Genomic DNA, 144,179 nt, shown 5'->3' on the forward strand with positions numbered 1-144,179 from the left:
TGCAAAATGTTTTCCATAATTTTTTAAAAATATTCCTGGGGCTGATTTCAACCCATAGCACAATCTGTTGTACATGGAAAGGCCTTTATGAGTGTTGATGGTCGTTAATTTCCTTGCTTTTTCATCCAGCAATAATTGCTGGTAGGCTTGGCTTAAATCTAACTTGATATAGGATTCATCTCCTTCCAATGTTGCATACAAATATTATGTTTTTGGTATTTGATAATTATCCAATTTAGTGACTACATTGTCACTTTATAGTCACCACAAATATGCACAGACTGATCCATTTTAAAAATGGGTACTAGTGGTATAGCCTACTCAGGAAATTCAACTGGTGAAATTGTTCCTTCTTTTTGTAGTCTCCGTAATTTATGTATTTTCTTTTTTAGCTACTGACCTCGGTTTCAAATACCTGGGTTTTGCCTCTGGATCTACATACAAAGTGGCACTTTATTTAACTTTCACTTTATTTAACTCTCACTTTATTTAACTTTCCATTAAATACAACCTCAAACTTTGCTAATATTTCTTTCAGTTTGTCTTGGTCTGCCTCCTTCACCGTCTGTGCCTTAAAAATCTCCTTACATGGCAACTTCACATGTTGCAGCCAGTTTCTGCCCAGAAGTGTGGGTGAATCCCCCTCTAAACAATTAATGGATGCAATTTCCTGTGTAAAACTTGAGACATACTTTTGGCTTGAGCGACATTTTAATGTTTATTTTTTCCCATGATTTTAGTCCCATTATCATTACTTATCCATAAACACCCTCTTGTTAAAAATATTGATATCTACATAATAGGGGTCCACTTTTTTCAGTGGCACTCTGATTCTATTTATGATGTAAACTTCCTTGGAACTATCCGAGTCTGCGCCTCCTGCTTCTATTTTCCTCACTAAATTCTTTTTCTTTTTAACCATATTGGCGGGTTTATTTTTCATGTTTAATTTAAAACATCTATCCACTATGTTTCCTCTTCTCTTATAGTAGTGACACAAGGCATATCTAAAAGAGCACTTACTTGCTTCGTGTGTTCCTCCACAACTGGTACACTTTTCTTCCAACCTTTCCTTCAGTCTGAACTCCTGTTTTATTTTTTTGGTTCGTCTATGTGGCGGTGCGGAAATTTTGTTTAATTCCATTCATTTTTCAGATATCTTGTAATTGTTTGGAAGCAGACTCCATGTTGATTGCTATATTTAGGGCCTCGTTAAAAGTGATTGTGTCCTTCTCTGCCAGTAGTCTCCTTTGAATGCTGTCATTGTTTACTCCAATTGTCTCGTAGCATTTCATCTAAAAATGTTCCAAAACGGTAATCTTCACACATGCTTCTTAATTCGGTCACATAATTTGTGATCTACTCGCCCAATTGACAGTTTCTCGTATAAAATTTTGTTCTCTGAACGATCACAGATGACTTAACTACACTATTCACTATGACTACATAATCCCTACTGCTACATATCTTGAAAACGCAGCTGTTAAACCAGATATAGTGATTTGGGACAGAGCAAACAAAAAAGCGACCGTAATAGAGGTCAGTGTACCCAATGATACAGGACTTAACAGAGTTGAGAGGGAAAAGATAACAAAGTATCAAGGACTTATGTATGATATGAAACGAAATTGGAAATTAAAAGACGTTTCAATTATACCAGTCATCATAGGAGCAACTGAATGAAAAAGAACTTTAAAAAGTACATAGCAAGCATACCCGGTGAACCAAGTGCAAGTGAAATACAAACGATTGCACTGAAAGGGACGGCTAGAATCCTGAAAAGATCTCTTGGTTGGACTCACTAAAATAGGGGTAAATGTCAGACATCTGGTTGGATGTCCCATCCCCTAGAAGAAAAAGTTTAAGAAAAATGAAAAAAGAAAAGAGAGAAAGTAGTTTTTCATCTGTTTAACAAGTTTGTCAACTTCTTTGTCCCTTGGTTTTCCTGGAGCTAACAAACTGGACATTTGTTTATAAACTTTATTACCACAAACAAAAGAATGGCATGTCTTTTTTTAAGGCTTTCTGTATCGACTGGAATGTCGTTTGTTTCGAAAAAATGTTCCAAATGTTCAATGTACTGACCCCATTGTTCAATTGAACTATCAAACACTTCCAACTGACCGAAGGTAGCAATAATTTGTTTTTGTTTGAATCTTTGTCGTCAAAATGTAACAAACAAAGCGCATGGTGATGTATAAAGCTGATTTATTATCGTATGTACAGATTACTACTGAAGATGGCGTCTTTCTTTGTATGTGTGGAAAGACCCAGATGTTATTTTGTTTTCCCTCAAATTAAGGAACGTCACTCTGTCCAAACATATTTCGCATGCTTTACAGTCTCCAATCTAATAGGCCCCGCTTTGTCAACTAAGCTCCAACCCCTATCCCCTTGCTGCAATGTTGCCTGTTTTACCAGTATTTTAGTGGAATGTGCTCTGATGAACTCATTGCACTTGTGTCCCCTCGTGGAAAGGCAAGTAAACAGGAACAAACAAACAAGCAATCACAGCAGAAACAACTTGTATTTTTAATCTATGCTTAATTTTTAAGTTCAGTGCTGATTGGTGCAAGCATTTAACTTCTTTTCTGGCTTGTCAAATCAAAGGTCATCTCTTAAGCAAGTTGAGCATCTGACAAGATATTATAAAAGAGATTACACATTTTATTTCCTCTTTCTTACTTATGTCAACACACTGTCAACAGCATATTACGTTGTTCAGATGAACCCCAAAACCTCTCTCTTAAGACACAACAAAACTCCTTGGGCCATTTGCACCTTGAGTTCAACTTCGACAAGAAGGCCCAAAATTACAACATGGCTATGCCCACACACATGCAACCTTAATAATGCAACCCCCCTTCTCCTACATAATTACTTACAAACGATTTGATTTCAATGTATATACAGACTTTCTCATGCAACACACTCTTCACATATTTTTTTTTTTTTTACATGGGGTCACCACTTATCAAGGCCCAGGAGCCACTCGGGGATAAGTGTTATTGTGTGTACACTAATCAGTGGAATAGTATCGTGTTTCTATAAGTGTTCTTTAGTTTTGCCTTTTCTTAAAATCTTTTTTTTTAATGAAAATCGCTCCAGACAAAGCATGAAGCCATTTAACATAAAAAGCTGACAAGAACAAAAGATGATTTTCGCAAAGACAGGAGATGCCTACTGACCTTCGTCTTGCAAAGGACATTTATCATAATCTTCATATATGAACACTTTTCTTTTCTTTACTAACGAAACATTTATTTTACACCACGTCGACTTTCTAATCTTTTGTTTTCGTCCATATTCATGGACGCATTCATTTATTAACACCCTTCTCTTTCGTTTCCTTTTTATTAACACATTAATGAAGATCAATAAAATTGTTTTAGATGCAAGAATGAAACTTTGTCTTTCAATTTCTACATAAGTTCATAATAGTCGTTGGATTGTTTCTTGAGTAGAGTTCTTTATGGCATGTCTGTCTGACTGAACTGTGTGTGTGTGTGTGTGTGTGAGAGAGAGAGAGAGAGAGAGAGAGAGAGAGAGAGAGAGAGAGAGAGAGAGAGAGAGAGAGAGAGAGAGAGACTGCTTCTAGATCTGGGGCATTTTGCTTTCATACAAGTTCCAGCAGAAATAAATTGAAACTTTCCTGCTTTCAAATATTGTGAAGGCTTATGATTTTCATGTTTCTAATTGGCTGCAATCTATCTATCTATATATATATATATAGATATCTATAAAAGCGAACGTGTCTGTGTGTATGTCTGTCTGTCTGTCTGTGTGCCTGTGTACATTTTCCTTTGCAATAACTCTGTCAATTTTCAGTCTACAGACTCGAAATTTGATATACAGGGTACTGAGATTTGGGAAAATCTATGTGATCAGTGTTCGGCCAGAAATTTGGCTTTTAAGGCGTCAAATGTCAACGATTTGACCTTTGAGAACTCTACCAAACTCCTCCGACAATTTGGGGTCTAAACACTTGAAATTTTAGATATATGTTCCTTCGACATGGATCTAATTTAATAACTTGATTTAAGCCCAAAACAATAAATGTTAAGGGGTCATAATAGGGGGCAAAGTTTAAAAAATTGACCGTTTTTTTTTTTTTTTTTTTTTTGCACAGCATACACCTTCAAACACCCGGGCAACGCTGGGCACCTATGCTAGTATATCTATAAAAGTGAACGTGTCTGTGTGTGTGTCTGTCTATCTGTCTGTCTGTCTGTCTGTGTGTCTGTGTACATTTCCCTATGCAATAACTCTGTCAATTTTTAGTCTACAGACTCGAAATTTGATATACAAGGTACTGAGATTTGGGAAAATCGATGTGATCGGTGTTCGGCTAGAAATTTAGCTGTTAAGAGGTCAAAGTTCAACGATTTGACCTTTGAGAACTCTACCAAACTCCTCCGCCAATTTTGGGCATAAACAATTGAGATTTTAGATATAGGTTCATTGGACATGGATCTAACTTAATATCTTGATTTGAGTCCAAAACAATAAATGTTAAGGAGTCATAATAGGGAGCAAATTTTAAAAAATTACCCTTTTTTTTTTTTGTTCAGCATACACCTCCAAACAGCCGGGCACCACCGGGCACCCAAGCAAGTATATCTATAAAAGTGAAAGTGTTTTCTGCCTGTCTGTCTGTCTGTCTGTCTATCTGTATGTGTACATTTTCCTACACAATAACTCTGTCAATTTTCAGTCTACAGACTCGAAATTTGATATACAGAGTATTGAGATTTGGGAAAATCTTTGTAATCCGTTTTCGGCCAGAAATTTTGCTGTTAAGGGATTAAATTCAACGATTTGACCTTTGAAAACTCTACCAAACTCCTCCGCCAATTTTGGGCATAAACAATTGAAATTTTAGGTATAGGTTCCTTGGACATGGATCTAACTTAATAACTTGATTTGCGCCCAAAACAATAAATGTTAAGGGGCCATAATAGGGGTCAAAGTTAAATAAAAAATTGACTGCTGCGGTCTCTACCAAATTGCTCAGACAATTTCTGGTCTAAACATTTGAAATTTTACATAAAGGGTATTCAGAGATAGGGCAAGCTTTTTAATCGGTTTGGGTCGAAAATTTGCGCTACCAATATATAAATCTATGTATGTATGTTTGCATGTCTGCCTAAAACTTTCAACAGAGGTGACGGATTTTCACAAGATTAGTATCGGTTTGAAGCTCGACCCGTCAAACAACAAATATCGAAAAATTGGCTAAAAACATTAATTTCTTCATCCTCAACTGGGCACTTTTCTACAGGGAGAGGTCACTTTTTTTACCGATATTTTCGAAAGTCATCCCCTCTTTTCGATTGTCTAGCTTTAATTTAAACTTGCGTCACTTCCGGTTTGGTGGTGGTCATAGCAGTAAAGATGTCACATTTTTCCCGTTCTTTTCCTCCTTTGCAGCACAGGTTCGAGCCTGTCTTCCTACTACCACTTTTTTTTTGTTGCTCAATACACACCTCCAAACTCCCGGGCAACGCTGGGCACCCATGCTAGTATTTTATAATTAGATTCTTATCCAATCCAAAGTCGATATTTTAGGTATACTATTCATTTTCTTTCTATCTGCTTATTGAACATGGCTACTAAATTCATACTATAATTGTCTACATGGACTCACGGCATCATGGTTAATAGTGTTGGTTAACAATCAGCTCTATGTGACAGTCTTATGGAGGTCGAAGTTTCAATCCCTACTACTGGCGATAATAATGAAGAATAACATAAAAAAAATGAATACTTTTACCCGATCATAGCTGAAGAAATGAGAATAATTTATCTTTGTAGATTAAATAGAGGAGTTAGCTTGACATTTGTTTTTTTAATTGCTTTTCACTCCAAACAAGGCTTGGATGTAAGGGGTTACTATTTGACAAAATTTGCAGGGATGCTATATAGGGAGTTGAATAGCAAGATGTTTGTTCACATTACACTTCAACTTCTGCATGTCAGTATAGGGAAGCAGGGACCCAGGGGAGAATTCCAAATCAAGCAGTTCAAGGGAAGAAACTATCTGAGTAGAAGGCTGTCTGGCATCTAAGGATCTCTACAATGTAGGGGTGGAATTTTGATGCTTGTCAAGTTAGTCGGGGTTATTTATGTTGAAGGGGCACAAGGGCTTGAAGGTCATCGGAGCACCTTCCATTGAAATACTTGTAAAATGGACACAGAGATGTAACATTTCATTGATGGAACAGAGGTTGGAGTTAGGTTGACAGTGATGGACCTATTAGGTTGGCAACTCTTTTTTGAACCCTGTCTAGGAGTGAGAGAGAGACTAATAGCAGATGCACCAGCTCAAATATGGCAACAACACTCCATGCATGGGTGAATGATAGCCTTGTAAAAATACAATTACTCAAAGGCATAAATAACTTTCTAGCATAATAGAGAGAGGCCACCTTCTTTGCAGCAACCTTGACAATGCCCTAGATGTATTTGTTCCATTTTATGTTCCCTGTAAACGTTAATCCGAGGAGTTTGGATGTAGTACTTTTAGGTAATGTATCATTAGCTATGGCTATTAGTGGTTGAGAAGGTTTCTTATAATTATTAAAGGAAAGAAGTTTAGTTTGGCAGCATTGAATGAGACCGTCCATTTTTGTTCACATTCTACTACAGACTGGAGGTCTTCCTTTAAGGTTTCAGCCATTTCCTTAGATATGTGGTCATTCGTTTTCTCCTTGTGTCTGTTATAGGGTGTGATGTCATTAGCAAATATACCCATCTCGGAGACGATTTTATCAGGAAAGTTATTTATTAATAAAAGGATTAATAAAGGCCCAAGAATCGACCCCTGGGGCACACCTGCATTTATATCATGTTGCTTTGATGTGCGACCATCAAAGACAACCTAGATTTTTCTCTTATTTAAGAAAGATTTGATTGTTAAGTATTTGTCCAGTAATACTGTATGATTTAATTTTCATAAGAAGACTATAATGCCATACCTTGTCAAAGGCCTTAGATATACCTAGGGCTACTGCCCTAGCCTCCCCTGCCTTATCCAGTGCATGGGATATACGTTCAGAGATTACAGTTAGGATATCTGCACTAGTATAGGCTTGCCTAAATCAATACTGTTGGTCGGAAAGAGTTTAGTATCCATACATTCCCAAGTTCCTCTATTAGGTTCTCAAAATCGAAAAACTTATCCCTGAAGAAGGTCGAAGTTTACAACAGCCGAAACGTTATGAATATAACAACAAAAATATGAATAGTATGTTGAATAATCCAAATTTTGTTTCTTGTCGAGAATTCCCCTGATATTAAAAAACAAAATATTAAAAAATCCATATGATATACATACCTGTGATGAAACGAAAATATCATATTCCAGAAATTACGTAAATTGATGAAGTAGGCTTATCTTTATAATGAAAATCATTTGTAAGCGATTAATAGGAATTCGTAGGCATTACAACATAAATTCCTCAAGTTTGAATTATTGCGTTATCTCTATATTTGTTAGATTATTTTCAAAATGGCCGACAAGACAATCGTTCTTCTGTTACCCATAAAATTTTGATTTTCTTATTTAAAATAAAATTACTTAATCAATTTATATGATTTTTGGAATATGATATTTTTGTTTCGTCATGGGTGCATACACCTTATAACTTTTTATATTTTTTTGCTTTTTTAATATAGGGGAAAATTGGGACAAGAACCCAAAATTTTAATCCCCACCTATAAAATAATTTACATAAAATATGTATTGTTTTTAAATACGTATTAAGTTAACCGAATTTCTGAAAATATATATATGTAAAAAGAAGAAGAAGAAAAGACATTTAAAACTACGGTTTTGTGCTTCCATACTTTTTTGATGGACAAACGTCAGCAAAAAGGAACAGGAAGTCAGAAGTGAAATTGTTTTCAAACATGTTTGACTGCAGTTGACAGCTGAGTTTTGACACGTAGTGATAATAAACGTGTAATACATTTAGATCATGGTGATACTTACCCAAGTAAGTAATTAGCGATTTTTATATTCAAAATTCTTTCTTTTTAAAAAAATTATTTCATTAAAAAAAATGGACAACGCTTTTTCTGTTTTCTTTTTTTTTTCGTAGTTTTTATTTATTTTTTTTTAGAGGGGTTTTCCTTACTTTTCTATCTCCACGTTTTTATTTTTTATTATTAAAACTGAAAAGAGTTCACATGTATTTAAATAAAATTAAACTATACTTTTTTTTTTTTAACTACTACTAAAAAAATTCCACATTTTCTTAAAGAAAAACAAACAAACTCAAAACAGCACATAACAGTCAATATGTTTTAAATGTCATTTAGATATTTCTTGTTCTTTCTACACGCCTATTTTTTTTCGATTTGCGTCCTAAATTCTCGTTATCAAATATCTTAATTCTTTACGATTATTTGATTTATATTTAAATTATAATTCAAATAAATATTTACTCTTTAATAATTTAAAAAGTACTTTAAAATGAGTTAAAACACTAAAAAACTTGTGCAGTTAGGTGGAAGAGGAGTAACTTGTCTTGCCTTTGGTAACGTTTATTTGTTGTATATTTATCCATTCCTCCCCTCTACCCCCCCTTTGTTGACTATTCTGATAAATCTCGTCTTTTTTTTTTTTCATTTAAAGAGGAATCATTATTTAAAATGTTAATATTTCTATCATTTTGATAGACATTTATTTATATATTTATATCATTTTTGGTACGTTGGAAAATCTTAAGATTCAAGTAAACATCGCCAAAAAAGTAAGTTTATTTTTAGCGTTTTAAATTCACTTTTCCTAATTCGATTTGAAATTTAAAAATATATTTTGCATTTTATAATGTAAGAAAAATAAGGAATAGTGTTACTCATACAGAGAAGTTACGTGCTGAAATAATGTTATTTAGAAGCCTATTCTTAACATGGGGAGAATATTTTGTAACTGTTCTGTACTTTCACCTAACAATTTAATAAAAATAATTTTTAAATCTCGCAAAACTTGAAAACACTATTAAAAAAAAAAAAAAAATAGAAGCACCGAAATATTTAATATTGGTTCTTTATTTTCACTTTTTTTAAAGAGAACTTAGTATTTTGTTTTGCTAACTTTAATATTAACAGAAGGGGGGGGGCAAAAACAAATAAACTCTATCTCTAAAACAAATGGTTCATTAGCAAACACATGTTTATCCGAATGTAAACTTGAATCTTTAAAAATATTTAATTACTTTATTTATACATCTTAGATTGCAATGCAATTTTGGTGCTTGTACAAAGGCGACAGATCGATTTTTGAAAATAAAATTGCAGAAACCGGGGTCATAAGCAAGTTTAAGATTACTTTCAATTTTTGCTTTTTTTTCGTTACTTAATTACATTTTTTTTTTTTTTTTGATGAACGTGCACTGCTGGGGGGACCACCCGAAGACTTACCGTTAAGTTGATTATTACGGGAAGGTTGAAAATAAGAAAATGCCTTTCGGAATAAACACCCCCAACCTCCCCTGTTAAGAACTGCTTTCGGAATAAACACCCTTTGGAGGTTGGACAACCAGAGTGCACATTGATCCATTTTTTTTATTTAAAAAATATCTTAACAGGGTGTTTTGTAACTCTTCTGTACTTTCATCTAACAATTTAATTTAAAAAAAAAACTCATTTGTTTTGTCTCCCTTGTTTGATATGTCGTCTTTGCACAAGCACTGTAATTTTAAAACTACAAAGCAAAGCTTCTAATTTTTTGGTTATTTTTTTTTTATTCTAATGTATACAAACAAGATACTACTTCAAGCTTGGCATTTATCTCTTCCACGGCGAGAAGATGAGACATTAAAGTCGAAAAGTGGAATTGAACAGCCAGCGTCCCAAATAATAATAATAATAATAATAATAAAAACTGCCAGCATTCCACGATGGAAGTATCTCGCACGATTAGCACCTTCTCAAAAAGAGAAGGTAAAGCCTGGGAAGGTAGACCTCCTAGAACTGCACAGCGGCGAGCGGCGCTAGCAACATACCGCAGTCAACAAGGGAAACGCTATTTCAGAAATGGTATAGATTTTTTTTTTTTTTTTTTTTGTGCGAAGGAAATGTCCGTTTCATTAGAAATTATAAACAAATAAAACTTCGTTAACTCCAGAATCGCAATAAAAAAAGAAAAGTGTACGTTTTACAATTACATTGCAATTTAAGATATAGAAAATTTCATGTTTCCTTATTTTCATGGCAAGTGCTGCTTCTGAGCCCCAATCTGTGGAACTCTTCAGTTTGCCTGCTTTCCAGCTGACTACAATATGGTCGTCTTCAAGTCCAACATAAACAAATTCTTGATGAGCCGTTCCCCTTAAATAATCCAATTTACCAAATTTCCAATACTACCGATTACTACGATATTGTCTCATTGACTACTGTACACTCATTAACCCTTATCCTCGAGTGGCCTTTGGGCCTTGATTAGTGGTGACTCCCATGTAAAAAAATAAATAAATAAAATAAAAAGTATTCATTCATAAAGATTTAATTAATATCATTTTTTTTTAAGGGAACGACCTGCATGTTTTTATAATAATTTTATCAAGTTTTAAATTCAGATTTATTTCGTCATTCCCTGTATCAAGAGCTTTTTTTTTCTTTTTTTTTTTTTTTTAGCAAAACAAAATATCAAGTTCTCCCAAAACAAAACCGAAACTCTGCGTAAAATGAAATCGGTAAATTTTTAGATTAGGTCTACCTCCAAAATTTTCTTTTAAATGACGCCTTGTATAAATTTTCGACTATTGCTGAATACGGAAATCGCATTGAAATTTTGCAGAAATAAGTAGTTATCGAGATATAAAAAGTTGTATTATGCATTGTATTCTTTGGCGGCCATCTTTGTTACGCGCGTGCACACGCGAAAGATGGCCGCCAAAGAATACAATACATAAAACAACTTTTTATATCTCGATAACTACTTATTTCTGCAAAATTTCAATGCGATTTCCGTATTCAGCATAGTCAAAAACCATTAGAAGTCGTCATTTAAAAGAAAATTGTGGAGGTGGACCTTATCTAAAAAAAATACAATGAAATCTTTTTTTTAAATATTTATTTTGTTTCTACATAGTAATCTTTAAAACTACAAATCGAATAACGTCTATTTTGAAAGGGCAATTTGGGACGCTTTTGGTTTAAAAAAAACGTGGATTTAAATAAAAATGCCTTCCAAATAAAATAGTATAAATACTATTAAAATTTAAAACAAGTATTTCCCCTGTGAAAACATTGTATTTATGAGAATTAATAAAAAATATATTTTTAAACATTGGCATTTTAGTTATCATTTAAGTTTCAGAAAAAAAAAACAAGTGAAAGTGCCATTCTCTTAGCCAGCTTATTTACCCAGCGTTGCCCGGCCCGGGTAAATGTCTGAGAAAAAATAATTCAAAATTTTACTTAGAAAAGGAAAAAAAAAAAAAAAAAAAAAAAATTGGTTGCTTGTGTATTTATTGAACCGCGCTATTTTTAAATAGTAGTTTCAAATTAGATTAAAGTTTTCCGACATCTATTTTTTTTTTTATCAAATTGTTAGCTCCTCTCCCCATGTTAAGAATGGCTTTCTAAACAATGTTATAATAACATTGTTATTTCAGCACGGTTCAATAAGTGCATATGTACCAAAAACAGTTTTATTTATTTCAATAAATATTCCCATAGTTAAGCAAAGCATTAAAGTATTTGTTTATAGTGGCGGCTATTCCGAATTCGTAACTAAGTCGCCATCAACGGACGGTTTTTCTTTTATCAAACGCGTGTATAAACAACGTTTAAAGTTAAATTTAGACGATTTAAAGCCGACATAAATAATAAATGATTGTACACAAAAAATTAAAAATAAAATAGATTTTTTAATTAGAATTAATGGCTTTCAGAAAATTTTTAGTTTTACTTGGTATTTAATTTTCATTTAAATACCAGAAAATTTTAAATGTTAAGTTTCCTTGGAATTTTTTTTTTTTTTTTTTTTTTTTTATGACCGTTTGGTACTTATTGATGACGGCTTATGGATATGAATTTGGAATAGGCGCCACCATCAGCAATCTTTCGCATTTAATTTTTTTTCGCTCCAGACAAGGCATGAAGCCAGTTGATGTTTTTGACAGAATACCTCCATTAAAGAAGGGTAGTGAAATATCCTTATTCCGCGGAGTTGTCCTCTCTCTTTATCCCTGTTGACAAACCTTATGCAAGCATTAATTTACAAATATCTATGTATCTGTGAAAGTGTCTGTGTATATTTCCCTACACAATAACTATGTCAATTTTAAGTCTACAGACTCGAAATTTGATATACAGGGTACTGAGATTTGGGAAAATCTTTGTAATCCGTTTTCGGCCAGGAATTTGACTGTTAAGGGGTAAAAGTTCAACGATTTGACCTTTGAGAACTCTACCAAACTCCTCCGCCAATTTTGGGCATAAACACTTGAAATTTTAGATATAGGTTCCTTGGACATGAATCTAACTTAATAACTTGATTTGAGCCCAAAATAATAAATGTTAAGGGGTCATAATAGGGGTCAAAGTTTTAAAAAATTGACCGCTTTTTTTTTTTTTTTTCTTCTTTTGCTCAACATACACCTCCAAACACCTGGGCAACGCCGGGCTGAAATGCTAGTTACTCTATACAAACTGTATTTTACACTCTATGACCAACATCATGGAGGGTAAGTTTCATGAAATGCTAAAACCAGCAAATCTTTAGCTACACTATCTTTATGATCTGCTAACTAGTTTCTTTCCTCTGATGAAAAGAACCTTAGTTTCTTTGAAACTCTGCGGAATAAGAATATTTCACCACCCTTCTTTATTGGAGGTATTCTGTCAAAAACTGAATTTTGGCATGTAAATGTCCGGTTTAGTCTTTGTTTATGCTTATGATATTAAGCTGTATTCTTTACTGTAGTATCAAGCTTTTTTTTATTTTTGGTTGGGATAAATATAAACATTAATACCTATATTAGACTGGAGCTTACAACTGCAGTTAACCAGTAAACTTCCCCTATCAGTTGCTTGAGTGCGTGTGTGTATATATATATATATATATATATATATAGTTCAGATTTTCAAAGTCAGACCTAAATAGCATTGCATCTGATAAGTCGATATTTGATTCTGACTAATCACTTTTTGTCCTTGTATGTTCTTTACACTAAAAAAAGTATAATTCTTTTCAGTTTTTCTGAAAATTATTCTGGTAAAGATTATTACAATGGAGACAATTTTAAATAATCACTTAAGACTGAATGCAAGGGAGATAATTCCGTTTTTAACTTAAAAAGTAAAAATACAAGTTATTATCGTTTTTACTCCCTTCGCCCTAATCGTTTTGTGATTTATTCAAAAAAAATTGTTTTTAAAACTGAAATGATATTAATAAATCCTGGGCTATATTGGGTAGGTAATCAGTGACCATTTTTGGAATACCAGGTGTTGTATTTAAAATCTCTTTAGAGCTTTGGCAACAGATGGTGGAACTCTGTTAAGAGTTTAACTGTTGTAATAAAAAAAAAAATCTGGATGGAATATCTAATGTGAATCTCTTTTTAATGGTGTAAATGCAAAAGAAAAGTTTTCCAATGCCAAATCTCTTGTGTTTTATGTATTGTATCTTTTTACCTCCTCCTGTCTCTTGATGTGATCTTATGTCACATCAACCATCTTTAAACGATTTAATGTGGATGTATAATACTTTTAAGAACTGATTCATCATATTCAATTGAACACTTGTTATTTTACACCTACATGGGGAGGGATTAAATTGCTGGTTAATACCTTTCTCTAACATAATAGTGCGTAAATAAGCTCACAAGAATTATGAGGATTTGAACTTCAATGACAAATTTGATAGACTGTAGTGATATCAGGGTTTGTACAAGCTTGAAAAGGCTTTGAATTTTAGTCTTTTGCCTTGAAAAGGCCTTATTTCTATTGCCTTGAAAAGATGGAAAAGTACTTAAAAATTGTATTTATGTCCAGTAAAAATTTGGGTCGGATTATTTAAAATAAAATTGAAATAAATACTATTAAAATGTTTTTTGAATGCAAAAAATAAAATACATTCTTCTGAAATTGCATTATATTTCCGGTATTGTTGATACAAGAGTTACGTCCCGTTACCATGAAACTACCCAATGTTATTCATACACTTTGCAGATGTAGTAAAAGTGAAATTCAAAATTGAAATGTTAAAATATTTAGAAAATATTAAAATATTAGTATTTTTGCTTTTATTATATCATTCTTTAAATATAAAAATTTGTTTTTAAGACTTAAATTTGTCTGGAGAAAGTCTTGAAAAATCCTTGAAGATGGATATTGAAAAATCTGTATGAACCCTGGATATCCATTTGGCTGGTCATGCACTGCCATTAGTATAGATTCGGGTTGTCCAAACCAGTTTATTTGCAAGAAGTGTAAGACAATAGAGATGCACATAAACTCTGATGTGGACAAAGTATATTTGGATAGCGAAACTGTTGAGGTTATCAAAGTTGGTAATATCACTGCAGCACAGGGTGGAGTGGCTGCTGGTGTGATTGTAAGAGTTGGAAGTGGATGGAATTAGTTCAGTGAACTGCCTTTACTAATGAGCACAGTGATACTATTGTCGGCCAAAGTCAGTCTATATGTGTATGTAGTGTGATGATGTATGAAAATGAAATCTGGCCAGTGAGAGTTGAGGACATGCATTGCATGGAGAGAAATCATGAGAACAATACGATGGATGTGTAATGTGTGTCTTAAAACAGATTTAAGAAAGTTTTAATCTGGACAGTATTGAGGTGTATGGAAAATATGAGACTTCAGTCGTATGGCCATGTTGAAATAATGGATGAGTTCTTGGGTCAGTAGGTGCAAAACAGAATATTAAGTAGAGTTCATAGGGAGGCCAAGAAAGAATCTAGGAGGAAGTGATAAAAAATCCAAATATGCTTTTGTTACTCACCCTGTTTCCTACAATACAGATTCCATAATTCATAATAAGTGTAATAGTTTAAAATTTTACCAAGCACATACATATTGATGCTGATACATGAACATAGGTTGTTTTAAAAATGAATTAATAAAACTCCATCTTTCATGTAGAGCAATTCGTTTCTCTCTTAAATGTTTGTATCTTTGTTTGGGTGAGCACATCTCTTAAATACTAAAATTTACAAAAGTAATGTGCACTTGTTACTATTGCTAAGAATATTTATTCCAAAATTTATGATTGGTTTAAGAATTTATCCAGTATACAATGGTATATCTAAATATATACACATATTTAACTTTATATAAATATTGCATTATAGCGTAATATTTTTTTATTGTTTAAATATTCTTTTTTTCTTTGAATCTTGTATTTCTTTCTGTTATTCATATCTTTCCCAACTGGATTTTGACTTTGCCGTTGAACTGTGAACATTTTACTTTCGATTCTCTTCCTCCCTTCACTTTAGTTTGCCATGGCGATATGCGACTTATGGTTTTCATTTCTCAGTTGTATTATTACAGGACTTTTTTTTTTTTTCTTTTATATCGTGGGAACTCTAGTATCGATTATATCTGTGAAAGCTTGTTAATTAAAATATAGGAAACATCAAAGTCAAAAGAGAAATCGTTGGACCATTTTTCTTGGCTTGGTTCAGAAAATCACTAAAAATGGAGTCTCTTAAATAAAACAGGATTTCTTATGAAATTATTATCGTATCAGAATCTATTATTTCTTGTAATGATAGTCATAAAAACTACATAGTTATGTTTGGCAAAAGATTATATGAACATAAAAGGAGCCATTAAAATGCTGTTAATTTCAATTTATTTTTAAATGTGCCTGGGGGACAGTGCTTTTGACCTAGGATCATTAAATGTATCTAAATGTGTTATATGTATACAATTTCTTCACTTGATAGTTTCCCTGTCCTACAAAATCAATATTTCATACTGAATAGCTACTTTCTTACCTTTAATATTGGTCCATGTGGTAAAAAAAAAAAAAAAAAAATCTAATTCAGTTCCTTACAGAAAATACTTTATCCAACTTGAACTATCTTTCAGATGACTGCCATCTTTATCAACATCAAATTTAACTGATAATACATTGCGTTTATTATTACTACTTTAATAATATACTATTATTAATATAGGTATAAAAATATACAAGGTGTTTAGGATAAATTTGACGCTTCTTGGTCAATAATTGATGTTTGCAAAATTCAAAGTACATCTTGCTGAATACAACTCCTTTGAAGAAGCCTCTATCATGATCACCAAGTAAGACTGGAACCTGAAACATGTTGCCTTCACAATGTACTTCTTAAAGACCCGTGAATGCCAGAATCAAACTGGCAACCAGACAGTATGTTCGAGACTTTTGTCAACTGTGCTCCACGCATAAGTCTATGGGTGTCAATGAAGTGAGTTGTGGGGGTGGATGGCAGCTATTGGGACTGAAGTCATGTCAGTTTTAGGGCAGCAACTTCATATTTTCTTGAAGGTGTGACCCAAAGCTAAGTCCTATGGTCTCTGCAACCATCCTCTCTACTTTATGCTTGACATCAATTAAATATAGCCATTTGAATTGAGTCTAAGTTGCTTTTCAAAGATGTGGCGAGGTATGATGTGGCCTTTGCTGCAAATGCACCCAAAGATGATCACAGTTTCAGGGAACTTTGATTTCGTGATGCACGTGATTTTGTACAGACTGTAGGCTATCTGTTCAAATTTTATATTTATAATTTTTGAATTTTACTCAAATCCTGAAGCAAGTGCTTTCTAGCTCTCAAACCTATCATATATCATCATACCATTATCATATCTGGTTTAATGTCCATTTTACATGCTGGCATGTGTTGGATGACTTCAAGAAGTTAACTTCCAACTAATTTATCTCTAATTGGATCTTTATTCATCTTTCTTTCAAGTTTATTCTTATCACTTTCATGTTTGCCTTGACTTTCACCTGTGAGCTGGATCTGCTACCCTAACTGTTCTACACCTATTGACATAAGAACTTTCATCCATGCTCTCATTGTGACCGTACCATTGTAGTCTCCTGCTTTGTACTCGTTTTCCTCTAAGGTCATCAGAACTAAGCCTGTTTTTAAAACTCAAATTACAAATCCATCGTATCATTCTTATTTGATTTCTTTCCATGCAATGCCAGGTTTCATTTCTATACATCATCACACTGCATACGCATGCCTGCTAAACTCTTCCTTTGGTTAACAATGGTAATACTGTGCTGGTTAGTAAAGGCAGAAATTCTTTCAACTTATTACATCCACTCCTAACTTCCATCATACTAGCACCTTGTGCTGCAGTGACATCACCCAGGTAACAAAACATATTGGAAACATCAATAGCTTCAGCATTCACATATTTTCTCCACATCTGTGTTATCATTCATCGCCATTGTCTTACACTATTTGCATGCAAATTGGTTATCATATTTCAACTTACCAGTAATTCCACTACACTTTGTGCATACCATAAAAGATTGAGTTGCTCCCAACTCCCTTTCCACAAACTTAGCAGGAGAACTTTTCTCTTGGGGTGGGCTTTATAACATTACAATCACATTCGTATTATTTGGAGTGTCATTTTCAGTGTTTTGGCTGATATAACCCCTGACCTTTGTTAGGTGTATCTTGTCGAACTCGGAAATCTGTTAATTAATAATGGCAATATTTCCGGAACTTATTCCATCAATACCTCCTCTTCCTTGTGCTCTAATGGCATCACCAAGGTAACAAAACTTATTGAAAATATCAATAGCTTCAGCATCTGAATATATTTTCTTCACATCTGCATTATCATTCATTTTCATTGTCTTGCACGATTTGCACACAAACTGGTTATCATATCTCAACTTACCAGTAATTCTACTGCACTTCATGTGTACTCAAAGATTTACAAGTGCCATAAAAGATTAAGTTGAACCTGATTTCCTTTTTACAAACTAAGCAGGGGAAATTTCTTTGGAGTTTTCCAACACTACAACTCATCATCACTTTGGTCTGGATAACATTCACTCAGACTTTTACTTTCTATATCATTCTTCCAGTCTTTAATTTAACAAGATCTGCCATCGTTTCACAAACAAGTACTAAATCAACATATAGCATCTCTTCTGGACAACTCGTATGAAACTCTCTGAACAATGTTTCTAAGACAAATGAAAAGCAACAAACTTTGTATAAAACCCTAATGTAATTCTACTTTAAGATTAAAGTTGTTATTAAATGTGCTGGTAATTCTAACATGACTTTTAGTATTTCTGTACATTGAACAATATTCATCAATCTCTCATTTATCTCTTGTTTATGCCAAGTCCACCAAACAACCTCTTTTGGCACTCTTGTTAGAAACTTTCTCTAGATCTATAAAAGGAAAATGCAGGCTCTTATTATTTAGGTACTTCTCTTGCACGTCTATGGACAAATATAGCAACATTGGTACTTTGCCCAGATTTCATTCATACTTACCGGACTTATCTGCTGCTCAATTATTCTCTCAATCAGTTTCAGGATTTGATGCATCAACTTTAATCTTCTAAAATTATCTCTATCAAGTGCTTTCATTTTTACCTTTATAATAATTCATGATTGTATTAAGTTTTAGTCTTTTTTTTTTTCATTTTTCTTAAACTTTTTCTTCTAGGGGATTGGACATCCAACCAGATGTCTGACATTTACCCCTATTTTAGTGAGTCCAACCAAGAGATCTTTTCAGGATTCTAGCCGTCCCTTTCAGTGCAATCGTTTGTATTTCACTTGCACTTGGTTCACCGGGTATGCTTGCTATGTACTTTTTAAAGTTCTTTTTCATAAGCCCAGTTGCTCCTATGATGACTGGTATAATTGAAACGTCTTTTAATTTCCAATTTCGTTTCATATCATACATAAGTCCTTGATACTTTGTTATCTTTTCCCTCTCAGCTCTGTTAAGCCCTGTATCATTGGGTACACTGCTTTCAGAATATCCTCTTTTATGATTCATCAAATCTGTGATCAATGCCTGTTTTACTTGCAGCATTTAACATTTTGAAACAACAGATGAAGATCCTGAATGCTTACCCTTTATTTTACAGCTTTCTGCACCTTTTTTTGTTTTTGTTTTCAATTCTTGTAGCTGGTCTGGATACTGCTTCTGCAACTTCTAGATTTTCAGTTAAATGGTACATAGAAACTTCACTAAAAACTTCACTTTAAATCTTTGAAATCGTTCTGAAATTAAAGAATATCAAAATATTATTTGTGGTAAACATTCTGTAAAAAAATGTCTGGAAAATTTGAAGATTCTTTCACATCCATTGCCGCCACACATCTTGTATAACTGGTTCCTAAAATGACCTACAATTAAAAGCGACAATCATTAAGTATGTAATTGTATATAAAGGAACTGTTTTTTTTTTTTTTTTTTTTTTTTTTTTTTTTTTTTTTTTTTTTTTTTTCAGTTTTCTATTCAACAATTAAAAAAAACTATAAAGCAATTTTTAGTTGCAAAATGATTTCTTTACTTATTGCAAATCTCAATTTTTGTGTTCAATTCTATTTTTTAATAGAAAAATAAGTGCTTTCTCCAATTGATTTTTTTTTTTTTAATAGTGGATGGAAATTGATCTTTTTGTGGGTGGGTGTGAAATTCATGATTTTTTTTTTTTTTTTCAATTTATCCATTTCAATGACTTTGTTACCTTGTAAGAAATTGTATTAAAGTTAGACTATGTTTAATTTACATTAAGTATTTCAACTGAAAAATAAAAATATTTTGGATTGCAAAAAAAAAAAAAAAAGTAAATATTTTGGATTTTAGAGTGAGAGATCACTTTATTATATAACTCTATATTAATAAAATTGAGTGACTACTTCTCGCGTGTTTCTTGCAACTATAAGATCAAGACATTTTTATTTGCTATAACTTGAACATTTATTGAAATAAGCAATGAAATAGTGTAAAGTATTAAAAATAAAAAAGGTAATTTATGTCTGGCAGTGTTCTTAGATATATTTTTACAGAAATTCATCTGATAAGTATTTAATTGAAAAAATCCAACCCAAAAATGTCTTATAGATAAAAAAAGAAATTTTACAGGGTATATTTTTATGTTACACCGGGAAGGGAGATAATAAAATCGCAACAAATCATTTTGTCAATTACCAGATCGAATGATCCCCTGTTCAAGCCCGGGTTTATCTTGCCATTTTATTTTAAAATTTTCTCATCCATGAGTTCAATTTATGATGAAAGAGGTACCATTTAAAATCGCCAGAAATCATTTCTTCATTTGTATATTTTAAAACTAAACATTAACTGGAGCGAATTTCTAAGGCATCGTCATCAAGCCCAAATATCAGCTGCGTGATATTGTAAACAAACACGGACGGAATTTATAAAAAATTATCATATTTAAAAATATTTTTTTGCGAATTAGTTTATCAGGCAAATTATTCCTCATAATGACATTCAATAGAGGATTGATTCTGTAGATGTGCAATCTGCATAAATTAAAATATATTTAAGCATATTGTATGACCGGGCAATGCTGGGTGGCCAGCTAGTTTGTTTTATAGCTATTTTTGTCACTCAGCTTTTTTTCTTTTCTTTTTTTTCTTGGTACCTGTAGAAATGGGAAGAATTTAGCTTAACTTGTTAAGAATTCACAGGAATATACATCAAGAGGAGCTGCACCCTCCCCCATAGTTGTGACGTCACGCATCCAAAAGGCAGAACTCTAGTCTGTTAACTTTTCCACTACTCTAACTTTATGCAGGACACTATCGTTTTTAACATTTTATTTATTTTTTTTTTTTTACACACATGCTAATCTTGCTAGAATTGTAGCTTTTGTGTTAGTTTAAAACTTGACCAATGGCATCGCTAGAAAATGCACAACTATTTTAGCCACGATTATTGCTAGTCTCAGTTGATTTAGCGGATTTTGATTTTCTATTAAGATGGTGGCTGTTTGCCTTGAAATTGACATGAAGACTTGTTTTTTTCTTGAAAAGAAGCTTTGTTCATTTATTTATAGCTTGACATAATTATTCCCTTCAAATCTAAACTTAAGTCTTTTGTGTTAGCTGTTCAATACGTGCAGCTTTGTTTTGTTTTTTTTTTAATTTTTTTTTTTAGCTGTCTTAATCTTACAAAACGTGTAAAGTAAACTTTTCTTTGTTTCAGTTTCAAAAATGATGAATTATAATTTAGACTATTACTACCCCCCCCCCCCCAAAAAAAAACCCCGGTCCGTTGGGTTATCCATTGAACTTGGGTTTTGCAAATTCAGTTAAATAAAGAGAAAATCCGAAATTAATTCCTCCTAAGGTTAAAATAGTATTAGTACTTGTGTTGATATTCCCTTTTGTTTATAATGTACTATTTCAATATTTACTTTTTCTTTTCCCTTTGACTGTAAATAAAATGACTGAAGCAAAACTGATAGGCAACATATAAAATAAGAACGATGGGTCAAACGATATATAGGATGAGGGTGATAGATGGGTCACTTGGTCAGTTAATGGCAAATTATGGCTAATTACAAATTTGAAATGGAATTTTTTTTTAACGTAACCCAATCCCAAAACTGAGGAATATTTTAGCATGTGTTTTGTGCATTTAAAATATATAGGAAAAAGCCTTAGGGGAAACAAACGTTGATCAACTGAATTTTGTTATAATAGATGTGTTCTTATATATAATGTAACTTAAGTTTAACCTTCTTTCAGACATTCAAAATATTAATGTGGAATAAATTTTTCCACTCTATAATAAAGATCAATGTGTATTATATATGTCGCAAAAGTTAACAAGCAAAAAAACATACCTTTTTCTAGTCAAATGGAATCAATTTCAAGTTATGAAAGATAGTTAAATTTACCCTGCCTAAAATTATGAAAAATCCTCCACTCCATAATAAAGTCATCTGTGAGTATTATATTTTTCTTTAGGTCATCAGAAATAATTTATGTATGAAAAATTAAATTCCTGGTGTAATTCTATGATTTTACATGAATATTTTAGTAACATTTCTAAATGAATAACAAGTACGAATACTGAAGCATATTTTTCTATTTTTGACAAGTATACACTAGTATCTGCATACAACATGAAACTTAAAATGTTATCACTTATTTTAATCAAAGGGTTGAGGACATGCATTGCATGATATGATGGATGTGTCTGGTGGGATTAAAAGTTATCTACATCTCACAGTAAGGTTCCTAATTTAGGAGCTTTAGAGTGTTAGCTTGCTTATTTTTCATTACACTCGAGTACAGGCTTACCCATAATTATCTTTTATGGTTTTGTCACATTTGTTTGTGTTGTACACCTTAAGTGGGTTTAACCAGCTTCATCCAAAGGAGGAAGTCTCAAGGAAATATCAAGTTCACAGACGGTTCCCAGTCACCTTTATATCCCTATTAAGGTAGATGACGACGTTAGATTTTTGCAGTTCTTGCATGGAGGTTGTCTATTTCCTCTTACATACATCATCTAGTATTCTCAAATAGTCACCCATTTGGTACTGACCAATGTTGCTTAACTTCAGTAATCTGATGAGAACCAGTGTGTCAACATGATTATGCTGTAAATGTGTATGCATATATATTTATACGCAGCATTTTTTAGTTACAAGAATTTAACTCTATTTAACTGAAAAACTGATGCATTCCTCTCTGATTGATCCGTTTTGAAAATATATTATTTTCGTTTTTTTTTCTGTTTTTTTTTTTGTCTACAGTATTTTCAAAAAATGGAAAATGCGTCTAACTTAAAAGAATTTAACTTTTCTTTTTTAGTCACATTGCAAAGAATGAGTTTTTTTGTTTTTTTTTATTAGATGTAGAACAGTTTAGGTGTCATGTGAAGGTAAAAAAAAATCTAGGAGATAGTGATAAGGATGGACTTGATAGAAAGAGGGATAAAGACCTGGTCAGAGATATGTTAGTTTGGAAGTCAATTTCTAAAAACCGCTCCACACGTGAGCATGTAAAACAGGTGTGAAACCAAATACGATGTTTATTGACTTTTTTTTTTTTTTTTTTTGTGTATGTGTAGAAGAAACTTGGTTTTGTTAATCATGGCCTTTTGCAAAAGCAAATTTATTGTTTCAAGTTTGTGGCAAGCCTCAGAGAGAAAGTAAAAGCAGACTGTGCTTGGAGAAAGTGTGAGAAATTATGTTTAAATAAAATAATTATATTTAGTTTGTACTTCATGACAGAATATGACTGCTGTATAAACATTATACAATCCAATTATATAAATTATGTCTTTCGTGTCCAATCAATAGACATGAAAGTTTGTTTGTCAGCTGATTATGTACCATACGGAAAAGAAGTCTTACTTTTGTTGGATGTCATTAGCCAGGATCAAGTAGAAGAAATAACAATCTATCCCCATTTATTAAATAAAGAGTTCTGTAAAGATTCTCAAATTTGAAAAAATACACTTCAAAGTCTGAGATTACATCGGCTGAAATGCTTTAAAAATAACTGCCAAGATGAGAATAGCAATCAGAATAATGCAAATAATAAACAATCCTCATCGGCAAAATGATTGGTTAATGACATCAACTGATGACCTAAGTGTGCAAAGTTCGAGGCCAGTTCATTCCATAGCACCAGTTTCACTTATGGATGTTGGCAACCTTCACATGGCCTCTTCTTGGAAGTACCTGATTCCAGAGAGAATTGGGGAAACCAGTGCCAACAATAAAATCAAGCTAGTAAAAAACGCATAGTATTTTGTTATGTAAATTTACTTTATTTTATTATTCTATCCGAAATTAGTTGTAATCTCAAAAATTTTGAAAAAAAAAAAAAAAATTGATTTTTATTTTTATACCAAAGTTAAAGTGGGATTTCAGACATGTAAGGACTGGTTCTACTCCATTTCAGAAACGTTTTTATTCAATAGAATAGCCTAAGTATAACCATGGTGTTGTGATCTGTGAAAAAGAAAGCCAGATATGAAAAGTAGACTTATTGACAGGGAGGCGAAAAAGAAACCTGATGAGGGATAGAGCAAAATATACACGACGGCCACGGAAGAGATCACGTGAGATATGCAAATGTGTCAAAATAGAAAGTGTATAAAAAGACAAGTGACAGAGTTTAGTGGGTGGGGATTTCTGTGTAGACAACAGAATTTTTTTTTTTTTTTTTTTTTTTAGGAGAGAACACCAGGCTATTTCAGCAAATTGCTGTTTTGCATACCAAAGTAATATGGAGAGGATTCTGAAAGTGAGCAGTAGAGAAGGTGATTTAATGGCTTGGTTGGCAAAGGTGAAGTTGGTTGCAGAACTGCAGAAAATTCATGACCTTGCAAGTTTTATGTTCTTGTTTCTGGCAGGAGACGCCTTACCCCTTTATCTCCAGTTAACGAAGAAGGATCAATGGAATGCAGAGAAGATAGAGGTTAAACTAAAAGGGATGTTTACTGAAGGAATTTTCTCTGCATATGCAAAACTGAAGAGGATGTGGTGACTCGGTGAGGCAGTCGATGTACATGCAACACCTTAAGATCTCCATAAACGTCTAAGCTGGTTAACATATTAAATAGATCTAATCTGCAATATTTTTTATTTACGTTCAAGTCATCTCCCCTCACAAAAAATTGTTTTTAAATTGTACAGGCAATTATAAGAATGGACTGAAACCTTATGTATTTTATTTTCTGAAGGAATTGATTTTTGTAAAATGGATACCTGCTATTAGGAATAATTTTACTCCACTGAAATATAATTACGCTAAGAATTAATGTTATTTTTTAAAGTGCAGGCATTTAATTGTAATTAATGAATCCACAACATATTTCAACAATAAAGTAATGATACATGTTCAGATAATTATTTTTTATTTAAAAAATTTTAATTTGTAAAAACAAGTGTTATCAGTTTATAGAAGAGAAAACCAGTCTGTTTACATATTTTGTCAAAAAATTCATATGTGATGATAAATGGATGTTGATTTTTTTTTCTTAAGTAATTTTTCATGTATCACTTGAAAAAAAAATTTTGTTTTTAGTTTTCATCATCCAATTGACACCAAAAGCAATGAATTTGCTCTGATTGTACAATCAATATCTGTTTGTTTCAACTAATTGTCAATAATTGAAACTAAATGTTTGTTTTAGTTGCTAATTTCTTTTGGTATATTCTGCCATTGTTAAAGAGCAAATTCTAAGATTTGAGGTTAGTTTTTATTTTTTTTAAAAAGCCAACTCCACTCTTAGATAGACGTTGTCAAATTTTGTTATGTATATAAAAACAAATGTTTGCATATCACCAATTTTTGAAGTTGAATCCAAATCTTTTAAAACTGATTCCAGATTTTTCTATTTTCTTTCAACTAACTTGGCCAACATTTTCGACTTTTGTTGGATGCATTGAATGAACTTTGACCTTGGTTGACTCTTGCTGTAACATTTTTTTTTATCTTTGATTTACTTTTTTTTTTTCTTTTTTTTTTTTTTACCATTTTAAAAGTGTAAAAAAAATATAAATTTGTGTATTGCTGAAATAATAATAAAATAAAAATCTTTATTTTGTTGGATTAAAATTCGCATCTATATACATATATAGTTGATTTTTTTTTTCTCACTCTGATATTAAAAACCTACTTTTTCTATTTAAAATTATTAAAACAAACTTAATATACTCGGTTATGGATATGCGAGCAACTACATGAAGGTTAACTAATTTACATATTTCTTTGAAAAACGAGAATTAATTACATTCATTTTTTCATGGCTTATTAGATAATTGGTTTCATTTTATTAAATAGAATTCAGCATAATAGTGCTGGATTCTATTTATGCATAGTTTCTACATTCTGCACAATTGCATAGAATTTAAGATGAAAATGTTCTCACACACACACACACATATATGGCCTTGTCAGTGTGTGTGAAAAGTCTCTACCAAACTCCTCTCTGAATATTTGGTGTATAGAGTTGAAATTTGATATAAGGGTATTTGGACCTATAGCACACTTGCATTTGGTTTTTAGCCAGTAAATAGCTACTAGGGGATCAAAATCGAAAAAAACAAAACATTGATCTTGGTTTGGCATAAGTTGATTATACCGGGGTTTTTTTCTGCACATACACTACCTAAAAATTATAGGTTAAACAATGTTAATTTTTTGTAGTTATTCTATACGTATGGATTTAGGTCATACGCTAACGGATAACACTGGAATGCTATGTTTTGGTTTTGATTTTGATTCTAGCTAATGGCAGACAAGTTTTTTTTTTCTTACTTTTGAAATCACCTTATATATTAAATACAATATAATACTCAATAGAGAATTGGCTTTATAATAATAATTATAATAAATACAAAATCTGCATGAATTAAAATATATTTAAGCGTATTTTATGACTGGACAACACTAGGTGGTCTGCTAGTTTTCAATGATATAAGATTTTCTATTGAATTCAGGTCAGACTAGTTGCAGGTGAAATTAAGATGTTGATCTTCAGCAAAACTAAATGTGCCGCTTGAATGATTTTACACCTTACTCTTTTGTTACTTTCATGATATCTACATTTTGTATGAGCACGACTAGGGCTCTATCCATAAAAGCAAACAATGACTCCTTTTAATGATTTTTTTTTCTTGTATTATCTATTGATTCACATCTCTCGGATTGTTGACTCAATAGCCAAAAAGCCTGAATCAAACTGAAAAAACCTGCACAAACAATCTATATGTCTATGTTAATGAAATTATGGCCACTTCTAGTGTGTCTATTTCTCATCCCTATGGGATTTACTTTTAATTAATTTACTGAAATCAAAAGTGAAATACGTGTAAAATATTAAGAAACTTAAAACCCTAAAAGAAAATAATACGAAATTAAATCCATCAGGATGCATTTTCATATATTTATAAACATGTCAGCTATTTTAATCTTTTGTTAATAGTTGAAAAAGAATGTATTAATTTGTGTCCTTTCCACATTTGGAAGTTTTTATATTGTTGAACAGAAAATAATTTAAAATGGCCTAAAAATTCTTAGCAAATCTTTATTTAATTAAGATTAAAAGTTTTGGAAGCTTTTTATATTTTTTTCAAATCTAATAATTTTATCGAGATTAAAATATTGCCTTAACAAAATTATAATTTCCTAACAATTTGGTTTAACCAATAATTTAATAATACAGTAATGACTAAATTTAACTTTCAAAATCTTATTTTAAAAATAATATGGAATGATAAATTGTGTATAAATCAGTTGTGCAATAAAGGGTGGAAAAATGATCCACCAAACGATAGCATCCATACCTTTCCTGCATATCAACTAAGACCTTACTGAGATTAAATCGTCTTTCGAGGCCATCATTGTTGTCACTTATTAGCTCATTTCATCACCTATTCATCTACTCCAAGCTGCTCTTGCCAGACTCCAATATGTCTGATTTAATCCAATGTTCCCTAAGCCAAAGCCTGACTCCTAAATATATAATCCTAAGCATCTTGTCTTTGTCAGTGATTGAACACAAAAATGACTCACACTCAGCTGACTGCTCATCCTAGATTTCCTTTTTATGGGATTCATTTTTTTTCACATTTTCTTGGGTCTTGGCACAATGGGGGAGAGCAATCAATAGCTTCACATACTCAAGACCGCTGGCTCCTTGTAGGGTTTGTAGAGAAGCTACACGAGTTAGATATAAAAGTATTTTTTTTTTTTTTAATAAAATAAAAAAAATAAAAAAATTTAGACGAAGAGTTTTACAATTTTTTTCTGTTTTGTTTTTCATCACGCATCACTTTTCTTTAATGTCGGGAATGCAAACAGTTTTATTTATTTTTTTTGGGGGGAGGGGAAACATTAGTTTAAATGAAGGTTTTTATAGGTTATATGCCCTTCCTGACACTAACTCAGTGAGGTGATAAGGATCAGTGTTTTTATCGAGGCATCATCTGTAGGTGATTGTGCACCACGGCTAAAGAGCAGTATACCTGCCCTTTTGGTTTTCTTAAAAAAAAATGTTTCATTTAAAAAAAAAGAAAAAAAAAAAAAAGTTGAGTAATTTTTACTTTTTTTACCTTTTGATCTCTTGTGGTACTACACTTTATCTTTTTTTTTGCTCTCCATTGATGGAGAAATTTTTCTAGACTGAGGCAAATTTTATTTTTATCACAATTCAGTGCTTCTTTTTGGGAGCTGAATTTTTCCCTACATCAAAAACCAATCGTGTCTAATTTTTGAGGAAGGCGGGTAAATAGGGACACCAAAAGTAACCAATTAACTCTGACTCCACAATTCTTACAGTAATGATTTTTTTTATGATTGGCAACTGTTTAATACACTGAACAAGTTGATAATCAGAAAGTAAAAATATTAATTCTTCAGTAAATTTAAAAGCGAAAGTTCTGTGTTTATATGACCTTTGTTTTCTACTTGTTCAACAGGTATTACCATTCAAAGTAGTTCTGTGTATAATAAATGACTGAGTGAATTTCTTGTATTGAATCCTAATCAGTTTTGTTACCATTACCACAGTTTTATTTATTTATTTTTTTCATGGTTTTTCTATTTGGATTCTTCAAACCTAATCTTACCTTGATCAATGTATTCGCAATGTTTCGACCAATGTAACTATCAACTTCTTCAGGTGTATCTTTTTGAACATAGAAACCTTCTAGTAGACTTTAGACTTTTATGGAATTTCAAACAAACCTAAATACAGAATTTATTTTGAAGTTCATGAATTTTACTGGAGTTAGATTGTTCTTGTTCTGTCATTTAAATAGAAATCTTAATTTACATTGTTCTTTGTTATTATCGCTTGTAGTAAGGATTAAACTGCCTACCTCTAGAATAGCCACTGAAAAAAAAAAATCTATAGTAATAAATAGTAATACTATGCATGTAGACAATATTAAGTATAAAGTTTCCAAAAATTCCTACTAGTATTGTTTAGTTGAATTTATAGCATAATGGTTAAGAATGTTAATGGAATATGTAATTTTAGAAATGATGGTCTTTTCTAGGTTGAAGGTTCAATCTTTATTATAGGCAATAATAACTAAGAATAATATAAAAAATGGTTGACAGAATGAGAACAATACCCCTTTGGATTAAATAAAGGATTTGGCTTGAAATTTTTTTCAGGTTTACAAGTTACATTGATCAAAAGCTGAATATAATACAAAATAGATTTTGTAATCTAATAATCTGATCTTTTATTTTCTAAATATCTTCATAATTGACCAAATTTTGTTCATTCCATTTATCAGTTTAAACCCTTTCTTGATATTCTTCATGAAATGGATAGATTGTCAGTTAAAACTGTAATCCATCCATGTCATCAATCCTCTAGTGAATTTTGGCCTTGATTACTCATTAAATTTTTTTATTTTAATTAAAACAACAAACAAAGCAAATAATTGTTTCAAAAATATAAATTATCAATTCTTATCTAAAAAAATGCTGAATTCTTTTCTTTTTGAATATTTCTTTCTGGTTATTCTTATTTCTTTTTCACCAAATCTGATGTATACAGTTGATATGCGTTTCTTTCACACGATTCTCAGGCAAAGCAGAGAAGAAAGAGCTGTGACATTTGCAAAACCATTTTTTACATGATGCCTTTGTATGATATTAATGTAAAGTTTTTTTGTTTTTTTTTTCACTTTCTCAGTGTCTTGTCTTCTATAAACTTTGTAAGAAATTGTGAAAAAAAAAATGATTGTCCTTTTTCAATTTTGCCCCAATAAAGTCCAGAAAGAAACTTACAAGTCGTAATATTTCTGCAAAGCTCTTGAGTTTGTTTTGTAACATATCAACTCTTTTCAGGTTATTTAATGTTGAATCCAGTCATTATGGAAAAGCTTTTTTTTTTTTTTTTCACCCCCCAAACAAGGCATATTTTGCCACTTGGAATGTAAGGAGCATTTGGGACGGTATCTAATAGAAGACTGTGGGGATTTGAGCAGTGAGATGTCTGTTCACATTACATTTAAACTTTTGCCAATTAGTACAGTCAGGGAAGCAGAAAAATGGGAATTTCAAAGTTTGGCAGTCTGAGGGAAGAAACTATTAGAGTAGAAGGCTTTCCAACATGTAGAAGCATCAACAGTGAAGGGGTGGAATTTTGCTACTTGTCAGGTTAGGCATGGGTATGTATGTCAAGGGGAGTACAAGTGCAACGAGTTTATCGGAGCTCATTCCATTAAAGTAATTGTAAAACAAGAACAACATTGTGACCATGGGACTGAGGTTGGAACTTGGCCTATAACGTGAGATTTTTGACCTTTGCAGACGTTTTTCATTCATACATTGCTTATGTGGAGGGGTTCCATTTCTACATGGGAGATCATTTGGTGCTTGTGTAGATTGGTGATCTTTTGAATGAAAACATGTACATATGTACCACGTCAAAATTAATATAAATTACGAAAAATAATCCAGTAGAAAAATAATTACATGTAAAAATAGAATTTATTGAATTTTATTGTTTTCATGTGGAAGAGTTGTGCAACCAATTCAGTATGACACGGGAGATAACTCTCAGTTTAACTTGGCTTAAATTAAGGGTCTGCTATTTTTAAACAGAACATTTATGGATGATCTTTTGTTAAAAATACATTTAGCACCTCTTCTATGAGATCATTTTTCATAATTTTTGGAATTTATACTAATTTTGAGATGACCTGCAAGTATGTAATGCTTTCACCTGAAATGTGTTAGTTTGGAAGAACATCAATCTGCAGAAGCAGCGATCATCTTTTACATAATGCGATTGTAGAATGGTTATGTAATTGCTGTATTGTGTCTCCTAAAGAAGAATTTGATAATGAAATTTTGTTTCTATCACAAACTTAATCTATTTCTGCCTTCCGTGACCTGTAAGAAATCTCTTGCATCATTTCTGCAAAACCGATAAAGAACCACACATGAATAATCTGATGATTTTTTTTTTCCTCCGATGAATCCAACAAAAAATAAGAATGAACACTTCTCTAACAAAAAAAAAAAAAGAATCTTTGTTTTTTGTAGGGTACATAATCAACTGACAAACCAACTTTCACATCATTATTGATTTTAAAGAGTTGACATGGAAGACCGTTAATTTACATAATTAGATTATAAAATTTTATGTAGCTGTCGTTATGTGTCATGACGTAAAAGTTAAATATGAATAATTATTTTTATGTAAACATAATTACTCCCATTTTAGCGACAATCTGCTTCTGCTTTCTGAGGCTTGAAAGAAACTTGGAATAAATTATCTCCCTTTGCTTTTATATGCAGATATGACAAAAATAGACACAGCACGAAAAAATAATTCAGTTTGAAACATTGAATGTTTCTTTTATTTATAACACAGAGGAGGATCTGAACTTAATTTCTTCCTTCACCATATGCATTCAAAAGCTTGGTTAGGATGGTTTAAAATCTTATTATAGAGTATCTACCTTCTTTTTTGTAATTTTCTCTGCCTTTTCCCAGAAGATTCCATCCTGAATTCCATTTTCTTAATCGTGTTGTCTTTTGTGTACATTGTATCCTATTTTCTTTCTGGTGACGTCCTTAACTTTGGTCATGCTTGAATTCTAAGTGGTCACTGGGGAAGCAAAGGTCATTTTTAAGCAAGAAAGATAAATAACTCGACAGTTGTTCTTTTTTGTATTAAAAAATAATTTAAATAAATTTTACAAATTGGAGTTGCAAAAGAAAAATGTATAATTATACTTTGTAAGAAATTCTCTTACTCGTTTTTGCCTTTGACAGAATGAAAGAGAGACAGAAAAGCAACAAAGGCTCACCTTAAATCCAAGAATAATTTTATTTACAAAAGGGTAAAAAAGGAGTCCATATTGCAAAAGAGTGCCCTCTTCAGCTTCTGCCAAATGGCGGGTAGTTCTTGCCTTGAAAGGCGAAGGTAGTTTTCTTCTTGTTGAAGATGCTGGTAGAATCGGCCGCTCGTTGAATTGGTTGAGGGTTCTCGAAATCTTTCCAGACTGTCGAATACGAACAACGCACATTGCGATCGATGTTCATAAAATAATATGCCCCCTTGCGGGCAATTATAATGAAGTAATTATTCCGTAGAACATTTTAGCCTCTGGCTAGTATCCGCATTTAAATGAGCAGAGAAATAAATGGTGTAGAACCCTGCCTTAGTTCATTAGGCCTGGAGCGAGATTTCGCGTGTCGGCTTTGCTCGGCATCATATTGAAATCTGTTTTTTGAAACATAATATTCCCGCCACTTCTGAATCCTCCGCAGTAACTGAATCAACGCAATACCATTGGTCGAAATAATCGCGTGATTTACAATCACGCGGTTATCGCGCTTGCATTCTGAAATTTCTAACAACTTTCTATTTTAAGTGTTTTTGATTGATTTTTAGTTAAGTTCTGAATAATTTTAGTTAGCGACAACGATCTCAAGTCTGTTGGCCGATCTGTAAAATATATTGGCAAGGCCACCCATCATTGTTTGGGCACAAATATTGTTATAGCATTGTGTTCATACCAGCACAAACGATTTTCCCTCATGTCTGAGATCTGCATAACTTCAAACATGAGCGAGTCTAGTCAGATCAGAAGTTCAACCCAACATCTTTGTCTCCGTAGCAAATAGTTTCTTCTGTTTCCTTCATGTACGAGCATCAATTGGAGATGTACAAAGCAGCCGTAAAAGTTTGAAACCTCAATATTTTATGCTAATTGACAGTTCTTTTTTTGTTTTCGATATCAGTATATCCATCATAGAATCTCCATTTCTGAGATGAACCAAAGAAAGAATCATCAGATTATAGATTAATCTCTACTTATATAAGTGTGTGAGTTCATTCTCTATGGACTCCAAAATGGGTGGGCTGATTTTTTAAATATTTTACACAAGTGCACTTTGTGCCTGGGAGTGTTCTTAGATAGGTTTTGTATCTGAATGCCTCTGATAAGTATCGATAATTGAAAAAAATCCGATTAAAGAAGGAACAATTAACGATAATGACGGTGTCTGTTTATTTTATTCATGTATGTTTGCGAAGCCTATATGGCATAATCACATTGACATACTGGCTCTCGGTAAATCACCAAAGTTAAGCAACATTAAGCCTGGCTAGTTCCAGGTGGGTGACTATTTGGGAATATCAGGTGCTTTATGTAGGCGTATGTTGATACTATTGGCAGCTCTAGCATCCTACCTGTTCTCCAGCTGTCTCTACCTCGTTCTGCCATTAGATCTGGTGGATTAGGACAAAAGAGTGAGACTGGCTCTGCACAAACCACCTTCATTTTTTAAACAAATTCCGAGCATGTGTCATCCATCATCCAAGAATGATCAAATGGTCATTGTTATTCTGACAAACACTCATTTGAAAAGTCTACAATGAACCAGTAATGGCTGATTTATCAAAGATTGAAGCATGTCTCAGTTTTGTAGAAGTGCGCGATCAGATGTAAACATTTGACATATCTTTGTTTCTCAAGCGGAGAGTCAAGAAGTTTTGAGGACTTGAAGAATCCAGCGATTGTATTAGGTTGGTGCAAAAATGTCGTGTTTTCATGTCCAACTATATATATAAAAACATTTTTGCATCAACCTAATATGATGCAGTTATCACGTTTAAGAATTACATAAATATGACTCGGCTGTTTTTTTCAAATTAATACATAAAAACATTTTCTTTGAAAATTATTACATAACATTAAAAATCCAGTAAAAAAAAAAAAACCGGGCCATCCCCTAACAAAAACTTGCCCAGTTAACCAACACAGAATTAATATTTTTTTAATTTTAGATATTATACATCTGAGGCATCGGCAGTCAAAACAATGCTGACTTCATTTTGTATTTTTTTATTTTTTATACTTTTAGCTGGACATACAAACATGCACACAGACATTTGCCTTTTATATAATAGACTAGCGGGGCGGTAGGGGGGGGACTTTGCCCAAGTGTAAAATATGGTTAAATATAAATAAACAAGAAAAGAGACTTGGGGGCCATCAGCCAGAAGTGAAATCAATAGCGCAAAAAAAAAAAAAAAGAAAAAAAGCTGCATGGTGAATGCGAACTTGCAACAGTTAAGTTTGTAAGTGAACACAATATCAATTGGACCACAACGATAGTTATGACATGGCAAATTTAGTTTTTTAAAATGAAAGAACGAAATGACCATTCACACATGCATGATTAACAAATAGCGTTAAAACCAAAATCTTACTTGACGCCCTCTTCCATCAAACAAAACATTTCTACATGAAATAATTGACGATTTTTCTAATTTTTCGATACGTGTCCGAGAGATCACTCTTTCTAACGATACCATGTTTGTGCCGACTTGATGCAAATGACAAGTCTTTAGCAGACATACAAACACACACAACTAAGATTTATATAATAGATTAATTTGTTTTACCCCCCCCCCTCTTTTTTTTTCACATTTTCTTGATCTGTTTCTGCCTTATCTCTTTGACTTGCAAAAATTGTGAAACCGATTACCCCCCCCCCCTTTATTTTTTCATGTGAAATTAAACTGATGAGGTGAATCCTCATATTTTTTCTGCAAAGACCCACAAAGTGCCATCTGTCCTCAATATGACATTAAAATACATCCAGTTGTGAGGCCTCAATTTGGGAGATTTTCGGATTCATTATTTAGTTGCCATTACTTCTAGATTCATTCTGACCTGGAAGGTTAGTGGTAGTACCTGTTAGGTTTCCATCTATGAATTTAAACTGAATAATCTTTCTTTGAATTTGGATACCTATACGAAATTTCAAAATGAATCCTTTATTTAATCCTTGATGGTGGATTGTTCTTGTTCCATCAGCCATTACTGAGAAGTGTTAATTATTTTTGTTATTCTTAGTTAGTATAACATGTAATAAGGATTGGACCTTCAACTTTCAAAAAAATCACTTTAAAAAAAAAAAATTAATAATATATATAATAACTAGCAGGACCTGTGGAACTTTCACAGCAAACTCTTTCATATGTAATATATTGATGTTAGTATTCTGTGGATGTTCAGCATAAATGGAGACACCCTGATATTATTGTAGCTCTTTTGTTAAAACTGCTAAAGCATTTATCTAAGCTAGCAGGGACGCTTGGCGTAGCCTGGTCATAAAGTACGCTTTAATAATTTTTTTCATTCTTGCAGATTTTGTAATGTTCTATCAATTCTTATATTATAAAGTTGTGATTTCAAAAAAAAAAAAAATAAATAAATTCCATATGACTTGAGTGCATCAGCTTGAACCAAAACGTATGAAGAATTCTTGATAATTTTATTAATAAAAAAATAGATTACTAGAGTGCTATCAGCTATAATTGAAACTGAAACCAAAACTTATGAAGAATTCTAGGTAAAATTATTTATTATAAAAACTGGAAGTCCATAACAATTAAATGACAGTCACTCAGATGTAAGCGTGACACATAAAATAACACACGCTATCCTACTAATGTATAGATTAACAATGTAATATAATAATAAACAATTAACAATATAATAATACTACCTCCGGTCGGAAATAGTTGGTGCAGAATTAAAACTGTCTGCGTTTTAGGTTTTGTCATGCACTATTTCAATGTTTTAGGAGGTAACGTAGTACTTTAGAGCGTGCTTAATTGAAAAAGAACAGTTTTCGTTCTAAAAGTCATTTAATCTATGCACATTACTTTGTTGACTGCTATATAATCTTTCTAAAAATACCCGCAGTGGCTATATAAATATGGAAAATGTAGTTGATGCCAATGTGGAAGGTAAAAACAGAAGTGATAAGAGAGAATTGACAAATTCAAGATGAACAGCAGTTCTGCAAGCGTTGTTACAAAGGTCTAAAGGGCGCATCCTAGAACGAGGTGCAATCAAAGATGTTGCCACAAAATTCGGTATAGGGAGAAATACTGTAAACAGAATTTGGTCACGAGTACTAGACAGGTCGTCTGCTATATCGGTGCCAATGGTTTCTTTGAGCCGTAAGTTTCTCTGTGGCTGAAAAAAGGACTATAGTTCACAGTTGGCAAAAATAAACACCATTCCCTTTAGAAAATGAACCACTGATTTTTGCCGTTCACAGTTGGAGTTAAATCGGAACTTTTAGAGAAATGTTTGATGCCATACATATTGATGAGAAATGGTTTTACATGACGCAAAATGCAAGTAAATTTTATTTAGGCAAAGACGAACATGACCCTTTATGAACCACTAAAAGCAAGCGTTTCATTACAAAGGTAATGTTTCTTGCTGCCGTGGCTCGACCCCATTGGGATCCACATCGCAAATGTTACTTTGACGGGAAAATTGGAATTTGACCATTTGTCCAACAAGAGGTGGCTAAACGTAACAGCAGAAACAGGCCTGCTGGAACAATGGTAACTAAAGTCATGAATACAATCACGAAAATTCAGATTTGTGAATTCCTTGTTGAAAAGGTCCTTGTTTCCACACGGAACAAATAGCCAAGTGGATCCATTGCACAACGAATCATAATTCAACAGGACAATGCTAAGCCACATGTACATCCAACAGACCCGGTGTTCAAACAAGAATCGGAGAGATTAGTGCTGAACATTGAACTGGTTAACCAGCCTGCAAACAGTCCGGATCTGAATGTGCTTGACCTAGGTTACTTCGATCCAATCCATTCAACACCAAAAGGCTCCAAAGAATATTGATGAATTAATTGAAGCAGTTGAAACCAGCTTTCAAGAATTAGAAAAATCAAAGTTGAACAACATTTTCCTGACATTGCAGGAGACAATGGAACAAATAATTTTGGCTGATTGTGGCAACAATTACAGGCTTCAGCATATGTCAAAATCACAGCTAGAAAGAAAAGGAAAACTTCCCACTTCAATTTTGATACCAGAAGAATTGAAAAGTAAATTAACACAATTGAATAAATAGTTAGATGTTTTAGAGTTTTGCGTTATTTTTTTGTATATTTATTTAATCATACATTATAAGAATTTTCATACAATCAATTGTCAATTTAATTAAGTATAATTATTTAGTTAACCTGTATTTCCTTTCAAAAGTACTGCCTTATAAAACTTGAAACTTGTCTGCACCAAGTATTTCCGACCAAACTGAAAATTTTTGTGCACCAACTATTTCTGACTGGAGGTAGTAATATAAGTGATTAACAATATAATAATCTCTCTTTCACGGAATGGTCATTACTGACCAATCATGACACGCTTCATGAATCGTCACCATCTGAGCAACTCAGTCATGTTAATGTCCATGATGTCCTTCATGTTGTCTGACATTCTTGCTTTTGATCTTCCACGTCCTCTTTTGCCAGGAGTTGTACCAAAGAGCAGATCTTTTGTTAGGCCGTCTGTTCTGGCCACATGTCCCAAAAATTGCAATTTCCTGTCATTGATGTTGTCCATCAATTTTATAATAATAATATGGTCATGGCTTTTACAGGATGAGAAGTTTACCCTTGTGAAATAAATGCTCTTTACACATTGTGAGCAATTGTCTAGAGATAGTATCTTGATAAAAACACTGGCTTCCATCATCTCCCTGTATTATCAGAAAGGACAACCAACCTATAAAAATTTTGCTTCAGTTAAAAAAATGACTTCCAATCCTGATCATAAACAAGTTTGTAAGTCAATATCTAAAAGCCAATCAATCTGCTTCTGGGTTTTTGTGAATACAACAAAGATAAAACTTGAAATCTCTTTTGTAAGAGTCTGGTAAGGAATCTGAGAAAGCTGATCTATTTTTCACTTTGCTGTAAAGCACACAAGATGATAGGAAACTTAGTGTGTGTGTGTATATATATATATATATATATATTAATAATGAAAACAAAGGGACGTAGTGTTTACCTGATATATGCAGTGGTAAACTTCAAACTAATATAAATAACAGTATTTATATATAGAAAATTTAATCCCAACCAAATTTAAAAAGCTCAATATGCAATAGAGTAGAGCTTATTATAAGAGAAAAAATTAAAACTGAAAGTTAAACTTTACAATCAAAATTTATTGTTCGACTGAATACTCCAAAAAGCAATATACAGTCCGTGAAAGCTCGTATTACTCTGACCGGAAATTGTCTAGACAGAACAAAACAGATCTTTCTATAAAGTGTTAAATTCGATGTCATTATTAAAAAATTGGAGGAGTGAGGATTATAAAGTTTTAAGTGTTGCAGAATCATAGCTTATTAAGGCTGTTGAAAAGTCATGACGATAAAGATGACAAAATAATACTGAATGCAAAGTAATTCTAATAATAGTATAGTCAGTGATCATGGGTAATAGTAATTTACTAATTATAGTAATAAATTTAGTAATAAATATAAAAAAATTTTAGTAATGATAAAAAAAAAAAATCCAACAAACGGTAATAAAGATGGCGGTAATAATATTTATAATAGCAGTAACAGAGATAGTAACACGAACGATTGTCAATCATATACCGATATTGATAAAAGTAAATAAATATATATATATATATATATATATATATTACACATACATACGCACTTACTTATATATATATATATATATATATATATATATTACACATACATACGTACTTACCCACATTAATATATACATAAGCACACCCATAAACACAAGTACATTATATATATATACAACGCACAAAACACATCTGCATAGACATATGAAAAAAAAAAACTTTCACACACACATATATATATATATATATATATATATATATATATATATATACATACATAGACACACATAAGGACAATTATATACACATATATAAATTATAACAGATGCTAAAACCGCTACCACCCCTACTACTACTAATAATAATAAGAATAAAAAATACCTAGTGAAAGATTAATAATTGAAAATGTATTGGTAAAATATATATATATACACGCATACAGAGAAATATGTATAATTTAGGAGTACTATTTATCTTGATATGTAAAAAAAATAACAGCCGATAGTGGTATTGATTATTTCTATAATTCTCAAAATAAAGGCAATAAACTAGGTAACACAAGAGGATAAGGTCCGGTAGAATGGGTTGAGAAACTACATTAATAAAAATGTATGGTATCAGCTCACTCTTTGTATTCATTGTAAAGTTTAACTAACAGCTTTAATTTTCTTTCTATTTTATATATATATAATGCAAATCGATTCACTGTATTAATGCAACATAATCATTTGAAATACTCTATATAAAGCAAATGAAAACTCCAAACCTAGCTCTTTGCATGCTTAATTTTCATAACATATTAAACAATTTATAATAAATGTTTGTAATTTTATTGTACATCTCGCTGAAATAACCGCCAGGTTGTATTTTATATTTTTGAATATTCTGTTCTCATACATAATTACCTGATTTCCGACAAAAAAAATAATTGTAAAAAAACAATCTGTAAGAAATTTAAAAAGCAAAGTTTTACTTTCTAAGCTTGTAAATAGATATTTTGATTCCGCCTGCCGTAAAATACGTTTAAATGTATTTAAAATCATGCAGATATTCGCATTTATTAATACAAAGAGATGATGGCAAAAGTTAAAAAAAAAAAAAAATGCTGTGTTCTCTACTGATGTTGGTATCGAGACAGATTATAAAGTCTTAATATTAACACACTTGAAGAAAGAAATAAAAACATGTCTGTCAGTAAAAATGGACATTTCACATTTCAACATGCCGATATGTCTATATGTGTTATTCATCAACCCAAACAAAGATTTTACTCATAAGCCATCCTTGGTGTATAATTACTATTTCTTGTTAATTTCAGTGTTATGTGACCAGTAGTTTAAGAGTTTACCTGTTAAATATTTACACGTACATTTTCTGTTTTATTTATGTAGATTTTTTCCTATATCTGTAATAGTTTTGTCAATATTAACGGTAATTAAATTGATTTAAGGAATTAAGAGTAAACAAACTTGTATCAAAATTGCCAATGTGTTTATTTTTTATGAGTAAATATTGATGTTCACTTATTTTCATGGAGAAATGCGAAATATTGTCTTGTGTTTACAAGCTCATAGACTAAATATTTATTTGAAATTTAAGTATTTCATGTAACGAATATGTGAAAGGATATCGTGCTGCCAAAGTCAGTTTGAATATTAATTTAAAAAACAAACAAAATTTTCTATTTTAAAAATATTTTTATAAAAATGTTTTTACTTTTTTTTTCTTTAGTACTATCTGGCTGTTACTCTCAGTCTAGTGCTCATTGGACCGATTTAACGACTGAATATACCAGTCCGTGTGTTTACTTCATGGCAGCTTGTATTGATTAAAGAATGGATCTTAAAGATCATCTAGGTGAGTCATCGGTGCTGTGATAGCTTCAATGCTTGTTTCAGGTTTTCCAACATCATACACTCTCTCCCAGAAAGCAGTTCTCCATCTTGAAAATAGCTTGCTATGCAACTATATAACGTGTTCCTAAGTGATACTTTAGACTTTGTGTCTAAAATTGGGATAACTACAACTTGGAGGAATTAGTCATGATGAGATGGTTCTATGTCTTTTGCCTTCTATATCTTGCCATGTTTTGCATCTTTGGGTTTTAAGTTTGACATAATTTTCGAAACAAATAGCTTCATCTATAGCAAATGCTACCTTTACTATTACTAACATACACACATAATATATCTGATGTATAAAGTTATCTAATCAGATTTTCAAAATCAGACCTAGATAGTAATGCAGCGGGCAAATTGATACTTGATTCGGACTAGCCTCTCTCGCAGCCCCCGGTTATTTCATTTACTTGAATATGATTTAGTTTATTAAAAATTTTTTTGATAGTAATTAGGCTGGCTAGGGACTTTGTAAGAGTAGGAGTATTTTCTGTTTGATTTAACTGATAATGACCACTTTAGAAATTGATTAAAAGGTTTCAACATTTATTGTTTTTCTCTTTCTATTTTTTGAACCTGGATGGAATAAGTAATGAAATAATCAATATTTTTGTTCTTTTAATGCTACATCGAACCTATTTTATTATTTACTAGCAGGGCTACCTGGCATTGCCCGGCGCCATAAAAGCGAACAAAGTGTTTATCTTAAAATGAAAGAATAGAATAAAGGGCTTTCACGTTTTTCTCGTGATACTAAGGGGAACTAATCCCGCACCAGCAGCTGTGTTTCAAAATCGATAATGATCAGTCAATTAGTTTAGGCATGAATTTTAATCAAACAAGTATAAAACATTTAATGCTGAAATTTTACTCTGGTCTTGTTTAAGATCGCATTCAATTATATGGCCACGGATTGTGCTGAAATATTATTTGTGTGTGTGTGTGTGTGTGTGTGTGTAGGCCACAGTCAGATAAATATTTAACATAATTAAATCCTTCTTAAAATAAGAAGAATCCAGGTTGTCCTTGATGGTTGTACATCTAAGCAATGATATAAATGCAGGTGTACCTCAGGGGTAAATCCTTGGATCGTTATTATTCCTGATATTCATAAATGCTCTCCCTGATAAAATAGTCTCTGAGATGGGTATATTTGCTGACAACACTATGCTCTATAACAAGCATGAGGGGAAAACAAATGAACATGTCCAAGGCAATAGCGGAAACCCTAAAGGAAACCCATTCCACTACAGACCTCCAGTCTGTAGTGGAATGGTAATGCTCAATGCTGCTAAGACTAAGCTTGTTTCCTTTCATAATTACAAGAAACCTTCTCGACCATTAATAGCTATGGCTAAAGACCTGAAAGTACTTTGTTCAAACTCCTCGGCTTAACGTTCACAGGAAATATGAGTTGGAACAGATATATTGAGAGCATTGCCAAGGCTGCTGCAAAGAAACTGGGCTCTTTCTACCGTGTTAAAAAGTTACTTACGCCTGAAAGTATCCTGTACCTCTACAAGGCCACCATTCGCCCAGGTATGGAGTATTGTTGTTACATTTGGGCTGGTGCATCTACTACTAGTCTCTCGCTCCTGGACAGGTTTCAAGAGTCGCCAACCTGATAGGTTCTGAACTCTCATCTAAGCTTCAACCTCTGTCCCATTAACGAAATGTTGCATCCCTCTGCCTGTTTTACAAGTATTTATTTTAATGGTGGATGCTCCAATGAACTACAAGCCCTTGTAACCATCCTCCTGACATAAATACTCCCCCCCCCCGACAAACCCAACAAGCAGCTAGGTCCCCCTCCCCCTACACAGATCCCCAGATATAAGAAAGCCTTCTACTCTAATAGTTTCTTCTCCAGAACTCCCTTGTGGGTTCTTGCTTTTCCAACTGTATTGACATGCAGAAGTTCAAGTGTAATGTGAATAGACATCTTGCTGCTCAACTCCTTACATAGTATCCTTGCAACTTATGTCCCTGATAGTAGCTCCCTACATCAAATTGGCACCGTGCTTTGTTTGGGGTAAAAATGTAATAAAAAAAATTTTTTTTTTCCTTATTTGTGTATATCAATATTTTTTTTAAACGAATGAACTGTTTTCTTGCTTTTATTTCTAACTTTAAAAAAAAAATAACATCAAAGAATACAAAAAATCTAAATGCCATTGTTTATAAGAACATTAATGTCATGCTCCACGTGATTGGTTGTGTCATGTAGTGCATTGATGACTTTTACTGTGTGACCCTTTTTCTGCTAGACATACACATGCAGATACACAGAGCAACAGTGATGAAAGAATTTATGCGGAAAACAAAGGATGCTAAAACTCTGAGGAGCAAAAGATTCACAGGCATAGTACTTTTTTTTCTTCAACGGAAACGTGTTGTGAACGCCTTTCTTTTAGTCCTCTCTCACTAAAAGTCACGTAAAAGTAAGAATTATTTCAACTTTACACAAAACAAAACTACAAAACATTTCACTCATTCACAATTAGTGAATGAACTTTTAGTGAAATGTTTTTCTTTTTTGTTTCTTCGTTTTTCTTTTAACTTTTTTCCTTTGTTTTTCTTACCTGTTTCTTTCTGTCTTCTTTTCTTATTTTACTTTACATTTCTTTTTTTTTTCTTCTCACGTTTTTATTTTTATTTTTCCTTTTTCCTTCAAATGCCATATACATTGAAAATTATAGACCTACAAAATTAAAACATAAAATACATTATTTTTTGTTTCCTTTATTTCCCCCCACCTTTCTCTTCTGTTTTACTCAGACTTTTTTTGATCTACCCCCCCCCCCTCTGCCGCCTGCTCTTTCCTGACCAGAATTTTGACCTAGCTTTGACATTTGGACTATTTTCTCCCTTTCTCTTTTGTGCCTACAAACCACCTACAACAGGCCAATCCAATCACTGAGCCAAATTATATACAATGGAAATAAAGCTGTCCTGTAGGATCATTTCTATTATTTGGTGGTGTTGTACTAACCAAAGTAATAGAGTATCATTTTCTTTTTTGTATCATGACCACTAATCTCAGTTTGTATGATTGGTACTTTTGACTGGAAGAAGCATATTTTTGCTAGTTTGGTTGGATGGCACCATGATGAACAAAAATATACTAGATTGACCCCCCCCCCCAAAAAAAAAATAAATAAAAGGATAAGGTAATACTTGGGATGACGGTGTCATGACAACAAAACGAATACTCTTTCCCCATTTCCTGAATTGAAAGAAATACATTAATATGAAATATTGTAGCAAACAGAATTGAGTTAAAACATTGTACAATAGGACAGTAATATTATTAGAAATGTAAAAGTGCGAAAAAAATTTTTCTTTAAAATAAATGTATCTAAAAAAAAATTAAAAAATGAATGAATGAGCAAGCTTTCAATCATATAAAGTCCTTTTACAGCATTTTATTTTTTCTAAATCATTTTTCTGTGGGCGATATATATATATATATATATATATATATATATATATATTATAAATTATCAAGGATGGAAGCCAATTGATGTTGATTGTGGATGGTCTCTTTTCTTGTGCCACATGTGGCTTATGTGACTAGGTTAATGAAATTATACTTCTGGCCAGGTGGGTGTCAGTAAATGTTAAGTCTGATACCTACATCCAATATTAAATGGTATACAAAAAAAAGGAAATGTTTAGCTTTTATCTATTTTTTATAAATATAACATGATAAAAAACTTTTTTTTCCAGCCGCCTGTGTCTCGTTGAGACAATGTGAAACATGCGCCTTTTCAGCCCTTCTTAATCTCAGCTGTGTGTTCCACTTTATTTTCTGAAGTCGGGCACCATCAGTCTTAACTCTCATGTTTCATCATCCACTGTCTGCTGCAAAGCCAGTTGTGGTCATCCCAAGGATGTCTGGTACTTGCAAGGTAAGGAAATAATTTCATCAAATTCCACTTCTTTTTGAACAAGGGCATATATAAATTATTTTCTGTGTGACCATCTAAAACCGTGTATATTCATCTTCTGTATCATCTCGAACAAACTTTCATAAATAATTTACTCTAATATTCATTTGCTTGGAGTTATCAGGGATTAAATTAGTGACTGTGAAAGCAGAAAAAGTTTCTTTCATTTAACAAATCAAGGGAAATAACTCTATAGTTTTAAATTTATTTTCCATTGAACCAAAGAAAATTGAAAATTTATAGAAATAAAAAAAAAAATAATAAAAATGCTAAAGGGAATCAGAACAGAGCTTGGAGCAGAATTACATATTCATTCCTGGTCAAATTAAGCCCAACACTTAGTAATTTTATTGAGGTGTGGAGAGGCATGGCAATAAGCACCTATGATTGCTATGTACCTGCCGCAGAGAAACAGTAGTACATGAATCTGGAATCCTTTTAGATACAAAGAATATGATTATGCGAATTTAGGCGCTGTTGGAATTCTGAGATGGCAGTATAAAAAGATGGATTTTTGTTTTGGGATGCTGTCTAGTTCACATGTGATTTTATTATTGGTTACAGAGAAAAAAAAAAAATGAAGACTACCGCTTAGGTGAAAAGCCAAATATCTTTGTGGAAACAAGAAAGAACATAAAATAATCCGACTTGACTGTGTTTTCTCCCTGACAAACCCACTTAGCAACAAAATCACACCCCTTCACTGTTGAGATCCCTAAATGCCAGAAAGCTTTCTGCTCTTAATAGTTTTTTTTCTCTTGAACAGTTAGACTTTGAAATTCCCTTCCTGCCACCTGCTTCTTTGACTTCACTGGTATGCAGAAGTTTAAATGTACAATAAACCAACATCTTGTTAATTTTTCTTAGGCATGCTCCCAAATCATAGTCCTTTATGTCTAACTGGTGATATGCCTTGTTAGAGGTAAATGTGAGTGAAAAAAAAAGACTAAGTAATTTACTTGACTGAAATAAGAATTGGGTAAATACATCTTTAATGCTCCCTATCTTAGGTTGAGCATATTGGGAAGTGGTATACAAATTAGCATTAGCATATCAAGCGATGCTTTTTGTGTAAACAAATTGAGCTTAGGTATTTTAAGTGTCAAAACACTGTTAATTCACTGGCGTATAACAGCAGCTGAATAGCGCAATAGTTAGAAGCTCCGACTGCTATTTAGGCAGTTGGGTTTCGATCTTGGCTTTAGGTAGTTGCTTGTCTAACCGTACTGATGAGCTGTGAAATGGCGAAACAGTACTGTATGTGGATGACTATATATATATATATGACATATATATATATATATATGTATATGTGTTTATTTTATTTATTTATTCATTTATTTATTTCTTTTTTTTTTTTACACCTTTGTTCTTCTTACTCTCACCTTTTTCTTTTTACCTGCTGTTTTTTCTGCTCTGACTTTTGTCATCTTCTTACTCTTTCTTGCACTGTGTTGTTGCTGCTGCTGCTTTTCTATTCACCTCATTGCACCACTTCTCATCTCATTTATCTTTCATCCATTATCTAAAACATTCAATCTGTTTATTACAGGTGATAATAGTTAAGGATAACATAAATAATTAACACTTCTGGTTGGTCATGGCTTGGGGAGAGGGTTAATCTTGGTATAATGCTTTTTTTTTTTTTTTTGTTGCATTTCTTGATAGACACCTCATTTATGATTTTGAGCACAAGGAATGTTTATATTTGCTTGTCTGTATATTAATAATGTTGCTTGATTATCACCGTGCACACTTTATCTGTATGTGAATATTTTAGATGGAGGAAGAACAAATAGCATGAATAAAGGGTTACTAAAAGGGATGGTAAAAGGGATTAGAGCGATGTAAATAATTGTACAAGAAAGGGAAGAATAGAAAGTCTTATGACATCACAATGTGTTTTTACTTGATGAAATCCATTTAAAAACATGATTATCAATGTCAAAGTTAAGAAATTATATATTTAATAATACAAGGTGTCCCAGAAGTCCCGGAAAAACTTCCAGACTTTATATCTACTGAACTATATAAGTTAAATTTTAAAGCTAAATTTATCAAGTTCAACTTTAATATTAATGATTATATATATATACACTAACAGTTCAGCCCATCTTTGCTCGGGCTCTATGTACTGTTCATAACTTTGTGTGTGTATATATAAGTTTGACTCCTGTCCAGGTAACCTACATCTAAAATTTCAAGTTTTTAAACCCAAAATTGGCTGAATAGTTTGCTAGAGACCGCAAAGGTCAAATCTTTTGAACTTGGACCCCTTAGCAGTCAAATTTTCGGCCAAAAACTGATTAAAAAGCTTGCCCTGTCTGAATACACTTTATGTAAAATTTCAAATGTTTAGACCAAAAATTGGCTGAGTAATTTGGTAGACAGCAGAGGTAAAATTTTTAACTTTGACCCCAATTTTGACTCCTTAATATGTTTTGGACTCAAATCAAATTAAAAAGTTAAATCCATGTCCAAGTAACCTACATCTAAAATTTAAATTGTTTAAACCCAAAATTGGCAGAGGAGTTTGGTAGAGTTTTTTTAAAGGTAAAATTGTTGAACTTTGACCTCTTGTCAGCCAAATTTCTGGTTGAAAACCGATTAAAAAGATTTTCACAAATTTCAATACCCATTATGTCAAATCTCGGGTCTGGAGACTGAAAATTAACAGCAGTTTGGTAGGGAAATGTACACACACAGAGCCAATTTCACTTTTATTTATATCTTGGTATGCTTTTATATCCTTAATAGATTTTGAAATATTTAATGTCACAATTTGTGCATGACTTGTGGAACACCCTGTATATCTCTAACAAAATAGGAAAGATTACTTCATTCCGGAAAACAAATAGTTTGGCAAATGCAGACACCATATATAACTTCAATATGGTTGGACTGCTAACCAATATTTGTTGTAGGTTTTATGTATATCATTCACTTTCATTCACTATCGTAACTTCATTTTTTTTTTGTTCTGGCAAGATATATTCTCCCAAACAGGTAACAATTAGAGGTGGTAGCATGATACTTCCTTCCTTATTGTTCTGTCCTCCTCCTACACCAGTTGACATCATTACCAAATATTTCACAGGATTCAAATATTGCATGTTTCGCTTTTGTTCACAGTCAATTTATGTGCATTTCGTATGTAAATAATGACTGCCCCTCAAAAAGTTTCAGGCAATTTGAATGGCTGTCTGCATGTGCTTAACTGAATATCGGATTCATGTAATTTCAAAGGCTTAAACAAAATTGCATGCTTGCATGTGTTTGTTTTTTACATGGGGGTCACTATTTATCAAAGCCTGAAGGTCACTCGAGGATAAGGGTTAATGAGTGTATGGTGGTCACTGAGATAACAGCATATTAATAGTTAGTGGTGAAAATTGAGAAGAAATGTATTATTTAGCGGGGGGGGGGGATTCTTAACAAGAACTTGTTTACATTAGATTTGAATACTGCAATATTGCAGTCAGCTGGAAAGTAAGCCAGTGAAACAGTTCTACAGATAGGCAGTTCTAGGAAAGAAGCTTTGTCCATGGAATTTGCATTTAGATTTAGGCATCGATAGAGAGTAGGGGGAAAGTGTTGATGGTTGTTATAGTTAGACAAGTTTTTTTTCTTTTTCTTTGTACGTTTGGCAAGAGGGAGGACCATGGATTGAAGCTTAGATGAGCACTTGTCATGAAAATAACAGTAGAGCAGAGACAGACTCACAATGTCTTTTTCCTTTTTTTTTCCTTTTTTTTTTTTTTGAGAAAGAAATTCTGGTAAACAGAAAAGGGCATCACCTAGGTTTCAAAGCCAGTTTTGAACTTTGTCAAGGTAGGATAAAAAACTGTCATATAAAAAAAAAGAAAGCAAACAGTCTGCCGCAACAAGCATTACACATTTTCAGATTTTTGACACAAAACAACATTCGTGTATAAATTTTTAACCATTGTGCTTTCTCCCAACAAAAATATACCAAACACAGAAGACACTTTTTGGTCATATGCTATTACATTAACTAAAAGACAATAACAAATGCCGTTATTTGAATCTTTAAATTTTGGGGGGAGGGGGCTCAATTAATTCACTCAGTACATTGATTTGTTAATTGCTTTAGTATATACATTAAAAACATGTTAGATTGTTAGGTGAAAGTACAGAATAGTTGCAAAACATCCTACGCTATGCATGTTATGGGTTTAAAAATGTTTTTGGTCCAGCATAGTAACTTCTCAACATAACTAGTGAAAATGTCTTTATTTTTGTTGTATAGTGGGGGTTCTTTGATTAATTTACAGATTATAGAATTACTTTTGTATATACATTAATTTATACAATAACAAATATGGTGCTTTAAATTAAAATTTAACGGTATCTTTTCTGTTTTTAGTCGCATTCAAGCGACTCTGTCACTCCGTCTGTCGGTCTGTCCGTAACACTTTTGTGCTTGGCCTTTTTGGTTAAGATCAAAGGTCTGTTAATAGATGCTGTTCTTAGCTTTTTAAGCTTTTCTTGGCCTTTTGGCGACCTGGTCGACAGATTCCACATGGATCACCCGGGGCAGGAGATGTGGACGTGACATCCTAATGTGCCTTACCATTCAAGTACTTACTTGGATTGGATGTTAGTCAGAAGAGGCGATGTAGACTTCATATCTTGCGCCACGTTCCACTTTTTAGGACACTTGGACCATAAACTTGTTATGGCCCATTTGAACTTGAGCTCTAAGCCTAAACTGGCCGGATACTGGAAGTTCAACAGCACCTTGCTGGAGGACTACCAGTTGAAGGTTACAGAGTTAATCTAGTGGGCATTAGTGGGGGCGGTTACCGGGAGTAAGCGGTGGGTTAGTCTCAAAGCTAAGATCAGACACTTCTCGGTTCAGTACAACCAACGCCTTGCGCTAGATAAGGCTAAAGCCAAGAAGCGTATAGAGAATAGGCTGACTCGGGCAGTGGAGGGGGGGGTAGAGATAGCACTAGCTAGACAAGACCTCAACCGCTTGGCTAGCTTAGGGCTAGGTTAATGAAAGTCTCCAACGAGGCTGTTAACGTTGACGCTGTTGAGCATAAAGGCTGCTCTAAGGCGCGGCTCGGACGGGTACATTTGAAAAGTAAACCAGCTGGAAGGACACACCCTCATTTCGACGCGGGAGATCTGTGAGTGGTTTCGGGAGCATTTCACCCAATTACCCAGACTCAGGATCGAAGAGTTTGGCAGCTATTTGGCAGACTCGCCCCGCCTCACGGCGGCTCGAGCGGCTAGCTGTGATGGTCTTGTCACGGAACACAAGATCATTACTGTGTTGAAGCAGGTCGGATGCAACAAGTCTCTGAGGCTTGATGGTCTAATTCCTAAACCTACTAAACCATATCTAACCATACATTCCTAAACCTACTAAACCATATCTAACCATACATTGCTAAACTTACAAAACTATATCTAACCATACATCAACTCGACTCTCTCGATCCAATACTGTAGCAAATTTAACTGCTTCCACTGCATGAATTTTTACGTATGCCCTCTCTCAGTATAAATGAAAATGGACAGCATAATAATGCCCTTTTTAAACCACACTTGAGGAGTGAAAATCTTCTGTAGAAGCTAACCTAAATGCCCGATTTTCCAGGAGATATTAACCTAAATAACCAATAAATATTAACTACCCATGCGGGGTCGCAGAAATACCTGGATTAGGACCCAGGCGCGGGGCGAACCCCCTCGGAGCTGATGGACCCGTAGGTCTTCCCAGGCCATCCGTCTAGGAGAAGGAAAACTCTGAAACTAAACCTAGGGGAGGGAGGCCTCTTCAGTCCTGGACGACAACCTTCCTAGAGCTGGTGACTCAAACAAATCACCGGTTGGCAAACCTAAACTGCTTAAGGAGGAGATAGACTCTGTCTATCGCTCGGCTTTCATACTCCTTCTTTGCCTATTGGCCAGGCGTAGAGGTACTATCACAGGGACTCGCTTGAATCACCCAGTGGTTGACCTTGTTTCCTGACTAGGGTAATGAACGCCGCTTTTCCCCACTCCTGCCACATCCCATCCCCCTAAACTGGACACAGTGGGGTGCTTCAGTGCCATATATGTCAGTGCAGTTGGACTGGGCTGGCTTTGCCTAATGGATTGAGGGTACCGGATTGACAGTTCCTGGCTGCTGTTTCCGACTGATAGTACAGGAGCCCTAACTCTTTGGTAGCGCTTAGAGCGGCTGCTCCATCAACAGTTGTAAAATATCGGGATGTTTGTAGTGCCATGTCGCGCATGGAAAGGGACCCTGCACTCATCCCCGGTGGGCTTTCCCGAGGCCACAATCCTGTGGGTGAGGACAGCTGATGGTCTACTTGTATTGCATGTCTGGTATTCTGCACAACTACTTGTCCAGCACCCCCTCACTCATCCACCCTAACTGAAACTTTTAAATAAAATAAAATGAAATGACAGCTCAAGCAAAAGTTACGTTTAAACCAGGACCAAACTCAAAGAAAACCAACCTGCCTCCTCCCTTGAGGCTTGCATTTACTAATATCCGCGGGCTTAGAACTAACTTAGATGATGTTGAGTCATTTCTCCTTGTAAACACCCCGGATATCTTAGCATTAAGTGAAACTAACCTTCACTCCTCCATACCCTCTAACCACTTTAACATGCCTGGTTATCTCCCACTCTACCGTAAGGACTCGGACAGACATATGCATGGACTTGGAGTCTATATTCGAAACACCCTCCCCCTAACTAGAGAAATAAAACTAGAATCAGAGGGCCAGGCCTTTATGTGCTTCAGACTAAATATGCAACACAATATTAGCTACTTATATTTTCTCTACCGCTCTCCCTCAAACCAAGACTGTACCCTAATAAACAAAGTCTCAGACAGCATAGATATAGCACTCTCCCTCGATACTAGCGCACAAATACATGTATTTGGTGACTTCAATGTCCACCACAGTAACTGGCTAGGATTCTCAAATCACACAGACGTAGCTGGTAGCGCCACATATAGCTTCTCTATATCTCATTCCCTATCTCAGATGGTTACATTTCCGACACGTTTCCCAGACCAGCACGATCAACATGCCTCACTTCTAGATCTCTTTCTGACAACAGTTCCCAATGACTGTACAACAAATGCCCATAGCCCACTCGGGAATGCTGATCACGCTGTGATAATGGTAGAAATCAGCCTAAATTCTCGCCCTAAAACTGAAGACCCACTACTCAAAACAACGAGGTATTACAAAAAGGCTGATTGGGAAGCCATCAGGGAGCTCATCAGAGATGCCCCATGGCAAAATATCTTTACTCTTCCAGCGGAACAGTGTGCAAATGAGACAACTGAATGGTTCAAAACTGCTATTGAAGCACATGTTCCCGCACGGAAATACTATAGCAAGCCCCACTCCCCCCAATGGTTTACTTCTGCTTGTGCAGCTGCCATTTGTCAAAGGCAGCATGCGTTCCGCAGATTCAACCGACATAAGTCCAGCTCAAATAAACAGAAGTTTATAGAAGCTAGAAATAATTGTAAGAGAGTGATAGACACAGCTAAGTCAGATTACTCTGAAACCACCAGAAAGCGCATCGAAGCACAGAAATTAGGAACCCGGGATTTTTGGAAAATCTACAACAGCGTAGTTAATAATGGACAGTCAATTATTCCCCCACTAACAAACAATCATGAGGTTGCTTGCACGGCAACTGACAAGGCTAATCTGCTTGCCAGTCGGTTTGCCTCAAACTCCACACTGAACTCGGTACACCACTCACTCCCTTATTTTCCTCTGCGAACAGACGCCACACTTGACGACTTGAAAATCACCCCTTCTCAGGTACATGCTATTATAAAAAACCTAGACACCTCTAAAGCATGTGGACCAGATCTCATCCCGGCTGTGCTATTAAAAAAATGCTCTGCCGAGGTTGCTCCAGTTCTGTCCAAACTTTACAATAAATGCCTTAACGAATCTTGTTTTCCCGACTGCTGGAAAACCGCATCTGTGGTACCAGTCTTCAAGAATTCTGGTGAAAGAACTGACCCACTAAATTATCGCCCCATTAGCCTCCTCCCGCTTTTCGCCAAAATATTTGAGTCCTTAGTTAATAAAGCCCTAGTCCAGCACCTAACAGCTGCTAAACTCTTGACTGACAAACAATATGGATTCAGGCAAGCCCGTTCAACAGCAGATATCTTAACTGTAGTTTCTGAACGTATATACCGTTCATTGGATAAAACAGGGGAGGGTAGAGCGGTGGCCCTTGATATATCTAAGGCTTTTGACAGGGTATGGCACGATGGTCTTCTAAGGAAAATTAGATCATATGGAATCACTGGAAGAATTCATAACGTAATTAAATCCTTCTTAAGTAATAGAAAAATCAAAGTTGTCCTCGACGGACGTACATCCAAACAATATGACATAAATGCGGGAGTGCCTCAGGGGTCTATCCTTGGACCTCTATTGTTCCTGATATTCATAAACGACCTCCCTGATAATATTGTTTCGGAGATGGGTATATTTGCCGATGACACCACTCTCTATAACAGATATGAGGGGAAAACAAATGAACACATATCCAAGAAAATGGCAGAAACACTAGAGGATGACCTCCAATCCGTAGTGGAATGGGGACAAAAATGGTTGGTCTCATTCAATGCTGCTAAGACTAAGCTTGTTTCCTTCAATAACTACAAGAAACCTTCTCTACCACCAATAGCAATGGCCAAGAACACATTGCCTGAAAGTACTTCTTTTAAACTCCTCGGCCTAACGTTTACAGGGAATATGAACTGGAATAGATACATTGAGAGCATTGCCAAGGCTGCTGCAAGGAAGGTTGGCTCCCTCTACCGTGCTAGAAAACTACTTACGCCTGCCAGTATCCTATACCTCTATAAGGCAACCATTCGCCCATGTATGGAGTACTGTTGTCACATCTGGGCTGGTGCATCTGCTGCTTGTCTCTCGCTCCTGGACAGGGTTCAAAAAAGAGTCGCAAACCTGATAGGTCCTGAACTGTCATCTGGGCTTCAACCTCTGTCCCATCGACGAGATGTTGCATCCCTCTGCCTGTTCTACAAATACTTTAATGGTGAATGCTCTGACGAACTGCAAACACTTGTACCTCCCCGACGTAACTACCCCCGACAAACCCGACAAGCTACTAAGTCTCATCCCTTTACAGTGGAGATCCCTAGGTGCAAGAAAGCCTTTTACTCCAATAGTTTCTTCCCCAGAACTGCGGGTCTTTGGAACTCCCTTCCGGGATTCTGCTTTCCCAACTGCAATGATATGCAGAAGTTCAAGTGTAATGTTAACAAACATCTTTCTACTCTTCTCCCTTCATAATGACCCCGCTAATTAATTCCCTAATAGTAGCCCCCTGCTTCAAAGTGGCACTGTGCCTTGTTTGGGGTGAAAATTGAATAAAAAAAAAAAAAAAAAAAAAAAAAAAAACTTGAGGCTGTCATCCATGTTGGTCCCTATTCTGAAGGATGTGTCCAACCATTGGTTTGTCGAGGGTTCCATCCCTGGGCAGGTGACCAAGGGAGTGATCACATTGCTGAGAAAAGGTCAATGGCATGGTAGGGAGGAAGAGTTAGATGATTTCAGGCCCTTGACTCTGCTAAACACAGAGTTAAAGATTTTGGCCAAGGTTCTTGCGAATCGTTTGCAGGTTGTCATCACTGATTTGATTGAACCAGACCAGAGCTATGCTGTAAAGGGGAGATCGATTCAGGACAATCTTCATTTGATCCGCACGATAATAGAGGGACAGAAGACGCCACCGAGGCCACGCTGATCAGTTTGGATAAGTCCAAGGCTTTCGATAGGGTGGACCATCGGTTCCTAGGATCTGTGCTGGAGGCCGCCGGTTTAAATCCGGACTTCCGCAAGTGGATCTTTGTACTGTATGACAGGCCGACAGTAGCAGTGCAGATCAACAGTAAGCTGTCAAAGTCATTCGCCGTCTCCCAGTCGGTGCAACAGGGTTGTCTGCTGTCGCCTCTCTTGTACGTCCTGGCGTTGGAACGCGATTTAAGGGACGAGGCAACTACACCAGTCCTGCACGGGATAGCTCTCTCTGGAGGCACACTAACCAGGGTGTCCGCATTCGCTGATGACGCCACCGTGTTTGTGTCTTGCCCCACGGACATTCAAGCCGTCACCAAGGCGCTCGCTCAATACAAAGAAGTTACGGGGGTCGTCTTCAATCGCAGTAAGTCTGTGGGTCTGTAGTTGGGTGCCTGGACCAGAGTAAATTCGCTTCCGGGCATCTTCAGTTGGACCAACGGCCTAGTCCGGATCCTCGGTGTGTGGTTCGGAACTGGCTGGAAGTAGCGACTAAGGTCAAATCCTCTGTGAAGACTTGGATTCGAAGGAAATTGTCCTTGAAGGGTCGGGCGGAGGCGTGTGCTAGATATGACTTTCCGCTCATCCTTTACCATCTGTCTGTACTTCCCCTCCCTGCAGAACAACGAATCAGCTTACAGGAGCACCTCGATTCACTCTTGTGGAATGAGAGTAAGCATTATGTTTGCAGAGAGGTCTGTATTCGAAATCCGAGTGAGGGAGGTTTGGGACTACCCGATCTCCTGCATCACAAGCACGCAGAGAGGTTGGCCTTCCTGAACCGTTCACTGTAGTAGATGTTCCATGGGTCACTGCGGTTTGAAGCTCGTTTTCCAATCTCATATCTAACCCCTCGGTCGAAGCTCGGCGGAGACCGAGGGGGGAACAAAACTTCTACGCTGAATACCGGTCTGCACTTAGAGCGTTGCCAGGGACCAGTGTTCTCGAACAGTCTAGAAACAGTCTTTATCGGGAGCTAGTGGGGCGTAGCAAAAAGGAACCGCTAGTGAAGCAGATGGGGATGTCGTTAGAGGAGGTCCGCTCCCAGTGGAGTTGGGCGCCGGGACAGGACTTTCTTACCAACTCAGAATTTTCCCTTACCTGGCGACTTGTCCGGAACGCACTGCCCCTCTTTGACAAACTCCACTTGCACAAAAAAGAGACCCGGGTTTATTGCCTGCACTGCGACGAAGACATGAAGGAAACAGTTGGTCATGCTTTTTTCCACTGCAGCAGGCTTAAGACCCTCATAGGGTACGTCAATGAGGTAACGGCTCGCATCGATGCCAAGCGCCTGCTTGAACTCGACGATTCATACTTTGTGGAGAACATTGATCTGCCGCTGCCTAGGGAGAAAAGAATGGGTTTTCTGGCGATCCTAGCAGTTGCGAGAATGGTCATATGGATCACAAGCCTCAAGCGAGTCCGCGAAGGGATATCTGTTCCGGATCGGGATCTGATCGTCTACTTTAAACATCTGCTTAAAGATCAGATGCGATTGGAGGAGGTTACCTCGAGTGATCTTTGACAGGAGGTGGGTGCATGACACTAGCTTGTGCATCCAATGAGGTGCCAAGTTTGACTTCATGTTACCACCTTAGGCAGTTCACACGGGGTACTGGGTCCTACGGAACCCATCCCACTAGGTTAGCAATAGGAAATTAAAGAGACTCTTGACTGGTGGTACAAATGAGATCCCGTCCCCCGATTGTTTGTTTTGGCACTAGAGAACTTTCTGAGGCTACCCTACTATTACCCCCTCCCCCCCTCTTTTGTTTTGTCACACCTGGTCAACCCTTACTCGGAGGTCGCCTTCTACCCCCCACCCTTTTGTTTTTTGATGCTTTATTTATTTTTTCCCCCAATACCCAATAAGAATCCACCCCAATCCCCACTAGGGATCTCCACGCTTGTTTTTGGTGCCCCGGAAAACAGTAGGCTATCTAACTACTTAGATTAGCTCAGGGAGGGACCTTACTAACAATGCACTAGGCATTTTTATTTGATCATTTTTACTAGGTTGTTTTCCTCACTCCCCAACACGAAGTATTTGTTACCAAATTAAGAACTTTTATTTTTCAATGAATTGAACTTTTTCACACAAATGCATACATACTTATTTTAATTTATAAAAGAAAAAAAAAATGCACACACACACACACACAGAAATTGTAAATATATGCTTTTTGCTAAAACGCTGGGAATTCATTAGTTAGCTTTAGATTCCAGAGTGAATGAGGTATTGTGGTAAATGTTGCCAGTCAAGAGTAAGTCGCCAAAGACTCCAATTTTTACTTTAGTTACAAAGACCCTGCAACACTCCCCTCCCCAGGTCTTTTAGGGCCTTGTGCCTAAATTTGTTTTTTCTTTTGGAGATTTTACTTTTTAAATTTAATTTTATATTGAAATTTTTTTAATTGTAATTTTTTCTTTAAACGGATTAAATTAAATATCAAGATCAAAGTGTAGTATCTGTTCTTACTACATGCTGTACTTATGTTTATAACTTTGTGATATAAAGTGGGGGATCACTTTTCTGTATTAATTTAATGTAAAATGATCACCCACTTTGCAACCAGTCAGTCTCAAAGCCATTCAAGTCATTCTCCAGATCATTCAAGTTGTTTTTGAAGAATTCCAGTTATTTTTTAAACATTCAAACCATTCTTAAGGTCATTCAATTCATCCTTAAGTTCATTAGTCATTTTAAGTCATTTACTTTTTTAAGTCATTTCAGCCCATTTTTCGGTCATTTTAGTTTATCTTTAAGAATTTCATGTCAACCCTACATTCATGCATTCATTCATTACATGAGAGCATGCGACTAATGGCTATCGGCCTTGTTTTATTATGTGAAAGTACAGAATAGTTACAAAACACCCTCCCCATGTTAAAACTGCATTTCAAAATAATAGCGTTATTAGTTCAGCACGGTACCTTCTCTGCATAAGTACTGAAAAGTTTTTTGTTTGGGGAAGGGAGCAACATGACAGGATTGCTATTACTCCATGTATTAGATCAGTCGTTTCATTACTCACAGAAGTTAGTAGCAAATTTTACCCAGATATGTGCATCCTCGATGGCAAACGTCGAGAACATTTCTAGCTCCTAAAATGACATGGTATTCATGTCATCAATCAGTTGTTGATTGATGAAATGAATCAGCTGAAGAACAAACTTTCACTTCTCTATATTCTACTCTTCATGATGATCATGCTGTAGAATTTGCTACAGAATTTTAAAAAAATTCATTAGAATTACCAGGTATGCCACCACACAAATTACAGCTGAAAGCTGGATGTCCAATTATATATTACTCCCCGACAATGCAATGGAACAAGATTGTGTGTTGAACGACGTAACCTCATGTGATATAAGCTGCCATAGTAACTGGTGTGGCTAAGAGAGAATTGACATTCATTCTCAGAATACCAATTATTCTGTCAGAATTTGCAATTTAGTTTTAAAGTTCTCATTTTCCAATTATGTTTTATCGTGGCAATAAACAAGTCCCAAAGACAATCCTTGGCAATGGCTGGTCTCAGTTTAGCTTCACCTTGTTTTAGCTATGAACACTTTATGTAAGATGTTCATGGTAGGCTCCCCACAATGTCATATATATATATATATAGCACCAGATATTATCTATACAAGAGATTTATACAAATAACAAAGCCAATGCTTCATTCCATAATCACATTCGATCAGAAAAAAATCGTTTAACTTGTCATTTCATATTTACATGTACTTATTGACTGAATATAGACTTGACTTGAATGAACAACAGCCACCAGGTATAAATAGCAAATCTCTTTATTGATCCACTTTTGTTCAACAACACTAATCAGATCCACTATTCCAGATTACATTCTCAATAAACAACTTCTACTAATTCTAATAATATTGGATTATCAGTTTGATAATTATCTAACAAACACTGTTAATGATAATCGTCAAGCAGTTTAAACTGTTTAAAAATTCCTATTTCAGTCACCTAAACTTCAAAAGAATTTTACTGGTAAAAATAGCTTTCTTCCAGAAATGTTTCGTTTTGCCAGATAATCATATTTTCGTTTGTTTCAGTAAAACAATTCCATTGATAACTTTCAGTTATTTTTCTTAGATTACATGCTCTGAGCAATAAATACCTAACAAACCAATCATTCCTTTCCGCTTTCAATTATTTCATAAGTTACATCCGTGTTTAAAACTTTATTTAGTAGTTTATCCACAATCACTATTTTATGTGAATCACATATGATGATATCCCAGATAATCATAGTTTATTTTTTGGAGATGGGGATTTTTTTACTGAATCTGTTCTGGCTTTGTGACATATTTCCAGCAGACACATCTGGTTCTTATTTCGATTAATAAAGTTTATTATGAAAGGAGTTATGATCTTTTGAAGTTCAACATCAAAAATCATTATTCTTGCATCAACCTAATAGTTAAAATAAGATCCTATATTTCATCCTAGGAGCAACATCATCACAATTGCAACCATCTTTAGAAGTAGTTCCTATTTTTCCCTCTAAACGAGTCCTCCCACCGCACTCAGTCGGAGGATTTCTGCACTTTCGACAGATATGGGATTTCACCCTTATTAACTGGATCATATACTCCTACTATACATACCATGATCTTTCCATTTCCCAATTCAAAAATAATAAATTCTTCCTTCTCACATTCTTCCAAATCTCATTGGCTGAGAGTTGACAATTTATTAATTCCAGAATCTAAATCTTATAAATGCAAACGCTCCAGAAATTTTCAAATATGGCGTCACTCTCTACAAGAGGCAATCGTTTTAAATAAAATAAACATAATCAATTGCGACACATCAAGACATGTTCAGAAGCCAAGAATCCTTTTTATTTTATACATTAAATATACCATAATTGTTCTTTTACAGTTACACTACCATGCTAAATCTTCTTTGTTTACGTAGGTTGTACATGTTATTAAATACTGTTTTTCGACATGTTGGCACATACTGATATGCCATTATTTCACTTTTTTTATTTTATTTTATTTTTTTTAAGCTGGATAATTTTTTTTAAGTACGATTGACTAAAATTCTTTATATGCTTAATAAAAAAAAAAAAAAAAAAAAACTGATTAAGCGAATGACATAACCAAGACCCAGATTTTGCTGAAACCTTAGTGAACTATATTGCTTGACTTTAACATTTAATCATAACCAGAAATTGACAGTTTACATACTTCAAAATCTCATGTATGATTTTGAAGTCTTTAACCTGTCTATTCCTGACTATATGCATAGTGTGTGTGTGTGTACGTCTGTGAGTGTTCGTGTGTTTGCATGTTTATTTTTTTTTTGTGTGTGTATTTTTTTTTGTGTGTTTTTGTGTCTAGTTAGGGTTAGATACAAATCAATCTAATACTTGCGCCAGCCAGACTCAGCGTGGCCGAGTAGGTACAGCTAGTAATATATATATAATATAGCGAATACTAATTCAGCAGGTCAGTGGTGGTCTAATTAATAAAAAATTTTAGTGATTTGTTAGAAAATGTAAGAACCTATTTCTTATATTTATTACCTACCATAGCCTTATAGCAGATTTGATAAATTTATCAGCATTCTTGCCATTGAATAATTTCTTGTTGCGAACACTGAAGAAAATTAGCAGCAAGAGCAATTCATTCGGTTTTGTTTAAAAAGTGACATTTTACCAAATGTTAAAGACCGTTTGTTGGTTGCGACGTCAACAAACATCCAATTCCAGGCATTTGTTTATTCCATCATTCTCTAGGGAAGAAGATAATTCTTCTGAAAGAGTAAGCGACTCTCTCGTGTGACCTCTTGAAAAAATGAAAATTTTAAGCAAATTATGAACAGCAAAACCACCAAAGGATGTTCTTCTGGTGACTGTAGTGTGGAGAGAAATATATTGTCCATCAGACATTTAAATGAAAAATGGCTTGAACTTAGTACCTGGCTACAATGTAGATTACTGTAGAAAATTTAATGAATTGCAACGTTTATATATTCATGAAACGTGCTGGTGTGAACATAATTTCCTTATCAGAAAATTAGAATTGAATTATGGGATTGTGAATCCGGATTGCCCCCAGTGTTCAGAATCTTACTACTGATCAAAGGTGACGTTGATCAATTTTTAGCAAGCCAAGAATTTAGTTGGTCAATGATAAAACAAAAAAATAGCTTTTTTTCATATGTAAACATGAAAAAAGCTATTTTTGACATCAAATGAGGATTGTCTTAACATGTAATATCAATAGTTAAAATAAACTCGTTTCAATAAAATATTATCAAACTGTAAAGATTAGATGTTTTTGAAAAAAAAAAAAAAAAATTTGAGTATTGTAGCAAAATTACTGTTGGCACCAGGATTGATAGTATTGCCTTTAGTTACTGAAACTGTCGCCACTCTTGGTTGGCAGCCGAGTTCAGTGTATTGCAGATGTTATACATGCATATTTAAAAAAAGATTTCAATTCAATGGAGGGGTTTGTGTTACAAAGCTGTGGGTTCATGCATCAGAAGCTGCTTGCCTTGATTGATTGGTTTCCCTGGAAGATAGGGGGCTGAAATTTATTACAATCTCAAGAAAATGTTGAAGCCTAATAGATTATTAAAGTTTATTTTGAGAATCCAACTTCGGCAGATACTTCAGCTAGTTTTATTAAATGGCAATTTTTTTTTTCTGCTGACATTTATCTATTGATTTCTTATATATAAAAAAAAAAAAGAAAATATCTATTTTATGGCAAATGTTATTAGAAATGTTAAATCTAATTGTTCATGGTTTCAATTTACTATTGATTTTTTTTTTTGGGGGGGGGGGTAAAACATGTTTTCTTTTATATAAAACTAGCCTGGAGGTGTGTGTTGAGTAAAAAAAAAAAAACAAACCCCATAGTGATAGTAGGCAGGTGGCTCGAACTCATACAGCGAGAAAGGAAAAGAAAGTGGAGGTGTATGTAAGAGTGTTGGTTGAGGGGGGGGGGAATTGCGAGCGCAAAAAGAAAAAGTGGTAGTAGGCAGGCAAGCTCAAACCCATACCACAAAGAAGGAAAAGAAACTGAAAAAAAAAGTACCGTGTTTGCTGTTGTGCCCATCGCCAAACCAGAAGTGACGTAGGTTGAAATTAAGGCTAGACAATCGAAAAGAGGCGATAACTTTTGAAAATATCAGCGAAAAAAGCGACCCCTCCCTGTAGAAAACTGCCCAGTTGAGGGTGAAGGAATTAATGTTTTTGGCCAATTTTCAATATTTGTCGTCCGAAGGATCGAGCTTCAAAATGATACCAATCTTGTGAAAATCCGTTGCCTCTGTCGAAAGTTTTAGGCAGACATACAAACATGCATACACATATGCTAACAAACCGGTGAGATTTATACAATAGATGTTTATTTTGATGCCAATTCCTTGCATATTTTGTCCTTTAATTATTTTATTTATTTTTTCCATTCTAGGAGTGTGGTTGTACTTGTAACACATGCTTCAATTATAACAGGTAAGTTGAGTGTCTTTGTCCCTTTAATATTTTTTTTTCCTCCCTTTTCTCAGTTTTCCTCCTCAAATACTTAACCTTTTTTCTCTGCCTCCCCTCTTTATCATTTTTCAATTTTCCTTTCATGTTTAAAATAAAATTCTTCTATAATTATTCATTTTCTTTTCTTTGTTTAATTAGTGACTTTTTTTTTACCTAATTATTTTGTTTCCGTTTGGATAGAGGAGTGTGAATCAAGATATAAATATATATATATATAGTAGTGATAGGACGATTCCAATATTTTTCCCCCGATTCGATACAATTACCGATTCTGAATCTTTATAAATCTCTAAATATTTAACTGCATAGTTGTATTTTTCTTTAATTACCGCAAAAACACATGTTAAATGTACAGATATTTTCCTAAACGTAAAAATATACTTGTAGGGGACGATCTATCGATTTTTAGTGGTTTAAAATCAATAAATATTATTTCATCATTAATTACCAGCAGTGGAAGATTTAGCTTTAAACAAAATCTATAATATAAAGCTGAATGTCTGTGTGTATCTAGTCATGAATAGGCTCCTATATGGTTGACTATTTTAAAAAAACTGATTACATATAATGATAGAAGATGTATCGAGACAGAGGAATGGGTATGTTTGATTTGGCAGAACGGTGGTTCATTAAAATTGTGGGGTCTGCGTTCGTACCTGGTCCACAAAGTATGGAAATAAAAAATAAAAAAAAAACGTTTATAAGTGTTTTTGATATAGATGTACATAAGAATACTTTGATAACTGTTTTAACTTAAATAGGGATGGTATAATAAAATTGTATGGTCTGCGTTCGCGCCTGACCTCCATGGAATGGAAATAGGCACAAACTTTAATAAAGACTTTTCATATCTATCTGCGTAAGTATACTTTGATAATTGTTTCAGTTTGAAGAAATATGGTATAATAATATTGAGGTGTTCGTTCGCGCCTGACCTTCATAGAATGGGAATATGTCACAAAGTTTAACAAGGTTTTTTTAATATAAATTCACAGAATATTGTGATAAGTGTTTCAGTGTTAACAGGTATGGTATAATAAATTATGGGGTTTATCTATTTTATTTTTACTTTCATCATATTTTGCTTTGGTTTTGATACCCCCAAATTCGAAGCTATCTCTTTACAACCCTTCCTTTTCATAACTTATCATACTTTCATAAATCAGAGTCGATTTTCTGTGGGCTGTTTTTGAACCAGTCAACGACGGGTACTTTTGATAGTCAAATATAAAAGACACTACAAAGAATCGTTTTGGCATCGGAAAATTGGTACAAATTATTCCGATTTTTTTTTTTTTTTTTTTTGACCCAACACTAATATATATATATATATATATATATAGTCGTTCCAAAAGTAAAGCCTCTTATTTTTTTCATTCAAAGTTGAAGAGTTTTGAAGATGAAAGTAATACCATTAAAACGAGCAACCTTTTCTTCCAGCATTTATTTTTCTACATTTTCAATGCACTTTTGCTAGGAATACAATGATATATCTTTGCTTCTAACGCATTTCTGACTGGGGTTGCTTTCTCAGAATCAATATCTACAAAAAAGATTAAACTTTCAGGTCATGAATGCCCAAGTTCATAACACTGCAATTTGCAATCTTCTCTGATCCATTTGGATGGAATAAAAGAAATAAGACATGACTTTTGGAATACCCCACTTTTCTATTTCATTAAATAAAATAGACGTTTGTCTAATTCTATTTTTGATTCTTTCCAACTTTCAAATAACAGTCTACACTTCGGGCAGGAATTGGCTGATGTAATCGCCATAATTATCAGAAGTCTGAGTACTTTCCAATCCTTCTAGATTCATCATCAATTACAAAACAAAACAAAAAAAAAAAACTATAAATTGTTTAAAACTATTTAAATTAATCTATTCCTGATAGTGAATCCAAAAGCATTGGAAAGTACTCGGACTTATGATAAATATAACAATTACATCCTGGCTGAAGTGAAAACTGTTATTCAGAAGTTGGAAAGGATTCAAAATAGAATTAATAGACAAAAAAAAAACCATCTATTTTATTTATATATATAGGAAATTTTGTGCATATTTTATTGGTTTGAAAATACATGTTCTTTTTTACTAATTGTCGTAAAATTTTAATGATAAAATAGTATTATAATCTTCAAAAAACCTGAAAATTTTCATGGTTTTGTCCTATAGAACCAAAGATATGAGCATTTCAATATTCAATTTGTTTACAAGTGTGTATGTATATATATATATATATATATATATATATATATATATATATACCACATTTTTAGCAATTTTAAACATTTTAGAAGCAAACAATTGTTTCAGCTTAAACTGATATTTATTTAGCTCTTTGTATTAGCTGGAGTAAAAATATAAAAGCGCACACACACACACACACACACATATATATGAGAGAGAGAACTATATAAATACTAGTGTGGGCTGAAACAATTGTTTGCTTATATAGTCAATAAACTGAACTTTTTTTTTATGAACATAAATGTCTGTTGCTATTGAAGAATAAGTGGGGTAATATTAAAAGTATATGCATGCATGTATTTAAAAATTCTGTGGACGGTTCGAGCATGCTTACTTGCTTGAAGCTTGGGCGATTCTATCCTTTTAAAAAAGGATCACAGGGGAATTATGTGTGTGTGTGTGGCTGTGGCTCAGGCTAAGGAATAAGTGGAGAGTTGTATTGGTTTCGATTCTAGTTGATGGCACCTGTCATATTTTTTTTAGTTTTGATCTCATTACTATGTATTAAGTTTAATATAATCAATGGGTAATTGGCTCTATAATAATAATAAATGTAATTTGCATTAATTAAAATATCATATTTAAGCATATCTTACAACCAGGCAACACCAGGAAGCCTTTTAGTATGTTATAAAAGCCCCCTTTCGGTTTTGAGAGCTACTAGATACTCTCTGTAAGGTTGCCTACAAGGTGAAATCCATAGTAAACTGGGATGTGAATTCTCTTTTTTTTAACCTAGAAAAATTAGATTTCTGAATAAATCTCTGGAGTGTCTCATAGGTGTAAGTTTTCAGTTTTCTTTTTCTTTTAAAATTTTTATTTCTTTTAATTTTTTTTAATAAAATGTGTAAGACAATTTGTTAAGGTAATTAACTTTTGTTTCATATAAAAATAACAAAAAAATCACTTCCTGTTCCTTCCACACCACATACACACTTGGTACCTTCTGTTAATTTTGACTTTTTTTATTTGAAACCGATTGCAGTTGTTTATGGATAGTTATTGCTAAGTAGAGGAAAACTAGAGCTTTCCTTCTAGACAAGTTGCACAACTAAGGCTTGAGAATATCTGATCTATATTTGGCAAGGGGGATATATATAAATCCATACCTTTTTCAAGGTATTAATAAAAGTGATGCAGTACTCACCAAGTTCAGTCGATGCATTTAATCATTACGTCACAATCATTATATATATATATATATATATATATATATATATAGTTTGTTTCTTGTTTATTATCACATCTATGTAGAAATAATTATTTTTATGTAATTCCTTGCTAATTTCACAGCAATTCATTTCTGTTAGAAATTCAATTTCCTTTAAACAAACTCTGTCATATAATCACAGTTATATCATTGTAAGATTTAATGATAATTTTAGAACAAATTAACTGTTACATATGCTTCTGAAGAAGTTGGAAGCAAAAAATGGATAGCCCAGGCTACTATAAATGACTCCTACATTGTTTAACTTTATTTTTGCATTTGGAAATTGATTTCTGTTTGAATCGAGCTCAACTATATAAATTTCTTTTGTATTATCGCTATCATAGAAGAGGGTATTAATTAGACCTATCTAGTGTTGGCCAAGATATAGTGGACTCATTTTATCTATTTTGATTATTCTGACTATTCATTTTGGATAGTCAGAATAATCAAAATAGATAAAATATTTTTATATTATCTCTATCATAGAGAGAAGATGGTATTAATTAGACTTATGTACTTTGAATATTCTGACTATTCATTTTGGATATTCTCAAGATGAGAATATTAGTTCAAACTATCAATCTTCATCTTTTTAAAAAAATTCTGAAAAATGAAGTCCTTTAAGTTTGAAAATGTTATTTTTTTACGGATGTTAATTTGAGTTGTAAGGGAGACACCTCTTTTACATCCAATCAACACAAGTTATTTCTCTTGCTGATTGATTTTTCAGTTATAATTGAAAAATGTTTTCATATCAGTTGTCTGGGTGAGACTAATTTTTTAAATAAGCACATAGCAATATGTTGTTATAGTACCAATAACCTGGTAAAACAATAACAAATCAAAATTGGTTAGTCAGAATCAAAGTTTGATTTGTTAGCGTAAATGCTGTTTAGATCCAACTTTTAAAATTCGGGTAACATAATTTAATGTTGTATTACTAGATGAACTTATCATGTTTTACATCTGGTAAAAGCTGACAGATTTCAAATTTATGCAAATCTCCCATTTTTTTTTTTCTCTCTCTCAACAACAGTAACTACACACATTTCTCCAAATTTTGTCCAATTTTGAAATTCATAAAAAAAAAAAAAATACCCATCTAGTCGGAAACAGCTGGTTCATATAACTTTGCTTGATAATCAGGTTAGGTGTAGAAGGGAAAGGTAAAAAATAAATTTTTCCAGTTGTGAATGGTAGTCTGTCTTTTAATCTGCAACATGTTTCCGGTTTGAAACCTGCATTAGTGCTTATATGTATATTGAACTAACTTTCTTATGCTCATCACCAAATTCTACCTATATTGTTGTAACATGTTAGCAACATCCTTCAGCTGGCTTTGGATCACCTCTCCAGTACTTTGGAGTAGTTGCAAGATTGCTGTTTATTCTGAGTGAATTCAGGTTTTTCACAATTGTGTAAACCTTTCTCAATATTTTCTGCTTCATTAGAATATTTTATTGCAGGTCGTGTGAAAAACATTTGTAAATATCCTTAGGTATTCGCACAATGTTTCACTTGATGTAACCTCTGACCTCCTCCAGATGTATCTTGTTGGACTCTGTGAATCTTTCTGAAATTTTGAACAGAACCTTTTCTTTAATCGATGGGGACAGCATGCTCTCATTCCATTAGCCATGACTTTAAGATTTAATTCACAGTAGTATTTTTGAGTGTTGCCACACTGAGGACTTTCAATCTCTTGAAGAGTGTAACAGGACTGAATTTTACTAAGTACTTTATCCACTATGCTACAGGTCCTTGCTAATTCTCAAGTTTGACAAGATTTACCTGAAGAAGGTTGAACGTTACATCGATCAAATGTTGTGCAAATTACACTTGAGATGAGAATACTAGTCTGAATAATCCAAATAACACAAATTGTCAATCATCTAAAAAAAAAATTCAGAAACAGAAATAAATGTTTTATTTATCAATGGATTTTGAACATAAATTGTGAATTTTTCGTTTCAACCCTTCAGACTAAATGTTATCACAGAAACTGAGTTTTTTCAAACCAACTGTTTCTGGTGATCAGAGGAAATATTGAATTCAAATATCCCCAATTAAATAATTATCCAAGATCAAAAATTTAAAAACGCATAATTTAAGAAAATGTTTCAACTTATTTTGCTAAAATTTACAAAAAGAAGTTTCTTAATGCTTAAAAACTCTTTGAATGTTTTATCACAAAATAATACCATCATTAGATTGTTGCCAGTAAAGTCTGGAAAAATACTGTTTAATTTTGTTGTAGGGCATTTTTCATAAATGAAATGAAACCTCATATTTGCTCTTTGTGGATATCAGGTTTGAATGCAGATGACCCACCCCTCCCCATCATTATACTTGAATTAATGTCCATTTAGCATGTGTTGGACAGCTTTTAGAAATTGAATTTAAAAGTTAATCTGTCTCTTTTATTTATCCCTCTTTCTCTCAAGTCCATTCTTATCACCTCCCTGCCATGTTTTCCTTGGCCTTCCTCTGCCAACTGATCCTTTTACTGCAATTGTTTTACTTCTACTAACCCAACAACTCATCCATTCTTTTAATGTGATCATACCACACAGTCAACTGCTCTGTTCATGTCTCTCTATATTGCCCCCCCTCCACCTCCATGATAAACCCCCTTGTATAAAATGAATGCAACCATTGAAGTCCTTGTTTGACCTTGGTATAGGGCTTTGTTTACAAATGCAACTCCAGAGAGATCACAATATCATCAAAAGTAAAGCCCTCAAATTATTATTTTTGGACAACGTTTTTGATGATGTGACTTTCCTTGGAATATAACATGTTGAGTGGTGAGAAAAAAAAACAAAACTTGTAATTTCACATTTTTTTCACTTATCCATGAATTTGGCTTAAGTCACTTTATCCTGAGAAAGATTGAATTGATTGAAATGTTGACTACTTGAATGTTGACTTTTTATCCTTGAATAATATTCGTAAATTTTGAGATATCACTTGATCTGTGCAGGGTGAGACTAAAGTAGGTTGAATAAAATTTGTGTGTATTTAGTTGTACTTATTCTACGTTGCCAGGGAGTAATTTTACTTTTTTTTTTCTGTTTTATTTTTAACAGTGCTTTTTGTAGTGTTTATCTTGTAAATTGGACTTGGTAAAAAAAAAAAAAAAAAAAAAAAAAATTTTAGATATACACCCATGTTTTCTAATTTGTGTTAAAAAATGAAAAATTATGTTGTAAATTTAGCTGTCATACATAACACCAGCTCTATCTACTTGATGTTGCCTGGAATAGGTTTTTTTTTTCCGTAATAGATTCTATCAGAATAAATGTAGGATATTTTAAATGTCTATTTAGTAGCAATACCCAAGTAAAATAAGAAAATTCTCTTGATCTCATCTTACTGCTTTAGCTTATGGGAAGGGAGGAATGAATCTCCAAATTTCTAGAATTGTCAAGAACAAAAAAAAAAAGAACTTGATTTCCCCCCCCTTTTTTTTGTACACTCTATACCATCTTTATATTTAACCAAACTAATGGAGAGTAGAAAATGCATTGCTGTGTATGTATTTTTGGTAGCCCTGTATCTCTTACTTTTCTGCCTTATCCTTCAATCCTCATTTTCCATGAGCAATGTTTATGATCAAGGGGGGAAAATATGCTATTCCCTGGGTCGGCAGTTTAATATGAGCAATATTTTTGAGAAAACTCAAGTAATTTTGTCTTTCTATTCTTGTTGCCACTAAGTTGATGTCACTAATAAGAAGCGTGTAAAATGTTTTACCTCAGCTGATGTTATGTAACATTTTCACAAACAAATGATAAATAGTTTGCACATGTCATTTCCAACAAACATGTTGGATGTGCATGTATGTTATCACATGTGAGTGAGCAACAAAAAGACTTTTTACATACATGCACGATTGCTTGTCTTTCATTCTTTTTATTGTTGTTTTAAGGTGCAATCCTCTTGTGGTTGTTGAGCTTCTGTGTAATTTAAGACAAACGAAACACAATGGAGACTTGCTGGGGGTTTCAAAGGTTTTATTTAGAGAGTTTGCTCTTTGGAGAGAGACCACCTAAATTATTTCTTAATTTTATTACTTACCCATAAAATGATCAATGCACTGATAGTTTCGAGGCAACATTCACTTAAATTCTCTCTACATTGTCAGACGTATGTCGCCTATCTAGCTTCTCAACTCCAACTAACTAGAAACTCTATTCTGTCTCCTGAACACGTCATTTTTATGTAATATCATTCAACACTTACATTTCTAATACATTTTGTCTAGAGAAATAACCCTTGCCCTCCCCCTTCCTTGCTTCAATCACGACAGTTGTACTGGGTCTATATCTGTTTGCTGCCAGGATATTCTGATATGTACTATATGACCCTTGCTGAAATTTATTCTAGTTAACATAATCTCCACTTATTTGCATAGGGTCTCAATATCCACCTAGTAGTCCAAGGATCTAAACCTTGGTCTAATGTCCAAGGAGGCTGTCCTATCAGTAGGGGCATAATACCAAGATTGCTGCATTGCCATTTGGTGAATGGGTTTTGGATCATGCTGTAGTTTCTTGATATAATATTAGTAAGAATTGCTACTGCATTTTTTTTCTTCAGTGGTTTACAAAGATAATCTTTTCTTATTTCTTTGCTCTTCATTTCTCAGCTGACCTCTTCCACAAATCTTTAAAACCATAACCTAAGTCATAAAACAAAACACAAGTATAAATCCAGAACCCCAACTTCTAATGTAGATCCCTACCAAGTTTCCTTTTCCAACATTAGGGGTCTCTGTTACAAATTTGCAGATTTTGAAATCAATTTTGCAGGAGACCAAACTTAATGTTTCTGTGCAGAACTGGCATTGGCCAGTCACTCTCATCTTTGCTCTCTATTGTCCCCTCTGCAATTTAGTTACTTTTATTGAGCAAATCCTTTGACAAAATTGCATTCATGTCTGAAAATGTCCCCAATGTTGAGTGATTAGTCCACTCAAACAAGACTGATAATGAAAGGAAATTTTGTTGCAACTTTTCTCTTGGATATGAGTTTTTTAATTTTTTTATTTATTTATTTTTTTTTTTTTTTATTGCATTTTCACCCCAAATAAGGCACAGTGCCACTTTGATATAGGGGGCTACTATCTGGAACATAATTGTGGGGATACTATGTAGGGAGTTCAGCAGCAAGATGTCTGTTTACATTACACTTGAACTTCTGCATGTCAGTACAGTCGGACCCAGGAACCCGGAAAGGAATTCCAAAGTCTAGCAGTTCTGGGGAAGAAACTATTAGAGTAGAAGGCCATCTGGGAATCTCTACTGTATAGAGGTAGGATTTTGCTGTTTGTCGGGGGTATTTACATCAAGAAGGGGTACGAGGACTTGTAGTTTGTTGGAGCATCTACCATTAAAATACTTGTAAAACAGGCAGAGGGATGCAACATTTCATTGATGGGAGAGAAGCTGAAGCTTAGCTGACAGTTTGGGATGTATTAGGTTAGCAACTCTCTTTTGAACCCTGTCCAGGAGTGAGACTAGTAGCAGATGCACCAGCTCAAATGTGACAATACTTCATACATGGGCAAACGGTAGCCTTGTAGGTACAGGATACTTTCAGGCATAAGTAACCTTCTAGCATGGTAGAAATAGCCCACTTTTCTTTCAGCAGCTGCGGCAATGCCCTCAATGTATATGTTCCAACTCATGGTTCCTGTGAACGTTAAGCCGAGGAGTTTGAACAAAGTACTTTCAGGTAATGTATCATTAGCCATAGTTATTGATGGTAACGATAATTTCTTGTAATTATTAAAGGAAACGGGTTTAGTCTTGGAAGCATTGAATGTTACCATCCATTTTTATCCCCACTCAACTACAGACTGGAGGTCTTCCTCTAGGGTTTCCGCCATCGTTTTTCTCACGTGCCTGTTATAGTGTGGTGTCATCAACAAATATATCCATCTGAGACAAGTTTATCAGGGAAGTTGTTTATCAATATCAGGAATAATAGCAATACCACACCATTTTTTTTCTTTAGATCAAATAAACTCAAACCAAGCATTATTGAAAAGAGCATAAAAAATAAAGAAATAATATTTAAAAATTTTTAAAATCGATCATTTAGAACTGGAGTTATGACCATTCAAAGTATCAAAAAAATGTGTGGTTCACTGGACATTTTGCCTTTAGTCAGTCCTATTCAAATGCATATAAGCTTGTGACTGAAAATGCTAGGAAATTTGCACAATTTACAAACGAATCCATCTTTAAAAAGCTGTATCTTCAGATCTTAAGATATGATGAAATTTTGAACATATCATAATAACATGAAGGTTCAGTTGGCGTTATTTACAACTATCTCACTTTGTAACTTATATTCCAGTTTCATTTTAGCAGCTTTAAGTAAAAACATCAGAAAAACAGTTAAGGAGAATGGTAAGTAAGGTTTTATCATCGGAAGTATTATTATGATGGACATTATCATTTGCCATTATAACACCATGAAAAATCCAAGATGACAATGAGAAAATCCAAGATGGCAACCAGGAAATCCAAAATGGCCATCATGACACAATTCAAAGATATTAACAAAATATGGCTTGTAGCATATCAAATTAAAAGAAATTTTGTACAGATCAAAATTATGTTTTCAAGTACATTGAACTAATTAGCATAATTTTCATTTTAACGGCTTTAAGTAGAAGCATAAAAAACAGTTAAAAAAAATGGGAAGTAAGACTTTATTATCATGCGAAATATTACTCCGATGGACATTATCATTTGTCATCATTACACTGTGAAAAATCCAAGATGGCCACCAGGACACGATTCAAAGAAATTATTAACAAAATATGGCTTGTAGCATATCAAATGAAAGGAAATTTTGTACATATTAAAATTATGTTTTCAAGTACATTAAACTAATTAGGATAATTAAATTTCATTTTAACAGCTTCAAATTACTGTGATAATTACCGAGTGAGTTTCTGCCACTATTTTGTAAAAATTTTTTTATTTTCAAGTCATTATCGAGACTTCAAGAGACATCAGTCATTTTTTCTTATTCTCATGTAACGCTTGACACTACTTGTTTTTTGAACAGAATAAACATTAACACCAAACATTTATGAGAAGAAGAGTAATCTTGCCTTTGGTAACATTTATTTGTTATATATTTGTTTTTTGACCACTTTTTCATACCTCTATGGATTGTAAAACAAACCCAATAAATGTTATTCTTTTACTTAACTGGATAAGTGGTTTGTGTGTTTTAACTCATTTAAAAGCGTAGCCATTGTCGGTTATTCTTTTTCAAGGAATGTATTTTTTTAAAATATTCTTTTCCTTTCCATAATTAAAACATGTTTTCTAAATAATAAAAAAATAAAATGAATACTTTGTAAGTTGATGGACGTTTTGTTGACAGATTTTTTTTGTGTGTGTCTCAGCACACAAAAATTCTCATGTTTATATGCGGTTGTCACTACTTTTATCGATTCGTGCATAAAAAGTTTTAATTCAATTCTTTTCACATTTTAGGACAAAAGAAATTAATATATTCGCTATTAAATATCGTTTGAACACAGTTTCTGTCTTTATTTATATTTGATACAAAGATAAAGATACAAAACGTTAACTTTGAGATGTTGTATTTGCGACTTGAAAATCAAGAACAACAAAAGAAAACAAAAAACAATGTACATTGTCAGTTATTCTTTTTCAAAAAAACATTCTTTTCCTGTCCATAATTAAAACTTATGTTTTCTAAATAACAAAAATAAAATGAATATTTTAGGTATATAAGTTAGTTGATGAACACTTGTTTACAGATTTTTTTTGTGCACGTCACGACGCACAATTTTCATGTTTATATGCGGTTGTCACTACTTCTATCGACTCGTGCACAAAAAGTTTTTATCCAATTCTTTTCAAATTTTAGAGAAAAAAAAATTAATATATTCGCTATTAAATAGCATTTGAACACAGTTTCTATCTTATCTTTGTACTACAAAGAGTCAATTTTGAGATATTCCGACTTTTGACTGAAAGACGTACGTGTTGTGTTTGAATTCCGTAACAAAGGTAATTCTTTTCCCTGATTAGCTAAAACTAGAAACGTCGTCGACGACGGGTACAATGTGCACACACCTCGACCGCTTATTTGCAAAAAGTGATCTACTGCGAGCAGGCATGCTATGCTGGTATGTTTCATCGTTAATAGTGGGATTTAAATAGTGATTTCTTCAAATATACAAATCACAACAAAAATATTAAAATACCAAAGTAAATTTTATTGTAAATCCAGTTATAAGTTTTATTTTGATGGAGGTAGGAGAAATGTACTTTTTACTGATTTAAAAACTATAGGTCTCAAATTAGTAGTGCATGCCTTGTCCACCGCTGAACATTGTGGTGTCGGGTATTGCTCATAATAAAGGTTTAAGGATCGATCCTTGAAGTACACCCGCATTTTTATCATATTGTTTTGATGTATGACCATCAAGGACAACCTGGATTCTTCTCTTATTTAAGGATTTAATTATGTTAAGTATTCGTCCAGTAATACCATATGATCTGATCTTCCTGAGAAGACCATGCCATACCCTGTCGAAAGCCTTAGATATATCTAGGGCTACTGCCTTATCTTACCCTGCCATATACATTCAGAGATTACAGTTAGAATATCTGCAGTAGAACAGGCTTATCTAAATCCATATTGTTGGTCGGACAGAAATTTAGCAACTGTAAGGTGGTGGACTAGGGCCTGATTAATTATGGACTCAAATATTTTGGTGAAAAGAGGGAGGAACCTCATGGGGCGATAATTCAATGGGTCAGTTCTTTCGCCAGAATTCTTGTAAACTAGTACCACAGAAGCAGTTTTCTAGCAGTCAGAAAAGCAAGATTCGTTAAGGCATTTGTTGAAAAGTTTGGAAAAAACTGGAGCAACCTCAGCCGAGCATTTTTTTTAATAGTATAGCCGGGATGAGATCAGGTCCACATGCTTTTGAGGTTTTTAGGGTTTTTTTTTTTTTTTTTTTTGATATCATGCTCTGATTTTCAGATCATCTAGTGTGGTTTCTATCTGCAAAGGAAAATCAGGGAGGGAGTAGCTTGCTGGGTTTAATGTAGAGTTTGAGGCAAAGCAACTGGCAAGCATGTTAGCCTTCTCAGTTGCTGTGCAAGCAACCTCATGATTGTTAGTGGGTGTGGCGGCGGCGGGGGGGGGGTTGATTGTTCATTATTTACTACACTGTTGTAGATTTTCCAGAAGTCATAAGTTCCTAATTTCTGCACTTGAATGTGTTTTCTGGTGGTTTCAATGTATTCTCTTAACTGTCGTTATTTCTTTCTTACAATTTCTTCTAGCTTTTGTCTGTTTGTATTAGACTTATGTCAGATAAATCTGCAGTATGTGTGGTGCCTTTGAGCAATGGTAGTTGCACAAGTAGAAGTAAACCATTAGGGAGAGTGAGGTTTGCTATAGAACTTCCATGTGAGAACATGTTTCAATTACTGCTTTGAACCATTCAGTGGTTTAATTTGCACACTGATCTGCAGGAAGAGAAAAGGTATTTCCCCATGTGGCATCTCTGAAATCCCTGATGGCTTCCTAGTCGGCCTTTTTATGGTACCTTGTTTTGAGCAATGTCTCTTCAGTTTTGTGTCCCGCTCACACATGTACCTGATGTTGAAGGATATTTTGCAAGCCTTTTTGATTTTTTTTTTTTTTTTTTTTTTTTTTTTTTTTTGTTTTTGTTTTGACAACTTGCCCTGAATAATGCCCATCTATTGTCCTGTCTCCCCTGGGATCCTCCAATTGCTCAGTTATCTCCATTAAGATCAAAATAGAATTGAGAAAGTTCTCTGATGTCCCTTTCGATTGTAGAGTTTATTAGTTCTTATTACTTACTCTTGCAACTCCTTTCACTGTTTAGTATGCTTCCTAACAAAACTCACCAGCAGAGGAAAGTGGAGGATGTTTTTGCTTGTCAAAATTAAGCTTCTCTGTTTTCAGTCGGCTCACTGTATTTATCCAGACCGGTTTTCATTTTTAAACATTCTTTTTCTAAGCAGCAAAACACAATTTTATTATTTTTATGATTTACTAAGTTTTCTAAATCATAACTTGTCAAAACAAGCCTTGAATTTCAGATGCGATCAAATCTCATTCCATTTGTTCACATTATTTAGTGTAACTTGTGTTAAACAGTGTTACACTCTTCGTTACTTGTTGGGGAAATGATAAAACTATTTTTATTTAAAAAAATTTTTTTTTAATGTTCATCTTATTAAATTAAAAATGCATAAAGCTCCAATTTAAAACAAAAAGCTTGATTTTAATGGAGTTTTAACAAAAATTGTTTCACTGACAAAACGAGCATAATGTAAAAATTTTCATTTCTATTTTTTTTTTTTTACATGTGCATTGACAGCATTGTGCATTCCTCAATAAAACCGTATGTATTTTGTACAACACTTTTTATCTTTAAATTAACAGAACCTCTAAATATTGAATAAATTATTTTAAAACACCTTAATATAATTAATTAGCTATATTTACCTTGTGTTGCCTGCATAGAAATATAGTTGCGTGGAAGGTTTAAAGAAAATATATTCATGTTTACATTTTTTTTTTTTTTTTTTTTTTAATGAATATATGATTAATAGTAAATAATAAAAATAATTCAGTGTATCTTTGTGAATCTACGATGTTAAGAATCCAATAAATTGAATAAAAAAAAAAACAAAAAAAAACGAGGCAGAGTACAGCAGATCACTACTCGATGCTATCCATGTCAGGCAAAGGTTTTTGGCCATTTAATGCAGGCGGACGGTTTGAAAAAAGCTTGATGTCAGGAAAAATCGCCAGAAAAAAAAAGCAGAGACAACAAAGTTCACTGACCGTCTCAACAGGTTCACTAGAAACACAACTATGGATCTCATCAGATGGAAGACTGGAGAGATCATTGATGTCTGCAATAACTGACCTGATACATGAAGTATTTATGAAAGTTATGTATGAATGAGAACGGTGCACTTTGTTGGAGATTACAAAAAGTAAAAACGGTCAGGGGTATTATATGTTGGACCCAGGAATATTAAAATCGAATATTGTATGAAACTGAAAAAAACAAAACTTTTGTCTAAATTTTGGGAGGAACTCTTATTTAGAAAACACTGGAACAATAACAACACAACTTCCAAAAACTCTCTCCCAACTGCATGAATCTTGTTTGCTTTTGCACCGTCTGTCTCACTGTTATCCTATCTCGTCTGTTAAAATGGGTGATCAGTGTTGATCCCTGCAAATCACCAATACCTACAAAAAGCCATAACTCCAAGCATGCACCTTGTTCACTATTTTCAATGGCTCCCCAACAAGCCAACAACTCCTCCCTATTTTCATAAATATATCATATGGTCTGACATGCTTCCAGAGTCAGTTTTTAGTTGGAATCGTAGTCGGATTTCTAAGAGTACTAGGAGTCTGAGTTAGTTGGAATTTTTTATCCAACTCTGACTCCTTAAGTACAATACATTTATTTTTTTACACGGTTTTCCTGTTTGGTTTTACCAGCTGCACAATTAAGCAGTTTTTGTATGGTTTTGCTTTTATTTTTGGAGATAAATAATATTTTGTACTGTACTGCAATGTTTCTACTTCATCCAAATATTTTGGTCCATCAAATCCTTGCAAATCTTGTCTGGACAGCTGTTTTCGTTTTGATTGTGATGTCACACAATCCATGAAAATTCTGTCTTTGAGTGAGATCACTGTGGATTACATCGGATAACAATCAGATTGTAATCAGAAAGTTATCCAGTTCTTGAATCAAATAGAATTTGGCAATTGGATTAGTCTGGGATCAATCCAGAATTACAATCTTATCAAAAAAAACGGGCCTAATCAATAAGAAACAACCCATGTTACTGTAGCCCTTTATACCTTTTTCCTGTTTTTGCTTTGATCCTCTTTCCATAATTGCAATATTATCTTTGAAAAAATTTCTTTGTGTAATATATCTTTACTCCCATCTTCTGATGAGAAGCGTTTGGCTTTGAAATGCTATGGCCTAAAAGGTTTCCCTATCTCAATACTTTTGAACTGATAGCATAATAAAATTTCATTGTAAATTTATCCCTTTGTTATCTTAACTTTTTCTATAAAGCTGGTTGAGTGTATATGAGTATATTTATCATACAAGTGAACATTAAACGTAAAAAATAATATACATGAAAAGTATTTATAAAATGCTTGCTGAATAGTTGTGGGAGGTTGGTATATGGATCTGCAGAATAGATTTCCATATAGGGGTCCAGGAGTTGGAAGCGAGGATATCAAAGAAGTTGGAGTCTGCATCTTAGGAATTCTAGGAGTTGGACTTTTACCATCTAACTCTGCAACCCTGCATACATCTTCAAAAATGCATCATTGCCACACCTGAACTGCATCATCTATCACTACTCTTTTCCTCTTAGACAGCATCCAAAAAAAAAAATAATTTAATAGGTCTTGCACTGCCGATCACTACGCTGTTATCTCGCTGACCACTCTGCCCTCATTAACCCTTATACTTGCCTTCTGACCTTCATAAGTGGTGCCTTCCTTGTAAAGAGAAATTTTTTTTTAAATTCCTGATTGGGTTTTTTTTCTCCAGTTACTGAACAATACAACATGTAACATTGAATTTGCAAGAATAATTTTTTAAATTTAGTAAAAAAAAAAAAAAAAAAAAAAAAAAAAAAAAAAAAAAATCGAATTTTTACTTAAACACTAACGTCCATATCTTAGTTTTTCTGCTGAGGTCGAGTTTGGTGGTTTGATATCAACTCATTTCGATTTCCCAAAACTCTCCCAACCTAGTCCAAGCCACAATCTGCCTTCAATTGAGTCCAACTCACAACTGTTGTGAACCGTTACACCCAAAACTGTCCTCAACTGTTTCTGTCATAAAATGGTTGAAAAATTCATAACCATTCCTCAAAAATTAACTATAAATATTTTTTTTCTTTATTCCTGTACACTACCACATCTTGACCAACAATCCCATGTCAGCTTCCTTCTGTGTGCATTTATAAACGACTTCCTATCCATTGTTTTCCCACCAACCTCATTTCCTCTTGTTTTTGTCATACTGTTTCTCTTTCTCCCCCATTTCCCAACATTTAGGTGGTAATGCTGATAGTATCTGTTCTGCCCAAAGGCAGTACAATAATATTGTGAAATCTGCATTCATGCCAGATGTTCATAGGAAATAGATCACAAACTCCAATAAAGATTTTGGAAGTGGATCCCCAAAACCTGATATATTTTAAACTACATTAACCAGAGAACTTAGATAAATATGTTTCGCTCAGTTTGAACGAATGTAGTACAATCTGTGTATACACCTGACGTCCATTGTATGCATAATATATTTTAGGCATGTTAGCAATATAAAACATATGAAGAATACAATTGTGGAATTTTCAACTAGTTTATTAATATTTTGAATTTGTTTGATGTTTTACATTTTCTATACAGGTACATATTGAAACAAACCATGGATATTGTTAATTGTATAATTACTGGTGTCTGTGCAGCTGTAAAAAAAACAATGTTCGTTTTTCAACTTATAACTTTTATAATTAAAAACGCTTTAAAGTAAACAGCTGTTGTCTTTTTTACAAACAATGTCAATACTTTGAGGTAACTGGTGCATTGAACCCAAAGATTGTCTCATCCGCATGAAGTCCTCCTTGTTGGTAACGGTTATTTATTAAACCTGCACGTTTGCTGGTTTTTACCTCCGACACCAGGAATGGCAAGGTGCAGCAGTTGCATACAAAGTCTGAAAATGGACCCCTCCCCTCATTTTGCGGTTCCATGTCTGGCATGTCTTTGTTTAGGGACGACAAATCCTGATGACACTATTGAATTTTTACTAGAGCTCTGTTAACCGGGTAGCTTTATCACTACCATATTGCTGCTTTGCCATCAAGATGAGGAACGGTTGAATTTTGGTGGCAGAGGTGGTTGCTTCTGATACTTTGATGTCGCTTGATGTAGATATTTTTTCACTACAAATTACATTCTAATCATTCCACTTCCATTTAAAAACTTGTAATCATTATGAAATAACACATATCTCCAGTTGCCTCTAGAAATTTTGGTTTCCAACTATCAAATTTTTTTTATTCACTTAAAAAAAAAAAAGATTGGTCTTTTTTACATTACAAATGATACTAACACTTCAGTTAGCTGCTGCTGATGCTTGCATATATATTAGGTTGGTGTAAAAATATTTTTTATTAGATGTATATACGTCAAAAAATGACATTATTTTTGCAACGACCTAATATATATATATATATATATATATATATATATATATATATATAATACTCCTAGATCGGCAGATACAGTTTCGCTGTATCAAATCTGTACTTAGACTGGCAAGTGATTGAGACTTTGTTGTCGAGTTGAGATTTGGCAATTTTAACAATTGTGGCATTATTACATGTGAGATTATTTTATTAAAGTTTTTTTTTTTTAATCGCTATAAAGAAAGCAAACACTCAAGTTAGAATTTAAAAATAAAAATAACTGTAAAAAGTTGGAAAAGTGTGACATCTTTGCTCTCAGTCTGAACAAAGCAGAAAGGGACATAATTCTTTAAAAGCATCAATCAGAATTATGCCCCTTGATGTGGCATTTGCTCTTGTATTGTAGCATAGATTGAACAAGATGGCCATTCTAAGCACATAGCTCAACTTATGCTAATTCTTAATTTGCACTTATCATTTATTAATATCTAAATTCTTTGTAATTTGTTTAATTTTACTTCTAATTTAATCTGGAATATTTTGCCATTTACTTATTAATTAATGTACCATGGATTTGTAAACTAATTTACAATGTCAGCTGTTGCACAAGTTTACGCACTGTGTTTTGACAGTAAATAATCTACAAAGAATTAATGTGCCATAAAACAAACAAACAAACCAAACTCTATCAAAACGATTGCCTCATTTTAAAATAATGCCTGGTTTTAATTTTGTGAAGTTCATTTTGTTTGTGCTTGTATTAAATATGATATTAAGCTTCCTCCATTAAAGCTGATGTAGAGGGGGAACATTATGCTTTGCCAGTGTTTGCATCAATAATTATATAAAATTGTAGAATGTCAGTAATTTAAGTTTTCATATGTAAATTGTCATTTCTAATGACCTAAAGAAAAAAAATCCACTGTTGACTTAAAATTTAGAATGAAGGATTTTTCTCTGAATTCATTACAAGTGGCAGGGGTTCTGACTTGCTATTTGCTTTCCTGCTTCTCACAGCTTGAAATAGTTATATCATAGGCTACTAAAGAAGGGATACATTTTTACTTGCTAAATTTTGTGTAATAGGATAGATTTATACTTATATGCTAATAAACACACATTGGTTTTTATTATAAAGTGGGGAATTAAAATTTTGCTATTATTGAAGCGCTTCTGCCTTCTGGGAAAAAAAACAAAAAAAAAAAACAAATGCAATTATAATTTTTTTTCTGCCTAAAATCTACATTAAAATGTGTTTATAAATCAAGAAATTGCATTTTTTTTTTTTTTTTTTGTCAAAATTGACTTAACAGTCCTGTTACACCTATGTTGCATGCATCTTTTCTGTTTAATTTTTACACATTGCTACTTGGGTTAAAGACATGCTTAAAGTGTGTGTGTTTTTTTAACAACCTTTAGCATCTTAATTTTTTATATTAAAGTCTGAACAGGAAAATTGATGATGCAAATGATTTTTTGGCACTATTAAATTCTTCGCCTTTCGTGGTCTAACACTTCAATCAATTAAAACAAATACTGTTCAAAATACTGTTTTCTCCACTTAACATTCGATTTTAATAAAATGTAAATACACTAAAGATTAATAAAATTAAATAAAAATTCTGTATACTTTTATAAAGTCTTTATAGGTAAGAATTATCTTTTGAATAACAGAATATTTTGCTAATGTTTTATTTCTGCTTGCATTCTTAATTTGGAAATAATGCTCAAGAAATATTCCATAACCTAATTTTGTCAAGTTTTATAATTAAAAATCATTGCATCTGATGCATCGATGTTTGATTCTAACTAACCATTTTTTTTTCCAGCAGGTGTTGACAATACTAAAAACTTTTTGGGTTTAGTTTGTTTGAAAAAAAAAAAAAAAATTCTGGCTAGGAAGATTGAAGATTGACGGAAATTGAAAATATAACGCATCAAATACAATAGAACCCCAGGATACTGTGGCCCTAGGATGTTTTCAGGTTACAATGTGGAATACAATGTTTTTCCGGGCCCTGGTTACGGTATTTGCCCCGCCTTACAGTGTTATTTGATTATATACTGTACTGTATTTTGTTACTAATTTTTAATGCTGCATCCTGGGGTTCTACTGTATTATAAGGGAGATAAATTTTTTAAATGACTTCCTTTACATTTTTACCCTAGTTACTGTGTGCAACTAATGGCTCCTGGGCAAGGCTAGATTCCAATGCTGGATCATTTCTACAGCTATATTTGTTTATATAAAAAGATGTTTACAAAACCTGTTCTTTCTGCATTAACACAAATGAATTCTATTTTGCTCTTTCATGCATAGTTTTTTTTCAAAGTTTTAATCTGATGAGCTGAAGAACTATTTTGTAGAGATCATTCTTTTCACTTTTCATCTTGTCTTTTTTAGCAGTAATGGATAGAATAAACAACTCACAAAATACTAGCTGTATCTATAAGATCTTGTTAGAAATTAAAAAATTTTATACAACTGTTCTCTTTTTGTGTTTTAATCAATATAACAGCAAGAAGATTTTTTTTTTTTTTTTGCACTTCTACACTTAAAACAAAATGTTATAGTCAATAAATGGAGTTTTCAGATAAAAACCAATAGTTTCTACTGATTTTTTTGTTTGTTTGTCAATTCTAATAAATTACAATGCTAGATTCCAAATTAGGCAGTTGAAATTACCTGAATATTACTGAATTATTAAAAAAAAAATTTTAATCGTGTTAGCAGGTGAAAAATTGGGGCCATCTTATTTTCATAAAATAAATCAAAATGGAAAATTAACTCCCTTTTGAACTCTCCTGTAGCTTACATAAGCAAATACGATACTTTTCTTGAAATTGTATTTTCTATTTTCTTTAATTTTCTACCTTATCGATTTTCATAATTTTGGGATATAATCTTAAAAAATACGAGGAATACATAGATACCATTGTTTTCATGTGAAATTCAGTATTACAATTTCTGAAATTTCATTCTGATAGTGTAGAAGTGCCGTTCTTTTTTTTTTTTTTTTTTACCAAAAAAATTCAATAGTTTTGAAGAGAGGGGGTATTATCAATTTCGGTCATTTTATGTTCAACTTGCATCCCCTAACAAAAATTAAACACGTCTGCTTTTAAAATGAAGCTTTTTATAATTTTGCAATTTGGTTCTTAACAGGATTCGAAAGTGTTTTCAAAATTTGACAACTGGGAGCATTCTGTAGTTGAATCTTATCCATATCGTAGGTCCATAACAAAACAAAATATACTGTTTAGAACACAATTGAACCATGATACTCAACTTGCATTTTAAACTTTAATTCAAGTCATTATATAAAAATTTTATAAAATCAACAGTAGGTTCTCTACAGTGCAATGCAGACTACATTACCATTAGTTACATAGAAAACTGAACACTCTTCCCCAAAACATCCAACAATTCTGTTAAAAAAAAAATCAATAGTCATCAAATTAAAGCCATTACATTTTTTTTGTGTGGAGCATAAATGTTGACGCACTGAAATTAAATTTCATTCGTTGACATCTATGCTCTGTTTTGATAAGCTTCTGGGCTTGACCTTTACTCCTGATCTGAAATGGAACACGTACATCAAGTCTGTTGCCAAGGTCGCTGGAAAATAGTGGGATCCTTCTACCGCTCCAGAAGATATCTCACTACTGATGCAAATCTCTATCTATATAAAAGCCAAGTACGTCCAAGGATGGAATACTGCTGCCAGATCTGGGCAGGAGCTGCTAAAAACAGCCTATCCTGCCTTGACAGAGTACAAAATAGACTTTGTGGCTTAGTGGGGGATGCCCTTTTCTCTTCCCTGCAACCTCTCTCCCACAGAAGGGACGTTGTGAGCCTATCTTTGTTTTATCATTATTTCCATGGCAGGTGCTCGTCTGAGCTCCAATCTCTGGTCCCCCCCTCGCCAATCTTTCACAATAAACACCCGTCTAGCTGAAACCACTGTCAATAATTTTCCTTACTCTTTATCTGTGCCTAAATCAAAATGTAGATTCCATGAACAAAGTTTCTCTCTTAGAACTGCACGCCTGTGGAACTCTCTACCGCTTGCCTGTTTCCCTCCTGACATGGATGTCTTCAAGTCCAACATAAACAAATTCTTAGTGAACCGCCTCCTTAAGTAAACACTTTATCAATTCTCCAATACTAATGAATACTGCAACACTATCCCATTGATACACAAAATAACCCTTATCCCTGAGTGGCTTCTGGGCCTTGATAAGTGGTGACCTGCATGTAAACAAAAACAACAATGTACCTAAATGGGTTACCATTTCTGAATATGAGGTGATGTAAGCTTTGTGGAGTTGAAGTTTCCATTTTATACAAAGATTAACATAATTAATTGATCTCGAGTTTTTAGAATTATAATAATAGGAAACAAATATTCATTTTAAATCAATGTATTAGTGACTAGGCTGAAAGTTTTTACTTTGATATTAAAAAAAATGATTTATTTTTTTTAACTATGCCATACTTTTGAGTAGATATCAAATTATTTTTGTATATGAAGAGGATTTAATAATTGTTGTACCATTAGGTCAATAAATTAATTGAACTAAATTATTATAAGAATATAAATAATTCTTTAAGGTAATGTTTTAATCTTTGTTTATGGACGTAAAAATCTTCCAAACTTTCAATATTTTAATTAAATGAGGAGTAGTTAAGAATTTTAACACTAGTTAAAATTTTTATTTCATACTTTAAATTCTTCTAAATCCCTTCCAAATTTTGAAGGGGTTTCAAAGTAATCTTTTTTTCTTTTTTAAAATGGCTGATCTGTTCATGAAAAATCCAAACATTCTTTTGGATTTTATTTTGTAATGAAATTAATCCGTTTTATTTTATGCTGCTCCGTTTTTGATTTCAATAATATTTTTATTTTTTTTATTTCAAATACATGAAGTTGTTTTACAATTTTATCAATAGACATAATACATAGCAGAAGCAATGGATCGTTAAACATGAACATCCATTGTATCAGCCATGTATTAAGATGAGATTATTTTGTATCATAATTTTCCCATTGTTTTTCATATTTCATTCCTTGCTTGACCTCCCCCCCATTTTTTTTTTTTAGCCTGGATCTTCACCAGCAAATTGAGGAGCTGCAAAGTCACCTGTTACGCAGCAACCGGCACATTCATCAGGTTGAAGAGGATCTTATGCTAAGTAAGCAGGCGGCAGAATATGAAATATTTAAGCTCAAAGAGGAATTAGCCCGACTTCGAGATCGATATGACCGGTAAGTATGTTGCTTAACTATCTTCACTTGCATTAAAATGTGGCAGTTAAATGGGCTGGTAAACAGCAAAACAAAATAAACTAAATACGATAAGCAAAAGTTCAGCTAGACTTCGTCACTGTCAAATTTCTCTCTCAACTTCCAGCACATGTTCTCCCAATTGCCTCTGCCAACAGGCATTTTATTAGAAAACTGACTCCATTCCATTTGCATACGTGTGCAGTGGAAGATGAGATCTCATGAGATTCCACGAGACTACATCTTATAAATCCATGGCTGCCATCTTTAATTTCTCTCTCTCTCAGATCCCATCCGAAGGTAAGTTGTATAACTGCACAATACACACACACACACACACACACACACACACACACACATGGGCGCTTTCTCTGATTATTACATTCAACTGTACACCCACCCCTGGTCTCCAGACCACACATGTGGCATGGTGGACATAGTCGTTTGTTGCGGGCACTCCTATGAAAGGGGATTGGCTGGACTACTTCATCTTCATTGGAGCTTTCAGAAGAGGTGTTCAAACCATTGGCATCAGCGTTAGGGCATACAATCATACCATCAGGCTGGACTTCTTCATCGGAGCTCTCAGAAAGGATGCTGGAACTATCGGCATCAGCGTTGGGGTTCGTAGTTGTACCATCACGGGGAATAGGTTGGATCCACAGGTCATCATTGGATGAATCATCATTACTACTACTCCCCAACTGGTTCGTATTCAGGGCTGGCCGGATATCCTTTACATGGTGTGGGGTGCAATGGATTTATAAGGTGTAGTCTCGTGGAATCTCATAAGATCTCATCTTCCACTGCACACATATGCAAATGGGATGGGAGTCAGTTTTCTAATAAAATGTCTGTTGGCAGAGGTGGTTGGGAGAACACGTGCTGGAAGTTGAAAGTTGACAGTGATGAATTCTAGCTGAACTTTTGCGTATTGTATTTAGTTTTTGTTTTACTGTTTACCAACCCATCTAACTACAGTGTGATTGATTTTTATTCAGCCAGCAATTTTTAGTTAAATAAGATTTTGAAAGTTTTATTCAATTATTACAGTATCATTTGATTATTAATCAAGTAGTTTTGTTAAAATATAAAAATGTTAATATTAAAAAATTGTTAGATGTAAATAATTTTCAAAACTTTCAATCTTTTGATTAAATGAGGATCTGCTCAGAATTTAAAAGTAAAAAACACTTATTTAACTAGAATTAATAATAAGGAAGTCTAGCATATATATATATATATATATATATATATATATATGCATATATATATATATATATGCATATATTATACTTGAATTCATGTTTGTAAACTTGATGTTAATCATGAATCTATAACATCACGCCAAAGCTATACTTATTTTGAATGTTTGAAGCTTTATTTTTAACAAAGTCAGACTGAAGATATCAAGATGGCATCCACTTTATATTTTGGAAACTTTTTACTATTAATGCAATGTTCTCCATTTTTTAGAGTAGTTAAAAAAGATCCCTAATAATTTGAAATGCGATAAATTCTGCGATGTATTTATGTCTTTAAAAAAAAAAATTTGATTGGCAGACAAAATCTTTATTCATATGAAAATTGTTTAAAATTTCAAGAAAGTTGCAATATAATTCATTCTATTCTTTTTTTTCCACTGTTAAGATTAAAATGGTTGACTTATAAAGAAGCTGCAGTGCGATTGATTTAATTTTTGAATTAAATTTTAAAAAAACTAATAGCGTTTAAAGAAAATTTATTTTATTGCATTTTCGATTGTAATAATCAGTTAATAGTAGATAAAAACGTACATCAGTTTTTTATTATTTTTGTTTTTTTTTGGAAAATAATTTTATTTTTAATTTCAGATTATTGGAAAGTCATAAATGCCTTCAACGACAGAATCATAATTTAGAAGAGAAACTACTTAAAGTTGTAAGTATACAAATGCACACACATGTAGATATATCTACATGGAGATATTTGGTTATTTCATGTGACCACATAAAATGTTATCAGGATATATTTTATATGTATCGATTTTCAGTATTTACTTCAACAGTGCTCAATACATGAAAATATATAGCAATTAAGCTGCACAGAATCTTCTGCATTTCATCCCCATAAGGAGTCATCAACTTAAAATGCCTGATAATTTCATGTGAGGATGAAATGCTGAAGATTCTGTATAACTTAATTGTTGTATATTTTAATAACTTACTATCTAAGTGGTGGGGGAGGAGGGCAAATTAGACACAAGAAAAAATAAAAAACAAGAGATTAACCAGTTTCATTGAAATCACTTTTTCTGAAGATGTTTGTTGACCTGAACGAATTTGGTAAATCTCTTGTTTTTGATAATTTCTTGTCTAATTTTCTTTTCCTTTTGTCTTTTTCACACGTATGGATATAATTAATAAAATTAAGACATGTTTATGTATTGTATCAACATGATTTTGAATTTTATTCTTACTATTAACTGAATGTTTATTGAAAGCAAAAAATTCAAAGTGTAAAATTAAATAACCTTTTTAAAGTCTTTCTTTTAAAAATATAATTTAATCATGTCATTAAATTCTCTAGATTGACTGACAGTTTCACCTTTCTTCCATTTGTCATATATCTTCACTCACTTTATCTACATCCCCACCTACTGATATTCTAAATATCTTTTCAATCTTTTTGAACAAGAAAATCTACCTTTTCTAGATTTTAGTTATAGTTTTATAACAACGTGATTCAATTAATAATTTAATTACAGAACGGTATTGTAATGATTAAAATATTTTAGTATAATTTATTTTTATTATACACAAACGACTTCAGGTCTTCCAAAACATTCATTGTGATTCAAAGATAATCTCTGTAGAGAATTTGGCTGAACTACTAGGCCCACAAATGGGCGGCTTTTGATGATGGAATCATCGTTGGTTAACTATCTGTTGCAACCTTAATCAGGACAGTTATCGGATCTATTGTGATCAGTTATACCCAAATACTATTTAGTGATATGTGGAATTAATCCATATCCACTCCCATCCTTGACTATTAGCAAAAATAACAACTTGTGTTTAATTACTTGTATACAATACATTGTCTCAACAGTAAACTATCTAAAATGGGTTTATATACTATAAAACAGATAAAAACAAATGTGGACTAAAAATATTTGGCTTCTAAATTGTAACAGACTTATGAAATAGTTTTGCGCTATGGATGTGCAGAAGCAACTAATAAAGACTTTTATAAAATTTTGTTTCTTTATCAGTAGCAATGCACTGACATGTAAAAAGTGTATTGTGTTAAAATTGGATTTTTTTTTTTTTACTTGTAGGTAAATAAATTTGAAGCCGAAAAAACAACAATTCAAAAAGAGTATGCTGCTGTCACATCAAAGTTGGTAGACACTAGAGTCACCATTTGTGAATTAGAAGAAGAGAATGTAAGTATTTGGAGTCCAGTTGAAGAAAGGCGGGGAGGAGTTAATGGTATTTATTTTGCTCCTTGTTTTGTTTGGATTGTGACAAATTCTCTTTTTGCTATTGGATATTCTCTGCTCACAAAAATTTTGTCCAGTGAGTCTGGGTTTTTTTTTTCTGAGCTCAGAAAACCTTACACATGGACCACAGTATTAACTGGAGTGATGGTTTTGTCAGCAACTAATTAGCATATCCCATCAGACTGAAATCGATATCTGAAGAGAGCAAGTGTTTGTTTCACTTCTTGCATGTGACTTTCTCACAACTTTACTATGCACATGTTTGTGAAAATGTACATTTTTTAAAATTATTTTTTACTTTTTATCTATACTCATCCTTTTTAAACCATAAGTTCGATGTTTGACAGAGCATACATAAATAAATAACAATTTTGCTAGATTCCAAATTTTAGATTTTATTCATCTTACCATCTTTTTTTTTTTTTTTTTTTTTTTTAATTTGGTACATTTTACAGATCTATTTTGTTTTTGAGAAACAACAACTATTTATACGTCAGTACTGAATATTTCTGCCATGCATTTCTCAGTAAAAACAGTTATTTCAGTGAAATCATTTTAGTTTTTAACTTTTATTTGTTTAGATCACACACCTTTTAAAATAACTGTAGCAAAGTAAGTTATAGTGCTAGTAATATGGTGCAACAATAACAAATGAAAATTCGCTAGTCAGAATCAAAGTTATGTCTGTTTAAATTTGATTTAGGTCCAACCTTTAAAATCTCACTAGATAACTTTATATGTTAGATATGTCACTGTCTCTCTGTGCAGGGATGTAATTGAAAACAAAGTCCTATGCTAAGATCAAACAACTTTTTTTTACAAGGGATTTATTGTTGATATTGATTTTTTATTAGGAGTTTTACACTTTATTTTGGGCTTTGCTTTTCTGCCAAACAGCAAAGGAACTTTATTTTTATTTATAATTTGAAAAATATCAACATTAAAATGTGAGAAGAAAAATTGCAACATGAAGTCCTAGGATTAAAAGCAGGAGTGTACAGGTATTCTCATTCCTTTACAGTCAATTCAGAGGATTCTAACTAATATTACTGGTGCTACCAGATCAGGCTGTCTACTGACTTCCTGAGATGAAACGCACCTACATAGATGTCTTTGTTTTTTTATTCCCTTTTGCAAAACTTAGTCATGTTCTGCGAAAACAAAAACAAAAACAACATTCTCCTCCCCTTCCCCTCCCTCGTTTTCTTTTTCCTTCACCTCCTCACCCCTTTTTTTTTTTTTTTTTTTTTTTGCCTAGTTGGTAGGGCGATAGAACATACCAACTGCCCCCCTGCAGAGGGTAAAAATCCTTCAATGGGACCACCAGTTGACCGTTGGTGGCAACCCGTAATGCATTAAGAACGGGATCCTGGTGGTTGAGTGGAACATGCCTAGGAAATAATAACATGATACTACAACACACCACTTTGGCCCTTACTAGGCTAGACGGGAGGTTGGATAGGCCCGATCCAATCAATCGGTTGGTCATGACAAGCACTAATTCAGACAATCCAAACAAAAACACACTAACACTCAACATAAACAATAAACTGAGTTAATAAGCGATGGCTGAAGGGTCAATCAAGCTGGGAAAAAGGTAACCATCAGGAATAATAAAAATACAGGGAAATCCCATACTTGGGTGGGCATAACCATATATTGTGAATGCTTGGAAACCTCCCCATGTTTGAGTATACCAGCTATGTAGCCCTGGAGAACCGAGGCGAATGGGATTTACCCCCTCATAGTTCTTCCCCATAAGGGGCTCCGAGGAGGGTGGGGAGCATGGCTGATGAATTTTTCAAAAATTATTATGAATGCCAAAAAATCCAAGAGACCACACACAGAAATAGACTCTGACAGCGACAATGAAGATACAAACTTTCCAAGATTCATCGTGCTAGAAGCAACGTCTAATATACCGTTAACTAAAATGTCACCCTTCATTATCCAAAAGGTAATATCAAGCAAAATAACACCTAAAAATGTCAAAAAATTAAGGAATGGTACCATATTGGTAGAAGTACAAAATAAAAAACAGGCCAAAACTCTACTTCAACTACAAAAATTGCATGAAACAAACATCAAAGCTTATCCACACCAAACACTAAACTACTCCAAAGGAGTCATAAAAAACCAGGAAATCTCCGTCTGCACAACAGAAGAAATCAAAACAGAACTAAAAAACCAAGGGGTCACAGATGTAAAAAGAATCACATTTAAAAAAAAAGGAGAGGTAATATATACAAACACTTATATATTAACATTCAATTATCCTCAAATACCAGAGACCATCAATATAGGTTATGAAAGAACGAAAATAGAACAATACATTCCAAAACCTTTACAATGCTACAACTGCCAAAAGTTTGGACATAATAAAGACCAATGTCTAAGATTCTTCACATGTGGAAACTGCAGTGAAAAAAACCCAGACCACGATGAAGAAGACTGTCCAAATAAAACCAAATGCACAAACTGTCAAGAAGAGCACCACTCTCACTCAAAACAGTGCAAAATATATAAGCAAGAGAAGGAAATAATAACAATCAAATATCAAAAAAATATAACCTTCCAAGAAGCCCGCAAAGAAGTCACAAATCGCACCAAAAACTCATATGCCACAATAACCCAACAAGCAAACAAAATGTACAACTACAATGAACTAAACCTTGCTCCAGAAATTGCAAACCTAGCAAAAGAACTAAAGAACATACTTGAAGAATTAAAATCTTTTTTATCAGAACTGAAAATAAATTCTAACAGCCAAATAAAAGTCAGAAACGAACAACCCAGTATAAAAGAAAACGAAACAAAGGAAATCAGAAAAACTTCCATCAATATTGAGGAATCAATCTCTAAAGAAATGAAACCTCCTCAATTATCAAAACGTGAAAGATCCAAGTCACTAACAAGGACAAAAACAGATGTTAAAAATAAACACACAACAACAGAAAAAATGGAAATAGAACAGAACAACAAAAAAACTACCCCCCAAAAACAAAATGACAAACAAAAAACAGAATTAGTATTAATTGAAAATGAAAATAAATTTGAACTAGTTGAAACTGGTAGCCAAAAAAGACAGTCAAGACAAAGTAAATCTAAAAGTCCCAGACCAAAACCCAAAAAAAGCCTCTCACCAGAAACAAGAAACAGACCATCCACTTCCAAAAGAAACACCCAAACTAACATCGAAACTATGGACGTAGACATAAACACCAACAGTCCAAAACCAAAAGAAAATATAAACCATGACTAACAAAATCCTACAGTGGAACATAAGAGGATTAAAAATTAATATCGAAGAAATGCAAATACTTATCAAATCCTTATGTCCTGCAATAATTTGCCTACAGGAAACACACTTAAAAGAAAATGACAAAATTAACATAAAACACTACTCAATATACAACCACATAAACAAATTATCATGCAAAGCCACCGGTGGATCATCAATACTGATAAACGAAAACATTCCACACAGCAAAGTGAACTTAAAAACAAATATGCAAGCTGTTGCAATAACTGCAACACTACACAAAACAGTAACCCTATGCTCACTCTATATACCACCAAATGAAACAATAAACGAAACAGAATTAAACAATATAATCAAACAACTACCTAAACCTTTTCTACTGTTGGGAGACTTCAATAGTCACAATATATGGTGGGGCAGTAAAAAAAACAACAAAAGAGGCCAAACCATAGAAAAAATAATTAACCAAAATGATCTATGCCTACTCAACAACAAAGAGAATACATATATGCACCCACCAACGGGAACCCTATCAGCAATCGATATAACACTATGTGACCCAACTATATACATGGATTATAGCTGGAGAACACATAAGGATACATGCGGAAGTGACCACTTCCCAATCATAATAGAAAACGAGAATCCCAAGCCAGAAGACAAAACACCCCGCTGGAATTTACAAAAGGCAAATTGGGAAAATTTCCAAAATACATGTCAATACAGATTAATACCTGAAGCGAATCCTGACTTAGAACACATCACATATTTCAGCAACACCCTACTCACAATAGCCGAGGAGAACATACCAAAAAGTTCCACTACTACAAAATATAACAAACCCTGGTACAATAAAGAATGCAAAGAAGCTATAAGAGCCAGACGTGCAAACCTAAGGAAATTCAAAAACAGTCCAACGAAAGAAAATTTGGACACCTATAAAAACAGCAAAGCCAAAGCACGGAAAACTATCAAAGAATCAAAACGGAACTCGTGGAAAGACTATGTAACAAAAATTAATCAAAACACAAAACCCAAAAAAGTATGGGAGATGGTCAGAAAAATAGCAGGAAAAAATACAAAGAACCCTATTAAACACCTTATATGCGACAACACAAAGATTACCGACAAACAAAATATCGCAAATAAATTAGCAGAACAATTCTCAATGAACTCATCATCAAAAAACCAAAATAAAAAATTCCAAGCTATAAAGAAAAATGAAGAAAAAATAAAAATAAACTTCAAATCAAAAAATGAAGAAAACTACAATCAATTATTCAACAGTGCAGAACTAGAGGAGGCAATAAACAAATCTCCCGATACAGCAGTCGGCCCCGACGAGATCCATTATCAATTCCTCAAAAAACTACCAAAACCATCACTGGACTACTTATTACAAATTTACAATGAGATATGGATAACTAACAACATTCCAAAAAACTGGAAGCAGGCAACAGTAATCCCAATACCCAAACCAAAAAAAGACCATACAAACCCAACAAACTACCGACCCATTGCACTAACTAGTTGTTTGTGCAAAACTTTTGAGAGAATGATTAACGAAAGGTTAAATTGGTACTTGGAAAGCAAAAATCTAATTACAGAAAGCCAGTCGGGTTTCAGGAAAAATAGAAGCCCCACCGATCACTTAATAAAACTGGAAACACGCATAAGAGAAGCATTTGCAAAAAAAGAACATCTAATAGCAATTTTTTTTGACATGCAAAAGGCGTATGACACCGCTTGGAAATACGGAATCCAAAAAGACCTGTATGAACTAGGACTTAGGGGTAGAATGTCAGAAATTATCAGAAATTTCTTAACAAATAGAAACTTCCAAGTACGGATGGACAACACTTATTCAGTCCAAAAAGATCAAGAAATGGGGGTCCCCCAAGGCAGTATCCTGTCTGTCACCCTCTTCAACATTAAAATAAACAATATCATAAAAAACATAGACCCAGGAATTGAAAACGCCCTATACGTGGACGACCTACTTATATACTACCAATCTAAATATATACAAACAGCCGAACGCAAACTACAACTCTGTCTGAATAAAATAAACAAATGGGCCATAGAAAATGGATTTACATTCTCAGAGGAAAAAACTAAATGCATCCACTTTTGCAAATTACGAAAATTCCACCACGACCCCAACCTGAAACTGGATAACAAGAACATCCCACTCACCGACCAACATAAATATTTAGGTATTATATTCGATAAAAAATTGAACTTTATACCGCATATAAAATATTTAAAAGCAAAATGCCAAAAGACAATGCAATTGATCAAAGTCCTAGCACACACCGATTGGGGTGCAGACAAAGTCACATTATTGAAATTATACCAAACTCTAATCAGATCTAAAATGGACTATGGATGCTTCATCTATGGAGCAGCAAGGAAGTCCTACATAAAAGAACTAAATACAATCCATCATCAAGGATTAAGATTAGCCTTGGGAGCATTTAGAACCTCTCCAGTAGAAAGCCTCTATATAGAGGCCCATGAGCCTCCACTGATTCTAAGACGACAGAAGTTAGCGCTACAATATTACCTAAAGCTGGTATCGTGTCCAACAAATCCTGCATACCAATGTACCCTCCACCCACAATACACACATCTCTTCAACAAGAAAGAAAATATCATCAAGCCCTACAGCCTCCGGATAAAAAACCTTCTCACAGAAGCCCAAATGGACATTACAAAAATACATAAATATAACAAATCAAAAACTCCACCCTGGATGATCAAACAACCACACATAATATTAAAATTAAATAAATATCCCAAAACGAAAACCCACCCATCAACCTTCCATGAAGAACTACTTATCATCCAGAATACATACAAAGAATATACACAAATTTACACTGACGGATCAAAAGATGGAGATAAAGTAGGATGCGCAGCCATCCACAAAAAAATAAAACTAAAGAAAAGGCTCCCAAACGAATCTTCTATTTTCAGCGCAGAAGCAACAGCCATAGATTCGGCACTGAATATAATAACCAATGATGACCATCAAAAATATATCATATTTACTGACTCACTTTCAATACTCATATCTCTAAAAGAAAAAAAAATGACAAACCCACTTATTACAAAATTGCTAAACAAAATAGATGCCATAACCATGAAAAAAAAACATTATCTTTTGCTGGATACCAAGCCATATCGGCATATACATGAATGAACAAGCAGATAAGGCAGCAAAGGAAACTCTGCAACAAAACCACATAAGTGGAAAAATCCCCTATACAGACCTAAAGACTAAAATAAACACATTTTTGAAGAGAAAATGGCAAGAAAACTGGAGCTCATGCACCAAAAACAAACTATTCCAAATAACACCAAATATTGGAACGAGAAACACCAAAAAGTTAACAAGAAAGGAAGAGGTAGTAATGACCAGACTGCGAATAGGTCACACTCACATCACCCACTCACATCTACTAAAAGGGGAGGAGACACCAAACTGTATAACGTGTCAAGAACCCTACACAATACACCATATACTGACAAACTGCATTGACCTTGAACAAATCCGAACAAAGTATTACCAAGAAAAAAATCTGAAAACAATATTAAACAAGATTGATCCCCAAAAAATTATCAATTTTCTGAAAGAAACTAAAATATACTCAAAAATATAAGGAAAGACCCCCCCCCCCAAAAAAAAAAGAAAAACCTTAAGAAGAACAAACCAATATTTAACACAACATAACGAACCTTTCGGCATTAAATGACCCCAAAGTGGTTGATATGCCGTAAAACAGAACAAACAAACAAACAAACTAACTAATATTAGGTAGCTTCTCAGTATGGCTTTAAAAGACATCCAGTGGTGAGGTTGTGGGAGAATGTGGAGTTGCCATTGCTCCGAGGTCTACTTTGGTCTGGAGTAATAACTGTTATGGCATCTGGTGCTATCAGTTCAGGCTGTCTGTACTGGCTTTCTGACCAAAACTGCACCAAAGATTGATACTATTGTTCCTTTTCTTTTACAAAACTCAATCATGTCCTGCAAAAACAAAAAAAAACATTTATCTCCAATCAAACCAAATACTATGAATAAATATAAACAACTTAAAAAAATAAAACCTTTTTAAAAAATTTGGGATTGAATAACCCCCAAAAGGAGAACAAAACAACCAAGCCAAACTCATATTCGATAAATGTTGGATGGTAGAGAATTTTAACATCTCTCGTAATGCTGGTATGTTTTAGTTTATTGACAGCCGGTGTTATCTTTATCTGCATATAGCCTGGCTTGATTTTTCCTTTTAGTGAAAGGATTAGATATTTTATCTTTTTTATTTTTTCCGAGTTGATGAAAATTTAGTTTGAATTCAGTCTCTCTGTTATATGCATGTGATCATCGGATAAAAGTCGACTTATTAGGAGCAACCACTTTATACATTTGGTCCTGTTGTGTGATGTCATAGCCACATGTATCCACATCGAGTCTTATTATCTCCCCTCATCTTTAATACGATAATGGAGGTAGGATCATTTTTGCATTACTTCAATATATTTGATCTTTTTTTATAAAACTTTAGGTCATCTTTTTTATTTCTTTATCCAACTCTTAAAACAGGACTTTTTATATTTAGAAAAATTTAGCTTTGAAATGCCATGACCTAAAGAGGTTCCTCCCTTATTCCGCTTACTGTAATCCTTATTCACGATAATGTAATAAAGTTCCTCTTATATATATATATATATATATATATATACTAGCGGGGGGGGGGTACCTGGCATTGCCTGGGTGTTTGAAGGTGTGTGTATGGTGGTGAGGGGGGATTAAATAATAACCCTGTTAAAAAAATCGGAAAAACCAAAACAAAAAAATTAGAAAAAAAAAACATGCAATTTAAGATAACAACGTTGTGTGTGTAGGGGTGGGGGGTAAGAAAAAGCCCCGGTTTTTAGAGGTGTACAAAAAAAAAAAAATAGTTTCGGTCGGAAGGTGGGCTTGAACCCGAAGCCTCAAGGGTAAGGCGGGGAAAAAAAAAATACCCGACGCATCACGCGTATGCCAAAGAGACAAACAACTAATTAGTAACAAAATGAAACATTTAAAAAATCAGCACGTTAAACTAACATGAACGTTTTCTTGGTCAAACATGACGTCATGGTCGCAGTAGTCGTGGAAAAGGCAAAATGAAAGAAGGATTTTTTGCTACAGCCTCCCTGTAGAAAACTGATTTTAGGGTGAAGAAATGAATGTTTTTGGCCAATTTTTCGATATTTGTCGGGTGAAGGTTGGAGCTTTAAAATGATACCTATCTGGCGAAAATCCGTGGTCTGTGTCAAAAGTTTTTGAGACATACCCACACACACACACACACACACATTATCGCTTATATATATATATATATATATACTAGCGTTGCCCGGGTGTTTCGATGTGTGTGTGCTCGGGAGGGGGGTGGGTTAATCAAAACATAAGAATAAGCGAAGTAAATATATTGAAAAAAAACTAACGTAAGGCAAACGAACGATGTTAAATGTAAAAATGGGAAAAACAAAAGAAAACGTGAAATAGAAAAACGAACGTTAAAACTTCGTTAAAAAATCTGAAAAAAAACATGGGAAAAATGGCTTAAATAACCCTGTTTCAATATTTAAATTTAAAAAATCAAACAAAAAAAAGACACCTTACACCACGATTCGAACTCAAAACATTTAGATAATGAGGCAGCGCTCTAAGCAACTGAGCTAAGACGACGTTGATGAAATTGTTTTTTTTTTTTAATATTTAAAGTAAATCATGTTCCAATGTCGTATGACGCATGTGTAGAAGCGAACTTGCGATGAGAGAACGGTTTTTGCTGACCCCTCCGTGTAGAAAACTGATGATTTTAGGGTGAAGAAATGAATGTTTTTGGCCAATTTTTTTATATTTGTCAGGCGAAGGTTGGAAGTTTAAAATGATACAGATCTCGTGACCTTGTAGCAGACACAAATGGACCCCTTTTCTTCTCGCGCATTCGCTTCCTCTGAGTGAGTGATGAGGCGCTAGACTGTCCAATCTGAGGACTTGCGCACGAATACAAATTGACCCCTAGGGACCAGACAGCTTCCGGTCCCAGAAGAAAACTCTCTCTTACGCTACCAGCCTTCGTCGGTGCTAGACGCCTGTTCTCTTCGCTGCTCCTACTAAAGGTATTGACGACAACCGCGCCCGCGGGTTGTAACTACCTCGTAAGGCAGTGGAGACCCGACTCTACTTTCTTCCTTCAGTACGCTTTGCAAATAAACCTTTCCCTTGTTAAGTTGAAGAAGTTGTTTGTCATTGTTCATAGAATTGTGTTATTTTATTTTATTAGGGAAATTCCTAAAAAATGGTGACTCCGTCGTGATAACACATTTCCGAACAGACACTTCTTTCGCTTTTTAACAGGGTAAGGCGAAGGCGCGCATTTTAAAAACCAGCACATGGTTCCCAACCACACACATAAACAGACAACGGATTCGGGAGAGCACATTTAAAACTTAAAAAAAAAAAAAAAAAACAACAACAAAAAAAAAAAGACGTTATTTCCCTCTTTTCCTTATCGTTTTTTTTCCCGTTATATATATATATATATATATATATATATATATTATAAACTAAGGAGCATACAAAAAAAAAAAAAAAAAAACCAAAGAAAAAAACACCCTTTTCTTTCACAACGGCGGGCTACACATAAAAAAAAAAGAACGCCAACCTACAAAAAGAGGTGACACTTTCTTGGTGTACGAAAAAGAAAAAACTCGACAACAAAAAAAAAAAAAAAAAAAAAAAAGAACTTTCACGAAGTTTTTCCGCATTAGCACTCTTCGGCCAAAATGTAAGTACTTAAAGAGTTCATTTATCTTCAGGTTCACACACATTTATAAAAAAAAAAAAAAAAAAAAAAAAAACCCATATTGTCCACATTTTTTTTTTGCTCCACGGCTCTTCCTGATATAATTTTGTTTTAGCTTTATTTCATGGTAATTTTGTTTCTTTCTTCTCCTCCCCCATTAGCCTGTTAAATTTTTTTTTTTTTGTATTGTCTCTGTTTAAAGATTTTCTCCATATTTCTCCTTTCTTCTCCACGTGGTCCATATTCGGCGTCCTTTCAGATTTCGGATACATTATATATATATATATTTTTTTAAAAATATTTGGTATCTACTTTCGGTAGTGACGATGACAACGTTGCCTGCCTTCGCTGGGGACGTCCGGGTTTGGTTTGCTTAACTCGAGTCTTATTTTGCGGCGAACAACGTGTCAGAGCAAACGAAGCTGCACATTTTATTCAGTGCCTTCCCCGCGTCATTGACTCCTGCGGTCAAGGACTTAATAACGGACACCCCGTTAAACTCCACTTACGATAGCATAAAACGGGAGGTGCTACTACGGACGTCCGTGTCGGCGGAAAAGCGTTTTCAAACGCTGGTCCATGACGAGCACTTAGGTGACCGCAGGCCGACGGAACTACTCCGTAGAATGAGGGAACTGGCAGAGGACGTCCCTCCTGACAGTGCCTTAATTAAGCAGCTCTTTTTCTCAAGGCTGCCGGCGCAGGTAAAGGCCATACTTGCGCCAATGTTTGAAAAACACACCGTCGATGTAGTAGCAGCATCGGCGGACAAGGTCATGGACTTTGTGAGGGGGCCTACCACCGCGGCGATTCCACAACAGCCTGCTGAGGTACCCGCAGGCACCGCAAATGTAAGACAGGATGCTACATCGGTGGCTATACTAACGGCCATCGAACGCCTCACTAGAGAGGTGAGCAAGCTCAATATGGGCAGGTCGCACTCACCCAGACGCCGCTACAAAAGCCGCTCATCTTCCCCGCACCACCGTCGCCGTGCAAACATGCCGGGACTATGTTTTTATCATAGTCGCTATGGCGCTGAAGCACGGAATTGTAAAATGCCCTGCACTTTTAACAACCAGGGAAACTAAATTGTGGAAAGACGAGCACGGCAAACTTTCCACAAAATGCAAATAACCGTGCCTATTTCGTCACTGACGTAAAATCTCAAGCACGTTGCTTGGTAGACACTGGCGCTGTTTGTAGTATATGGCCACTTAGGCTACTTAAAGAAAGGCCACCAGTGTCATTGATAACACTGCAAGCGGTGAACCATTCACCTATCCCCACGTACGGTCAAATTTCACGTTCTCTGGACTTGAATTTACGGAGAGACTTTACGTGGGTTTTCACTGTAGCAGATCTACCGTACCCCATACTAGGCGCGGATTTCTTGCATAATTTTAATTTAATGGTCGACATGCGCAGACGCCGGCTGATAGACGCTAGCACGGAACTTTCCGTCCCTGGCTCGTTATCTAATGCCCCATCTATCAGCCCGGTATTTTTCATTGCCGCTGCAAATGACCCATACCATGAGGTGCTATACTCCTACCCGGAGTTAACCAATTTAAATTTTGTGGTGAGCAAACCCACGCACACCACAAAACATCATATTGAGACCACAGGTGCTCCTGTGTTCTCACGCCCTCGTCGCCTTCCTGTGGATAAACTTAAAGCAGCGAAGGCAGAATTTAATCATATGCTACAGTTGGGAATTATACGCCCCTCGTCCAGTCCTTGGGCTTCCCCTCTGCATATGGTTCCAAAACGAGACGGAGATTGGCGTCCAACTGGGGACTATAGACGACTCAATGCCATGACGGTACCTGATCGTTACCCAATCCCGCATATTCAGGACTTTGCTTCCTCTCTGCATGGCTGTAAGACTTTCTCTAAGCTAGATCTGGTTAAGGCTTACCATCAGATCCCGGTGAATCCGGCCGACATACCCAAGACTGCGGTTACAACCCCATTTGGAGCGTTTGAATTTCTTACTATGCCTTTCGGCCTACGTAACGCTGCCAGTACTTTTCAGCGCTTTATGGATGAAGTAGTGCGTGATTTAGATTTCGTCTATAACTATATAGATGACATTCTCGTGGCTAGTGCCTCACCTGAGGAACACGTCACTCACCTCCGCCTACTTTTTGAACGGTTTCAGCAATACCAAGTGAGGATTAACCCTGGTAAGTGCGTTTTCGGTGTTACGTCACTAGTTTTCCTGGGCCACATTATCAGCCCAGACGGTATATCTCCGTTGCCGGAAAAGGTGAAGGCTCTACAAGACCTTCAACCGCCCACTTCACTTCGCCAACTTAGGCACTTCCTTGGTCTGTTGAATTACTACAGACGCTTTATCCCACACTGTGCGGATCTCTTAGCTCCTCTTTCCGACCTGTTACGTAACAGGAAGAAGAAAAACGAGCAGATCTCACTTAATGAGATCCAACTTAAAGCATTTGCGGAAGTGAAAAATAAACTAGCGACGACATCTTTGCTGGCACATCCTGTACCCGATGCCCAGTTTTCACTGGTCGTTGATGCATCGGGCACAGCTGTAGGTGCAGTGCTGCAACAGCAGCACCAACAACAGTTACAACCTCTAGCATACTTTTCGCGACAGCTGAAACCGGCCGAACAACGTTACAGCACGTTTGGCCGCGAACTACTGGCAATGTACCTCGCAGTGAAACACTTCCAACATTCACTCGAGGGCCGACAATTTGTGATCTACACCGATCACCGTCCGCTTACATACGCACTGCGTGCTAAGCCGGACAAATATTCTCCCCGCGAAACACGTCATTTGGACTTTGTTTCGCAGTTTACTAGTGATATCCGACATATCGCGGGTGAGCAGAACGCAGCAGCAGACGCATTGTCTCGCCTGCCCATCAATTCTCTGTCCTCACCATCGGATATCGATTTGCAACAGATGGCCTTAGACCAGCCAAGTCTGGACACGTTGGATCCATCGTCACCTGAATTCGGGACTTGCAAATTCGCATATCTGCCCGTGCCTACTTCTGACACGCAGATCATCTGTGACACCTCAACGGATTCACCTCGACCATTCGTTCCAACGACCCACCGTAGAGTTGTTTTCGACACTCTACACAACCTGGCACACCCCGGACGCAAAGCCACAGTAAAGCTGATTACAGCTAGATTTTTCTGGCCTAACATGAGGCGTGACATCATTGCTTGGTCACGTTCCTGTGTATCCTGCCAAAAATCAAAGGTGCACGAGCATATCCGCGCACCCCTTGGAACATTCAGCACCCCAGACGCTCGGTTTAGCCATGTTCACATTGACTTGGTTGGACCATGGCCGGTCAGTCAGGGATTCACTTATCTCCTGACCTGCATAGACCGTTTCACACGGTGGCCAGAAGCCATCCCACTTAGTGACATTTCGGCTGAATCTGTAGCGCGAGCCCTTATATCAGGCTGGATATCGCGCTACGGAGTTCCCACTACAATCACCACTGATCGTGGTGCACAATTCGAATCCCACCTATTCCGGGAACTGTCCAAGATCCTCGGGATCACTCGCATTCGGACAACAAGCTATCACCCTGCTTCAAATGGGATGATAGAACGCTTCCATCGCCAATTGAAAGCTGCATTACGCGCTTACCCTGATCAACAGCGATGGAGCGAGTACATACCGGTCATCCTTCTTGGCTGTCGGGCATCAATCAAGGAGGACCTGGGATATTCCGCAGCCGAACTGGTCTATGGAGCACCTCTATCGTTGCCAGGTCAGATGCTGACCCCGATAGAGGATATATCAACTGACACAGCTCTATATGTCAACAGACTACGAGCTTATCTCAGTAAGCTACCGCCGATGCACCCTAGGGAACAGACCATTAAATCTTTGGTTCCGAAGGACATAGCGACATGGACTCACGTATTCCTTAGAAAGGACGCAGTAAAAGCCCCCCTAACTCCACCTTACACTGGCCCTTATCGCGTGCTTTCACGCACTGATAAAACTTTTATCCTAGACATTAGTGGTAAAAAAGAGACAGTATCGGTAGATAGGGTAAAAAGAGCCTTTCTGGACACATTAACACCTGAGCCACACATTCCCCCAACATACACACAGCATAATCATACACCTGAGGTAAATGTTCCTCGTGAGAACAATTATGTGACCACTACACGTAGTGGTCGACGGGTACATTGGCCGAAGAGACTTTGCAAAACAGTGTATTTCTGTTGAAAAAGAACATTTTTTCTTCTCTCCTTTTTAGAACAGAACGTTTTGTGCAAATATTCCAACTTTTCACAGAAAAGTAAGAACATTTTTTTTTCTGCAAGAAAATAACCTAAAGAGACGGACATTTCTTATTGTATTTTTCTTTCTGCTATTTGTTATGCTACCTTTCTCTCTGTCGGCTTTCAGCCTAAGCAGGGGGTTATGTAGCAGACACAAATGGACCCCTTTTCTTCTCGCGCATTCGCTTCCTCTGAGTGAGTGATGAGGCGCTAGACTGTCCAATCTGAGGACTTGCGCACGAATACAAATTGACCCCTAGGGACCAGACAGCTTCCGGTCCCAGAAGAAAACTCTCTCTTACGCTACCAGCCTTCGTCGGTGCTAGACGCCTGTTCTCTTCGCTGCTCCTACTAAAGGTATTGACGACAACCGCGCCCGCGGGTTGTAACTACCTCGTAAGGCAGTGGAGACCCGACTCTACTTTCTTCCTTCAGTACGCTTTGCAAATAAACCTTTCCCTTGTTAAGTTGAAGAAGTTGTTTGTCATTGTTCATAGAATTGTGTTATTTTATTTTATTAGGGAAATTCCTAAAACCTCTGTCGAAAGTTTTTGCGAGACATACATACATACATACATACACACATTTTTGCTTTTATATATATACTAGCGAGGGGTACCCGGTGTTGCCCGGGTGTTTGGAGGTGTGTGTGTGGCTACTCCGTGGGTGGGGGGGGGTTAAAAAAAATGTTTTGGTAGGTAAGTATGAGGATCGAACCCGAACCCTTGAAGCAAAGTTGTGAATTAAAGTGGGGAAAAAAAAAGTGCGACGTTAACCATTGCCCCAACGCGAGATGCTAATGGAAACATGTTTGAATTTATTTAATTACTTGGATTTGGCAGGTTCACGTTTTAATGAATTAATGAGGTCATGTTTGAATGCGGGATTTCATTTACTGCTGAACGCTTTTTTTTCCCCCCAGGATGTTATAGGAAAAAGACTAACCCATATGTGGCGAGCGACAAATGTTGAATATTTATCTTCCCGAAATCGAACAAATTAAATAGATAGGCGAGCTTCGTTGAGATATTACGATTTATATGTGATATAAAAAGTTTTAAAAAGTTGTGAAGCGAGCGACCGCTTCTCTGAAAAAAGCCTTTTGTAGACATACAGAAAAAGCGAACACACATACATACATTCATACATATATACATTCATACATTTTCGCTTTCATACGAGCGGGGGGTGTTTGTAGGTGTGTGTGTGGTTTTGGGTAAATCCAAACAAAAGAATAATAAAAAAAAATCGTTTTGGTAGATACGTAGGAAAAATCTAAGTCGAAGCCTTGAGGCGCAGTTGGAAAATAATAAAGTGTGAAAAAAACGTACGGCGTTATCCGTTCCTCGACCAAGAAATAGTAACGGAAAGATGTTTGAATTGACAGGTGCCCGCAATAAAGTTAACTCCGTTACTTCTATTTGACCTCATTAATGAGGTCAAATAGAAGTAACGGAGTTAACATTTACTGCGGGGCAGGGTTTTTTTTTTTTTTTTTTTTGTTTACTCAACTTTGACTGGTTTTGTTTCCCCAAGATGTTGGGGAGAAACCAGCTCCCCATAAAAAGGGGATTGTCCAAATTGAATAGCAATCGTCTGATATAAGGAATTTTCCTCACATTGAAGTTCGCGGCGCGATTGCAAAGAACATTGTGTTAGCTTTGAATTAGTTTCGTTTTTATAGGAAAAAGCCGAATCAACACGTGAGAAGCCAAAATAGGAATTTTTTTGTTGTAAAAGTCGCTGTAAATAAATCTAGACGTGACGCACGTTCCCAAATCCTAGATATTATTATCTAGGAGGTATATAAACACTTCTAAGCGATAGTAACAACCCTGGGACCGTTGGCGAAAAAGCCTTTTTGAGACATACAAAAATGCGCGCGCCGCATTTGCCTTTGTTTTATATATATATATATATATATATATATATATCTGTGGAAATGATTTTTTTCAATTATATTTCACTTTTTTATATATTAATCCTTAATTTATGAAGCTCTGTAATTACAGAGCATATAACAAACAAATGATAAAATATATATTGGGGGTATGCATGTTTGCCTTTCATGTTAATGAAGTACTTTGGGATATTTTTCTTTCAGATATACAATTGGAATTGATGGAAGAAAGAAAGCAACGTTAAACAATACTATACTACTTGTGGCTTGTTTGGCCAACAACAATGAACCTTCTTCACTCAATGAACATGATTCCAAAAACACTCAGGAAATATCCCTCAGTAAACTATTAGGCTGAGGGATATTTCCTGAGTTTCTAAATTGTGTCCATTGTTGGCCAAACAAGTCACAAGTAGCATAGTATCGTTTCATGTTGTCTTTCTTTCATCAATTCCAATTGTATATCTGAGAGAAAAGTATCCAAAGCACATCATTAACATGAAAGGCAAACAACATGCATACCTCCATCAAGGGTTGTACATGATCAATATCAGGTTTTTTCTTGATAGGAGGAAACCTCTGTTTCTTTATACCTTGTTTTATCCCTGGCTAGGCTAGACTAAGTAGGACCTAGTTGGCTATTGAGTTTGTCTCCAAGTTTTTGGTTTTCATCTAGTTCTTTTCGATTGCCTCAAAGGCCATTCTGTCACTTTATATGTCTACCTGTTATCTTTACAGCTTTACATCTCAATAGATAATCTACCCATTTACGTTTTTCAGTTCATATGATTATAGCACGGTGAAGACTTGTGTTTACGGTACATAACTATAATCCTAAGTGGTTCTAATTTTGGAACACCCATGGAAGTCCAATAGCATCAGTTCCATGATGGCGGGGTTGATGCACAATTCTTGTATTCCCTACCCTAACCATGACTCGCAGGAAAAAAACAAAAGAATTCAAAAGGAACAAAGTGAATGACTCATCATATGCATGTCGCGGGCCGTAGTTCACGAGTGCTGGGTTGGCTGTCCACCTCTTCTGCTTGCTGTCACCTGAAAGAAATTACTCCAATTGGTATCATTTGTGCAGGAGTTAATCACAAATTCTGTACGCAACAAATAATTGACTCCAGATGTAAATTTTGGGTTTTCGTTTATAAAGATTAATTATTAAATAAATTCTAGATACAAAAAAAAATGTTATTTTAGAATGATGAACAGGGAAAAAAATATATACAATGTCTTTTCTTTCAATAAGCAGCCTGCTTAGACAGTGACTCAAAGAGAACCTTTTTTTGACAACTGATTGTCTCCTCTCCCTCTCTTTATCTGACAGTCAGTGAATTGGAGGGGGTATATTGGTGTGGACAGTCCTGACTTTAACTGGATTTTTCTGCTCTCAACTCAAATAACTGCTCTGCACACCCTCTTATAGGGAGGTAATGGTGTGGGGTTTGAGAACTCTGGGTTTCCCATTCAGCCAATCCATCATTAACCTTGATTCACCCTGATTGGCTAAATCGGCTAAATTGCTTGTACATATTAAGTGATTTTCCCAATAGATTTTCCCAATTAGATTTTTTTACATAGGCAAAATCCTAAAGCCTTGACCCCAAAGTCATATCCAAGACAAAACAATACTATTCAACACCATGTAATGGTTCCCGTCACAAAACAATATTATTAATGTTCCCGAGGTTATTTTTCCTTCTTATATTTTGCATCTTCATCCAACAATTTGGATCGACAAGGCTGCCAGTTGTTGCTCGGGATTGTTCACATAATAAAAAAAAACTCTAATTCAGCAGTTACTGATGTAATTTTCGAAGGTGATGGTAATTATGTCATTTACATTACTTAGTGTTGTGCAAAACTTGACATTTTTATTTTTTGTTTGCAGGATCGTTATAGAAAAGACTGCAACTTGGCTGTGCAATTGTTGCAATGTAAACCTTCCAGTTTTATTGCACATAAACTGAATTCAGTAAGTATCTCATTTTTTAAAATCCTAAATTCTCACAGCAGCACCAAAACGAAAACGGATTACTATAATCACTTGTGTTTCCGCTTGGATCCTTGGTAGAAATGTAAACTATATTTTAGGTTAGATGACAATTTAGGAACTTTGGCAAATGTAGAGTTGATCCATAGTTGCCATTACTATCAGGTCTATTTTTCTCTCGAATGCGAATACCTGTCAGGGTACTCCCATTCCATTGGTTAAATAGAATATATCATTTGCAGACTATCTCTATTTATATAAAGTTAGGTATGTATAATATTCACTTTTAAACTAATTAACTGGTCATTATGTATTTTGCAGCACAACTGCTAGGGGTAAGGGTGAGTACTGTTAGCTATATTAAGTTTTATGCCAAAAAAAAAAGGATGATATTCATAAAAATTCATATTCCTCAGATTTTAGTAACATTGTAACAATAGGTATTTAAGACATCAATATTCTCCAAATTTCAATTTTTTTTGAGTATTTTAAAGAGTTTTTAGGAGTCATAATAATGAACATCATCTCTCGTTTGAAAATTCAACTATTTCAGAATTGCATTAAATTTGATAGCCATTAGACGTCAATTAAGCAAGATTCTTCATGCCCTCAATTTCTATGACCCTTTTAAGTCTTAAATTTTAATAATTTTCTAGAATTAAACTCGTGTAATGGAATTTTACCAAAATTGGAATAAGTTTCACCATATGTTGTTTTTTAATCTTTTTAAAAATTTTTATGTTGTTTTTTGATTTTTTTTAAAAGGACATAAGTGGTGCAAAAACATTCTAGGATGATTATTCTTTTAGTGAATAAATAAAAGCTTTGACCAAATTGACTGAATTTTGAACATTTTGACAAAAATATATTTCATTAACCAATGAAATCTTTCACGGGTTTGATGCAAGGCAAGTCCAAATATATCTGTATATATGCATGTTTTTCTATTAATGATTAAAAACTATTAAAAAAATCTATATAACATTCAGTTAGTATGTATAATTTCTGCTAGAATTACCCCTATGTTAAAAAACAAAAATACAGTATATATATATATATATATATATATATATATACTTGTGAGGAAGCAAAAACCTATAGCCAGCCATGGTTCTCCCCAGAATGTGCTGCTGCTATCGCGCACAGAAATCACTTTTTCCATAGCTACTAATGTAATAGATGCACTGAGACGAAAGCTGCTTTCAGGACTGCCAGCAACCAATGTAAAAGAGTAATAAAAAATGCAAGAGAGCTATATGCCCAGTCTATTAAATCCAAGGTAGCTGATCAGCGGCTTGGTTCCCACCAGTTTTGACAAATAACAAATAGGATCCTGAACAGAAGTGTGCGTTCTATCCCAACCATTATCAATGGACCAGAGGTCATCTCGTCAGCGTCAGACAAGGCCAAAGTATTTGCAAAGAACTTTGCAGCTAATTCTACCCTATGCGACGAAGGCCATCAACTCCCCATATTTCCTCCTATAACACAGAACAAGCTAGGTAACATACAAATATCCGTGCATGAGGTCGCCAAGCTAATAAAAAACCTAGATTCCAGTAAAGCAACTGGCCCTGATGGCATCCCAATTATAGTGTTAAAAAAGCTTCAACCAGAACTTTCTCCCATACTTACGAAACTATTTAAGCGCTGCCTTAAGGAGAAGGTCTTTCCGACCCCCTGGAAGACCTCATCAGTTTGCCCTGTATTTAAGAATTCAGGTGATAAGTCATCTCCCTCTCAGTACAGACCAATAAGTCTCCTGTGTGTCATGAGTAAGTTGCTGGAATCCATATTAAATAGAGAAATAGTCAACCACCTCAGCAGGAATAACCTTCTTAGTGACACACAATATGGTTTCCGCTCTGCAAGATCTACCGCAGATGTGCTGACAGTTATATCCCACAGGATTAGTGAATCTCTTGACAAAGGCTTCCTTTCTAGGGCAATTGCTCTCGACATATCAAAGGCCTTCGACAAAGTATGGCATAAGGGTCTACTTCACAAGATTTCCAGCTATGGTATAACTGGAAATGTTTTCTCAATCATTAAATCATTTCTCTCCGATAGGCTCATAAGAGTAGTGGTAGATGGTCAAAAATCGGAGGCCTGCAATATAAATGCTGGAGTCCCTCAGGGTTCAATCCTGGGCCCAACTCTCTTCCTGATCTACATCAATGACCTCCCTAAACACATACTTAAATCATTCGTTGACATCTATGCTGATGACACGACCATCTATGGCAACACATCAAAGGCTGTAAATGACAAAGTTCTCTCTGATTCTCTCTCCTCTGATCTCGAGCGCGTGGTTCAGTGGGAGAAGATGTGGCTAGTTACCTTTAATGCATCCAAAACCAAACTCCTATCCTTACATCATCAACGCTCTGATCCCCAGCTGGCATCAATTGTGATGGATGGCTCTCGTCTGGGTGAGGCCCCGTGTTTTGACAAGCTTCTGGGTTTGACCTTTACTCCTGATCTGAAATGGAACACGTACATCAAGTCTGTTGCCAAGGTCGCTGGAAAGATGGTGGGATCCTTCTACCGCTCCAGAAGATATCTCACTACTGATGCAATTCTCTATCTATATAAAAGCCAAGTACGGCCAAGGATGGAATACTGTTGCCATATCTGGGCAGGAGCTGCCAAAAACAGCCTATCATGCCTTGACAGAGTACAAAATAGACTTCGTGGTTTAGTGGGGGATGCCCTTTTCTCTACCCTGCAACCCCTCTCCCACAGAAGAGACGTTGCGAGCCTATCCTTGTTTTATCGTTATTTTCATGGCAGGTGCTCGTCTGAACTCCAATCCCTGGTCCCCCCTCGTCAGTCTTTCACGAAAAACACCCGTCTAGCTGAATCCACTGTGAAAAATTTCCCCCACTCTATAAATCAAAACGCGGATTTCATGAACAAAGCTTCTTTCTTAGAACTGCACGCCTGTGGAACTCTGTTCCGTCTGCCTGCTTCCCTCCGGACTACAACTTGGATGTCTTCAAGTCTAATGTTAACAAATTCCTAATGAACCGCCCCCTTAAGTAAACACTTCATCAAATCTCCTCACTAACGTAATGTACTTGCAATAACCCTTATCCCTGAGTGGCTTCCGGGCCTTGATAAGTGGTGATCTCTGTGTAAAAAAAAAAAAAAAAAAAAAAGGCGAAAAAATTTGAAAAATCATGTAAATTGATCAAGTATTTTTGTTTTTTATTTTTTTGATGAAGAAAATTTTTAAACAATTTTAAGTGATTAAGATGAAATTGTAGGCATTACAAGGCTGATCTCGCAAGTTTGAATTATTTTGGATGTTATTTGTCCTTATTTCTTCAAGATGATGCGAGACAGTTTCTTTTTGCTTACTCATAAAATTTGATTTTCTTAGTTAAAAATAAAAGTACTTGATCAATTTGAGTTATGACATTTTTGTTCCATCATGGGTACATATCATACAGATTTTTTTTTTTTAGTATAGGAGGAATATTGGACAAAAACCTGTTTACCAAACAGATTTAATGAGATTTTGACTACATAAAAAACCTCAACATTTAAGAATTTGTTTATAAAAATTAGGAATCCAAATTTTTCGCTTTTTAGAAAAATGTTGTTTTTGTAATTCAGTAAAGGCTTTTTTTTTTCTTTTTTATAGAATATAATGCCAAATCACACATTCCTATAAAAGAAAAGACATTGGACTTAATGTGAAAGATGTTAGTGGAAGTTAATAAAAGAAAATGTCTCAAACTGGAAAGTTAAGAAAAAAGGAAAGAAAAAAAAAACATAAATCAATAATGAAAGCAGAAAGAAAAGAAAATGATTTATTATAGAAATAGATTTGCATTCCCTCTTTATATATCCAGACTCCTGTGCGATGAAACAGATATATATTTGAAAATAAATACACATTGCTCTTTATTATAGAATGGAGGATGTCTATGATTGTATACATTTTATCTAACAAAATTCGCTAAAATGATGCCGGATGTTCAAAACATCAAAGATGTAAGTGGAAGTAAAATTGTTCACAATGAAATTGAAAGCAAACAATTAGCGCTCACATAAAAGAAAAAAAAAACCTCCAAAACCTTAGTTAAAAAAAAAAACATTCAAAACTTGAAAAGAAAAAAATAAAGTTAAAAATAGAAATGTATATATCTGGAGAGAAAGTAAAAAGGAAGGAAAAAGAAAATACCTAATTATGAAAATAGATTTGTGCTTTTTCTGTTCCTTATTCGCCAGGAAGACTTCTGTGATTTTGAAATGGATATATCTTTACAAATAAATACACATTGATCTTTATTATAGAGTAGAGGATTTTAATGTTTTCTTTTTCTTTCCATTATATGGTTTTGAGTGAAAACGACTTTGTTCATGTTTCTAAGCCTTTTTTGGTATTGTATTATTATGGGAGCAAACTATAGTTTACAAATCCAGGTTACTATTATCATGAAAAAAAATATTAAAAAAATGAACTAAGTCATAGAAACGTTTTTTATATTGATCATAACCATTTTTCGTCTTTATTTTGTTTTTCAGTTACCCCCTGACCTTCAAGAACGTGTCAAATGTCACATGACACGAGAAGAAATAATTAACATGGAGGAACCACCGTCATCGAAAGAGACCAAATTAATTCGCGTTCCTATGCAAACGTTCCCCCCGACTGCCATGGTATACTCTATCAACAACCAGACTGATGCCCACAACTGTGACAAGTTAAAACAAAATGATACCACAGAGACAGTCCCCATGACCCTGATTGCAAAAGTCCTCTCCCACCCAGAGCCGACACGCAAGCCCCGTAAGACTTACATTTGCTTTCAGTGCAAACGTGATATTGTGTTGGTCCATCAGGAATCACAGACATGTTTCGGCAAAGATAAAGACTCCTATTTAACCGCTGTGTCTTCAAACCTCCGGGTCCATAAAAGCAATCGTACGAGGCTAAATTCAGGAGAAACAGAAATTTAATTAATTTTTTTTTTTTTTTTTTTTTGTATGAGAGTCATGTGTGCATGAGAGTTATATATATGTGTGCATGGATGCATGTGATTGTTTAATATATTTGTTCATCATGGTTTCATCCTTAAAAACCAGTGACCCTCGTCCTTGTCTCGGTTATCACCCGAGGTCAATTGAGTTGGCTCTGATCGATTGATAACGTCCTGTATCGCTGCATATCGGGCTTGACAATCTCTTTTGAGCTTTCTTCACTGCAGTTGTGATTCGTGCACTATTCTACCAGCGTCCAGTATGAGTTTTATATCCAGCTTTCATTTTGAAAGTGGAAAGAGAAAGAGTGATGGCTTCAAATAATCCCCTACTGGCAGAATTTTTTTTTTTTTTTTTTTTTTTTTTTGTGCCTGATCCCACAAACAAGTCTCTTGTTATGTTGTTAAAAGCAATTTTCTTTTTTCTGTTGACAAAATAAAGAAAGCCACCAAATCCCCAAACTTTTGTATCTAACAAATTAAACCCAACGCAATCCAGTTATTATAAATCACAGATGACGTTACCAATTGGCAATGCAAATCAGTTGATCCTTAAAACATTGTATCCAAATCCAGTTTTCTCTTAAAGTTCAAACAATGCAATAGAAACTGGTTAACTATGTATTTCGTGAGACGAGTTTCAGCCACATGTATATTTAGTACCTCATTTCTCTGAAATGAACAAGTTTAACACTACACTGTATCTGATGTCACTCAAACAAGTGTTCTGATTATCAACAAATATTCAAACATGATCGATCCTAGAATAACATTTAGATATGGTTGTTTTTTTTCTTTGTGCAAATCCACAGTTCAACATAAATAAAAGAAAAATACAATAAAGAAAGAAAAATCTTATGGAACGAAGATTTATTCAAAAAATTACAATTTGATCAAGTAGTTTTATTTTTAACTAAGAAAATCAAATTTTATGAGTAAGCAAAAAGGGACTCCCACATCACCATCTTGGAAAAAAATAAGAGCAGATAACTCCACAATAATTCAAACTTGCTAGATCAGCCTTGTAATACTAACAATTTCACATTAATCGCTTAAAATCGTTTAAAAATTTTCTTTTAAAAACATCCAACTGTTTGATCAATTTATATGGTTTTTTGAATATGACATTTTTGTTCCAAAGAATTTTCTTTTTTTTTCTTTTATAGATTGTGCTGTGGACTTGCATTGTTTTTTCTAATTTATATTCAAAAATGAAGAACACATTATGCAGAGTTTATTCTATTAACATAAGGATACACCGTCGTTGTGAAAAAGTTATAACAATTTTTATTTATTTTTTAAAATCAAATATTGCTTCTAGTTTTCCTTGTTGATCACTAGTTTCATATGATGCTGAAATTTCACAGTATTTCAGGGATATGACACCTTTGTCAAATGTTTGCATTTCTTTACCCTGGCTATTTCCTTGCCATGTGCATATATTTATTTATTTATTTAAAATAAAAAATAAACAAAAAAAAAAAAGGTAAAAACTCAAGATAGTTTACCACCATGTATTAAACGGTTCAATTCGAAATTCCACTTGGGTTCTCAAGTTTGACATGAATAAATTTCTAAGTTTGAAAAAGTGTATCGATTACGCTGTCTGAAATGTGAAAATAATAACCAAGATGAGAATAATCGTTGATTAATTCAATTAGTACAACTTCTGTATTTATTTGCATTATTCACACTACTGTCCCCATCTTAAGTCAATATTTTCATAATGTTTCGTTGATGTAGTCTGTAGCCTTCTTTAGTTGTATCTTGTCGAACTCTGGAATCTGCACAGAACTTTGAACGGAAGCTTTTATTTTTATCCATGAGGGTAGCATGCTCTTGTTCCATTGGACATGACTGGGTAGAAGTCTTAATTTGTAATTTTATTTTAAATATTGAACGCATAACGTATTTTAAATATTGAACGCATAACGTATTTTAAATATTGAACGCATAACGTATTTTAAATATTGAACGCATAACGTATTTTAAATATTGAACGCATAACGTATTTTAAATATTGAACGCATAACGTATTTTAAATATTGAATGCATAGCGTTTTTTAAATATTGAATGCATAGTGTATTGAACCTACACTCTCCAGAAGAGTGTAAGTTACAACCGAATTTTATCAAGTACTTTATCCGCTATGACATGAGTCTTTATAAACCTTTGTGTCTGCGAGTTTGATAAGATACACCTGAAGAAGATTGGAGGTTACATCGACCGAAACATTGTGAGAATAACACTAAAGATGAGAACAGTAGTCCGAATAGTCCAAATAATATGAATTATCAATCCTCATCTCAAAAAATCAAAAGCATAATACTTCATTTTTGTGCTTTTAGTTTTTCAAATTAGAAAAATGTAAAGTATGTATTTTATACTGATGTATTTAATTTATATTTTCTAATGACAAAAACAATTCTGCTTAGACATAGTTAATTTGAAAATATGAGCTGAATGACTTCAGATATGGTGTCATAAACGCATTTGTTTCAGAGGTGGGCAGAATTGGGGCTGCTGCATATATATATATATATATATATATATATATATATATATATAAAACCAAGATCTATTACATTCAATTGTGCACATGCATCATTTTGAAAGATACCGGGTGACCCCCAAAAAACAAGCCCCAACTCTAATTAGGCCCCATTTCTTAGTGTTTTGTCTGAATGAAATGAAACTTTGGTCATAACTAGTTTATTATATTCAAAACATCACATCAAAACACTAAGGTCTTTGGCTTTTTTTTCTCCATTCTACAGCATATGTTCTAGATGGCCTCCATTTAGCTTTTGTTTTTTTTGGGGGGGGGTCACCCTGTACGACTTCCCTCATTCAGAGAAACTTCTCCATAGCTATAGATTAAGTAAGTTTGTCATCAGTGAATTATTTTTACTAGCAATAAAGAACCAAGAAAAAGCTATAATAATGAAGGATTAACTAAACGAAAATCTTGTCACTTTTTAATTGATTAGTTATGTCTTCTATTTTCTCTTTTTCTCTTTTTAGTAAAAACGATTTCAGAACCAAAAAAAAACAATTTTCTTGTGGATAAAAACAAAAAATAAAGTTAATATAAATAATTATTTCTTTAAAATCTTTTATTTTATTTTTTTTAAATATTTAACAGGTTATCTTTTCACTCAAGTCATTCACTAAAGAATGTAATAAAAATCATTATTTTTTAAACGTTTACAAATTTTAATTTATCAGGATCAATTAAAATGTTTGAGGAGAAATGTAAACATCAAAATTCCGAATACAGACTGAATTCAATAAGTTCTTGATAATATTGAAATCAGAAAGGTATGAATCTCATTCTTTTAACATCCGTCACATAAGTGTTTAAGATATTGCAACATGTCATGTTAGCATTTGATAAAAAAGAAAACTTAGTATAAAGTCGATCAGTTATGTCTTGATTGGATTATATTCCTTTTTAATATGATTTTATTATATTTATTGGATTAGTTAGTGGCTATTTTTAATCAATTCAATTAGTTTCCAAAAATTTTAGCAAAATGATATCTTTTTAAGCTGAAACAAGGATTAGGAATGTTCAAATGATGCAAAGTTTGAATTTAGATTTCTTATGGATAGCCATCCCATTTTTCTCAAGTTATCAATAAAAATAATACTTCATCCTTCATAATCGTTTATAATATGTTATTGAATTTTACCAAGTCTTTTATCCATTATGCCACAGGTTATTGCGCAAAGACCTATGGTATAACAGATAGATTTCTATCTGATCATGACTTACGGAACAAAAACATCCTGCCCCTTCAAAATTCTGTGCAAAAATTCCCGAGTTTGACATCAAATTTTCCAGATTTGAGAACATACACCTGGAAAAGATCAGAAGTTACATCGATCGAAACATTGTGAAAAATGACACTAAAGATAAGAACAGTTGTCCGAATAATCATCATCTCAAAAATTCAAAAGCATAAACCATGGTTAATTTTTTTAATGGTTTTCTGCCAAATTCGATTTGCAAACCAAGAAAGTTTGAAAATCTATGTATAACTAAAACTTATCTTTTTGCCATGCACACCCCAATCTCAAAGTTATTAAATTATATATTTAATAAGTATATGACGATTCATTGGTTCAGTATTGACTGAACCAATGAATCGTCTAGTATTGAGGAAAAAAAAAATATCTAAATGTCTTTTGCAAAAATTTGTAATATTATAAAAGCAAATGCCATATCCTTTGTCTTTTTTTCCCCCCCAGTTACAGATAAGTATAACTGAATTTATAAAAGGTAGAATTATTGTTTTAATTTTTAGAAGAGGATTTTTGTTTTCATCAAGTTTGTTAAAAAATACTAACTATAAAAAAAAATTAACTTTTTTTTTGCATAAAAAAATTTTGAAACGATTGTGATTTAAAGTATTTTATTAATATTAGACATTAATTTTTTTTTTAGTTTCATCCACATTAAGATAGACGTACTATTAGCTTGATTATGTTAACTAGTTTTAAATAATGGTTAACTTTTATGTGGCTGTACTTAAATTTGTTGAAAGACATGCTGTCTGGTAGGGTTAAAAAGGTTAGATTAGCAAAGCATGGGAATAAAAACAAGAAGAGAAACTAGTTGAACGACATCATCTGGGAAGAGGAGAATAGAATTGCTTGGTTATGAGTTAACGACTAGGGAGAGAGTTGAAAACACGTATCAAGATTGGCTCTTAAACTGGAATCAGTAAGAGTCTCTCTGTGCCCCCCCCCCTTTCTTCACTGTCTACTTTGTGGGACCCAAAATAAAGGACCTACAGTGACAAATCATCTTTTGAGTTGGTTTTGTTTAATTCAAAGTTTGATTGAGTTTTATTCAGCCAGAAAGACCTTTCTTCATACAATTTGATATTTCAGCTTCTACAGTAGTACAAACATCAGATCATTTCCTGACTTCCATGAACAATCCAGCAATAACCATTTCCAAGGACAAAGATGCAAATTTGTTGATCAACTATGGCCATACTTGCGATGTAACATTACTAAGTATCAGATTTAATTTTTATTTCAAAAATTTTTTTTGTAAATTAGATTTTTCTTTCAATTTTCTAATTGGGAACATCTTCACTTGTTATGATCATCGTTAAAGTTATGTCTATTATCATTGTAACAAAATGTTAATGTTATGGTATTGCTTTATTGATTCCTTAATATCATCTGGATTTTTACAAGTCAAGATAATATTGTAAATCAATTCTTGTCATACACAAATCGGTCAAACGTTTTGATTTGCCCTTGTAGACAACGTTCAATGCCTTTTCAGGCAGAGCTAGATATTACATGGAGATAAGATTTTTTTTTTTTTTTTTTTTTTTTTTTAAGAAAACGTATAAAATATATATTATTTAAGGGTAAACAGTTACATATGGTCGCTACAAATAGTCATCTGTTTCAGTCAGAGACTTCCTCAGGTAACCTAGAACCTCAACGCCAAAAAGAAAAATCTTTTTTTTTTTCTTTTTGGCGTTGAGAGGTTCTAGGTCGCCTGAGGAAGTCTCTTTGACAAACAGATGGATATTTGTAGCGACCAAATGTAACTGTTTGCCCTCAAATAAAAAAAAAAAAAAAATATTTTGCTCTTTTTATTGAGCACTATTTAACAAGCTCGTTGTCTTCATTAGTCCCGACTTTTGAACACCTCAAACCTGAATATATATATATATATACACACACACACACACACACACACACATACAGGGTAGAATGATAAAATTGTTGCCCTAGAAAAGACATGATTCCATTTCCGTTTGATGAAAACTGGTTTTCTTTTTTATTGCAGACCATCTAATAGTTGACGAGTTATGTACAAATCCCAAGAGCGAAAGGAGCCTTCTATGATGTCTGAAAGTGACACAATGTTCAATGAGCGAGATCGGATATGCATTGTTGTACAACTCCTACTCTCTACCAATTCAAGTTATGATAACTAGCATCCACAAAATGCAAATCTGGATGGTTCAACGCTTGAGGGCGTGCTCAGGGTGATGAAAACAGTTTCCAGCTACGGTTATGGTCTTTGGTGAAGTTTCAAGTGAGGGCCACATCATATCTTCAAAGTCGGCTTGAAAGTCAACACCAAAGATGGATGAGCTGGGTGTGGCAGTAGGACTCAGCGCTGGCCCACAAGTCCAAAGAGATCCAGGCTTGGCTTCAGAAGGAGAGCTACGATTTTATATTCTTTTCTCATTGGCTTCCTTCCTCCCCCGACCTGCTGGACTACTTCATTTGATCATACGTTGAGAACATCACCAACATGACCTCCCACAACACCAAAGCCAGCCTGATTGCTGCCATCCATCGAGTATTTGTGAAGTTCCTGCTGGCGCTTGTGAAAAAAAAGCATGCTCCTACTTCCGGACCCATATCAAGGTGGTGATTGAGGCTGAAGGCGGCTACACTGAATAGATGTCAGCTCTATTACATAATCAAGTTCCCTGAATTGATTTTTTTTTTCAAGAAGTTTTAAAATAAAGCTGTAGTGTTGTTTTTTGTAGGGTGATAATTTTATCGCTCTACCCTGTGTGTGTATATATATATTCAAGCGCGTCTGAACACAAATTTTATTTTGTTTTTTTTTTCTGATTTTGTTGAATAACTTTTACAAAAAAAGAAAAAGAAAATAGAACTAAGTATAAATACACCAAGTCTCAAAGAAAGTGACAACAATCGCTCGTAACAACGATCGGGTGTACTGTTTGAAAGCGCTTGAGAATATGGCCAAACATCAACTGAACGGCATAATACACAACATACCAGCCGAAATAAAAAAGACCGCTTGGCAACTTGAAAAGTTATCCAACAAAATCAGAAAAAAAAAACTGTCGTGTTCAATCAGACCTGCTTGAATAATGATTTGCTGCCAAAATATACACATATATAATCTAATATATATATGTGTGTGTGTGTGTGTGTGTGTGTATACATACATACAAGAAAATTGCTTTTTTCTTTTTTAAATCTATTTCTATTTAAAATATCTAAATAAAAATGAAAAATCAAGTTACCACCTCATTATTATTGGTGTGCTAATAATATATGCATTATATACATCCTCCAACTCACTTTCTAACTTTAACAAATGAAAATAATACATAATAAAAACAATAATCAGTTGTAAAAGAAGTCATTTGAAAAATAACTTACAGAATCCTTTTGATTTAGTTTAATTTGTTTAATGGCACATCAAACTGCTGAGGGTTATGGGATGCCAAAACTAAAACATTGTAAAAGATTAATTGCATACAATTAATTGAACATGCATTGCTATTTTATCAAAAGCTGGAATGAGTTTGTAGGTTTATACCTTTCTCAATGGTATCACAATAGATTTGATCTCTGCATAACTGATTTCATAGTCTTTAAGAGTATCCATTAGGCTAACTTTCTGATATTATGTATTAAATGCAATGAAGTGATGCATGATATTCATAGCGGTGGGAGAAAATTGTAGAAGTTATTTCTTGGAAGCGACTCGCCATTGAGTCTCTTTTTTTTTTTTTTTATAACATAAACGCAATTCGTTTGACGTTTATTCTGTCTTTTCGAAAACTGCAAAAACAATAAACCATGAAAAAAAGAATCTTATTTACTGAGTGCTTGTGTAGATGAGTGATGTTTTTAAACCGACACATTTCAGGTGAAAACATTATCACATACTTACATGTTGCGTTGAAATTAGTACAAATTTCAAAAATTATAAAAAAAAATCATCCAGTAGAAAATGTGGTAGATGTAATTTTAACAAAAAGTTATGTTCTGACATTTTATATTTAGGTTAAAGGAGATAAGTCGGTTTGTCATGCTGACTTGGTCGCATAACTCTTCCACGTTAAAACGTGATAAAACTCAATAATTCAATAAATTCTATTTTTCTTGTAATTAGTTTTCTACTGGATCATCTTTTGTAATTTTTGGATTTTAAACTAATTTTTATATGACACGTAAGTAGGTAATGTTTTCACCTGAAATGCAGAGGTTTAAAGCATTACTAATCTACACATAATTATGTTGGAACCGGTTCCTGCCAGATCATCGAAGATAAGCAATGGTGAGCCTGGCTTATACCAGATGGAAATACCAGGCGCTGTATACAGTGGCAGGACAACATTACTGTTAAAGGATAAATTAGGCACCTCCTTCCCTCCGCTAGTTTGTGAGAGATCCCTGGGCAAGGTTGAGGACTCAGTTCTGCACCCCTCCCCCCGATCAGGGTAACATTAGATCATTGAAAGCAGGTGACAGATGCAGTACAGAAGCAATCAGGAATAATTCTGTTCATGGTTTCATATCCCTTTGGGTACAATGGTCAGGACAATTGCTCAGTATAGGCACTGCTTGGACTGAAAGAAACTGCAACCTACTATTTGTTTAACTGCGAAGAAAGCTGTGGCAATACATCAAAACACATTCAAGAAAAAACAGCATGAATGGGGTTGTGAATGATGAGCAACAATGAATTCATGAATGTTTTGAGGGAGAGTCCTAGCCATCAATGCCTACACCAGGCAAGACATCACTTCAACAAATCTGCACAAGCACACATTTACGATCAGCAAAATCAGTGGAGTTTTTTTTCTAAAGAAATTATATAAAAATATCAGTTTAATTGTAGTATACAGACCATTAGAATATCTTGGCTATTTTGTGTGGTTTTTGCTCAAATTTGTGATAAAGTCTCAAATTTTATTTTGGATCCCCTAAACAGAATTCTAATTTACATTTTAAATTGTTCAAGATGTGACTCAGCTTTAACCATTGGTGTTTTTTTAATTTATTTATTTTTTTTTATTTATCTTTATTTTTTACTTTTTAAAAATGTTAGTGTATACAAAACATTTTTTTGACACAAACTTTTGAACATTAAGTTTTAATGGAATGCAATTCATTTAAAAGAAAAAAAAAATGGTTAAAATCTTATCATTGATATTTTAATATTTTCAATTAGAGAAATGGTAGCATTAAATAAAAACTTTCAATGAAATTTAAAATATATAAACTTTAAAAAATAAATTAGAATTAGTGCTTAAGATGTATTTAAAAAATTGATTTGTTAACTATATCAAACAATATTACGTTCTTAATTGTCATGTCAAAAATAGTGATATATCCAAAAATTACGAAAATTCATTGAGCAGAACTGCTATTGTTTTTAGTAGAAAAAAGAAAAAAAATCACTTTAGACAACAATTATTGCAGCCATGACACAAGTAATCTAAAATATTCCTTTCAGAGTTATGTCCCCTGCATTTACATTTCTACCGCCTACTATATGTTTAAGAAAAATACGATTTTACCCAATTTTCCGTAAAAATGATTTAACTGTTAATAACTTTATGCTCAATGATTTTTTGTAATTTTTGGATATATTACTATTTTCGACATAACAATTGAGATATTGTTTTTGCTTAAAACGACATATTAAAAAAAAAAAAAAAAAAAAATCAATCTGTTGACAAGCACTTTAGAATTTTATTTCAGGATAAGAAATACAATTTATGACCGACTGCATCCAAAATTAGGTGAGAACCAAGCAAAAGAAGATAATCACTCTCTCTATGCTGCAAGGAACCAAAATTTTATCTCTACAAAATGGTGACTACTTCTTGTGTGTTGCTAGTTTCAATCTAACTTCTCCACAACTGTTAGACCTAGCTGATGAGAGTTGCCAATCTTAGAAAGGCTGCTAGTTCATTGTCTTCACTGAATTCTGCAGGTCTGCTGACACCATTTCATCTCCAATATCAAAATCAGGATTCGATGTAGAATTAAACACCTCCTCCTCCTCCAATCTCTTTAAAAGAGACTTTGTTGGTTCAGCCATGGTGTGTGCCACAACCCAAGAGAATTCATCTATGCAGCAATAGCTTCAGAATCAAGTTCTTCATGAGCCGGTCCACTTAAGTTAACAAAGTTACCGAATTTCCATTACTAACAATTACTATATTGTTCAATTGACTACTCTTAACCCTTATCCTCAAGTGGTATTTAGGCCTTGATAAGTGGTGATGCTTATGTAACAAACAAAAAAACAAAAACAAAAAAAAAAACGCTACACATGTAGAACTAAATATTTTTAATTGTGATTTACGGAACCAGTCGGAAATGTTTCACACCTACTGTAAAGGTTGAATTTAAAATATTTTTGGGTTCTTGTCCAGAACTCCCCATAGAACAAAAATAAAAATTAAATCTTTTCTTTATTGCATTTTCACCCCAAACAAAGCACAGTGCCACTTTGATGTAGGGACATGATTGCAGGGATACTATGTAGGGAGTTTAGCAGCAAGATGTCTGTTTACTTGAACTTCTGCATGTCAGTACAGTCAGGGAAGCAGGAACCTGGAAGGGAATTTCAAAGTCTAGCAGTCCTGGGGAAGAAACTATTAGAATAGAAGGCTTTCTGACATCTGAGGATTTGTGTATAGGTGGAATTTTGCTGCTTGTCGGGTTTGTTGGGTTGTGATGAAACGAAAATATATTCCAAAAATCATGTATATTGATCAAGTAGTTATATTTTTATAAAGAAAATCATTTTTCGGTACTCCTGCAGTATTTTACCCACCGATTTCATGATCTTAGCCGAGCGTTGACGAACGCTTTCGGCGTTAACGCCGACGAAAGCCGAGAATTCGGAGCTACGGTGCAAGAACGCTAAAAGTATGTGAATAGCAACAAGGAAAAGATATTACACACACACACAACAAAATGGATAAAATTAATACAAAAAATTTGGATAAAATAAATCACAAACACTTACTGTAAGTTTTTTTTAAAGTAAAATAAATTTATTTTGTTGAATTTTTTTTTTTTTTTTTTTTTTTTTTGGTTCATTTTGTTTTCCGATAGCTTTTTTTGGGGGGGGGATAAGCAACAGTAATAAACACTTCAATGTTTTTTTTTTCTTGTTTGTTTTTAACAAAACGTTATTAAACAGTAACAACAATGTTTTTTTTTTGTTTTTTTTTTTTTCAGTAATGTTTGTGGGGGGGGGGACACAAAAATTACTGTTTATCTTTAGTTCTGACTGGAAGATTTTCTACTGACTGTAGAGGCAAAGTAGGGAGCAAAGGGTTTTCAGAGGATGTGGAAAGAAGAAGCTCCTTCCCAAACCGGGTAGCCTTCCGCGATTTGATTTATTATGGAGACAAAAGGGTTGTGTCCAAATTTTTGTCTCCACATAAATTCGCATAAATATGTTTCCAACAGCTCCCGGGTTTTTTTTTATCGCTAAATTAAATAGCTGAAATGAAAGGCTGTGTATTTTTACTTTGAACAATAAAATAACTGAAATGAAACGCTATGTGTGTAATTTCAATGAAAATTATTCGTCTGCTGCGCGTTCGTTTGAAGCGCCCTGATTGGCTGATAGAGTATCGTACCGCTCGCCATGTTCCGGCGTTTTCCGACGGATGTCGATCAACGCTCGGCTAAGATCGTGAAATCGGTGGGTAAAATACTGCAGGAGTACCCATTTTTCAAATAATAGGAATTTGTTAGCATTACAACGTAAATCTAGTATGAATTATTATTGACTTTTGGAATATATTTTTGTTACGTCACAAATTTTTCTTTATTTTTTTTTACTTTTGGGGGAATTCTGAACAAGAACCAATTTAAGTCTTTCAGAATATCGAATTTCCAGTGACTAGTGAAAAATGGTTTGTTCACTTTTTGCACTGGGTGGGAAGGATGGGGGGTTATTGGGTCACGTGGAATTTAGCTTTGATAAAAGTTAATGAGATGAAATGAGGGGATCGAAAACGATGAGTGGAATGAATAAAATTTGAGAACGATTTATAACTGTTTGCAGACATTAAATTTGAAGGCGATTCACGAATCATTCTGCTTTCAGTTAACAGAATTATCTCCCCTGGATTTGAAATTGAAAAAAAAAAATTATCAAATGCTAAATTTTTTTCTTTTTTTTTTTTTTCTGAGTTGAGCTGAACCAAAACGATCATATTCCAAAAATTATATAAATTGGTCAAGTAGTTATATTTTTACAAAGAAAATTATTTTGAAACGATTAAAATCGTAGGTATTACAAGACAGATCTTGTAAGTTTAAATTATTATTGAGTTATCTCTTTTCGTTTCTTCAAGATGGTTATGTGAGAAAGTCCATTCTTGTTTACCAAAATTTGATTTTAGTTAAAAATAAAACTACTTTATCAATTTACATGATTTTTTTTTTTTTTTTTTTTTTCAAGTATGAGATTTTCGTTTCATCACAGGTATGTTCATCATACAGATTTAAAAGAAAATATATTTTTTAATATGGGGAATTTTGAACAAGAACGAAACTTTTTAAATTTAAAATTGTAATTTATTTTTAGAGATTAGATTTTGCATTTCAAAAGCATGGGCTGCATCGGATAAGCTGCAGTCAGTAAATCTCAAGGCTAACTGACAAACTGAAAAGGCAGTTCTCCAGAGCACTGGTGGAGTCTGTCCTTGTTTATGGTGCTACAACCTGGACACTCACCAAAAGATTGGAAAGAAAGCTAGACGGCACATATACCCGTATGTTACAAACAGTGTTAAATATATCTTGGCAAGATCATCCCATGAAGCAGCAACTTTAATGCAACCTACCTGCCATATCGACTACGAGCAGGGAGCGACATCCTGAGGAGCAAGCAAGAGCTGGTGAGAAATGTATTGCTGTGAACTCCATGGCACAAGTGCAGGAGCATAGGGTGACCTAGATCCGTGTACATCCAGCAAATTGCTCATGATGCCAACTAATCCTGACGATCTGAGGCAATTGGCAGAAGACGGGAAATTTGGAGAGAGTCACATTGGTCCTGGCAAGGAGCCTGACCAGATAGATAAGATACAGATGAGTACGAAGATATCAGTACACAATGTAAGTTTAAAGAATGATTCGTCACCTAATCTCTATTTCTTAAAACGATGCTTGTAAACATGAAATAGCAAATTATTAGGTTCTTGCAAAAATATCGTTTATATATATATATATATATATATATATATGTATAGTTGAACGTCAAAAAACGAAATTATTTTTGCACCAACCTAATACTTCTCATTAAAACCTAAAAATTGAACAAGTCAAATTATGAAAAAAATTGTTTCTTTTTGTTTTTTTAATGGGGCCTGTATTTTAGAAGCTTTTTTCATAATGTTCCTGAAATATTAAAAAAAAATTTTAATTGCTAACATACAGATACCTTATTTACATAAAGTGAAAAAAGTAAAAATAAATTAATGCATTCTTTTTATTTCTTATATTTATTTTTTACTTAAAACTATAATTTTAGCGAAAGTGTTTTTTGTTTACATAAAATAATACATTTTCACTAAGGTTAAAAAAAAATTATTATATTCTGTGATCATTAATAAATACAGAAAAATTAATTAAAATTGGTTGATTCCTTGAACTTCAGTGAATTTTAACTGAAAATTTTAAGTCAAAATGTTTATAGACCATTTATTTTGCACATACCTTGAATATAACCATGTTTAGACATTTTGTTAAACAATATTTAGAAATATTCGTTTTATTTTGTTAATAGTAAATAAAAATAAGGATAATTCAATAAGTATTTATCAAAATTTTGTATTGCCGACAATTACGTACATGAGCATGCAAGAGATCTTATTAAAAGAAGAAATGGGCTGGAGCAGCATCTATTCTTTAAGTCACGTTCAACAATACAGCCTAAATGGATAAAAAAACGTTTGTTCAGGTATAGGTGATAAAAAACTAATCATGTTTACATTTTTTAAATTCATTTTAATTTTGCCTTAATTTATGTTTCATTTCAATGATCATTCTATTAATATTAAAAGAAATATATAATTGTATATGTATTTATCAAAGGTACATATATGGGGATACACACACAACACATTTTCTGATAAGAAGGTAATTTTGTTTACATTATTTTAAGAATAGGATTAATAAAGTATCGTTCTGGGGTTTTCTATTTATTTCACTTAATATTCAATCCATAGTAAAAAATAGAAATTCGATATGTAGTAATCAAGTTACGTTGTTGGAATTTTATTCCTGTTTAATTTTTGTTCCTCTCTTTTTCCTCTTCTTTCTTACTCTTTTATCTATTTCTGATGTGATGATGATGATTGTTGTATCACATGACTGAATTGGACATGCTGATTGGTTTGGAAAGTTCTTGCTTGTTTTTTTAAAGATTTGCGGTTTTGGTGTCCACCGGTATGGAACTTGTGAACTCTGTCTCTGTCAAAAAGACATAAAAATTAGAAATAGTCTTAACTGGACTTTGAAACGGTTAGAAATCAAGAAAGTTTGGAAATAAGCTAATCAAGTGAAGGTGTGGGAACATGATGAGAATTAGCAGCGAACCGGATGCTAACGTCTCCAGCATAAGTGACAAAATGAAAAATCGTCTTTTGCACATGGCTCCACGCATCGTTTCCGTTTGGAAAAAGAAAAATAAGATAACCACAAAAGAATTATCAACCAATGGCAGAGCTCCGCGCCTAAAATAAAGGCCTAAAATATCACAGTCAGTGGGAGCCGATGTGCCCCTATAAAACGAGGCATTTTTAGAGAAAAGAAAAAAAAAAGGAGAAAAACATAGGAGGCGAAGACGCCGTGCTGCTAGCTGTTGAGGAAAGAAGTCGCCGCTCTCAAGTTAAAAGCCAGGACACATATCACCGACAGTAGCACGACCGGCCACCCACTTACCACCCCCATCATCCGAAAAGATAAGTATGCTTACGAACATTCATTCTTTGTTAAATTATACAAGCCTACAAAAGTTCTTTCCTTATCAATGCATACACACCTACAAACATCCTACGAACACTTTACCTCTTCTAATTAAAACTGTCATTAATAAATAAAACCGGTTCTCAACCTTCAATATTCGTCTGTCCTTAATTGCATGGAGTCAGATTCTACATACTTCAAACGTTGTCAATTAAATGTATTCTTTGTTGTGACCTCTATGGCCTCATTTCCTTCACCCCTTCATCTATAAACCAACCAAAAAAACCTCCGGGCCATAAAGGTTATGTTTCTCCAGGTGTCGTGACTAGACTATAAAAAGTCGAAGACATGTTAGTAAAGACATAAAAATCAGTAACTTTCATGCACCGGAAAGTAAAAGACAGAATCTTTCTTCTAGGAATGAAGAAGTTGGCATACATGAGGTTGAAATGCTGCGAGGCTAAGGTTAGATGAATTACAAATCGAAAGTTGACTTCGATGCGCATGGTAAGAAAGGAAATTCTACCGAGCGAGGTGGTAGAAACTCAGCTATCAAAGAGACAAAATTATGGGAATTAGCAAATGAAGGAACATTCGTGGTTTTATTTTTGTCATCTACAAGGAACTAACATGAATTTATTTACCCAAAGTCGAAAAAAGGATATTGTAATGAATAAGGGGAAGTAACTTATGTTGACTTATTTTCGTCGACATGTAAAAAGATAATATGGTCGTCCATTGTAAAACGCGCTTCAGTGACTTCTTTCTATCTATCTCTTTCTTTCCTTCTATTTTTTTTTTTTTTTTTACAAAGTCACCACTTATCAAGGTCCAGTGGCCACTCGAGGATAAGGGTTAATAAGTGTACAGTGGTCAATAGCACAATGTCGTAGTAATTGTTAGTAGTGGAAATTTGGTAAATTGGATTACATAAGGGGAACGGCTCATCAAGAACTTGTTTATGTTGGACTTGAAGACGACCATATTATCATGTATTTTCATTCATTAAGGTTAGACAGAAAGTGAATTGAAGGAAGACAACCATATTGTAGTCAGCCGGAAAGCAGGCAAATGAAAGAGTTCCACAAGTGTGCAGCTCTAAGAAAGAAGCTTTGTTAATGGAGTCTACATTTAAGATTTAGTCACAGATAAAGAGTGGGGGAAATTATTGATAGTGGTTTCAGCTATACGAGTGTTTCTTGTGAAAGTTTGGGGAGGGGATCCATAGATTGGAGCACAGATGAGCACTTGCCATGAAAATAATAAGGCAGAGACAGGCTCACAACATCTCTTCTGTGAGAAAGAGATTGCAAGGAAAAGAAAAGGGCATCCCCCACTAGCCTACAAAGTTTATTTTGAACTCTGTTAAGGCAGGGTAAGTCTTTCTAGCAGCTCCTAGATGTGGCAACAGTACTCCATCCTTGGACATACCTGGCTCTTATATAGGTAGAGAAATGCATCAGCAGTGAAATATCTACTGGATCGGTAGAAGGATCTCACCATTTTCCCAGTGAGTTTTGCAACAGATTTGATGTACGTGTTCCATTTCAGATCAGGAGTAATAGTCAAGTCCAGGTGTTATGTAATGGATGGCTGGAATCATCCGATACATAACTGAAAAGAAAAACTTCTTAAAAAAAAACAAGATAATAAAAGATTGGAAAGGTGGGCATCGAATAATCGATTGTCCACCAGTCGAAACGAAAAAAATAATTACGTCATAAACAGAAATCGGACGACGATTTTTTTGTTTACAAAACAAGGAAACGTGACATATCTTGTAAATTTGGAATGTATATGAAGTAGCATGAGAAATGGATTCACATGTATAAATAAAGTCAATAGTCGGTCAGCTGAAGAGAAATCGGTCACGATGTCTCTAGGTCAAGATGCGGCGAAAGATTGTCAAAACGTGACCAGCAGACGCGTGCACCATTATCGAGCAGAGTGATCGACAGGTAGCGTGGAGTGGAAAAAAACAAGCAAAAACAAATGCTAATATAAGAGGTGATTTTTGGAGTCCAAAAGGAGAAGCAGGAGAGAGAGGAGAAGAGAAGAGAGAGAAGAGAAGAGAGAGACGCCGATAGGAGACGTCCGTTGTCGAGAGCATAACGTTTCCACACCCCTCTCCATCACTGAAACGACAGTAAGCCCCACTGTTGAATTTTGAACTATTAAAAATCTCGATGTACAAGAACGAGAAAAAATAATTTCAAAACAAAATATATTTTCATATAAAAAGCCAGCGTGTCTTACGTTTTGATTTGGTATGCTGAGTTACGTCTGATCTTTGTGTGCATGTTAAATCTCTTTCAGTCGGAATCGTTATTTTGACAAGCGGATGACAGCTGAAGAAAGCCGAGAGAGAAAAATGCACAGTCAAGGGGGAAATAACTCTGCCGTCTTAGCCGTTACCATAACAACCAGAAAACTAAACAACATAGACGATCAATAAAAGACGACTACTTGGTTTTGTTGCAGCGGGGAACTTACTAACAACGACCGTTCCCAACCTAGGGGTCCTAGCGCTATATAACACAGGAGCTTGTCAAAACATGGAGCCTCCCCAAGACGAGAACCGTTGATTTCAATTGATGCCAGATGGGGATCAGAGCATTGATAATGTAAAGATAGAAGCTTGGTTTTAGATGCATTAAAAGTAACCAGCCACCTCTTTCCCCATTGTACTACGCTCAAGATCAGAAGAGAGAGAATCGGAGGCAATTTGGTCATTTACAGTCTTTGATGTACTGCCATAGATGGTAGTGTCATCAGCATAAATGTCTATGAAGTATCTAAGGATATGATTTGGAAGATCATTGATGTAGATCAGGAAGAGAGTTGGGCCCAGGATGGACCCTTGAGGGACTCCAGCATTAATACTGTGAGATTCTGATTTCTGTCCATCAACCACTACTCTTATGAACCTATCAGAGATAAATGATTTGATAATTGAGAAGACATTTTCAGCTATATCGTAATTGGAGATCTTGTGAAGTAGACCTTTATGCCATACTCTATCAAAAACCTTTGATATGTCAAGAGCAATTGCCCTAGAAAGGAAGCCTCCATCAAGGGATTCGCTAATCCTATGAGATATAACCGTAAGCACATCTGCTGTAGATCTAACAGAACGGAAACTATATTGCATGTCACTAAAAAGTTTATTTTTGCTGAGGTGGTTGACTACTTCTCTGTTTAACACAGATCCCAGCTACTTACTCATGGCGCACAGAAGACTTGTAGATCTGTACTGAGAGGGAGATGACCGATTACCTGAATTCTTAAATAAAGGGCATACTGATGAAATTTTCCAGGGTGATGGGAAGCAAATCTCCTTAAGACAATGCTTAAACAGCTTTGTAAGTATGGGAGCTAGTGCTGGTTGAAGCTTTTTGAACACTATAATAGGAATGCCATCAGGGCCAGTCTTTTTTTTTTTTTTTTTTTTTTTTTTTTCAGTAATTTCGCCCAAATAAACAAAATGACATAATAAAAAGAGTCCAAACGAATTCATCTAACATGAGAAATATAAACTGTTACATGTTTGATCTATCTGGTCGGGCTCCTTGCCTGGACCAATGTGAATCTCGGTCTCCAGATTTCCCTGTCTTCCATCAGCTACTTCAAATCTTCAGGATCACAGTTAGCATCATGTGCAATTTGCTGGATGTACGTGGATCTAGGTTGTCCTATGCTCGTGTGCCATGCACAGCAATACATTTATCAGCTCTTGCTTGCTCCTCTGAGTTTGAGTCTAGGGGTATTAAACATGCAAGATATATTTAAAAAAAAAAAAGACTAAAAATTCAGAGTTTAAAGAAAAATAAAAAGTATTTATTGTATATAAAAACAAAGAAACAAAAATATTTACAAATGATCTTAGGGAGTTAAGCAAGTTTTTAATTCAGTTTAGTTTACGTTTAAAAGAAAAAACGAGTTATTGAGAATTAATAATAATATTCTTTGGTCAGAGAGGAGGTCAGAAATTTTTTATAATTGCCAAATGTCCAGTTTTTCTTTGAGGGCGTTTTTCATAAGATTCCTTTCGACCAGATTTGGATCCCAGGAAATATTAGCCGGTGTTAATCTAATCGGTGTCTGACAACCTGAAGCGGCGTAACAACTCAAACTGACTCACTAAACTGACTAACTGAAGAGTTGACACTATCAGCGTTCTTTTATAATTTTAATGAATGGAAAGTTCCAGAAACGCTCCAAATAGAAAACCACAACTTAGAACATTCCAGAAATTCTTAAGAAGAATATTTTTATATTCTAATTTTATTGTAATGTCTTTAATAATAATAATAATAACATTTTGATATTATTATAAGAAATTGTAAGAAATAATAATTATAAAATAATAATCATAAGAAATTGTAAGAAATAATAATTATAAAATAATAAAATAATAATTATAAGAAATTGTAATATCTTTATACTTTTGAGGAAAATGTCCTCTCATGACAGAACCAAAAAACTAAACTGAATTCAATTCTGTCAAACACGTTTGCAATACTAATTTAAATACAATAAAATGCTGCATCATTCCCAGACTTTTACAATTTACTTTTTTCTTTTTTTCTTTTTTTTTTTTAAACATAACACAAGACATATTGCCACGTGGAATGTAAGGAATACTGTTTGGGATTGTGTGTAATAGGAGCTTTGAGTACAGTTAGTACAGTCAGGGAAGAAGGAACAAGGAGGGAATTCCAAAGGAAGAAACTATTAGAGTAGAAAGCTTTCCACCCTATAGAGACCTCAACAGTGACGAGGTGAGATTTTGGCTTTTTTTTTCACCACAACACAAGGCATATTGCCACTTGGAATGTAAAGGGCTACTCGTACTATTTAGGACTGTGTCTAACAGAGGACTGTAGAGAGTTGAGCAACAAGATGACTTCATGTTACATTTAAACTTCTGCAGGTTAGTACAGTCACGGAAGAAGGAAACAAGGAGGGAATTCCAATAGTCTGGCAGTTTAAAGGGAGAAGATAATAGAGTAGAAGGCTTTCCACCATCTAAACACCTCAACAGTGAAGAAGTGAGATCTTGTTGTGTGTGGGGTTAGTCAGGAGTATGTACGTTGAGAGGGGGCACAAGTGCTATGAGTTCATCAGAGCACATTCCATTAAAGTACTTGTAAAACAGTCACAGGGATGTGACATTGTGGTGATGAGACAGAGATTGGAGCTTGGCAGGACATTGTGTAACGTTTTCCGGGACCCAACACGGTGTAGCCTCAGTCGCAAAGTAGACAAAGAATAGAAAAGAACTTCAAGTTGCTTTTTCTTTGTAACGACGATGACATTTATTTCCTCATGGTTACAGCTGTGACGTCACTCATGTGATCGTCTTCTCTCACGTGATTTCGAATGTTATTCACGTCTCTCCCATAATCGTCCGCTTTCACCTTTTTATACTCTTTTTTTCTTTATTGCTGATGTCATTTTGCATGCATTTGCAAATAGCTGTCTGTGCTATGTTACAATTGGAGATTCTTTTCTCGGACTCTGTCTAAGAGTGAGAGACTAATGGTAGATGCACTATGTGGCTTTGTAAAGATCTAAGATACTCTCTGGTGTGAATAATTTTCTAGCACAAGAGAGTAACCCACCTGCTTTGCCGTAACTTTGGCAATGTCCTCAATGTATTTGTTTGCTTTCCTGATATAATAATGTCTGAATATTTTATTTTAGTTAATTTTGTGAAGAGCAGGCACAGATAAACCTAAGTTTTGTTTTTTTTAACGAATGAGGAACTGAATACCATTTTAATGGCAAAGAATGTCGGAGAAAGAACTATCATATCCGGTTTAACATCTGTTGCCAGAGGTTTTGCAGCCGTTAACAAACTCCGACATTTAGGTGTTAAAGAAAAGATAATTGGATCGGATTATCTAAACACACATACACACACATGCAGATGCATGTGCACACATGCATGTCCAGATGCGCACACACACATTCACACACACACACACACACACACACACACACACACACACACACACACACACACACACACACACACACACACACACACACACACACACATGCACAAAAAAAGACTAGAAGCAAATGAAGTAAGAAGACACCCAAATGGCAATTCAATCAAGTCTATTAATATTAAATGAAAATTGGTGAGCTGCTTATATTTCAGTTAAAAACGGTAATCATTAACAATTTAAATCTATTAATAATGGAGATTACGTATATGAAACCAAAACTATACTATCCAAGACTATTGTATTTGTATGAAGTAGTATAGAAAGAGGCAATGTAATATAGTCCAAATTAGTACGTATGGGAGTGTGTATTTTTTCATTTTCAATGAAATATAGTCTGAAATTTATAAGAATGGGTATTTTTTCACTTTTAAATTTGATATAGTTTGAAATAGTATGAGGTGAGTATTTCTTTACTTTTTTTTTGTAATATAGTTTTTTCATGCTTCAATGTAATATAGTTTTGAATAGTATAGATGTGGGTAATTTTTTACTTTTTTAATGTAATATAGTCTGGAATAGTATAGGTTTTTTTTCATGCTTCAATGTAATATAGTTTTGAATAGATAGATGTGGGTATTTTTTTTTACTTTTTTACTTTTTTAATGTAATATAGTCTGGAATAGTACAGGGTTTTTTTTTCACGCTTCAATGTAATATAATTTTGAATAGTATAGATGTGGCATTTTTTAATTTTTTTAATGTAATATATACCGAAATAATATAGGAGTGTGTATTGTTTCATTATTTTTTACTTTTCCATGTAATATAGTCTGAACTAGTATAGGAATGTGTATTTTTTACTTTTCAATGTAATATAGTTTGGAAGAGTATAAATGTGAATATTTCTTGACCTTTTTATGTAATATATACTGAAATAATATAAGGGTGGGTATTTTTTCACTTTTCAATAAAACATCAGTTTGACAAGAAAGTTCTTGTGGTTTTTAACTTTTAAATTCAGATGAACGTATCTCAGCTCAGCCAAAAATTTATTGATCGAAATAAGCACCATTTGAACCAACACACTTTTGACAACGCAAAACAAGTGTATTTATGTCAGTAACATAAAAATCTTCTGGTTCTGGTGATCTTGTTCTGGTGGCGATGAAGTCGCTAGAGGCTTTTTTGATATCGCTTAGGATTTTCAAGCATTTCTTATGCAGAAAGTTTTCGAGATGCTTGAAAAGGTGGTAGTTGGTAGGTGAGAGGTCTGGAGAGTATGGTGGATGAGGCAGAGTTTTGTAGCTTGATTTGTTCAACATCTGCAGGTTCGGTTTGCCAACATGCAATTGGGCATTGTCATGGAGGAAAATTGGGCATTTTCTGTTGACTAATGCTGGGTGTTGTTTCCAAAGTTTCTGATGCAGTTCATCCATTTGTTGACAGTACTTCTTTGCCGTAATGGTTTCACCTGCATTCAAAAAAACTAATGGATGAGATTGGTTGTAGACCACCAAACAGTCAGCATGATCTTGTTTTGGTACAACTCTGGCTTCGGGAAGTGTCGTGGCGCTTCATCAGAGTCTAACCACTGAGTTGAGCATCGCCAATTATCGTAAAGAACCCATTTTTCATTTTGAGTCACAACTCAGTGGAGAAACAGGTCGTTCTGGTTGTGTAAAGAAAAAATGACACTTCATAATGGCGTCTCTTTTGGTTGTCGTTCAATTCATGAGGCATCCATTTATCAAGTTTTTTTGTCTTTCAAATCTCTCTCAAGTAGTTGGAAATCGTTGTATACAGCATGTCTAATTCAGAAACGAGTTCTCGAACAGTTGTGCATGAATTGGCTTCGACAAAAGCTCTTAATTAATCATTGTCAACATCCGATGGCCGAGCACTATCCTCATCATCCTCAAGACTTTCATCGTCGCCATGAAATTTCTTAAACCACCATTGTGCTGTGCGTTCAGTAGTGATTCCTGGGCCAAACGCTTCATTGATATCGTGAGCTGTTTCAGCAGCTTCTCAGCCTAGCTTGAATTGAAATAAGAAAATTGTGAGGATTTGCTTTTTTTCCATCTTGTATTCAACATTTAGAAAACATCGTAATTTCAACGATTAGATAAAGCGAAAAACGCTCTTTAAAATAACATATAAAGTAAAGGTATTATCACAAAAAAAAAATTATTTGAAAATACATCATTTGAAATCAAAATTAAGAATTCTGCAAGAACTTTTTCTCAACTTAATATGTATACCGAAATAGTGGGTAGTTTTTCACTTTTAATGTAATATATTCTGAAATAATATAGGCGTGGGTATTTTTTTAACTTTTTAATATAAAATCTGAAATAATATGCGGTGGGTGGGTATTTTTTCAGTTTTTAATTCAATATAGTCCAAAATAGTATCATTTAACATTTCTGTGTAATATAGCTTTAAATAGTATATGGGCGTTTATTTTTTTTACTTTTCAATGTAATGTAGTCTGAAATCGGGTGGGTATTTTTAAATGTAATATAGTCTAGAATAGTATAGGGGTATATTTTTCACTATTTAGTTTAATATAGACTGAAATAGTATAAAGGTGTATATTTTTAAAAAATTTTAATGTAATATAATCTGAAATCGTACAGGGGTGTGTATTTTTTACCTTTTCAATGTAATATAAGTCTGAAATAGTATAAGAGTGGGTAAGTTTTCAAAATTAAATTTGATAAAGTCTTGTTATATAGTGAGATGGGAGATGTTAAAACAGTTATATGTTGTACTGAGAGTTGCATTGGCACCAAAACAGTCATATGTTGGATGTGGGTGCGAGATATTGGTCTTATAATGGGATCAGATATAAACGTATAAATTGTATGTATGGTTGTTTAGCCAGGGGATATGATATCGACGTATCAACTGAGTCATGTTGTATCAGAGAGCTATCACACGGGTATATATTACAGTTCATATTTACTTAAAGGTATAATTTTTTTATAAGAAAAATAATATATGCTTCATACCTTTCTTTCTTCAAGAGTTTTTCTATCTTCACTGCTGAGCTCCGTGATGAGGCATGAAATGACCAACACCATAACCAACTGAAACCTTTGTTCTTCCTTCTTTTGTGAAACCACAGAACACTTTATATTTTTAAAATATAAATTTATTTCAGTTGTCTCAAATGGTCTTCATGCTTGTTCTTTACAGCCTCGCTTCCTGGCTTGAAGTACGTCTGTTCACTTCTGTGATCAAACTTAAACTCTCGACTCTAAACTTCCCAACCTCTTGAGCTCAGTTCCGTTACGTCATCAATAAAAAGGACACCTCACGATGTGCGACCTTTCCACGTATGCCTGACAAAGGTCATTTTGTCTATATTTAACTTAGCTAATTTATGTAAACATCCTCAGCTAAAACCCATTGTTACACTTAAACAATAAATAACTCCCAATATAAACTGTTTTAAGAATATTCTGATGAGTCGTGGACGACGAAACACATGTCAGTGGATAATTATATTTAAAAAATAATATATACGCCGCTCCCCATTAAAAGGGGGTACTAGATTGTTCAATGGGAAAATTATTCCCAACAAGCATTTAGGTAAAAATGCACTTTCGTATAAATACTTGAATTCATTCAAGAAAATATCGCTAACAAAAACAAATAAAAATATCATTGAATAGATAAATAGATAGATAGACAGATAGATCGATAATAACTAATTAACTTGTTACAATGTTATTATCTAACAGTCTATAATAATATAGGAAGTCGTATTTTTTATACTTTTAATGTAATACTATCTTAAATAGTATAAGGGTGATATTTTCTCACTTTTCACAGTAAAAAAAGTCTAAAATAGTGGAGGGATTATTTTCCTACTTTCCAATGCAATATAGTCTGAAAAAGGATAGGCGTGGGTATTTTTTCACTTTTCAATGTAAAATACTGAAATGGGAAATATTTACTGATGTCTAATCGATTAGTAGAGTGTAGGTTAGTTTCACTTTGCGAGAATATCCAAGGAGTTTATTAGGAGAAATCGTCTTAGTGTTTCATTCAGTGATGTCTTGTTCTGAATAGTCAATCATGTTAAAAAAAAAAATGATGGAAAAAAATTGAAATTCTAATCGACTTCAGTGTTAACATATTCTATCCAATCCGATAGTTTTTCAGTAATAGAAACTTACAAAGAATCACCATTTGTTACAAATGAAAAATTCAACATTCGTTGGATAAATATTTTTTTTAATTTGGAAAGTGCACTTTTTTCATTAATCATATTTTTTTTTAAATAGAAATAGCTCCAGACAAAGCATGAAGCGATTTCATGTAAGGTGTTAAAAAAAATAGTATTTCAAGGTCAAAAACTTTCCAACAATAAGTGTTAGATGGAATAGATTCTGATCCAGAAAATAGCAATTCTTCTTTCTTTGTCAGAAATATCACTCCTAGAATGTTAGAACGAAATAAGAGAAGCAAGAATTATGTGCCGAAAGTAACATTAATAATAATAAAAAAAAATTGAACGAGTTTCAAATGGAGACAGACATTGATGTTATATAAGTTCGACCCTAACCCAAATTCAGTGAAAATCAGTCGGCGTCTTCGACTGCTGCTGATTGTAAAAAATAAATTAAGTATAGATGCCACCCACTCCTAACTAATTCAGACTGTCTGAAATATTGTTCTTCCGGCCTTCACTCCAACTCCCGTCCCTTCTCATTGATATCCCTTTCCTTTTTTCTTTCTTCTTCTCCTCCTTATAACTGTCTATACGAACCCTCCTCCGATCCAACTTCTAAAACTTTTCTCTCACTCCCTTTAATCTCTATACATCATCACTACCGCCAATTTTTTGTTAAAACCTCTTCTCCTTTTCTTAACTGAAGATACTCGTTAAAGTTAAGCTTTCAACTTCCTATCGTTAAGATCTTTAAACCATGCTACACGTTAGACATGGCAAAATATTTTCTCCTCTAAAATTATAAAAAGTTTTCCAACTTTTTTTTTTAATTTTCAGAATTTTTTCTTGCCTGATGAGATCAATAATGATCGAAACGGTTTGCACATCGTAGCAAGATATGACTGTATTTACTTAAAGGAAATAAAAATGGTAAATTTGCTCTATTTATATCAATTATCCTTGCTGCAATTCAATGATTCTAATCTTTTGAATATTTTCAACCTGGAATATATATATATATATATATATATATATATATATATATATATATATATTTGTAGTCATCGATATACAGTCCTGTTTCGTTGTATCACAACTCATCAGTGCTGCTAGACCAGCATCTCTCCCAAGCCAAGGATTGAACCTAGAACCGTCGTGTTGACAGTCGGCAGTTCTCCCACTCGACCATGGAATCGACGCCCATAAATAACTCGTCGGAATGTCTATTTAAATAGACACCCGCCACCACTTTTATAGTGCTCAAATCGCATGTAAAGAATGGGGTGTAATATATATATATATATATATATATATATATATATATATATATATAAATTGTTTTAACAAAAAAACAAGACATCAAGGGACGGATTTTTAGCAACAAAAAGTGTATTTCCTCGTTAGTTACAATTGTTTCAAGACTATTCGGACAAATTCAAGCATCAGTCAAGCGAAAAGTCTTGAAACAATTGTAACTAACGAGGAAATACACTTTTTGTTGCTAAAAATCCATCCCTTGATATCTTGTTTTTTTGTTAAAACAATTTATATGAATGCTCAATTATGAACTATGTAGGGGACTAGAGTATAAATACCCTAACTTGCTACAAGAAAATAATGAAACGAATGGAATTGAAGGAAACAAAAACTCAATTAATGGATAAGATAAACGTCGTTTATTTACTGTTGAAAGAATGAATGTTTTAGATATAACATGTGTTCATGTCCGTGCGGTAGTAACCATCGTTAGTAGAGGACTAGTATTTTAGAAGGAAAAAGGAAATGTGTTTTCATCTCACGTTCGGGTCACTATCGTTTGTTCGCGTGTGGGAAAAGAAGTGAGTAATATAGTAGAAATGAGAATGATAGTCCAGCGTGTAGACAAAGACAAAAATAGTGGGTTAACATCAGTTAAACTGTGCGCCATGTTAGCCGTCAGCTACGCGGTGGTGTTTTCTGGCACAAGTAGTAGATAGAGAGAGAAAGAGTGTACGTACTGTCTATTGGCCTTTTGTCCCACATAGTAGTACGTGGTGTGAAGAAGCCACTTATTGCTCTTTCTTTTATACTTGTTTCCGGTGGTCTTTTGCGCATCTGTGTATTTCCATTGAAAGGAAGTGACGTCGTCCACCTGTGTGTACGTGTGCGCGTGTGTGAGTACATGTAGCGTGCGTGTATATACACGTGAATGTGAGTGTATGTATGCGAACGTTAATATATGTACGTGTGTGGACGTGGGCGCGTTTGTTTGTGTGCGCGTATGTATATGACAAGTAATATAGCTTTAAATGTGAACTCGTGTTTTTGTGTGAGACTAGAAAAGACTCGTGCAACTATGATAATTTTGTAGCTTGCAGTTTAAGCACTCTCTTTTTGGCTTAAAAATTATTGGTATATATAAGATTACAGAATTTTCAATTATATAAACCCAGTAAAATTCGGAATATTATAAACAAGACTGTATGTATATATATATATATATATATATATATATATATATATATATATATATATATATGAGCAAACAGTTAATAAAATATGTTAAAAAACACTTTGAAATGAGTTAAAAACATATTTAATCTGAAAAGGAAACACTAGATAAATGGATAGTCCTTAATCCGCGGAGTTTCAAAGAAATACTCTCCTTCTCATCAGAGTGTAGGAATTAGCAAAATGTAGGATCGGATTTTGCATGCAGAAGTATTTGATGAAACAACAAGTAAGTTTTTTTTCCTTGTACACATGTTTGTGAATTATTCCATGGATTTCTGCCTTTGGATTATTATGGACCATCTTCTTCCAATTACGGGATGTCTTTGGATTTTACTTGTACAAATGGAAATTCTTTTAACTTTCTTGAAGTTTTACATTTGGATTTTACCGTCACTGGATTTTTTATCTTCCACCAGACTATCCATTCATGTGTAATCACCTTTTTCTTTACCATATTCCCTCTGCTTAACTTATTTTGTTTTCAAGTAAGATCTTTGACTTACTTGTTGTTTCATCAAATACTTCTGCATGCAAAATCCGATCTTGCATTTTGCTAATTCCTACCCTCTGATGAGAAGGAGAGTATTTCTTCGAAACTCCGCGGATTAAGGACTATCCATTTATCTAGTGTTTCCTTTTCAGATTAAATATGTTTTTAACTCATTTCAAAGTGTTTTTTAACATATTTTATTAACTGTTTGCTCATATTATAAGCTCTATTTCTTATTTTGTTTTATCGAGCTTTTATGTCTGGCTGAGATAATTTTATAAATATTAATTCTTTAATATTTATAATTTACTTTAATTTTACCATCTTTGATCATTTTGGTAAATTCAATTGTAATTTTCATTTTATATATATACAGTGATGATCATATTTATTGGCATGGTAAAATAAAAGTTAAATTTTGTCTAATAAATTCTAAAAAAGGGATTAAATTAAAGAAAATAACAAAGTATATTATGTATTTTTAACTGGCCTTTCCGATGCAGCAATCGGATTTTAGAAAAAATAAATAACAAAGGAACAACAAACATAATTGCAAAAAACCCTTGTTCAAAATTATTGGCACGGCTTTGTTTTTCTTTTAGTATCAGTATAATATCAATCAATTTCCGGTTTACGTGCTTTCTGAACTTTTTTATAGCCATATTATGCTTGTTTAACGCTAATTCAGTGAATAATTTTTTTCAGATAATTTTTAGATAGCGATTTATTAAAATATTATAAGTGACTAAATTATAATTTTCAATCGCCATGGTTAAAACTAAGGAACACAGCGAAGACGTCAGGAAGCTTGTTGTAGCATGCCATACCAATGGGGAGGGCTATGATAAGATTTCAAAGAAGCTAAACCTTCCCAAATCCACTGTTAGAGCCATAATAAACAAGTTCAAATCGCAAGGCCACGTTATGAGTTTAGAGGGTAGAGGGAGAAAAAGGATTCTTTCCCCAAGAGATGAACGGAAAATTGTTCGACAAGTAAAACAAAACCCAAGGATCTCTGTTGGGGAGATTGTTGATGAACAGAGCACCTCTGGAGTGAATGTATCTCGACATACAGTTGGTAGAGTTTTGAAGAGAGCTGGTTTAAAAGCATGTCGTCCGAGAAAGACTCTCTTATTGAAGCCTATGCACCTGAAAGCAAGGCTAGCCTTTGCAAAACGTCATATTGATAAAGATGTTGCATTCTGGAAACGTGTTCTATGGACTGACGAAACGAAAATAGAGTTATTTGGCCATAATAAAGTGTCTTATATTTACAGAAAATCTGGCGAAGCTTTCCTGCCTAAGAACACCATACCCACAGTGAAGCACGGTGGAGGCAGTTTGATGTTTTGGGGATCCTTTGCTGCCTCTGGACCAGGGCGACTTGTTAAGGTCACAGGTAGCATAAAAAAGGAAGATTATGTTAAAATATTGGATGAAAACCTGAAAGACTCTGCTAAAGAGCTCTCACTTGGTCGTCGTTGGTGGTTCATGCAAGATAATGACCCAAAGCATTCGGCTAAACTGACTAAGAAATGGCTTGAGGACAATCATATTAATGTTTTGGAGTGGCCATCACAAAGCCCAGACCTTAATCCAATTGAAAATTTATGGAGAACATTAAAATTGAGGGTAATGCAAAGGAAGCCTAAGAATCTTATTCAATTGGAGGATTATTGTCAGGAAGAGTGGGCTAAAATTACTACTGAAGAGTGCAACAACTTGGTTGTAAACTATGAAAAGCGACTGAGGAAGGTAATCAAGGCCAAAGGCTATACAATTGATTATTAAATAAATCGTGCCAATAATTTTGAACAAGGGTTTTTTGCAATTATGTTTGTTGTTCCTTTGTTATTTATTTTTTCTAAAATCTGATTGCTGCATCGGAAAGGCCAGTTAAAAATACATAATATACTTTGTTATTTTCTTTAATTTAATCCCTTTTTTAGAATTTATTAGACAAAATTTAACTTTTATTTTACCGTGCCAATAAATATGATCATCACTGTATATATATATATATATATATATATATATATATATATATATATATATATATATATATATATATATATATATATATATATATAAGAACAAGTAGTTAATAAAACATGTTAAAAAACACTTTGAAAAGAGTTAAAAACATATTTAATTTTAAAAAGGAAACACTAAATAAGTGGATAGTCCTTAATCTGCGGAGTTTTGAAGAAATACTTTCCTTCTCATCAGAGGGTAGGATTTAGCAAAATGCGGAATCGGATTTTGCTTGCAAAAGTATTAAATGAAACTACAAGTAAATCATAGATCTTACTTGATAACAAGAAGTGAAGCAGAGGAAATAGGGTGAATAAAAAGTGATTTCACGTGAATGGATAGTCTGGTGAAGGGTAAAATATCCAATGACGGTAAAATCCAAAAATGCATATATATATATATATATATATATATATATATATATATATATATATATATATATATATATATATATATATATATATATTCAATCGCATTGACCCATCAGTTCTCATTAATTTACTAATGTTAAACGTTGTATCCTGTCATTTTAAAGTAGTTAGAGGATTGAGGAGTATTTGTTGGCTACACTTAATGCTAAAATATCTTGGAAGTTTACTAAAAGAAAAGATTCTACATCATCTAGGTTACTGGATATATTTGTGAATGCGAACATCAGGGGAAGAGGCGAATTGGTTTTGTTTGGGCTGTTGTCTGGTTTGAACGTGTTTTTTTGCTTTGCATGTCATTTCATTTGATTTTTTTTTTTCATTTAGTTTGAAAGTAAAGTGGATTTGGTGAAGTGGGTCGGTTTGATGCAAAATACACACACACACACACACACACACACACGTAGACTATTAGTCGAATCTTGTCTGGGTGGATTTTTAACAATCTAGTTGATGTTAGTTTCATGCATTGCTTCAACAATTTGGAGTTAATTTTTTTTTTTTTTTTTTGTCGTTGTTCTTACTTTGAAATAAAATGGCAGATGTCACGTCAGACAAATAATAAAATAAGCCCAACTTTGACTTTTTCCCCCCATCTATTTCCATTGCGCGTGTTCAGCTCTTTCATTTTTTCTTTTTTTTTTTTCGAGCAGATTTCACAGCTTCCAGACTAGTGAAAATCGTTTATCACAGCCTCATAGATAAATGTCGTGAATTAAATCTCAAAGTTAACAAAAAGGACACTTTTATGTGAACGACTTGAACGCAATTGACTTCACATAATAGGTCTTTTATTTCGTGTTATTTTAGTGAACATATTATGAACAGATGGTTGTTAAGTCGTATTTCTCTAATTCAGTGAACTCGAAGAGAAGAAGGCCAATATTCTCTGCCTTTTGAATTTAAATAAGTTTAACACATGCCAACATAGAATGAGAGACAGAACTTTTTTTTTTTTTTTTTTTTTTTTGCCTAATTTGAAACTTATACATATCACGAACAGATTCATATCTTACACAAATATCATTTTAATGTCTACTGCGGGTTTTGTAAAATACAATACAAGCAAAAACAGGATAAAATGTTAAACAATCAAATAACGGATAAAATACAAAAACAACAACAATAACATCATCATCAACAACAACAATAACATCATCATCAACAACAAAAATAATAACATCATCATCAACAACATTAGTTTAATGTTTGTTTTACATGCTGGCATCTGTTGGGAATTTAAAAATTGACCTCCTGTCCCTGCATATATAATGTGCTACCTCAAACACTCTGATCAATTCATTCACTGTGACCCAACTAACGAAGTCTCCTGTTCTGTACACATTTCCTTACACTGTATCTCCTACATGCAGTATATCACAACAGTGAGTACACTCCTCGCATTTCTTCAAATATTTAAGTATATCTCTTCATTGGACAACACTGAAAAAATGATTTTTTGACACAATGAAAAGTAGTCTGTCTGCAGCATATATAACAGAGTTAATTTATTTTCCCCTCAAAATAACTCAAAATATAGCCATTAAAAGCTAAATCCCTAGCAACAAAAGTGAGTACACTCCTTACGAAAAGTTGTCAATATTAACATACAACATGTCAACTCTCAATATTTTGTTTGGCCACCATCTTTATCCAAAACTGCCTTTACTATCCTGGGCATGGAGTTTACCAGAGCTTCACATGTAGCCATTGGAATGCTCTTCCACTCTTCAATTACGACGTTGCGGAGCTGGTGGATATTTGAGACTTTGTGCACTTCCACCTTCTGTTTGAGGATGTCCCAAAGATGTTCTATTGGGTTCAAGTCTGGAGACATGCTTGGCCAGTTCATTACCTTTACCCTCAGTCTCTTCAGTAAAGCAGTGGTTGTCTTGGATGTGTGTTTTGGGTTATTGTCATGCTAGAACACTGCTCTGCGACCCAGTTTCTGGAGGGAGGGGATCCTGCTCTGCTGCAATCATTTGATAGTACATGTTTCCCTCAATTTAATGTAACTCTTCAATACCTGCAGCACTCATGAATCCCCAGATTATGACATTCTCACCACCATGTTTGATTGTAGGCATGACACACTTATCTTTGTACTCCTCACCTGGTCGCCGCCACATATGCTTAAGGCCATCAGAATCAAACAAATTAAATTTCGTCTCATCAGACCATAGGACATGGTTCCAGTAATCTATGGGCTTTGTTGACATGTCTTCAGCAAACTGTTTGGGGGCTTTCTTATGTATTGTCTTCAAAAGAGGCTTCCTCCTGGGGTGACAGC

At 34.0% G+C, this 144,179-nt stretch overlaps 1 protein-coding gene across 2 annotated transcripts; it reads left to right on the forward strand.

Annotated features, from left to right (window-relative positions):
* Positions 1 to 7,846: 7,846 nt before the first annotated feature.
* Positions 7,847 to 113,131, forward strand: LOC145260341 (tight junction-associated protein 1-like). 2 transcript variants are annotated; one of them, XM_080118259.1, is made up of 9 exons: positions 7,847 to 7,997; positions 40,183 to 40,308; positions 44,079 to 44,260; positions 61,618 to 61,658; positions 84,563 to 84,727; positions 86,599 to 86,665; positions 88,065 to 88,172; positions 106,451 to 106,534; positions 111,089 to 113,131. In XM_080118259.1, exons 3-9 carry the CDS (start codon positions 44,192 to 44,194, stop codon positions 111,521 to 111,523), a joined length of 969 nt encoding a protein of 322 aa, XP_079974385.1. In that variant the 5' UTR covers positions 7,847 to 7,997; positions 40,183 to 40,308; positions 44,079 to 44,191; the 3' UTR covers positions 111,524 to 113,131. The 2 variants fall into 2 exon arrangements, with proteins under 2 accessions (XP_079974385.1, XP_079974383.1); XM_080118257.1 differs by lacking the exon at positions 40,183 to 40,308 and having other exon boundaries at positions 7,861 to 7,997.
* The last annotated feature ends 31,048 nt before the right edge of the window (positions 113,132 to 144,179 follow it).

Source organism: Euprymna scolopes, chromosome 36 (genome assembly GCF_053919585.1).
Source record: "Euprymna scolopes isolate OS-2025 chromosome 36, ASM5391958v1, whole genome shotgun sequence".
NCBI classification, from domain to species: domain Eukaryota; kingdom Metazoa; phylum Mollusca; class Cephalopoda; order Sepiida; family Sepiolidae; genus Euprymna; species Euprymna scolopes.

What these genes read in the sequence shown, in the direction of transcription:
- LOC145260341 (XM_080118259.1), top strand. Translation starts at nt 44,192, where the DNA reads ATGTTTCATCATCCACTGTCTGCTGCAAAGCCAGTTGTGGTCATCCCA. An exon ending in CTTCGAGATCGATATGACCG is followed by an intron (nt 84,728 to 86,598) that starts GTAAGTATGTTG and finishes TTTTAATTTCAG; the next exon opens with ATTATTGGAAAGTCATAAAT. An exon ending in GTGAATTAGAAGAAGAGAAT is followed by an intron (nt 88,173 to 106,450) that starts GTAAGTATTTGG and finishes TTTTGTTTGCAG; the next exon opens with GATCGTTATAGAAAAGACTG.